At 54.1% G+C, this 141,768-nt stretch overlaps 1 protein-coding gene across 2 annotated transcripts; it reads left to right on the forward strand.

Annotated features, from left to right (window-relative positions):
* Window positions 1-116,346: 116,346 nt before the first annotated feature.
* SOX1 (SRY-box transcription factor 1) lies at window positions 116,347-117,504 on the forward strand. 2 transcript variants are annotated; one of them, XM_047756088.1, is made up of 2 exons: window positions 116,419-117,151; window positions 117,236-117,504. In XM_047756088.1, the coding sequence occupies exons 1-2, from the start codon at window positions 116,497-116,499 to the stop codon at window positions 117,502-117,504; spliced, it is 924 nt and encodes a 307-aa protein (XP_047612044.1). In that variant the 5' UTR covers window positions 116,419-116,496. The 2 variants fall into 2 exon arrangements, with proteins under 2 accessions (XP_047612043.1, XP_047612044.1); XM_047756087.1 differs by having other exon boundaries at window positions 116,347-117,504.
* The last annotated feature ends 24,264 nt before the right edge of the window (window positions 117,505-141,768 follow it).

The following is a 141,768-nucleotide window of genomic DNA, read 5'->3' on the forward strand; positions in this document are numbered from 1 at the left end:
TTTCACCCACTGTGAGAATCCGGACGCCCCGCGCGAGGCAGCGGGCCTCCTCCTGTCCTGCAGCGGTGCTGGCGAGGCTCCTGTGTGCCCGGCGGGGGGACTGGCTGCCGCTCCTGCACCGGGTAAACTGTTTCGATCACTTGCCAGTAGAAGCTTCTAAAAATTTTAAGTAGTTGTACGAGAAGTACTCGGCATCACTAGTACGTGGTACCCAGACGCCCTCAGGAGAGGACTGGCGATTGGCCAGTGTTCTGTCTTTGGGGAATATCCGAAAGCTATCTTAGCATTTGTCTGGAGAAGCCCAGCGCTGTGCCCTCTGCGGGCGCTCGCACAAACTCTGCAGAAGCGAAGGAACGGCTCCTTCACCTGGGCGCACGGACAGGGACTCGTCAGACGTGGGCTTCCGTTCTGCTTCTGTCATCACGGCTGTGTGACCCCGGGCAAGTTGCTGGCCTTCTCTGAGACTCGGTTTCTTCATAAATCAAAAGGTTTAGATTTGATCTTTTCTAACTCTTAAGCTTTACAATTCTGTGTTTCATGGATGTAAAAATTGACTCAATACTTCTGACAAGAGTTTGGGCTGGTTTTGCTGAGCCTCTCTCTAGAAGCAGCATCTGAACATCGCAGAGGGCAATGCCGGGCCCTCCGACCAAGCCCAGGAGCGGCGTGAGCAGGAAGCAGGCACCTGCCATATGGCCCAGGCTGGGGAATTTGCAAATATGCATTTGGTCTCCCGGAAAACAAGGGCCTCATCACAATCAGGCTGGTCTCATTACAGAGTAATAAATTGGAAATTGCAATGAAATTAGGTTGATTTCTGACTGACAAATTTTGGTTGCAGGGCGGAAAAGAAATAATCATTTTTAAAGCTGCAACAGCTGTTACATCTTATTATATTTTTAAACCCTTTAGAGGAATCGGTTAATTAATTTTAACATTGTTATACTCTCCTTAATAGCATCCCAAAATACCTGGCGGTGATTAATCATGATCGGAATTTTTATCACTCGCGATCTAATACACTTTTCCAAAAAGAAGATTTTATTGCACATTAAAATTACTTAATTTGAATCCTTTAATTGTCGATTTTAATCTTGTTTGAAAATATCATCTTTATCCATATTCAGTGTCACGCAAAGTCAGTGCTTCTCCTCAAAAAACATTTTCAAACTTTGTTGGATTCCTTTCTTTCTTTGCTGCTAAGCCGTATCGTTTAATTTCATGTGGCTTTAATGAGTAATGGTTTCCAACAGTTTCCGAGAGTTTCCGTCAGCAATATTTCATTCCAGAATAAGAGGTAATGATCCATAAATTCTTAATGCCATATTTTTATAGCCAGTAAATTAGTCTTTAATGGGTTCAATAAGTTCTGTGATGTACGTCGTTAATTGTTAATGGTGTTTTAACTAGATACTTGTTAGGAAGGGCTGCTTGTCGTCACCGCTGGCGAGTGACTGACCCCCACTATCTCTTCTGCTTTGAGGTGCGGCTCTGTGTGCTGAGAGCAGGCCAGGCACCCAAAATACACCAACCAGACCCAAATCCCAACACTTGTGTATCACATGGCCACGACCTAATCCCACAGCCTTCAGTTCCAATTTGCTTTTATTGTCTGTATCAGTCAGTGGTTGGTCCCACCATGCTGGATAACAAATAGCCCCAGACATCCGTAGCTTAAAGTGACCATCATTTACACCCCCTGTGATGGTTAGGTTTATTTATGTGTCACCATGGCTATTCAGTTAATCAAACACACATCTGGGTGCCACCGCAAAGGCATTTTGTAGGTACAGCTGACACCTACAAATAAAAGATTGACTTTAAATAAAAGATTACCCTGCATAACTGGTGGGCCTCGTCCGGTCAGTTGAAGGCCATCGCAGCAAAGACTGAGTTTTCCCAAAGAGGAGGAATTCTATCTCCAGATGACAGCGTCGAGTACAGTCTGAGTTTGCAGCCCCACTGGCCCCACGTGCACCTCTGCAGGCTGGGTGGGGCCTGGCTGAGCAGGTCTGGGTTCCATGGGGCCATGGCTGGTCTCATATCTTGGGCTGCTCAGGGCACACTGTCCTTGGCAACAGCAGAGAAGCAGGAGGGCTGAGTCCCTGGGCACTTTTCCAGTCCCGCTTGCCTCCCACCTGTCCCCAGCCTCTGGCCAAAACAGGTGCGTGATGGAGCCCTGTGTGCAGGCCAGGGAGGTATGCTTCGCTTCTGGAGGGATGGACAATGTCACGGGCAGAGGTGAGGGCACGTGGAGGGTCAAGAGTCAGCAGCAGCCGTGCCATCCTCCTCCTCCTCCCCAGGCGTCGGGCAGAACCGGGGCCCACGGGTCAAGGACAAGCCAAGTCTTCTCTGAGGACCTGTGCAGGCGCCACGGAAAGTGGCACAGAGTTGTCACCTAACGCCTCCATGCGCTTCACACGCACGCCTGCTTTCTCTTTGGTTCAATGCGCCTTTTCTCCTTGGGGCTATTTCACATGAGTTTGGCGTTTATTTTCCAGCCGAATCAGCAGGCTTACTTCGGGGTTTTTTGCAGCTGTAGAAAAGCTGCACCTTCTCTTCTCTGCATGTGTGACCTTTCTAGACAGGCAGTGTCTGGTGTCACCTGAGAAGGTGTCAGCTATGCAAGTGGATGTGGGGGAGGGGCCTGGCGAACACACACAAAAGCCCCTGAGGGAAAAGCCAGCAAAGATGGATGAGCTTTGAGAAAGGATTTCCAGCCAAGGGAAAAGCACCCGTAAAATCGGAGAAAATGATAATTGGTGATAAATGATAATGACTTCTGTTTAAGCAAGGCTAACTCGGTGATGCACGGGCCAGATGCTCAAGCGTGGTCATAGACCCTTTGGAAACATGTCTAATCTACCAAAAACTACCCTAGAATGTCCTCATTCCAGAAAAAATTTGTACAAGTTCGTGCGGAAACACACACACACTCACACACACACACACACACACACACACACACACACTTTCCAAACCTACAATACCAGCCTCCAGTTAGGGGACCTACAATTTCAAGGAGTCCGTGGGCCCATCTCTGGATTAGGGAGCCACTTAGGCGTCCAGATTCGTAGGATAGTTGATCAGTTGAACATGTGCAGTTAAGGGAGAAAGAGAAGCCGGCTCAGCTCTGTCCTGTGGCTGATGGGGTAAAGGACGGGGTTGGGCCTGTCCTGGGCCCTAAGGGCAGCCCCTGGGGAGAAGAAAGCAGCCGTGCGTGGAGGGCCCACTCGTGCTCCTCTAGGTCAAAGCCCAGAGTCAGTTGTTTGCAAAGGGCCCCAGGTTCTCTGGTCGCCGCATCCCCACGTGCCTGACCCGGGGCGCACACCTGGTCTTTTGCACGGTGCAACGTCCACAACCGAAACTTCTAGACAGGCTCTCAGTTCCATCAAGTGTCCTTTCCTTGAAATCCCTGAGAACCAGGCATGGGTTCCACTTCCTAAGATGTACATTCTTTACCCCTCCCCACCATGCAGACGGCCCTGTGGGCCAGGTGTGCCGTCTGGGAACCACGGTCAGCCTCGCGGAGCCTGGATGCAGACGTCCATAGGCCTCAAGCTGCATCCCAAACTGAAGGGGTGGCCAGGGCCCAGCCCGTATCCCATTACTTGGAAGATGCTTCCTTTTACACTGCAGTGCACATGAGAACCACACAGTCTGCAATCCCTGGCCCAGCCCTCAGCGATGCGCCTGGCCCCCTGGCCCCCAGGCCTGCTCAGCCGTGGACAGCATCGTGTCCCCCGCAGTCCGCGGCATCTTAGGCTGAAGTACAGTCAGGTGAAGGGGGCCCCACTCAAGGACCTGAGCAGTGACGGGGCTTGTGGTGGATTCGGTGTCAGAAAAACATGTTTCTCGGACACTTCAAAGGCCAAACCAGACTCCTCTGGTCAAGGTTTGGTCCAGGTCATTGGGCCGAGTCACTCTGTGACTGATGTGTGGGGGGGGGGACAGAGCCGGGGGGGACCGGAGTGCCTCCCTCCCAGGCATGTGGCCTCTTGAGCAGCGCGACCCCTTAGAACTCAGATGATCATTAAAAGTACACGTCAGAACAGATTCACTAAAGACAGTGCCACATCTGGAAAGACAACTTCATGGTATTTTCATAATAACGACCCCAAGATTTCTTGGGTGTGCGAGGCCCTCGTGAGAGCATGTATACTCACGGCAGCCGCCAGGAACCCGTGGGGCCAGCACTCACGGAGAAGAACCATAACATTGATTCGGCGCCCGGGGATCTGCTCCGACGCGGGCGCTCCGAGAGTAATAAGAGCCGGTTTCTGTTGTTGATGAGATAGCATCTTAATGAGCGAGATAGCCTAAAAAAAATAATTAAATGTTTGAACAATGGGTTGATCGATAGGTCACTTTTCATCACTGCATATCATCTCTTACTTAGTTTTAAAAAAGGTATTTTTAATTTCCATTTAGTAAAACTCACTCTTTTTGGCGTCAAGAGAGGTGAGTTCTGACCAATGGATGGAGCCCTATAGCTACAACTGCGACCGAGAAACAGAAAGGCTTCCTCAGCCTCAGAGCTGCCTGGCGCCACAGCTTGGCGGGCGCGGCCTCCCCTCCCCCGTCCTCCCCCACAAGCACCCCCCTTCCCCGCCAGAATAAAGGGCGCCCTGCCGCGTGCGCTCTTGAGACTGACAGCGTGCGTCACCACGCAGCTCTTGGGACGCGAGCAAGTTGTCTCCGTGCGCGTGAGACGGTGCTTGTTGTCCAGTCTCGGTGGAAGAGCATCAGGGTGGCGTCTATGATTTGAGCAGAACGTCCGTGTGCACGTAGGTCCTTCGGAAAACACATGCTTTCCTTTCACTGGGATCAATACCTAGACGCGGGCTTGCTCGCTGTCCTGGTGAGTGTGCGTTTCACGTCACTAGCTGTCATCAAGCCATTTTCCAGCGGGGCTGAACCCTCTCACGTTCCCACCCACCAGGCAGGAGAGGTCCAGTTTCTCTGCATCCCCACCGATGGTCGAGCGTGTCAGCTAGGTTCTAGTGAACAAACTCCTGTGGTTCCAGGAACACCCAGAAAGTGAAACGCTAACCTACCTCCTGGGAGAAAAGAGTTTCAAACTGACGTCTCCTAGAGCTCTTATAACTCAACAATAAAAAGACAAATTATCCAACTAAAGAATGAGCAAAAGGGAGTTGCCACTGTGGCACGGTAGGTTAAGAATCTGACTGCAGTGGCTTGGGTTGCTGAGGAGGCAAGGGTTCAATCCCTAGCCCGGCGAAGCGGGTTACATGGTCTGGTGTTGCCACATTTGTGGCTCAGATTCAGTCCCTGGCCTGGGAAGGTCCATAGGCCATGGGCGTGGCCATAAAATAAAATACTAAGACTTTGAAGTTCCTGATGTGGTGCCGCGGGTTAAGAGTCTCACTGAGACAGCGCAGATCACTGCAGGGGTGCAGGTTCGATCCCTGGCCCGGGAACGCCCACACGCCGCAGGTGCAGCCATTAAAAGAAAAGGAAGGAGCAGAGGATCTGAAGAGAATGTCCCCGAGAGAGAGGAACAGAGGACGGATCAGCACAGGAAGACACACTCACGGTGCCCCAAGTCTCCAGAGGAACCACGGCAAACCCACGGGGAGATACCACACCCACGCCTCGTGGTGATGCCCAAAGAGGGGTGATGACAGGCATGACAAAAAACCGAAACCTTCTCTGCTGGGAGTGACATGGAAATGGTGCAGCCACTGGAAAGCAGTTCTCCCGGCACCTCCCACATGTCTGAGTGTGTGGTGTCTTGTCCGCATTCTTCGCCAAGTATTTCCTCATTTCCCGTATGGCTTCTTCTTTGACTGATTGATTATTCAGGCGTGTGTCGATTAATTTCCACATATTTGTGAATCCCCAAATTTCCTTCCAATCCTGATTTCTCATTTCATTCCATTGTGATCGGAGAACATACACTTTATGGCTTGAATCCTTTTCAACTTACTGAGACTTTATTGAAACCCAACCTGCCGTGTGTCCTGGAGAACCATCCCTGTGTTTATTGTGCTACTCAGTCTCTTATTTCCTTATCAACCTTTTGTCCAGTCTTTCTATGCGTTATTGAAAGTGGGGTGTTGAAATCTCTGACTGTTATTGTTCACGTTCTCGCTTTTGTTCTATCAGCTATGCTCCCTTGGTTTTATGCTGTTTTGGTGCATATTGCTTATAGTTCTTATGCCTTCTGGATAGGTTGACTCTTTTCTCGTTAAATGCCCAGCTTTGTGTCTAGTAACAGTTTTATCTCACGGTCTATTTTGTCTGATATGAGTGTAGCCGCCCCACTGCTTTTTCTGTTTACTGTTTCTGTGGTATCTTTCTCCATCCTTTTACTTTCAGCTTATTTGTGTCCTTGGCTATAAAGTACATCTCACAGACAACACATCATTGGATTGTGTTATTTTTATCCATTCTGCCATCTCTGCCTTTGGACTAGAGTGTTTGGTCCATTCACATGTAATTACTGATAAGGTAGGATTTACATCTGCCATTCTGTTAATTGGTTTTTTTTAATACATCCTGTGTCTTTTTAGTTCCTTTGTCCTTTCATTTCTGCTTCTTTTGTATTAAAGATATATTTTCTAGGCTACTGTTTCAATTCCTTTGTTTCTTCCACTATATTTTAAGCTTATTTTCTTAGTAGCTGACCAGAGGACTACCATTACTATTGTAAAACTGTCTAGTGGGATTAATACAAACTAAATTCCAAATGCATATAATTGGAATTGTGCTTCTGTGTGGCTCTACCCCCCTTCTTGCTGTCATTGCCCTGCAACTGGCATCTTTATAGATTGTATAGGCATCACCACAGATTTATAATTATTGCTTCATGTTATTCTCTTTTAAATCAGATAGTAAAAAAAAAAAAGAGTTAAAACATGCTTATATTCTTTTATATTTATCTATACCGTTACCTTTACTGGTGTTTTGACATCTCTGTGTGGATTTAAGTCGCTCTCTGATGCCCTTGCATTTCAGTCCAAAGGACTCTAGTATTTCTTAGAGCCGCAAACTCTCTCACTTCTTGTTTATCTGAGAAAGCGTAAATCTCACCTTCCTTTTTAAAGGATAGTTTTTCTGGGTATAGAATTCTTGGTTGTCAAGTTTTTTTTCTGTCCTCCCTCTGCCCTCTGGCTCTGTGGTTTCTGGTGAGAAACCAGCTGTTGTGTTATGCGGGGCCCTCCCATGTGACAGGTCACTGCTCTGTTTCTGCTCCTACTTCTCTGTCATTTACAGGGTATGCACTGGGCTGTGCCTCTCTTTGCGGATAAGCTCCTTGGTTGTATAATGTTTTCCTCTTGCCTGGGAAGGGTTTTGCCATTATTTCTGCAAAGATTCTTTCAGGCTCTTTCCATTTCCCCTTGTTCTGAGACCTGTGTTGTGTGTGTGTCGATGGGCTCAGTGACGCCACATAGGTTTGTGAGGGTTATTTCTCTTCATTCTTTCTTTTCTGTTTCTCAGAATGGATACATTTTTGGCTTCACTGACTTTCCTTTGACTATTCAAGTCTATGGTTAAGCCCTTCTAATGAATTGTTTACTTTAGTTATTACACTTTTCAGCTCCAGAATTTCAGAGTTGTTTTTTTTTTTCTTGATAATTTTTCTCCCTCTTTGATATTTTCTATTTGATGAGACATTGTTCTCATACTTTTCTTAAGTTCACTGAACGTGTTTTAAATAGCTGGTTTAAAGCCTTTGTCTAGAAAGTCCAATGTCTGGGCTTCCTCAGGAGGTCTCCTTTGATTGCTTTTGCCCTGGTGTTAGCCGTATTTTTTAGTTTCTCAGTATGTCTCATAATTTTTTATTGAAAATTGGCCATTTTCTGTGAGGATATGGGTTTGATTCCTGGGCTTGCTCAGTGGGTTGAGGATCTGACATTGCTGCAAGTTGCAGCGTAGGTCCCAGATGCGACTCAGATCTGGCGTTGCTGTGGCTGCAATGTAGGCTGGCAGCTGCAGCTCTGATTCGACCCCTAGCCTGGGAACCTCCATATGCCATAGGTGTGGCCATTAAAATATATATATAGAGAGAGACAGAGACAGAAGGAGAGAGGGAGACATTTTATGTACTATAACATGTCAACCCTGGAAATCAGATTCTCTCCGCACAGGATTTGTTGACGTTGCTGTTTGTTTAGTGAATGCCCTGAACTAGGTCATACATGTGTTTTACCTAATGTATGAATGTGTGACCAGTGAAGTCTCTGCTCAGTTAGCTCAGCTAATCATTAAACAAAAATGCCCTGAAATGCCTGGCTCCGGTACGTCTGCCTGTCTTTGCAGAGGGTCCAGGCTGAGTGTTCTCACTGTCTAGTCGGGATTCAGCCTCTAGCCTATTTAGCTAGTTCCAGTTCTGAACTATTTCTGATTTTCAGGGTAATTTTTCCAACTGCAGGTTTGCTGTCCATTCCTTCAGTTGAGAAGCTTTAATATCTTCTAAAAGGTTTGGCCAGAGAAACTTAGGTAGCTTAGATCTAGCAGAAAAAGGGACATAGTGTCATAATCTTAAGTACGAGTTATAATTTCTTCTGTGTAATAAGGACTTAAGGATAAAGGAGGAAGGAAGGTGCCTCAAGATGAAGTGAAGCCCCCAAACCCTCCTGAGTCTGGGACAAAACTGCTTTCTTTGTCACCCCAAGTCCAGGTCGTCCTCACCTACACAGCTGACACAGACACAGACTGATATTCATGCTACAGATTCAGGCACGTGCACCATCACTGGGGCAGATGCCTCTGTCATTTCTGTCACCCACATGGCACTGAGCTTGTAGGATGCTCTCCACGGAAGCTTCAACGGCGATGGCAGGAGGTTGGGTTTCTGTGCCCAGATCTTTCTGCAGTTCGTTCACAGCCTGAAATATCCATTTAGGCTCAGCCTTCGCTGTGGATGAGTCGTTCCTTCTCGTGGTAGATGCGGTTTGCGAGGGTTTCCTCTGGCGTTTAGTCAAAGCTCTAATTCATTGTGTAGAAATCACACCGTAGATCAGCCTGCTTATTTGGCTCATTTTATTTTTGAAAATTTTGAAAACAAAACACACCCACCACCCAGGCTCAGCTTCATTCCTCGTTCACTCCCAAGCCCGAGCGTCAGCGGGATAAAGAAGAGTCAGCCCTTGCAGCCACCAGCTCAGTGCGGGGGCGGGTGGGGGGCACAGCCTTTCAGCCTACGTGGAGCACAGAGCAGTGCTCGGACACCAGCGGTTTGCAGCAAGGCAGGACTAAACACACATGCATCAATGCACAGGTCTTAAAGAACCTTCACAGAAGCAACAGCAGCAAAGCTTTAGGTTCGGTCCTCCTCCCCGTCCTCATGCCGCATCCTCATCCCACGCCCTCGTCCACGTGACCCCCCAGGGGGCCTCCTTGGTTGAGGTTCAAAGACTGAGCTCTAATTAGCAGTGTAATTAGGGTAAGAGCACACGCCTCTGGGAGAAAGCGGGGTTAAGGCCCCTGGAGGCCACAGGGAGGAAGGGACCCAGGCCATGCCCCAGCCTGGCCTTCGCCTTGTCCTGTGTAGTTCCCAGCCTCTGCCTTGAACACGCTGACCAGGGTCATGACTTTTGGCCATGTTGGCGAGGGGACAGACCCTGCACGGTGTGCTGCTTCCGGGGGCGGGGGGCGGGGGGCTTGTTCTCACAAGCTTCCTCTTCTTGGGGGCGGGTCTCTCCCTACTTGCATTCCTGTTTCTCCCCCAGACCCAGCCCTCTCTGCATGTGGCCTCTGGAGGGGGCCTTGGGTAGGGGGATGGTTGGCTTGGACGGAAGCAGGCCCCCATCTGGTGCCAGCAGCCCCACAGACCTCCACGGGCCTCAGTGGGATGCCTATGCCCGGAGCCCACGTGGACACTGTGGCCAGTGCCTAGACACCTGCCTGTGGCCTGGGTGTCCTGGATATGCCGGTGTGAAACCGGGTTCTGGGGTCTGACAGGCACTCCTGGCACCCAAGGCCGACCCCTGCCACCTATGGGCCTGTTTCCTCAGTGGGGAGGGATGGCCATGCCACCCCCACCCTGGGTGCAGGTAGGAAGCTGGCTCCTGTCTGAGCCACCTCTGTTCACACCTGCTGTGCTGACCACCTCTCACGGCTCCAGGGACCAAGCTTAGGTGGAGGGATGGACGGAGCCCCAGGAGGTGCCAGGAGAGAGTGGTTCTGTCTCCTGGTGGAGGGAGGGGTGCTGATGAGAAGCTGTCTGTCCCACGAGAGGGGTCGGGACTCGGCCACATGAGGTGTAGGAGGCTGGGGGCAGTGAGAAGGTCCGGTAGGTTCTGGCGGCTCAGAGCCACTATCGGGGGTGGCAGGAGAGCTGCATGGCACCTGAGTGTGATGTCCAGAGGGCAGGTGGACGCCCCAGGAACCTGGAGCACAGGAAGTCGCTCCAGCAGGCTGGTGGCTTTGGAAGAGGAGGCCTTCAGAGGCAGTTTATTGCGCTGAGAACACGATGGACAGCCTTGGGGTCTGTGGAGGGAGGGGAGCCGAGGTCAGCACACAGCCCTGGGGGTGGCAGCGACACTTAGGGCTGGGGGAGAAGTGACCTCTGGGGAAGCGTGGAGTCAGGAGGCGTGGGAGAAGGCCAGGTGTCGGCCGTGGACGGGGAGGCCTGGCGGGCGGGGGCGCGTGGGTGCTGAGTACAGGAGCCCAGGGAGTGGGAAGGTTCCAGAACAGCCCAGGAGAGTCAGGAAGCCAGAGGGAAGCAGTGGGGGGCAGGGTGGGCGTCCTCTGGGCTCCGCGGGAGAAGGGATGTTTCCACGTCGGGTGAAACAGCCTCAAAGGGCCTCTCCCCTGCATTCAGCAGCAGTGACCCGGAGCCCCCACTTCAGAGCCACCCCCCATGCCCCCGAGGGTGCAGCTCGAGGCTGCATCTTGCCAGCACGCGTCACCTCTCGGGACCCCTCAGAACCTCCGCGGGAGGACCCAGGTGGACACGGGAGTCCTGTAGACGCAGCGCGCTGAAGGCAGGAACTCCGTGGTCCTTGGCAGCTAATTCCGAAGTGTCGGGATTTGTCTCCCTTAGGCCTTCATGTTCAGGGACTTAAATGCACCCCAAAGCCAAGCAGGTGTAGAAACGGCATTTCCGTGGATAAGTTTGCTGGATTTAACCCTGTAAGCTGGACAGGCTCGGACAGGAGAAAGCTGGCTTTCATGTGGGACTTGGGTGGCCAGACATGGTGCAGGGCTGGCAGGGTTGCTGACGGCCCTGGGGGTGGCCCCTCACCCCACCCGCTGGATGGTTGAGAGCTCGGACCCGCCTCTGCACAGCAGGAGCGCTGAAAACTCTGGGACCTCGGGACGCAGGCCTGAGCCCCCGCCACCAGCCGGCCTCGTCCGACTGTCCCCTGGATGGGCTGATGTCCGCTTGCAAACATCTGCTTGGACGTCCTCGACAGGGCAGCCAGGAACATTCAAGAGCTCGCGTCGCATCCTACAGGAGAAGAATGGGGAAAAGAGACTCGGTTTGGGGTCGAGGACAAGTGCTAGGTGAGCAAGCAGCAGAGGTAATAAAATCCACCAGCACCCCGCAGCCCCCTCAGGTCCTGTGCGGGTCCGCGCCAGGCCGGGCTGCTCCTGTCACACTCATCCGGCTATCGGTACCCCAGGCTTCGCTTTCTTAATTGGTTAGATCCGAGCTGCCCTTAGGGCTTTGGTTTTTATTTCTACCCCTCATGGATGCTTTCTATAAAAACACACCTTTCCCGACCTCCTCGTCAGCCTGGTGCTCAGAGATGTCCCGCTTCCCTGGACAGGGGGACATTGGCCTGGGGACAGTGTCCAGCCGATGGCTGACCAGAGGCGTCTTCCTTCCAGGAGGAGGTGACAGGTCTGCCTCCACCTGCAGCATCTCGGAGACTCAGGCGTCCTCACACGGCTGTGCTCCCCACCTCTGCCTGAGTGTGCAGTCCAGCCCGCACGCTGCGTGCCCCAGGCAGCACCCCACTCGCAGGCTTAGGGGTCACCGTCCCTGGGTTTCTGATAAAGACAGCGGAGAAAAGCTGGCCTCTCCTCGTCCGCCTCTGTTGTCCGAGGGGCGCCTCTTCCCTCCACAGTGCCACCTTCCTGGCACGTTTTCTGTGGGTTCCAGGCAGCAGGGCTGGGGCCACAGCCGCCTAGGAAGGACCATGCAATGACCAGAGGCCCTGGAGGGAGGGAGGGAGGGAGGGAGGCAGTGTCCCCTTCCTGAGGTGGCCGCTCGGTGAGTGGCTGTGGGCACTGACAGCAGGTGGCAGCTTTCCAACACCCACCTCCTTGGGGGCCCCTGAGACCCTGACCTTTTCAGACCAACGCTGGGAGGCAGCTCTTCCCCAGGGACTGCGCGCCGCTCACCCTGGGGGGCGGCTGGACCGGGCCCTCTCGCCGCCGGGTGCGCTCGGGGCTAATTGCTCCTTTCCGCGAGCTGCCCGAGGCTGACGGTGCAAAGTGCAGGTTTGGCTGCTCCAGCGGCGCCAGTAATGGCTGTGATTACAGCCGTGCGTCTTCCTCCCCAGCAGCCTTTCAGCCACACCGCGCAGTACGCCTGGATGAGCCTCGGAGGGCAGCTTAATATCAGGTTCTCAGGCTGTAATGAACGGTTCAAGAGCGGGCAGATCCAGCCACGGCAATACTGCTGCTCAGTCGGTGGGTTGAAGCACGTCGCTCGCGGCCGCGGCCGCGCTTTGAGTTAAAGCTCAACCTGCGCATCTGCCTGAACCAGCGGATGAACGGACATCGGCAGCCCCTCGCTCGCGGTCCAGCGCGAAGAAACGTACAGGAGCAGCTCCGGAAGCACCCCTGTGGGAGCGGAGGCGAGGGTCACGGCCTGCACGGAGCCCCTTGCCCCCGAGGCTCCTGCACACCCAATGGGACGCATGCGCCAGCTCACGCGTCATCTTTCCTCAAACACACCCGCATCTCCTGAGACCTCCAGTTCTTGTTATTTTGGCCCAGGCGCTCCTGCATATGAAACCAAAGAGACTTTTGATGGCCAAGCAAGTGCCAGCTGGGTTACGTCCCCTGGGGCTGGCTCTCGTTTCTCCCCCTCCTTGGGGTCTGTGCTCACAGAGGTGGCCTGGGACACGCCGCCTTCCCTGAAAACTCACGTCCCTACAGTGCGGGATCCGGGCTGTGGCCCTCAGCCGTGTCACAGACTCAGAGGAACGCCCGTGCTCGCTGTCTGGCTTCTTGTCCCTTGGAGGCACTCCCTGGGAATGGCAGCACCACCCGGGCACTCACCACCCAGAGGCAGCATCACGCGGCAGAGGTGAAGTCAAGCTGCTGCTACCGAGTGGCCCGTGCCCTGAGCTCGGGGTCCAGAGGCCACTGGCGCTTCTGACCGCTGGCTGCACCCCTGGGTGTGCCCGCGACCACTTCAGGTGCAGTAATTCGCCAGGAGGACTTGCAGAATCCAGGGAAGTGCTGCTTTGGCAATGGCGGCTTTGTGGTCAAGGGCAGAAATCAGGTGAAGCCAAAGGAGGGGGCAGCCTGGTGAGGTCAGGGCACCGTCCTCCAGGCACATGGACGTGGTCTCGTGCAGAGCTGTCTGGGGCTTTTATGTGGGTGTGATTACACCCCAGCCCCTCTCCTCTCATAGAGGTCAGAGGTCAGCCTTGCTGTCCAGCCACCCCACCCCGAGTGGTCTCCCAGCCCCCGTGAGTTACAGACCCTCCTGTCTGGAGAAACTGCAAGGGCTTAGATGTTACTCCCAGGAGCCCTGGACAAAAACAGCCAAGTCCCTTATCACACAACCAGTGCTGCAAGGGGTGACCATTCAGTGAGGAAATGCAGGGAGTTCCCGGCATGCCTCAGCAGTAACGAGCCCAACTAGGATCCATGAGGACACGGGTTCAATCCCTGGCCTCGCTCAGTGGGTTAAGAATCCAGCATTGCCGTGAGCTGTGGTGTGGGTTGCAGACATGGCTCAGATCCCACGTTACTGTGGCTGTGGTGTAGGCCAGCAGCTGCAGCCTGATTCAGCCCCTAGCCTGGGAACTTCCATGTGCTGTGGGTGCAGCTCTAAAAAAGGCAGGAAAAAAAAAAATGAGGAAATGCACGTAAAGTAAGAATCAGAGTGCCTGTGATCCATGGCTCGCAGAGTAAGCGCTTAAGGCACGTTAGCTGGTGCCATCACCCCACGTTAACTTCGTCACAGCCCTGGTGAGTCGGCCAGTCCCCAGCCCACCACACCTGCACTCCAGGTGCAGCCCCCTTTGTGACGGGGTCCGCAGATGAGCACCCATCTCTCTAGAAAGAATCGTTTCTGCGTGAGCTAAGATCATCTACTAACCCGTTTTCTCAAGGTCTAAATTTCTGAAGCCTTTTCAGATAAACTTCATTTGTCAGAACCTGGAACGGTATTTTATTCACGCGCTCTCTCACCTCTGAATTGTGTGTGAAGTCCTGATGTATTTTACAGGACATTGATTAGTTAGCTCTAAAAGCCACAGGTAGCCACTAGCTGCAAGTAATTTCCATGTCTGTGTGTGATCTTACCCTCCCAACCGTAATTTGAAATTAGAACTACTTTTCACATTTGTGAGTCATCATTCTGATGAGGCTCCAAAGTGTTAGCTGACGACTCGAGATCACAAGGCTGATAAGGGGTGGAACCTTCTGGAAAGCCAACAGAACGTCATCCAGAGGAGTAAGGACGGGGCGGCCGTGCGTCCAAGGTGCCAAGTGCTGGCTTGGTGGGGGCGGGGGGGGAGCAGGATTGTCCTTCCACCTGCCACCCCCACCGCAGCAGGACAGCCTGGCCCTGAGGCACCCGGTGGGCGTGTAGTTCATGTGACCGACCGGACAGCCCGAGGTGCCTGGCAGAGTCAGACCCCGGAGGAGGCTGCGGGGCAGGACCATCTTGTGGGGATTTCCAATGAGACCCAGAACCAGTAAAACGGCTCGTGCGAATGAAGGGTGTAGGTTTCTGTTGGCGGCGTGCTCGGTAAGTGCCTCACAGCCGGCTCTGGATGGGCTGGGGGGCCCTGCTCTATAGTGTGCCCGTTTCCACGGAGCCCACACACCCAGGTCCGTGCATCCAGGTCCATGCGTCACGTCCGTGCATCCATGTGTCCGTACTTGTGCCCGGGCAGCCACGCCTCTGCGCCCCGGCACGGCCGCCTTCCAGCCACCAACGCCCCATCGCTGAGGGAGGGTGAGGGGGCCGCCCGTCAGCTCCCGCGAGGGGCTCAGCTCCCCCAGGTCCAGCTGGGGCTCGTCCTGCCGACGGGGCTTTGAGTTCTCTTGGCACCCGTCAGGCCTCTGTTCACTACCCCTCTCGTCGCGTTCAGGTCTGTTCGGGTCCCGTGTGGAGAGAGGCTGAACAGAAGCAGGTTTGAGGCAGCGTCCTGGGGGCCCTGGCTGGAGCCCTCCTGGTGTCCTCAGCTCGCCGCTGTGCCAGCCGGCCGCCCCTCACCAAACCCCGCCTTTCCCCTCAGGGCGCAGGGTTCGCAGTCCGTGGGCTCGGGGTGTTTTCAGCGGGCGACCCGCACTCTGACACCTGTCTCAGTGGGCGTCTCTCCCGGCGGGGTGTTTGCTGCAGGTGTGTTGGCTCCGGTGGACTTTACACGAGTCTCTGACCAAACGCCGGGTCCCTGAGCTTGAGAAGTGCTAGCTTGATGGCCGTTCCTGGAAAACGGACATTCATGCTGCTTGAGTTACAAATCCCTGGCTAACAGGTCTGCGGAGAAGCCAAATGGGCTGGAGACGTCGGGTGCATGAATACGACGAAGCATCTTGAGACCCTTGGCCAGTTGCTGGGAAAACAGCAGCACTGAGGCTACCTGGGGCGGGGAGGGGCAGGAGGAGGAGGAACCCCCCTGGACGCCGAGAGGGGGGGCGGAGGGTCCAGGCGGAGCCACGGTCTGGGATGAGGAAGGAGCCGCAGAGTGTGGGACAGGCAGGCTCCCAGCTGGTGGTGCTGTCCACACCGCCCTTCATGGCCCCACGTGAAGGGCCCAGAGAGACGCAGCTGCCCTGAAACACTGCGATGAAAAGCAGGACAGAGACCCCCAGTCAGTGGGCCCGCGTTAGGGCTGGTCATGAAAAATTCTACAGGTGGCTGTCGCTTAGAAAGGAGGGGCCTTCCCGTGGCCGTCAGGGCACTGCCGGCGTTAAAGCCCATCCCTGCGTGCGGCTGCCTGGTTTTTGCTGATGCTGTGTTGTCTGCAGGGATTGGAAATGATGCTCCAGCAGAGGCATCTGCGGGGCAGCGGGATCCAGGCCACGGCCTCGGTCCTTCTCCCGCCAAAGCCCGCGGAGCCCGCCCCAGATTGGCCCCTCTCGGCCACCTCCATGCCACCCCCCCCCCAATTGGCCACCGCTGCTCCTGGCACGGCAGGAGCCCTGAGTCCTGCCTAACTCCATCTACCTCCATGAGGAGTTTAAGCACTTTTCCTACCAGCCCAAGTCACAGCCCCGCCGCGCAGGCTCACCAGCAGGAGCACTTTAAATTCCCCTGCACTGCCCTAGACCTGAGAATGGATCGTGCTGTTGAGAGGGGACGGGCCCCCAGACGTACTTCAGGGCAACGTCGTGCCACATGCATATGAGGAGGTGCCCACTCTTGTGGGCGTGGGCTCTGTCCAAAACCTGACCCGATCCCTGTAACACGTAGCACGATGCTGCTGCTCCAGGAAGCCTCCTGCTCCGAAGGCTGGTCCTTGCTCAGCCCATCGTCAGGGCAGACACACAGCCTGCCCCACCTCCGTGAGTGGCACCCTTCCTGCGGCTCCGGTGGGAGCCCCCATCCGCCCGCCGTCTGCGTTCTGGTCCAGGGCGGGTTCCCAGGAGCAGGTGCCGCAGGGCAGTGGAGGCAGGGCTGCGGTGTGGTCTTCCTTCCCCATCACCTCCCTTCCTGCCTTTCTCACTCCTCCTGCACAGGCATAACGGGGCTGTTTTGTGCTCCTCTGTCAGCTAAACCCAAGGGTCACGCGGGCTCTGCAGTTAAAGAAGCTCCTTGCTGCCCTAGCTCACCCAATCCTGTCCCAAACGAGCGGTATGGGCAACCCCTTCATGTCAGCAGCTTTTACTGTAACAGCAGCTTGATTCCATCCACACTGTACAGTCCGGTAGGCGGGTGATCCTGGGTTTGAGGCTGTGCCGCCGTCCAGGGCCCACTGGCCTGCCGGGCGCTTGTCCTCCAGCCCAGCAGGGGCCACAGTCCTGGAAGACCGGGAGCTTGTCGGAGACGCAGTGCCTCAGCCCCCCAGTCCCACTGCGTCAGTACTGCGTTTCCACAGTGGCCCTGGGGCTCCTGCAGCGCTTTGGAGCCCGACACACGGGGCGAGGCCTCAGTGCCCAGGTAGTGCTGGGGGCAGCAGTGCACGGGAGCAGCATGGAACCCACCGGGCCATGTGGGCACAGCCCACTTCCTGTCCTGAGGGTGACGTCTTTATGCGCCCGAGTCACTGTCGCCTTTGGAGCATCCACGAGGTGCTGTCAGGATGCCGCCGTCGGGATTAGCCTCGGCACAAGACGCCACGTGATCTGCAGGCTCAACAGCCTTGGCATGACCACGAGAGGGGCGCCCCACTCAGCAGCCTCCTCTGGACGACCTTGGTTCTGTGTCCATCAGGGTCCAGCCCTGCCCACTGGAAGTCCTTGCTCCCCTGCGCTCTTCCTGCTGAACCTCCTGTTCTCTCGTCCGGGTCCTTGGTTCCATTTGCATCACGGCCTGCCTGGATTTGCACGGTGGTCTCTAGGTGGGCACCCACCTGGTCCATGTGCCAGTCCCTCAGCATCTCCAGCTCCCCCCACCTGTAGTTCCCTGAGGGAGGGGCTGGGAGCAGGCTTCTGGCCAAGCTCAGCCGGCCCATCATTCTTCACGTGTCTGCACAGCGATTAAGCACAAAACCCACAGCTACCTGGGAACGCCACGGTTGGACCAGAATTTATATGAGCTTCTTGTTGCCAAGAGCAGTAATTTGAGAGTTAAGTGCTCCTTTTCTCTATGAAGGTTTTAGGGCATTTTCCTCCCTCTTCTGGATCCTTCCATAGCAGCTGTGCATTCTGACAGCTGTTGCCTTGACAATAATGGTGACACCTGATGGCCGGGGCACGAGTCCCTGGAACCAAATACAGGCCTTTATGCAACACCGCCTCCTGGCTGCTCAGTGGAAGCTGTGAGGGGCCTGGGTGACTTACTGTCTCAACTTCTCAGACGAAGACGTGCCTTTCCATCCCACGGGGGCTCAAGGACTTCGCCAACTGCAGAGTGACTTCGACACGAGCTGGCAAGTTGAATCTGGATAGTTTGCCAGTCCTTTAGAGATAAGTGAAGATAAGGGGTCTCAAGTGTCAGATCACGGGCTCTGTAAGATGGGAAGTCAGAGCGGATGCATTTAGAAAAAGCTAGAAAGTGTGTCACCTGCATTTGCTCTGTGTGACCAGGGAGAAGGTGGTGAGAGGCTGGCCTGGCTTCTCCCCCCTGAACAGCCTGGGCTCTGCTCGTGGGCACCTTCTCCCCCCACCCCCACAGTTAAGTTCTGAGTCGGCGCCAATGGGCCCCCATCCTACCCCCACTGAGGTCAGAGGGGGCGCTCCCCCCCTCCCCAAAGGAAGGACCACTTAGACCACCTGTAGGCCTGGGGACTTTTGGAGACCGGCTGTCTGGCTCCCGCTCGTGGCACTGATGGAGCCCTGAGGCTGTTGGCAGGGCCAGGTGGCAGGCAGCTCTCCTGGACGGAGCTGGTGGCGACACCCAGCATATGACCACAGCATGGTCACCTCCGCCCAGCAGCCTGTCCCCGTGACAGAGACAGCGCCACTGCCGGGAAGCATGCGGGCCAGGACCAGCTCGGGGCGCTCACCTGCCCCCACCCCAGTGCCGCAGGGCAGGGTCCTGGTTCCCATCTTGCGGGCGGGACAGCCGGCGAGGTGACCCTGCCCGGCGACAGGACCGCATCGTCAGGGCCCTGCATGGGCTGCAGCTTTGCCTGTTTCTAGAGCAGAAATCTCTGCATTCAGACTCCCAAACCACAGGCATCTTGCTCACCCGTGTGCCCTTGGGTCAGAAAACCGCAGCCGAATTTGAGAATCTGTTTTCAATAAATGCTTTCCGTCCTAATTATTACCAATTGAAAAGCTCAGGCCTGACTCCTGGTCTTTTTCGCCCGAGTGCGACGTGAGCTCAGGGACCCTGGGCCTCGGACACAGGCTTGTGGCCCTTTGTCCTCACCTCCTCGCACGTCCAGCACCGAGGGCCCCCTTCCTCCTCGGGGCACCCCTTCTGCAGCCACCTGGACGACAGGTGGGTTCCGGCGGTGACCCACCGCCAGGCACTCCGCCCTCGCCATCCACGGAGCACGGGCCTGGCGGGGCAGCAGGTCCTCAGGACCACACTCCGGGGACGCAGCCACCAGAGCCCGTGAGGACACCGCGTGCGGCTGGAGTTGCCGAGGAGGAAACCGGACCTCGGCTCTCTCCGCAGAGCCCCGGGGCCCCCAGGGACCGGTTCCCACGAAGCCTCGGTGTTAGGTGTCCGTTCCCAGGGCCCCGCGAGGGCAGCGCAACCGTCCAGAGGAGCTGAAATCCATCCTGTGAGGAGCCACGTGACACCCACCTCTGCAGAGACATGAATAAATCATTGTGCCCACAGGGCTGGTGCCCAGGCTCGGAGGAGGCCCAGCCGCATCGGATGAGCGGGGCCCAGGCCGCTGCGCTTCCAGATGAAAGCACCTCTCTGTTCGCGCGCCCTGTGTCCCTGGCACCTGCTGAAACCAGACCTGGGCCGAGGGCACCGCCCGCAGCTGAGGACAGATGGTGGGAACAAAGCTGCCTGCCGTCGGAGCCCCTCAACCAGGTCCAGACGCGCAGGCCAGGGAGCCAAGGAAAGGACCCAGCAGCCCCTCCCGCTGGGGGGAGCGTCCCGATTCCCTCCCCCGCGGGGCCCCCTCCCCCGGGGCAGGTGCAGGCTGAGCCTCTGCCATCCCTGGATGGTCTCCTGCTTTTAACAGCCAGTCTCCACCACTTCCAGGGGCACAGTGTGGCCTGGTGTTAAAATGGGGCCTTGGGTGTTAACGTGAGTCCCAACCCCCCAGCAGGCTGTGATGCTAGGAGCAGGCTTTGCTGCCAGGGGGCCAGGGCCTGGGCGTAACCCTGGGCAGGTTAAACAGGAGAAAGACTGGCACCAGCTCTAAAGGCCGCCACAGCAGGCTCTCCAGTCCGGCACGGAGCCTCTGCCTCTGGCCCGCAGAGAGCCTGGACATCACACGGGGCCGGTGTGTCCACACGCCCGTGTCTCAGAGGCACTCAGGGGTCCCGCGTGGGAAGCCTGTGGTCTGTGCGGATGTTACTCCGACGGGAAGTCCGATCAGAGAGAGGACCAGCAGACCTGGTGGCAGGTGGCCCCTGCCCGGGCTGAGGGGACCCTTCCTCCACGTGGTCTCTTCTCTCCTTTTTGCAGACGTGTGGGGCTCACAGACGTAGTTCTCCCGCCCCACGTGGGCCAGCTTCCCCAGGACAGTGAAGGGGCCTGTCCTGCAGCGGGGCCTCAGCCTCAGAGCCTGACTTTGCACATCTTTTCATAAGGACAGCGGGCCTCTTGGTCACAGGCCACCTGCCCCAGCACGACCTCATCTTAACTAGTTACGTCTGCAATGACCCTCGTTCCAGGCCTGGGAGCGAGGGCGTCCACACATGAATTTGGGGGCACAGTTCCTCCCACGAGGGCCTGGAGCCCGAGTTCCTGATTCTGGATCCTTCCGACCAGGACTGGCCACGGGCTCTTTAACCTCCTCGTTCAGATGCTACCAGCCCTGGGGAAACTCCGCGCCGCCTCCGTTTTTAAATGTTGTTTACCTTTGTGAAGCTGAGTTCAAATCGCGGCGCTGGGCGCGCGTCCTGATGTATTGTGGCAGAGCTGCCAACGTCAGCCGACGTGATGCTCGCCACACACAGCAAGTAGGAAGCCGGTGCCCCTCCCCACGCCCGGCAGCCCGGCCAGACACACCTTGTGCTTCAGTCAGCCGCAAAGAGCCCCCAGCTGGCACCACGCCGTGTCCGGGGGACCCCGGGCCCGGGAGGGGTCTGCTCGTCACAGGCCCTGCCGTTCCAGTCACTGCGTCCGGGAGGCATTAAACCACCGTCCCCTTATGCACCTAGAGTGGCCAGAACAAGTCACGGGGCCGACCCTGAGCCCAGGAGTCAAAGCCCAGAGGAGAACCGCACTTCCCTGGATTATCGGAGAAACTCCCACCGCGTGTTCAGGGCCCGCCTGTTAATGCCTGGTGCTGCAGGGTCTGCTCTGAGTTCCCAGGTGGAGACACACACACACAGAGATGGGGTTGGAGCCTCATGCCTTCAGCGGTCCTGCTCCCCTCAGGGGGGGGTCCCCCTCAGGAGAAGTGCCCCCCCCAGGTTTTACACGCGGTGGTGACACCATGGTGAGATCAGGTTGGAGAGATTGAGGCTGGACGTGGAAGAGCCTTGCCGGCCCAGGCCCACGTTTCACCCGGACCTCCTGGCTGTGCCCACGAACCTGTAACCTGGGGGGGTGCTCGGCCCCCATCCTCCTGGGGACCCTGGTCCTGCCCCCATCAGCCCAGTGTCCACCCCAGTCCTGCTCAGTCTGATGGCGCCGCCTCCAAACACCAGGATTTGCAAAGGTTGCCACATCAGCACTGTTTCCTGGATGAAGCTCAGGGAAGCTCGGCGTGAGACAGACCAGGGTGCAGGTGCCACGGCTGAGGGAGGCGGGCACGCGGCAGACCCCGGCCCCCAGCCCCGGCCTCGGGGGAAGCCCAATCTCCCCACCGCACAGCCCCAAGATGCTGACACGGGCGCTGGGAGAGGCAGGTGCGGCGCCTGCTGGGTGCCTTCCCTCGGAAGTAGCCTGCTGGTCCTGCGTAGACGGCCCTCGGCGGGCAGCGTCCCCGGCGTCACTTCTGCCAGAGCCATCACGTCGGATCTTGCTGTGTGTCTGGTCACATCAGGAATCCAGGGCTGCTTCAGGCTCTCATTTGGAATGAAGGATTGTGTCAGCATTTCTCCTCAGAATTCCTATTTTCAATGATTTATAATGAAGCATCTTTTTAAGATGGTTTCAGCTGTTTGAGCTATATGCAGCCAGGAGAATGGATCCTGCAGCGTTTTTAGCACGCCACTAACTATGAAATTGTTTGATTTTTACAAAACATATTTAGCAAATTGTTAAAAGTATTGGCTAAACACAGTGTTTCATAAATGAAATGTTGAAGCGATCAAGACATTGGACTTTCAAACCATCTGCTTTCTCTGAGCACCGCTTTTTATGGGAAGTTCAATAAGAAGTTGTCACGTGCTTCTACACACAAGCGTGTCGCTCCGTGTTGTAAACATCGCGCCACCACACCGTCTGATGACCTGATTACGTTCATTCGTGCTGTGTGTGGGCGAGTGTAACTTCATGCTTCTGGAGCCACAGTCCCTAGAAGCACTGCCATCCTCCCATCCGCCGCCAAGCGGGAGGCCGACAGCAGCCCAGACCCGGGGTGTCCACGGCAGCAGGTCCCAAGCCGCATCTGTTAACTCCCGGCTTCTCGGGAGATCTGCAGCCTCCGCCCTGTGTGTCAGGAGTCAGCGCGTCCCGAGGGCGGTGCTAAGACAAAGTTCCTTGTTTCTGCGGCTTTGATCCTTAGGGTGCTGGGTTTGGAGTACAGTAAGGGACTGCTTTGTCTAAAACTTAGGGAGTTTTGATTGGCGCTACGATGACAGCTCTGTCACGGGCAAGGCAGCAAGTCACCTGCCCAAATTCAGACCCAGGGTTTTAAGTCGTGACAATCCTTTCTCCTCTCACAGCGTTTTATAGTCTTTTTCCAAATTCTGCCTCATCTCCTATCATCACCATAGCAACCCCCGCCTGTGGCAAGCCTGGGGGCATCTTCAGATCAGCTAGGCGGGGGAGCCCGAGCCGCGAATTCGGCCTTGAATGACTAATTGTACCTTCTTTTTGAGAACCCGCAGCCCCGTGTGAGGCTCAGTAGCCAGGTGTGTGCAGCAAAGCCTTCTTGGTGGAGCCCGGATGCCCAGCACCGACGCTGAGGACAGTCTGCGCCCCTCTGCCCCGTGGGGAGCGTAGAAAGATCAGGAGAACGAAAGCACCGGTGTCTTGCATGCGAACACGGGGGCAGGTGGAGGCCAGGCTCAGGCGGGATAGGTGGGCCCTCGGCTGCCCGGAGCGGGCTTCCCCTGGGCAGGGGTCTGCCGGCACTTCCCCGGGCCAGTGGAGCCCCTCGGGGGTCTGGGTGGGGCCCAAGGACCTGCGTCTCCAAAAGGCACCCGGCGCGGCTGTGCTGGCCTGTCCAGAGTGGCAGTGGCCCCCGGCAGAGCCATGGGCCTTGGGGACAGCGGCCCCCCCGCAGAGCCCATGGGCCTTGGGACAGCGCGAGGACCTGGGTCTGAAAGCTGCCCTAGCCAGGCCTGCCACCACCACCAGGGTGGGGGCAGGGGTGCCCCTTCTATGTTCTATTCAAAGCCCCCCCGCTCCGGGGGGGGGAGCAGCTTCTAACCTGAAAAGAGCAGCGTGGCTGTCGCTGATGGGGAAACCAGGAAAAGGCCTCTCCTTGGCCCCGCAGCCCTCCTGGTTTATAAGAGGGCAGCTGAGCCCCAGGCGCGGACCTAGTCCGTGGGTCCAGCCCACTGTGCATTTATTCAGGGCCCGTGACACAGGGAGGACTCCTAACCGGCTGAGACCTTTCCCGGGGACACACATGCAGGTCGAAGGTCTCCACCCCTCTCCAGGCCCGTCAACTCTCCTCACGGCGCAGATGTACCCTCGGCGACGGTACCGTGAACAGAAGCCCTCCCGCCTGCCTGCCACGGCCTCGGTAGGGACGGGAGGCTCCGCGGACACGTCCCCGCTCTGCTCTTCAGCCCAGACGGCAAGGTTCTCTTGGCATCGCGGGCATGCTGCCAGCATTCGAAAGGGGTGAGAAGGTGCAGCCACGACCACACGCAGTTCTTCTGGAAGCAGAGACGCAGGAGGCAGCGGGGACCCTGATCACGGGCTCGTGAGGCCCGTGACATGGTCTCTACGTCTTCGGGAAAGGGCGGAGAAAAGCCCTCGAAAACATGACTTTGGAAGCAGGGGACTTCTGAGGATTCTGGTAAAATCTCACGTAAATGCCAGTTTACTGACAGCCACTGCCGTGCTCCCTCCTGAGGACGTGCGGGGCGACCCCCGTGAGCGGAGGACCCGGGTCTTTGGGTCACAGCAGCCGAGGTTACGGCTCCGTCCCCCACGCAGAGCGGCGGGGGCCCGTGGTCCCTTCCCCCGACAGCTGTTGCTTAAGCCTCCCCAGGTCGCGACGCCGCACGTATCTTTATTTCCACTGTGTTTTCAGGTGCGCCTCTTCATCCACCCATTCGCTCAGCATCTAACGAATATTTACTGGGCACCTCGGGTTAAAGTCCCTAGAAACCCGAGTTTCGGGAAGCCGGGCAAGGAGGGAGGATCGGACCTACGTTGCCATCGGCTCTGACGCGTGGCTTGACCGTGGCCTGCAGCCTGCTGCTCACCTAGAGTTTAGTTCTACGTTCTCAGTCTTTTCTAGAAATTTCCCAGATAAATATTCTCCATCCCCAGCTCAACGTGCCTAAACTCATTTCGGCCCCAGTTGGGTTCTCCCTATGGACCTGACCCGTGGGCACGAGGCGGCACAGGCCGGACACCAGGCTTCTGCTTTAAGGGCACAGAGCAGCTTTCTGTAAAACAGCCAGCAACACGGGCAGGACACGATGCCAGGGCGGGGGGCCGGGGGCGGGGCGGGTCCTGTGTGGGATGGACGGCACGGGTCCCCAGAAGAGGGGGCCACCGGGGGTCGGCAGGAGGTGTGCAGGGCAGAGGGCGAGGTGGGGGGCGCTGGCCAGCATCGCTGCCGCTCCGCAGGAAAGAATGCAGCCTGGTTGTTGAGCAGACATTCCAAGGTGCCTAAGAAAACACACGCACTGTATTTCTAGAATCCATCTACACCGTGGGAAAGGAAGCAGGCCAGGTGGCCACCGGAGACATGGCTGGGGAGAGCTGGGGGGGGGGGGGGGATTGCTGGTGGGAGGCCCCCAGGAGGCCTCGTGTTCCTGGCCCCACCCCGCCCCAGACCTTCTTCACGCCATGGCCCTGACTCCTGAGCCCCCACCTTGCCCTCCCCACAAACCTACCTTAAGCCCCTGCCGTGGTACTGACGTTGCATGATTAGGAGTTCTCATGTTCACTGGTTATAGCTTTTTTCTTATCAATAATCTTAAAAGGAAGTGATCAGGTCCTTCTACATTTCTATTTATGAAAAAAGAAAAATTAAAGCCGCAAGAGGCTTCTTTGTCATGCTGGTCTGTAAGCAGCTTCTTACCCTTTGGAGAAAGTGTCCTTGTTTCTCCTTAGATAATGATATTGGTTTGGGGGCACCCTTGGCCTTGGGCGGAAGACCTAGGCTATTGTTTTTTCTCTAAAATGTATTGTCTCTTGAGGAAAGATGACTGTGATGAAAATGGGGACAGTGGCGGCAGCCGGGCTTTAACGCCACCCTGTCCTGCGCATTCGCCGCGGGCTTGCCACACGATCTTCCCCGACCCTAGGGAGGAGGTTCCGTGCATGCGGAGGGGAGGACAGAGCCTCCCTGAGCTCACACGCTCGTGATCTGGCGGGTCCTTCGGGTCCTGTCCCTTCGTGTGGGTGACCCCCTCCCCGTGACGCTGACCGAGCGTCGAGTGGCGTCCCGGGGAACATTTACGCCCTGGGAGGGATCCAGGTCCTCGCCTCCGTCAGGAACAGCTCTTCTACCTGCGGCTTCTGCCCTCAGAGCACGTCCCCAGGTGGCCAGGGGAGCGTGGGTGCCGGACCCGGGGTTGTCGGGTCCCATTACCCCTCCCGTGGGCCCCGCGCGTCCCCAGAGCCGGCAGGTGATGGCAGCGCCCGCGTCACCCAGCACCGTCTGAGATGAGATGCTGACACTTTTGCAGCTAAGCAGGTGCAGGAGGGAAAAAAGGCACTGAGCTTTTTAAGAAGTCAGATGGCATTGTACAGCAAACAGAAGGCGGGCGGCTGATTTCAAAGCCCAAAATCAGATCCTTTTATTTGTGTAGAATATATCAATTTGGAATGCACAATTTGAAATGGCTGGTTATAGAATTTGCTACATTTGATTGTAGTATAATATGTTCCCAGGCTGCACCATCCAAATCCCAGCCCAGGGATGACAGGCTCAGGCTCAGGTTTTTTCTTCGGGAAGCATCACCTGGTGTCCCAAGAAACGTGTTTTGTAGGAAATGCTGTTTCTGCTCCTGTCCTGGCCGGGGGACAACACTCCAGTGGCGCTTTGTTCTTTTGAAACGTCTACCTACTCGCCGAATGCTGCTTCGTAGGACTCAGATTGGATTTCATGTGTGTTGTCACTTTTTCTCTTGTTGATGGCCGCTTAAATTTCTGTGTGAACGAAAGAGAGAAAATCGCCCCAGATCCCAGCGTGCAGGGGAGCCGTCGTGTCTCCCCAGTTCTCAGCCGCCGCTTTGGACGCTGGCATATCCCCTGCGAGGCAGCAAGCCCCGAAGGAGGGAAACACTTTGCCATCCGTGCCTCTCCCCTGGTGCCCGCCGTGCCCCCCTCCCAGGAAAGCTCGCCCAGGGCTGCCGCCCTCCAGCCAGGGCTGTGCAGGGGTTTGGTCAGCACTCCCAGGGGGAGGGAGAAGGAAGGAAGGAGGCAGCCGGGAGGGAGGGAGGGAAAGAGGGAAGCGGGAACATTTTTCTTCTTTAGTTATTTCTGCTGCTGAAGTAAATCAAGAAGAGTGGGGAGGGAGCCCGCTGGATCCGGCCTGTCAATTAAAATGCCAGCGGGACGTTTCCAGCCGCTCCGTCACCTGTGCCTTCCTGTGACTCAGCCCCGGGCCACGGGGACGGAGTGTTTTCCTCTCCCCCATCTCCTGCCAGCACTTCTGTCGTGCACGTCATTCCGCCCTCTGAAGCAAATGCCATCACACGTGTTACAAACAGAGAAAGATCCCTCGGATGAGTCGCTGGGGGATTATTTTGGAAGCGGTGTGTGAGGCCTGGGCTCGTCCCTGGGGACAGCCTGAGGCACGTGCCTTCCGCTTTTTGTCCGCTTGTTTATTGCCCGATCTTACCATTTTTAAGCAAAGATGTCACCTTCTTTACCCAGGGTCCCAACCTGACTCCTTGCGTCACAGCGAACCGCAGCTTCCTGTCTGTGTCGGCACGAGTGTGTCCGCTCTACCCGTTTCTCTTCAGCGGACACACCGTATCCCCTGTACGGAGGCTTCGTGGCCTGTTCTCAGCTGATCTGTTCCCGAAGAACATCTGAGACATTTTCCACTTTGTTGCAGTAAGTTAGTTCCTGTTTTACAAACAGCGCGCTGGGCTTTTCCCGAAGGTCGTGCACACTTGGAGTTTCTGGAGCATCAGCTCCCAGGAGTGAACCTGAGAACGAGCGTGAACAGCGATAATAACGTGGCACTCAGGTTGTGCTGGGCGTGCACCTGCAGGCCTGTCTCTCCATCCCTCGCCGTCTGGGGACCAGTGGTTTAAAGGGGTGTTTCCATTTCTAGGTCCTGGAAATGCGGCCAGGACCTCATCACACCCACTCGAGGTCCCGGGTCTTCCACCCTGAACCCAGGGCTGCTGGCCCTCATGTGGCCATGGGGCTGCGGGTCAGCTTCTCTGCACCTGATGGACATAGGGGTGGGGCGGGGGGACAGTGTCCAGCCCTGACTCTCCTGCAGTCTGGCCCCACCCTCTAATAAATCTTTTTTTTTTTTTTTTTGGCCATGCCCACAGCAAATGGAGGTTCCCAGGCTAGGGGTGGAATCAGAGGTACAGCCCCTGGCCTACACCACAGCCACAGCAATGCTGGATCCTTAACCCCCTGAGCAAGGCCAGGGATCGAACCCATGTCCTCATGGATACTAGTCAGGTTCTTAACCCGCTGAGCCTCGACGGGAGCTCTATCTAGGGCATCTTTACTCCTTTTGGGGGGAGGAGAAGGGGGGCAAGGAGACATGAGAACAAAATTCTAAGCTTTCCTCAGTTCCACCCGTTGAGTCTCGCTTTCCCTGGGCTGTGAGTTCAGCGGATTTAGCTGGATGAGCCGCGTCAGCAAGTCGGCTGGTGACCAGGGCTTGGCCGGCTCGGTCCACTGAGCAGTCACCCCAAACACTTCATCATCTCCCAGCCCACGCGGTTGGGGGCCAGGAAGGCCCCTCTCTCTCTGGGCTGCATGGCACCTCCCAGGCCAAGGGCTCCTGGGACCCTGGGCAGGGTCCGGCGGGCGCCCTTGGGAGCAGGCCCAGGAACCCCACACACCTGTGAGGTGCCCACTCACAGGGTCGTCGGGGGCCCATAGGAATGACGCAGGTTCGGGTCTTTAGCTTCCATAGGAAGGGCCTTGCACGTGGTGCGTGTCAGAGGTGTTTGCTGAACAAGGAAACGAGCGGAAAGCCTTCGCGTGATTTTACACTCTCCAAATCCCAGACCTCTTTGTTAGTCATTTTTAAAGTGGGTTGTATTTGTTTGCTTTTTTTTTTTCACATCCCCTCATTTCGGCGAGTATCTCACAGATGTGGCAGCTTTGACAAAAGCACGCTAAAATTGGGGTTCACCGCCGTTCCACGCCTGAATTACCCGCGAGTGTCCGTGGGGAAGAGGATCGCTCTTGGCAGGCTGCGTGGATAAGAGCCGGATGAGACGGTGTGAGACGGCAGCCAGCACGGCCTGTGGGGGCGCCGGCAGAGTCGGTCACCGGCCCGGCACCCGTCCTGCCACGGCTGGGCCCCCCGGCTCTTCCATCGCCCCCTCCCTCTGCGGTTTCTTTCTAGCCAACCTCGCGTGTCCACACAGGCCACTGGGGGACGGTGTTACCATGCAGGGGCCTGGGGCAGGCCTGGGACTCTGCATTTCTCACCAGCTCCCGGGTGACACCTGCACTGCTGGGCCAGGCCGCACTTGGAGTAGCAACATTTTTTTTTTTTTTCTATTTACAGCCACACCTGTAGCATGTGGAAGTTCCCAGGCCAGTGGGCAAATCGGAGCTGCCGCTGAGGGTACACCACAGCCACGGCAACACCAGGTAGCCAGACTTTGAAGCAGGACCCGGCCACCAGGCCCACTGCGTTCCTTTTCTCTGCGTATAAAGGAAACCAAAGCACTGCCTCCAAGCCGGGATCTTCTCCCTCCTCCTACATACTCGCCTGGAGCCCTTCCTAGTGAGACGCGGGGCAGCGACTCACAGAACTGCAGTTCAGAATCGGCAAAAAGAGAGAGGGGACTCCCTTCCTCTGCCCACAAGGGCGGAAGAACATGCCTCTGCGTTTCGCAGACTTCCAACAGCACGTCTGTATTAACTGGATTCATCGGGAAAACCTGAAATCCACCCCAGAGACCCCGGTTTCCCAGGCATTTCTGTTCCTTGGGGTTTCTGCCCAGAGGGGGTCTCAGCGCTGTGGGCCGTGGAGGGCCTGGCCCGTCTGGGACCTGCTGCTGGTTGTCCCTGTTCTGGGCCGGGCACCTGCCCAGGAGCTCACCTCGTCCGGCAGAGCAGACCCTCTGCGAGCGCGTCCCCCCACGGCAGGGATTTCAGCTGGACCAGAGGAACGGATGTATCTGAACGGGCATATATTTATTCTAATCTGTACCAGGAAAAAAAAATCAAAGTAACAATCCAACCCATGATTTCAGGGGTATTGTGACTTAGTACAAAAACGTGAGCCAATTGGACGTTGGTTTCAAGAAAACCTCACGTAAGTGGCAGTCGAGCGGGCCCCGGGCTGGGTGAGAGCGGAGGGCGGCAGTCAGGTCGAGGGGTCACAGGCCACGGGCGCTGGCATCTCTTAGCTTCCCGACGCAGGCTCCTCCTCTCGCTTAACCGGCGTCAGCATCACGGACGCCTGGCGCTTCTTTGGGTGATCAGGCAGCTGAGAGCTAACCTTGTCTCGCGCTGCTTCCAAGAGGTGATGAAGGGCTTTCCAGGAAAAGTTTCAGCGTAGAAGTTTGTTGGTAGGACTTTTTTTCTGATCGTGGAACTAAAATACGCCTGTTGCTCAGGGGAGAGGCCAGACGGGCACGTGCACGTAACAGCGCCGCCCCCAGGACATGCGTGAATTCTGCCCCTTTCCCTCCACACACGCGCACACACGCACAGAGGACCCCCCATATGGTTCGCGTTTCAGTTTCCCGCATGAGTTAACTGTGAAAAACCGCGTGAAGGACACGGTTCACGGCCAGCTCTTGGGTCACAACGACAGACAGACCCAGCGCATCCTTCCAGCCCGCCCCTGCGCCCCGTCGTCCCGGCACACGGACAGCAGGTGGGCACCGGGCCGCTTCCCGGTCCCCCAGGGGTAAACCCACGTGATGTTTTTCAAAAATGGGAAATTTACAGAGGCCGTTGGCCGGCAGAGATGGGGCCCGCCAGGTCCCCGGGTGCGGAGGGCCCGGTTGCACCAAGACATGTAGAGGGAGGGGCCCCCCGACCCAGGACGGGTTTCTCTAGAGGTTCTGCCACGTCCTCTTCCTCGGGGCCGTCCCAGCGCCGCCCTCTCCATCACGGGCATATGCCGACCCCGCGGTGGTGCCCAGGCTCCCTGCAGACAGGATGGATGCCACCCTCTTCAACGGCCGGTGAGAAGGAAACATGCAGACCTTGCGGGGATTTCAAGAGGCAGAGCGGAGAGAAGGTGGTCGCCCAACGGGCCGGATCAGGGCTGGTGCTCAGATGCAACACGTACCAGACACACTGCGAACACGCCACGTGACTGTCGCTCGGTTAGGCTCAGTGTCAGAGGGCCGGGCAATCTCCAGAACAATCTCCGAGTCTCAGCTTTTCTGTGAGAGAAGACGAGACAAGAGGGGACAGAAATGACCGGATGGCAGCCGACGCGGGAGTGCCAACCCTGTGCCCGTGACTGTCCGCACGTGGCCTGGCACCCGCGGCTGCCACCCACCCCGAGCCTGTGACCATACTGGCAGGAGCTCAGAGACCACGCCCTCCCCTCCATCGCACCCTCGGGGCAGCTGGCGGCTGAATCCCGGGGCGGATCCTGCCGCAGCCCCATCCCTCCCCCACCCTCAGCCCGGAGCTTCCTCCAGGGCCCCCTCCAGGGCCGGCTCCCTGAACGTCTCTGGGGACGCTGCAACTGGGCACAGCTGCCGCCAGGCTGCTGCCTCCTGGGGCCCAGTGTGCCCCCCCATCCCCCCCGGGAGGTGCAGGGCCTCGGGCCTCTCAGTGTTTTGAGAGGAGAGAACCCAGGGAGATGCAGTGGCACCATCAGAAACCGCGGCCATTGTAGGTTCTTACTTGGAAATAACTGGGCAAACTGGTCTCCTGGAAGCAGGTCCCTGGTGGCAGGTCACTGGCGTTCTAGCCGTTGTGGGTGGCTCAATCGTGTCCCCGTGACGATGCTGAGGTCCTCACCCCCGGTTCTTGTGAAGGTGACCTTATCTGGAAGGGGGCCAGAGCAGGTGGTTAGCAGTGGCCCATTGCGATGGCGAGTCCTCGAAGCCCTCACCCCAGTCCACTGCCCGCGCTGTCCTCACAGGAAGAGGAAACATGGCCACAGACGTGCTCGGGGAGGGCACCAGGCAGGGGTGGAGGCAGAGCAGGTGCTGCCACCAGCCACCGTCTCAGAACCAGCAGAAGCTGGCATGGAGGCCTGGCCCACCCTCTCTCACAGCCTCAGAAAGAACCAGCCTGGGACATCCTGAGCCTCCAGACTGAGAGAGACGATCTTCCTCGTCTCCACCCGCCCTGTTTGTGGCGGCGCCCCCTGCCCCCCGGCCCCATCTGGAGGAGAGGTAACCCTCATCAAGCTGCGCGCGCCTTCGGTCTCGCTTTTACTGTCTGCAAAGTAAGAGGAGACGGAGTTCCCGAGTGGCACAGTGGGCTAAGGACCCGGCGTTGTCACTGCAGCAGCTCGGGTCTCTGCTGTGGCGCAAGTTCCATCCCTGGCCTGGGAACTTCTGCCTGCCACAGGCACAGCCAGAAAACTTAAAAAAAAAAAAATTAAGAGTGGGGATCAGGGATTTCAAGAGAAATTGCACTTTGAACCCCAACGTGAAACAGGTCAAACAGAAAACAGGGCGAGGGGTGGGTGGGGGAGCAGCTGCCCGCCTGCCCAGCACCGCCCCCAGAGCTTCTGGCGAGGACCAGGCTGAAAAGCACCTGGCCTCCCGGCTCAGGTCACTGGGACGCGCTGGTCCCTGGGACGCGCTGGTCCCTGCGACGCGCTGGTCCCTGCGACGCGCTGGTCCATCGGGCAGAAGGTACACACCCAGGGCATCGGCCCAAGTGTCTCGTCGGAGGGGTAACTGGCGTTGAAAAGGCTTTCGTGGTCTCAGGCTGTAGGTCGGAGTTTGAGTGTGTCGGGGGCGGGTGTCGCTCGCAGCTTTTGGGTCACCTCAGTCAGCCCACCATCCCCGTGCAGTCCCCAGCCAGTCTCCCGTCCAACCCCCCACGCTGGGAGAGGCGGCTCGGGCGGGGTCCTGACAGCCCTTGGCTGCCTGGCCGGCGGCAGCCTCGGGAAGAGGGGCTGTTGAGAACCCTCTCCTGGAAATCACTCTGTAGCCACTTTGCGGGTTCGTCTCCCACTTCAGTGCAGCCTTCTTGTCAGAAGAGGTGTGACCAGGGCCGGTCAGCGGAACCGCAGCCCGCGCTCCACCGGGAGAACCCTGCTTCTCTCCGCCACGCCACGCGGCCCCGGCCCCCGCCGATGTGCTTTGAAATGACCTCAGTCTGGGAGCTCCCCGTGGCACAGCAGGTCACTGTCGTGCTCAGTTTACTGCTGCGGCCGGGGTGCAACCCCTGGCCTTCTGCAGTTAGTCACATTGAAATTATAAGCAACTATAAGGTTGCCGTGCTCTTCCAAGCTGCATGGCCAAGTGCCTCTAAGCCCGGGGTTGAGTACAGGGAGTGTCACGCCCCTGTTTCCATCACAAACCACTGTTACTAAAGACTCTTTCCACCACTGCCAAAGGACCCACAGCCCTCAAGCCTGGATTATTCCAATCTTTGCTGTATGGCCGTGAAAATAATTGCATTTTATTGGAAAACACTGCACCACGTCCCACTGGCCAGCCCCTCTCAAGTGATGTGCAAATGTATCTGCTGCAAACAAGCCGGGAATTAGAAATCCAAATTTGCAAAGAGTTAAGCGGGGAGGGGTAGTTACATTTTTCAATATATAAATGCCTCTCGCCTCTTTTCCTTAAAGAGAATGCGCCTCTTCGTGAATTTCAATCGGGATTTTTCAAAATCTGAAAGGAACACGTGTGTATAAATTTTCACATAAACTGTCCCCTGCCCATATAGGCATGGAATAAATTCTGCAGCGGGAGCTAAATTGTCCCCAAGATGCAGGACTGTTACATTCAGACGCTGAGAGCGTGATGCCCTGAACATGCCAGTCTGTAACTGGGGCAGTTCACATGCGGGGCAGGGGTTGGACAGGCAGGACAGAGCGTGCGTGTGGGCTCCGGGGACTGGCGCATCAGCCCGAGGGGCTGCACGCGGTTTTACGTGAAGAGCACATGGGAGCCGCGTCTCATGGGCTGAGTGCCTCGCCAGCCTTTCCAAGAAGGGAGCATCCCCAGCAAAGTTCGCCGTCCTTCAAAGAGCACCAGGAAGAGCAGAGCAAGGGTGGTCCAGAGGGTGGCCGTCAGGGCACTCCGGGAGGGTCTCCCGAGCCCAGGTAGAGCCCGTTCTCCAGCTCCTCACGGGCCAGGTTTGCCTCCACGAGGCTTTGGGACCCTGCCAAGGGCTCTTCTCTGGCGGGAGCGTCCACCCCTCGGGATGGCCCGCCCACGGCGGTTGAACGAACACTACTATCCACTCAGCTTTGGGGAGCCCGGGGCTCAAGGCCAAAGCCAGGCGCTCATCCAGACAGAGCCGGCCTCCTTCCTCCCCGAGGTCAGCTCCACCACATGCCCCGTGCCTCCTGCGGCCCCCTCCCTGGTCCCTCTGCATTCAGTCTGTCCCTGATTCGACCTCACGAGGGATCCAGCCTGGGACAGCGGGGACTTGATTTTGGATCAAGAGAAGACACTGAGGGTCCAGGAGCGAGGGCGCCACGGGCCAGGATCACTGGCCCGGGAGGACGAGTCTTCCCACGCAGCAGTGGGGAAGGAGCCAGGAGGCGGGAGAGCGTGGAACGGGGGTGGGGGGCAGGAGGGAACCCCAACGATCTGGGTCGGGAGAGGGCGAGACACAGTCGGGGTGCCCTCGCTCTCCTGGGACCGGGGGGTCTGCGCTGGGGCAGGCAGACAGGCAGCGGCTTCCCAGAGACGGTCCTCCGGCTTGGCTGGAGTCCAGCCAGCTGTCCAGGGGGCAGTGGCATCGTGGCTACTGGCTCAGAGGGTGGCCTGGAGGCGCTTCAGGAGCTGCGAGGGACTCTGCCCCCCTCAGCGGAGGTGAACAGGGCGAAATCATGTGAAATAAACACAGCTGTTCCAGGCAGCTCGGTTTTCGCCCATTTGCCATGAGAGGGGGGTGAGGCTGGGCCCAGGGCCTGGGGGCTTCCTCTTTCCACGTCTCTTTCACCCAGGAGGCGGCGGGCAGGGTTCTGTGGCCCAACGCGCAGCTCCTGAGAAGGGGCCTGCGTAGCTGGGCACCTGCATTTCCAGGTCCTCCCACCGCCCCCCCCCCCAACAGGACCCGGCGCCCGCTCATGTCACCGAGGCTCCAGCTCCCGGCAGCGAGGAGCCCTCCCCCCCGGAAAGCGAGGGGAGGGGCAGGACCTGGAGCTCAGGCTGCCGCTCCCTGGGGTGGGGGCCTCGGAACTGACGCACGCCCAGCACAGAAGCCAGCCTGTTGTGTTCCGGCTCTTGGAGGCTCTCCTTGCGTGCGAGTCTGTGCACCAGGGGTGGAGGGAGCGCATTCAGCACGCCAACTCTGTCCATCAACTAAATTGACTATTTCCAGTTCCCGAGACCGTCCCCCCAACATCCCCGCTGGAAACACGGCAGACGGGGACACTGTGCTCGGCCTCACTGAGGAGGTTCCTGTCTCGCATTTGCTGCTTTTTTCAAATCCCTGAGGTCCCTGAGGGAGTTATTGGTTCTTTATTCATTTGGTGCTATTGATCGCGTGTCTGGGGGACGATGCCAGGACGTGCAGGTGGAACCGAAGCAACACGGCACCTGCCCTCCAGCGGGGGCGGGGCAGGGCGCAGCCGCCAGAGCAGAGCGAACCGTAACAGGGACGCAGACGGGAGGGGACGGGCCGGGGGTGAGGCGCCGTTGCAGCGCGGACCGGCACGTGCTGTCCAGGCGCAGGTGCGGGAGCCCGGGGGAAGGGGACAGCAAGGACAAGACCCTGAGGCCAGAGGCTCTTACTTCAGGGCTTTATTTTGTTGTCCTGAGTTTGAGTCTTACTCCAAAACCACCCGCTTTGTTATAATCATCACACGTACGAGCCTCAGTTCCTGCCGTGGGTGTCACTTGGCAGCTTGGGACGGGGTGGCTGGGGTGACGCTGGGGAGTGGGGGTCACAGGAGCAGGGGGAGGCCTCACCGCCTGGGCGAGTGTCCACGTGGCGTCCAACTAGATGGCCTCTGGTGTCGCCGTGTCCGGGTCCGTGGCCCTGAAGGGGCTCACAGTTTAGCTGTCTGTTTCCAGGTCAGTTTAAACATAATAATGATGATGCTTGTGCAGAAACACACCTCGTTAGTGGACACACATGTGCGTGTGGCTCAGGCCGTTCAAGGACACGCCATCGTGCTTCCTCCTCTTTCGGGAGGGGAGGGCTGACGAGGCCGCACACATCCTCGGGGCTCCGCAGGAGCAGAATCTTGCCCCGAAGAAGAAAGTGCTGGTGATAAACCGCCCCCCCCCCAGCCCAGGGTACTCATAGTTCCCCCTGAGCTTGAGCTGTGTGTGGCTCCAAGTCACAGGGTGGCGCGCCGTCGGGGGCAGGAGCAGAGATCCCCGAGCCCAGCCCTGAGTCCTGCGTCATGAGCTCTGGCAGGTGGTTTGACCTCGGGGCCTTTGCACCTGCTGCTCCCCCTGCCCATAGCTCTTTCCCAAACTCCGCCTTGGACCCAACACCCTTGTCTCAGCAGGGCCTTTCCTCTTGACCTCCAGCGAGACTGGAACCCCCCCCCCCCAGGCTTCGCCCCCTGGGTTTTCAGCATGGCCTTTCTCGCTGACTGCTAGCCACCTCTCCGATTCCCTGTGCACAGCCCCCTCCACCCCAGGTGGAGTGTGAACCTGAGCATGTGCTGACGAGAGCGCGCAGGACTGTGTCAAAGACGCCGGCCCCTGATGCAGCGGGAACTCCCACCCCTGGGCGCAGCCCTGCACCTGTGCCTCCGGCCCGGTCCGCTCAGAATGCCCCCTCGTGGAGACGGGGGCTCTGTGCCTGGGCACGCAGAGCCAAGGCGCTGCTCCTTCCCCAAAGCCCCGGCAGGCTCTCGATTAGATGATGTGTGTGTCTCGTCAACAGGGGCAGGTGGCCCAAACTCGCTCCCAAGCTCTCAGAACAAACCCCCGCCCCGTGGTCACCTGTAACAAGGAAGAAGCCAAGGACTGAGAGGCGGGCTTTCGGGTCCCGGCCGTTCTCCAGCCCAGGGACTAAGGTCCGGCCTCGGCCCGCAGGGCGCCTGAGGCTTTTCTAGGGGAAGGTAGCTGAGGGCCCAAGGCTGCCTGGCACGGGCTGCAGGCAACTGAGAATTCCCTTTTCACCCTGTGGTACATATGCGTAAACTGTGTGAGTTTAACCGTTTTCAAGTGTACGATTCGGCGGCATTAAGTTCATCCACGTTAGGGCTGACCCTGGACTAACACGGGTTTGGACTGCGTGCACCCACGTACACACAGATGTTTTCAGCTCCACGCGGTCGGCGCTCGTTTGAATCTGCGGACACAGGGCTGTGTATGCGGAGGGCCGACTGCGAATTATCCTGGGACTTTCTACCCCACGGGGGGTCGGCACCCCTGACCCCATGTTGCTCACGAGTCCCCTGTACTGGACAACCGTCGGCACCATTTCCAGAACGTTCCATCCTCCAGAGCTGGAGCTCTGTGTCCGCCAAGCACTCACTGGCCAGACCCTGGGACCCACCAGCCACTTTGCGCCTGTAAATGTGACGACTCTGAGTCCCTCACATCCGTGGACTCCGTGGAACCCGTTCTTCGGCGGCCGGCTTATCCGGCAGCGCATACCGTCCGCAGAGCCCATCTCTGTTGTGACCCGCGTCAGGAGCCCCCTTTTAAGGCTGAATGGTGTTCCATGGTATGGATGGACCACTTTGTGTGTGTCCATCACCTGCTGATGGACACAGGCTGCTTCCACCTTGCGGTGGCTGTGCATACACTGCTGTGCACACGTGTGTACAAACACGAGGTGACTCCCTTTTAGAGCGTGTGTTCTTCTGAGGCTGGAGGTGGGTACTACACCCTTCCTTGTCACGACTGGCAGGCGTTCAGTCCCATCCCCGAGGCGCTGACGGTTGCATGGTAGGGAGTCCCGTTACCTTTAACGAGGATGTCAGAGGCCAAGGAGCAGGTGCGGGGCTGTGAGTTTGGAACCTCAGCTCTCTGAATTCAGGACCAGGTGCTGGGGCGGCCTGCGCCTGGGCAAGGCCCGCTGGCTCTCTGTGTCACACGACAGGCGGACACCTGCGGCCATTTGGGACGAGAAGCAGAACCCAAGCTCTGGGGAGCGAGGCCCTCCCCCAGGGTGGGCTGGCTTTGCTTCTGGGACTGTGCCCCCTCCCAGCAGGGGCACTGTGCCCTCTCCTCTCCTCTCCTCTCCTGTGGGCTCCGCGGCCTCCTGCGTCCATCCTGGAGGCGTTTATCTTCCTCGCTGTGCTGGGCTTTTTTCCCAACTCAGCCGGGTCTTGGGCTCCCAGCGCCGCGATCCATTACACTGTCAGCCCCGCGGGGCGCCTGGCGCAGGGGCCAAGTGTCAACAGAAGGTGAGGAAGGAAATCAACTTCCATCTAGGGCTAATCACGCTGCCTAGGAGTTAATTAAATGCCTGTTAGGAGCAGCAGGGTAGATCCTAATTAAACCCGTCTAATCACAGTCCCCTGACAGTCCCGGACACCGGGACTCCTACCGGGCTTAAATCATTCTGCCTGGGCAATAATACCTGTCACGGCACGCGTGGCGGGCGCGCTGATGCCCGGGCCCCGCCTCTGCGGCGCTCCTCGCCCACCTGGCAAGCTTTCGCGTGTGTTTAATTTGTACACGTTTCAAAGGGGGGGACCCCGGGTGGTCCTGATGATTTTGCTTTTCCCCCTCTTTTCCGAGAGGGAAAGAAAGGAGCAGAAAGTGCCAGATGAGCCGCTGACGCGGTCCACAGCGTTATTGTGTCTGATCTGGGTAATGATTAATGCTTGCTGATTGTTCTCTCTCGTGCTATGTAAATAAAGCTGTGGCCTTCGCCTTCCAATCCGAGCCCAGACGGAGGGCAGGGTGGCCCCTCAGCCCGCAGACACCTCCCTGGCAGCGACGGGCAACACCCATCCCAGGCGCCAGCCCCCACCCCTGCACTCGGGGAGGGAAAGGGACCCACCTCCCCAAAATGAGGTGACAGCAGGAGAGGCCGCGGGCCCCAAACCAGGGCCAGGGAAGGGTGGGTCTGTGTGTGGGGTCTTTGAGCCTGGGTGGGCAGAAGAGGAGGAGGTGGGAGAAGTCGGCCAAGGGCGCCGAGGAGGTGGGGGTGGGTGGGAAAGGCCGGAGAGGAAGCCGCTGGCCACCAGTCCCTCTCGCAGGGCATCTGGGTTTCTTCTCCTCACACAGGCGTTTCAGATGAACACAAGTACTTTCTCAGGCTAGGAGGGTTTGGGGCTGCTTTTTCTCTCTTTAGAAGCATTAACGGGGAGTTCCCTTATGGCACAGCATGTTAAGGATCCTGCCTTTTCACTGCAGCGGTTCAGGTCCCTGCTGTGGTGTGGGTTCCATCCATGGCTCAGGAAATAACACCTGCTGCAGGCGATGCCCCCCCCCAAAAAAAAGAGAGAGTAATAAGAAGGAGCATCAATGCCTGCACTGCACAACGGTAGTGTCCATAAAAACAGAAATCCTGACTTCCAGCCAGGCTCCGCCATTCAGCCAGCGAGCCGTGGCACCGTGTGCGTGAGGGCCGGCCCTCTGTGTCTCGGCTGGGCCCCCGGAAAGGAGGGTGTTGGTGACCAACGCGTGAGGACCGATGGGGTGAGTCCTGCCCGGTTGGCACGTCCAGGGCGAGCAGGCGGGGGGCCAGGTGAAACAGCTGGTTGTGCTACGCACGCGCATGTGCGTCCTGCAGAAGCCCAGAGCCGGGTTGGTGCCGTGGTGCCGAGCCGGCTCTGATTCTGCGCACAGAGCTGCGGTCTGACCCGGGGCAGCTGTGCCCCAGGCCTCTGCCTCCTCTGGAGGCGGGGTAATGAAAGCGTTAAACCAAGCCGCCCCTTCTTATTTTTCACCTTCTCACCAAACAGCATGAATTAATGAAAAGATGTAAAGCACTCAGATCTCCTCTGGCAAGAAGGCTGCTGAAATAATCAATTAACCTTGGAAGCTCAAATTGACAGGGCTTAAGTGCGAAGTTATTTAAGATGCCAGATTATCTGGCCAGATGACTGCATTTGCAGCAAGAAAGCAGTAAGAATGCTTTTGAGAAATTTCAAGGCTTCAGAAAGATTTAATGCTATTTCCCCACAGAATTAATCTGCCCATTAGAACATACTTTAACCTCTTAGGAGCAATACCCTGGGATAACTTTAATTCGCCTCTTTCCTGTATTCATACGGTGAAAATGATCCGAAGACAGCAAACAGATAAATTAGTTTCAAGCTTTGGCTTTCATTTATTTTAAAATGGTTTTTTTCCCTTGGTAAATAAATAAATAAATGAAATCTCAATTTGCATCAGATCTTCTCAATCTGCCAAAGTGCCTTTCCCGTGTCCTTTATTTTGCAGATGAGATGAGAACATTTTACTCAGGCGAGCTTGGACGACTCAACTGCCGTTTGAATAACTCGCTGGCCAGTCGGATTGTTTTGGCAGAAAATAACCGTACATCACTGGGGGGGGGGTACTCCCTGGGAAAGGGTGTCGGGGGTGCGGGTGGCGTGGGGCCGCCCCTCGGCCGCGTCCCGCTGCAGCAGCTAAGGAAGCGCCAGCCATCAGACACCAGCCGGGGATGGTTTCCTGTCGGCGTCACCCTTGTAAAGTGATGCAAGGAGCCGGCGGTTTTCCATGGCATTCATCACACCCCACTTGCAGAGTCAGTCACGAGATGCGACTCTTGCTGTAATTTGGAAGCGTCTCCGAGCAGAAGGGAGTGTGATTCTCACGCAATGTTCTCCGACGCGGCTCCGTGACAGTTTCTGTTTCCTATGAAAGCAGCCCGCTTATTGGTAATTCCTTTAAATAAAGGAATTATTTTCCTAAGCAATTTGTTTTGATTGTGCTACGTTCTAGCTCGTCCTCCTCGGCTGGGATGAAAGAAAAGCTAATCTACTCCTTTACTGTCTTGCCGCACAGAAAAGACAGTGGAAAATGGCATTTTCCAAACGCTAAACTCCTAATTTTTGTGACAAAATGTGAATGAAAATGATGAACTTATTCATAAGAGATGAGAGTTTGAAGTGAATGATTTATGGGTACAGCATTAAAATATATTAATTTAGCGGGGAGGCAGCGGGTTTAAATCTCATTTGGGAGCCGGGCACGGAGGACACACGGATCGTGCTGAGTACAAGCCACACCCTGAGCCCGTCGTGCACACGTCAGCGCCGGCAGGAGGGAGGCGGTCCAGGGGCTCGCGGCTCTGTTGGCGACCCACCCAACGCACGCAGCCCCCGTTTCGCCGTCCAGGGCCCCGAGTCTGCGGGTACGGCCCCGGCACCTGCAAGCCCCACAGCGGAGTGGGTGGGCCGGGGCTTGGCACCGCTTACGAGCAAAGTGCCGGCTAAACCCAAGGACTTCTCTCTCGACACTGTGGACATCTGGGCTCAGGCGACTGTTCACGGGGGGCCGTCCTGCGTGTTCCAGGGTGTTGAGCAGCACCCCTGGCCTCTACCCACTGGAGGCCAGTAGCATCCCGCCCCCCGCCCCCAGTTGGGACATCGACGCCATCTCCTGCCTTGGCACGTGCACCCTGGGGGAGAACAGTGCCCACGAGGAGCCCTGCTGTAACCCACAGCAACCGTGACATGCCAGCGTCGGGCTCGCCCGCAGAGGTCGGCACCCGGGAAGCCACGGCGGCTTGAGGTTCGACCCCTCACTCCCCAGCCCCCCTGAGGCTCTGGACCAAATTCCAGTTTATAATCTTGTGTCCGCCATTGTTTGTGTCTTTATGAAAGAGGACACCCCACACTCCAGGAGCTTAGGCCCCATGAAGTCTGGACCTGCCCCTGGGTCTCAACTCAGCGGATCTTACCTCAATCACAAAACCAAAACCTGTTCAAACAGCCTCCTGCACTCCTCCTGTCATCAGTGTGTGGCACACTCACTGTGTGCCTGGCCGTCCCTGCCTCCTGGAGCCCCACGAACCAGGACTCGCCCTGATGTTGCCCCCTGAGCGTGGGTCTGCAGGGTCCTGTCTTCATGAGTTTGAGGATTCCACACAAATACAGATTGCCAGCTAGAAATTCTACTTACGGTTTTTTATAAAGCTACCTCAGATTAAAAACTCCTTGAGGAATAACCCCAGATCTCATCAACATATTCTTAACTCTTAAAACATATGAGGGGAGTTCCCTGGTGGCCCAGTGGTTAAGGATCCAGCATTATCACTGCTGTGGCTCAGGTCATTGCTGTGACTCGGGTTCCAGCCCTGGCCCGGGAGCGTCCGCATGCCTCAGGTGCAGCTTAAATTAACTAAATAAACAAACACACACACAACATAGTAAAGAAGGAGAATCGAGAAGATGACCCCACGTGTATTTGCTACTGAGCTTTGTCTTGTTGGAGAAGTCAGAGGTCGGGGAATCACTCGGTGGAGGACAGGGCTGTGTAAGAACAACTCCAGCGGTCTCTGCATACTCTCTTGAAACCTTAAAGACTCCCTGATTGTTCATTAAATTAAATCTGGCATAGATGCAGGATGGGGGGTGGAGGATGATGGGGGGTGGATGGACGGGTGGGTGTATTTGGGTGTATTTGGGTGGGTGGGTGGTGGAAGGATGGGTGGGTGTATATGGGTGGATGGGTGGTGGATGGAAGGGTGGGTGTATTTGGGTGGATAGATAGTGGATGGGTGGTAGATGGATGGGTGTATTTGGGTGGGTGGGTGGTGGATGGATGGGTGGGTGTATTTGGGTGTATTTGGGTGGGTGGGTGGTGGAAGGATGGGTGGGTGTATTTGGGTGTATTTGGGTGGGTGGGTGGTGGATGGATGGGTGGGTGGTCTAGTCTAAAGGGGATGGATGAAGTGAGAGACAAGAGATGGCAGAGTGAGGGATGGATGCGCAGATGGATGAATAAAGGAATAGACAGAGGGCTTTACCCCTTTATTTTCTTCTGAAAGCGAACACAAGAAACTATCGATTAGCTATTGGGAGAACTAGGAGTTTGTGGGGGATTAGGGATTGTGGCTGTGAGGGCTTTTTGATGGTTTATTCTGCTCCTTTCTGTAAAGTTTGCATTTCCTTGTCATGTATGAATTATTTTTATATAGTTGGTGTTATCTGGTTGGTGGGATAACGTGCTGTTTTCTTCTTTATGTATTTACGACTAAACTTTAAGACATGAGACCCGCTAGGAGCATCCTGCTGAGTAAATGGTTCACACATCCCATCCCATTTTTGAAAATTCAGTGGCACATTTCTGCTGCTCTTCTAGCTCATCCCTCTCCCCACTGCTGCCCTTGCTGATCTCTCTGATACGTATTCCTAACTCTTAAAACATAGTGAGCGGAGTTCCCTGGCGGCCTGGTGGTTAAGGATCAGCATTATCACTATGTCCACCACCTTCCCCTGCCCCTGCTGGTTCCCACTCTCCCCCCAAGGCCCTCTCTCGAGCCCTCATCTTCCTCCCAAGAGTCTCCTCGGGGGGTGCAGACACGGGGCCCCTGCTTGAACACGAGGAGCTTTGGGGAGAAAAGCAGAAGGGGCCCCGGACTTCGCCTCCATCTCTCGCGCCCCAGTCGCCCCACCGCCCTCCCCATACCCTGTTCAGGCATAAACACTGTCACGTACAGCATGCAGCTTGCGCCCGCCCTGCAGGGCAGACCGTTGTAGACAGAACTTCAGCAGGTAACGTGTGATCCATCCTCCAGTCTGGATCATGGGCCCTTTTCAACCCGAGAAGCCCCGCAAAGGCAGCGCTGCCCACCCTTCGTACACAGTGCGTGCGACTGACACCTGTCACAGAGCGTGGACGCGCATTCCCGGGCGTGCCCACCGCGGGCGGGCGTCTTTATGGGCGACGTTGCATCTGCCCTGCTCCTGGGGCCCCTCCCTGGAGCCCCCATCTCTGCTGGGCTCACGTGTGCTCACAGGTGGTCTGTGTCTGCCCCGCCCGCAGCTCCGTCATCAGGCCATCCCCAAATCGTGACGGCTTCCGGTACCCAAAGGCCAGCTGAGTCCCCTTGCGTCCCTTCAGGCCTCCCTGAAGAGGCCACCACACTGTGTGTTTCTGCTTTGTCCCTTTGCTTCGGAATAGCTGCCGGCCCTGTGTCTGTTCACACTTCTGCTTGCGGTTCACGCGGCCTCAGACCCCCATCCCGCGTTTGTCCCCCCAGGGGCCCCGAGACGGCCCCATCTGCTACCCCAGAGCCGGGGTGGGCCTGGGACTCTGCACACGTCCAGGCCACGGGCCAGTTCTCCTCTCCATCAGAGATCCAGCTTAGCTCGGGGTCCTGCATGTCCATCTGCATTTCCTTCTCCTGGATTATAATCTCAGCACACTCCGCGCAGTCCCTGGACCCAGCTCTGACCAGGAGTCCCTCTCCTGAGGCTTTCACATGTTTTGAGCTCACTCTGTAACCCACAGGAAAACAGATTGGGCTCTGGGGTCAGCGCTTTGCTCCAGCCAGGCTCCGGCACTGGTGTCCAGCGAGCATGGCCAGAGAGTCATCTGTCCTGCTCCTGGTCACCATTATATCCACAACACAGTGTTTTTTGTTTTTGTTTTTGTTTTTTGTCTTTTTTGACTTTTCTGGGGCCGCACCTGCGGCATATGGAGGTTCCCAGGCTAGGGGTCGAATTAGACCTGTAGCCACCAGCCTACACCACAGCCACAGCAATGGGGGCTCCAAGTCGCATCTGCGACCTACACCACAGCTCACGGCCACACCAGATCCTTAACCCACTGAGCGAGGCTGGGACTCGAACCCTCAAACTCATGGATACTGGTCAGATTCTTTTCTGCTGTGCCACGACGGAAACTCCTCAATGACTCGGTTTTTATACCCGAGGTGCGTCCCCGAAGTCACAGGCGGGGGTGGAGAGGAGAGCAGAGCAGGTCAGGACTGGGTGTCGCCCCGCAGACCTGGACACTCGTGCAGAGGCCAAGGAGGCCAGTTAGCGGTGCTGACGACCCCCGCAGGGACAGCACCTGCAAAGCACAGGGCAGCAGCCAACCCCCCCCCCGCCCCCGCGCCGCGCCCCGCACCACCCCCACCCCCCGCCAGCCCCGGCGGCTTCTGCACAACCATCAAACACCCGAGAGGCAAGACACGGGTTTAGACAAGCCCATCCAACCCGCGGCCTGTCCCGGGTCTGTCAGGGCCGTGTTTCTGAGGCTCCCTGGGGTCTGCAGACCAGCAGCCAGGGGGAAACTCAGTGGGAGCCACGCGGTGACTTTACATGTTTCCAGGACTGGGGTTCCCGTCGTGGTGCAGCAGAAACAAACCCGGCTAGTGTCCATGAGGATGGGGGTTCGATCCCTGGCCTCGCTAAGTGGGTTAAGGATCCAGTGTTGCCATGAGCTGTGGTGTAGGGCACAGACGCGGCTCAGATCCCGCGTGGCTGTGGCTGTGGTGTAGACCAGCAGCTACGGCTCCGATTCGACCCCTAGCCTGGGAACCTCTATATGCCGTGGGAGCGGCCCTAAAAAACCAAACAAACAAAAAAATGTTTCTACAACCCACATTTTTTAAAAGTAAAAAGATGTAAGTAAAAGTAGTTTTAATAATATATTTTAATCTAATATATTGAAAAGTACATTTTTTTCCGAACCAGCAATCCTGCTCCTTGGTATATTTACTCATACGGCTAAAAAACTAACATCCACGCAAAAGCACCACAACAGAGCTGTGTCTGCGGCAGCTCCGCCCAGTCACCAAGCCCTGGAAACCACCAGGATGTGCCCTTCAGGGGGTGGCGGGCAGGTGAGCCGGTGCATCCAGATGGGGCGGGTCATCCCGCACTAGAAAGAAATGAGGTTTCGAGTCACAGAAAGACCCAGAGGAATCTTAAATGCCTATGACTAAGTGAAAAAAGCCACTCTGGGAAAGGCTCCACACGGTGGGACTCCTGGAAAAGCAGGACCCTGGGGACCGTACAAAGGTGGGTGCTGGGGTGGGGGGCAGCAGAGCACAGAGAACCAGGGTGGTAGGACTTCTCCGTGTAACCCAGTGGACACGGAACCTTACCCATTTGTCCCGACTGTAGAGCGTTCGACACCAAGCGTGACCCTGGTGGAGACGCTGGCCTCTGGGTGACGATGGCAGGTTCAAGGGCCACTAGCAAAGGTTGCACCTGGCGGGAGGGTGATGCGGACGGGGCCAGTGGGGGACGTCTCTGCACCTTGCTTCACGTTTGCTGTGAGCCCAAAACGCTCCAAAAACAGAGTTTCTTCATGAATGTTTTTGCAAACACATTCTTTTTTTCATGATAAACCTTCAAAATCTGGTATGAGCTTTGCACTCACCGCACGTCTTGGCTCAGCTGGATTTCAGGTCTCAGCAGCCACCTGGCACCAGGGCTCTGCCCTGGGATCTCAGCTGCCCGCCTGCCCCACCCCGCCCGGGCTGGACACATGGGGCTGCAGACTGCGGGATGGAGCCGGGGCAGGGACACGAGGGCACAGAGCAGGGTCCGAGGCCTGGAGGCGCGTTGCCATCGTTTCGGCCACCTCCCAGCCTGGCCTTTTGGCGGCTGTGCAGCTTCTCTCTCCTCCGAGAACGGCCTGTGATGCTGAGCCTTGAACGTCTTCGGCGCCCAGCGGGGCAGAAAGAGGGGAGGGCTTCTTGTCCTGACCCGGCCTTTTCCTCCTCCAACAGGCAGTGAGCAAACCGCTCAGGCGGGTGTTTGAAGCGGACCGTCGGCGATATTTCAGGCTTTTCCCAAGTTGCTTCCTAACCAAGTCCTCCCTGGAGAAGAGGACTTTCGGGGCATGTTTGCTAAATTCTGTGCTATTACTTTAGAAAAGGCCTGTGTTTGGGGACAAGTAAATAATTAGGTATCAGAAATTTTCTTACTTGGCTGTACAGTAAGGTGGGACGTTGGTTTTCAAATAGACCTTTAGAAAAAAACATGAATCATAAAACATCAATTATTTTGTGTTGGAATAGACTGCTTTCCGTCTAAAAACCTGGACTGAGCATTTGAACCATCATTTGCTCAGTTGAAAACCCAGCTGTGAGTGAAGGTGAATCCGGGGTTTGGCAGAGGGCAGAGCCACCAGTCAGACCGCAGCGCTGGCATTGGTGCCTCCCTCCTGGGCAGCTCAGGACTCCGCTGACGGTCGTGGAGAGGACACAGTGGCCAAGTCACAGAGCAGGACAGACCTTCGGCGGGGCCTGCCAGGGCCTCAAAGCCGTGCTTCTCCCACCAGCCTCGGGCAGGGTGTGGTCAAGTTCACAGGGTCGGTCGAGACTGGGCAGCACGGGTCACAGTTACCACCTCGGGCTCTGAGCACCTCAGCCCTGTTCGGGGGCTCAACCACATCCCGTCCTGCATCCCATGGGCAAGGAGCCACCTCCTCAGAGTTCTGGAGGCTTCCGTGCAGAGATCCGTGGAGCCGAACACAGCTCCCAGCAGGGCCAGGGCCCAGGAAGCCCCAGCAGCGCAGCTCGTGTTCTGCGCAAGGACAGCGCCCGCCCACGTGGGCAGCAAAGGCCGGAGCCGCCGGGCAGCAGGATGCCCCGCAGAAGCCTCCATCTGCGGGAGGCTGAGCGGCCTGGGGCAGCGAAACAAGGACTGGCCAAAGAGGAAGAAAGACTGCGGGCCCGCGCCAAGGACGGGGCGGCGAGGCAGGGAGAGGTGCTGGCTTCTCGGAAGCAGAGCAGGGAGATGCCGGGCCGAGGGGAGGGCAGGACGCCAAGCTGGGTCATAAAGAAGTGATTAATTGAGGCCGCCCAGGAGAGGCTTAGAACAGAGAGCTTTTGCTATTGTGCAGTTGGGAAGGAAGACTGCAAGGAATTTTAAAGCATACGAAAAGAAAAGGAAGGAGGAGGAAGTGCTGAGAAAGATTAAGCAGGCTTGCTGCAAATTTAACCCAGTAGAGCAGGCACTGCGCTGCTAATAATGGCAAGTCAGTCACTTTTCCTCGGGAAACAGAAATCCCTGTTTGGAAACGTAGACAGTCGGGACCCAAGAATGGAAAACGGCGTTGGAGAAGAGCACCGTGCCGCGACCAGCTGGCTGGGCCCTGCGGGGACTTTGCCCCGTCAAAGGACAGGAGCTCAGCTCCAAGTCGGGCACGGCTGTTGCCAAAATTCAGGTTCTTCAGCGCCACGTGCGGAAAGTCCGAGTGGCACAGTTAGCCTCCCGGCTTCTGTCCCGTTGGGACCGCGATCTCAGGGGTCGGGGAAGAGACTGAAATGTCGAGATGACCCGGGTCTGCTGGGAGAAGAGGGTCGCGTGATGACAGCGTGTCTTTCCGGCTGGCGGCCCTCCGGTGTCGCCCAGAATCACCTCGAATTTACGCGGCACCTTCTCCCTGAGAGCCTAAACCAAGCACGTAGTTCTCATTCATCCTCACCCAGGGTCCCGACGGATCAGGTGTATCACGATGGGGGACACGGGAAGCTGGGGGTGCATAGCAGGTGCATGTACATTGTCCAGAGCACTTGAAAGCTGGAGACCGGAAGGGAGATCCTGACTCACTCCTGAGCTGCAGCCGACGCCCCATCCCCTGGATCCTGGACCCACTGAGCATTTGCCAGCTCAGCAGACACGTGAAACTGCATTTTGTGACCACAGCATCTCTTACAGTTCAGTGGCTCCAAAAAAAAAAAAAAAAATCTCTTTGTAAGAGTGAGGAATGATCCAGAAGCTGAGCCTGCTCTCCTGCCAGCAGCAGTCCCCTGAGAATTCAGGGGCACAAGCCATTTCCCAAGTGGTTCCGGGGACTTCATTTTCCAACAGCAAAAAGGAAAATTCACGAAGATGAGGGAGCCCACACGTGGAGCCCCTGCGTCACCGCCAACTCTGTCGTGTATTTTTGAGTCGCTGAAGGACTGAGAATCTTGTGTACAAAACAGAAAACTCCCGTGGACGGTAACGGCTGTTCCTGGCGTGTCTGTTCACCAAAGTAATGATATTAGTGTCCCTTGCTGCTGCTTTTCATGGACCACTGTATTCCAGAATTTTTAAGCATTTGGGTGGCTCAACGGATCTGAGACCCAACCCCAATTTGTCAACTAGCTCATCTTGAGAAAACCAAATTTCTTTGACTCTCAATTTTTCCCTCTGTAAAATGCGAACTTCGGGCCTATTGCTTTCTCGGATCCCTGCCATGTCCTGGTCCACGAGCTTCTGTGACCCACACACTCCGGGCTCAGTTTGCTCCTGAGAAACGGAAACATTAAGCGCTGGGGTGACCCTGGGAGGTCCCTGGGCTCCCGACAAGGACGGCGTGGGTGTCCTCAACCAGTCGTTCTGCCGTGAAGACACCGCTGCACTCATGGTTATAAAAACAGGCAGCGTTTGAGCTTCAGAGACCTACTAGGATGTACGGCCCCCGTGACATCACGGGGGGGCGCATCTGAACCCGTTGTTTCTGTCTACCACTCTCTTCCCTGCCACAGATGGTGGCGCTCGCCGTCTGCGTTCCGGAAGCGGAGGCGCCTGAGCCTCAGAGGGGCTGCACCCGGTCCCCGCTCAGCAGCCGGAGTCTGGGGCCCGCCACTGCCGTCGTGGCTCATTGTCTGCCTTCCGTCCCTGTACGTTCGTCACTTTTTCCTCCTTCACCAAGATCTCAGCCTTGTGATCTTCATACGTGTAGAACTCTCCAGAATTTGTCAAAATGTTAACTTTCTAGCCACTCAAAGAATCCCAATTTTAGAGCCTATGCCCTGAGAACTGTTGCTGTGTCTACTGTGGGAAATAAGTCTTTTTAAAAGCAGTCTTTACAAATGTCCCCCTGCAAAGCCCAGACCCCAGGACCCAGCCGCGGTCCCTGTGTGTTGGACGGAGCAGAAATTCTGTTTCCTGCTCCGCAGACGGAGGTGCTCCAAGCATGAACCGGACGCAAAGGGCCGTCCCCGCTGAGGCCACTCGGGCACTGAGGTGGGGACACGCTGGGCAGGCAGAGGGCCAGAGGACCCTGACCACGCTGAGAAGTAGGCGCTTGTCGAAGAGACGAGAAATAGCAAGTGTCGGAGACGGTGTGGACGAGAGGGCGCTCGCAGGCAGTGCTGGAGGGGATGTAAATTGGCGCGGCCAGTATGGAAACCAGGACGGAAATCCCTCAAAACGGAAGCTAGAGCTGCCGTGTGACCCAGCTGTCCCACTCCAGGGCGTCTGGCAAACGATGTGAGAACAGGATATTGGAAAAATACCTGCATCACCACCTTCATTGCAGCATTATTCCCAGTAGCCAGGATGGAGAGGCACCCTCCAGGCCCCGTCAGTGAGGAAAGGAGAAACCCCGTGTGTGTGTGCACATGTTCCGCCGCGTGGGTATTCCTCTCGACGCGATGTCACGGGTTACATATCCCGCCGTGCATTATGTATATCTCACTGTGTACGTTCTACTCCCTACACAACACTGTAGAGTAGACATGATATTATACGTGTGTACCCACTGCACACGCTCCACTGCGAATGTAACATCCCACTCCAACTAGAGATACAGGCGCAGCTGGAGGGAGAGGAATATTACTCGGGAATGAAAAGGAAGGACATCCTCCCGATGGCGACAACACAGATAGGCCTGGAGGAGGTTGTGCTGCGGGAGGTGAGTCAGAGCCCAAGCCCGGGACGGGCCTCAGGTGTGGCGTCTCAGAGGGGGGCGTCCGGGGACCAGCAGGTTGGTGCTTTCCGGGGTGGGGGCAGGGGTGCGGGGATGTGCGTGACCTTGTCAGAGGTAGAAACCTGCCGTCATGAGACAAACCTTTTTAAATGTCTGTCTGGAGAGAAGACATTGAAAACAGCTAGAGCTTGAGCTGGTTTGTGTTTTGGTTTGTTTTGCTTTGTTTTTTCAGCCTGAGATAAGACTCAGTAACTGGTTACACTGGACTGAAAAAGGAAAACACGGGGCCGGACACCCAAGTGGGCAGAAGGCCGGTCGCCCCTGCGCCCAGGGCTGGGGGTGGGCCCTCCCACCTCCCACCTCCCACCTCCCACCTCCCACTCCCCCCATCCTCCCCATGCCCCCCAGCAGTACTGCCCATGTGGCCTCGGGAAGCGGCTGGCCCCTGAACAGGGGCCTCTCGGTTTGTGCGAGGCAGCCATGGCCGTGTCCCACACCGCGAGGTAGGGGCACCTCCCAGATCCAGCGGGCTGGCCGCGCATCCCAGCTCGCCACCACGCCACCTGTTCCCGTGCGCCCCGGCCCGCGTGGGGGCAGGTCGTCCGTGCGTCTCCTCACTGTGCAAAAGCACATCTTTCTCGGGTACATTTCCTGCCACGGCCCAGTCCTGAGCAGGCCCGTGGCTCCCTCCTGGCCAGGGCTCCTGGTCGGGGCTGGGAGCAGGACACGCAGCTCAGGGACCCGCCCCCGAGCGTGGCCGCCGAGTTCCGGCGAGTTCCTGCCCCCAGACGAGAAGCACAGGTGCAGCAGTGACTTGTCTTGCCTGTTGGTTTGAGAGGTGAAACATCTTAGCAGAAGAAAACTAGAACTTGCAGGTGCTTTTCCTCCTGTCGGCGGGCGGGGGGCAGAAGTTTACCTTTACAACCCGCAGGCCCTTTCCTCACAAACACGGTGGAGTCGGTTTACTAACCCTCCGCTGCTAAGCAGGAAGGAAGACACCCCGGCCATGCCCCCCCCCCCAGCAGGCAGAAGGTAGAGTCGGGCCACCGGGCACAGGCGCACGTGCAGGCCATCCCCGGGTCTGCTGACACTTAGGGAACCTCCCGGCCGTGGGGGAGACCAGTGCCCTTTGAGTCGAAAATTCTGGAAATTGTGCGAAAGGTCAGGGTGCACCTTCCACCTGGGCGTGTCCCAAGCCAACCTCGGAGGAGTCCCTCCACGCCCAGGTCAGCGTGATGGATGACGAGGAGACAGCGGGGCCCACCCGGGGCCGAGCTCCCCCGCGTGCGGGCTCGGCTGGGGTTCAGCGGATTTCGGCAGTGCCTCCCGGAGCTGGGGGATGGGGCCTCCCGGCCGCCTGGCTGCCCAGGGCCGTCCCGCTCCTGTCTGCCTTTGTGTTTACACTGGGCACACAATGGAAGCCGGAGCCCTTCCAATAGGTCATTTATAAGTGCATTCTACCTCTGGACGTACAGACAGAGCTGGCTGGGGGTGAATAAGCCCTGTGAATATTGCCAAGACACTGTGCTTTGTTCAGCATTATTCTTCACAATAGATACCACACTTTGGAAGTAATTTTAAAAAGGGAATCAAAATAGTGGTACTTTTAGCCTTTGTCTCTTTTCTACCCCACTGCATTCTCTGTCTCTCATTCAGCCGCTCCCATTATACTGACAAATTAAATAAACCACTCCATTGCAGAAAGCCTGGGGCAGGCGGGACTTCACGCCGCTGCAGCCCGGGGAAAGTCGAAATAAACATCCAGGAGGTTTCTCCGGGCCGTTTCAGCTCCCTTGAGTCACAAAACCCGATAAATAATACGGGGGGCTGCGGAATTCGAGCGGGCCAGCAGCACCCAGCCGAGAGCCGGCCTCTGCGGCGGGCAAGGGACCGCAGAGAGGCTGCGGGACCAGAAGCGCCGGGAGCGCCTGCCTGCTGGGTGGCCCCAGGGAGCCAGCACAGGTGAGTCAGGCGCAGGGGTGCCGGGGCAGAGGGAGCCGCGTAGCCGGGCAGGCTGGGGGCGCAGCGCTGGGCAGCTGACCGCTCTGCAAGGCCCAGAGGTTTCCCCCTAGCCAGCAGCTTGGCTTCTCTCTTATTTCTGGAAGGCGTGATTTATTCATATGGGTGCTGAGACGCTCCCCAACGCGGGGGCGGCAGGGGGCGGCGGTCCGGAGACCCTTCCTGTCGCGCTGGGTCTCCGTCCCTCCTGGTCTCTCGAGGTCGCTCTTAAACTCGACCTTGACGGTCAGCAGGTTTGGGGCTGTGCGGTCCCGACCTGTTTTTAAAATTCCAGCCCAGGAAGGATAGAGAATTGGGGTTCTGAGCGTGGATTGTCTGGGGGTCTTCTGGGCCCCCCGATGCCCCGGAGACATGAACGCTAGGCTTGGAAGACGGCCCCCTTTAACTTTCGGCCTGAAGACATTTTTATTTTTGCAGGAGGGAAAAAGAAACAAATTTCCTTTATACTTGGGGAGGAGGCTGTTTTAAATTAATGACGGATCTTTTGGCCATAAATTCACGGTGAAATGGGCATCGGAGTTGGTCATCGTTGTTCGGAAGGCACAAAATATGGTGCAGCCGTGTCTCTAAAAGCAGCTCTGCCCTGACTTGGACAGTTGCCGTGGATGTTGTAAAAGTCATTTTCCAGGGGCTGCGCGGGGTCCCCACGGTCCCTTTTGCTCCCACCCACTCTGAACAAAATGAGTGGGATTGTCGGGAGAGACAGAGTCGACAGAGCTTGTTGTCAGGGGCCTCAGAGGTGGCCAGATTCCTTATGAAAACAGAGCCGGTAAATGCCAGTCACAGGCGACGCTTTGAAGACGCCAGCCACCAGCTAAGATGGCCTCATTGAAAATGCACGGTGGCTCAGGCCTGGAGGGGGACTCTGTGTTCCAACAGAGGCGTCCCCTGGCTTCGAAGTCAGAGGGCACCGCAGGCAGAGGGAAATATTGAGCCAAAAGAGTTTGAAGGGAACCATCAGGTTCATCTTTTATTACCAAAGAAAGACTTGAAAAAGCCCAGGTGAAATTTCCGTCCATTGTCTGGGAAAATGCTCTGTAATTTGCCCCCAGGGAAATCCGAGTGCCCGTGGCCGCCCCCACCCCTGTCCTCCCCGCTCGGCATAAATGTCTCGGGGGTCCCTGGAGACCCGCGTGGGCGAACAGGGGACGCTGAAGGTCAGGGTTGCCCACTGTGGCCTGACTTTTAAGCTAAAGAGGTTTTTCTTTCTCTTGTTGCCATGTCAGGTCTAATTTGGCGGCATTATGCTGGCGGGGTGGGCCTGCCCCCGACAGGAGGGGGTTAAATGAGATTACAAGCCTCGGAGGCTGTCAGCAGCTCCTGCTGCCTGCGAAGTTAAATTGCGATTTAATGGTCAGCTTTATCTGTAGAGTATCGGTGGAAATCTGCTGTTTTCAGCAACTTAATTGGCACCGTGTTTGCAGGAGTTTTTCGGGGTGGCAGGAGAGCTGACCAGATTTTCATGCTGAATTATTTAGCGATCACACCAGCAGAGCGTCAGTGGAGCGCTCTGGCGTGTTTTGTCTTTCCGAGGCGCAGGGAGCTTGTGAATGAGCAAGAGGCCGGGTTCTGCTGTGATGCCCGAAAGTTTCTAAAAATATTCGTGGGGTCCGTTGGCGTTTATTTATAGACGGAATAAACAGAGTAACAGTTGCTCTCACAGCATATGCGCGGTGCCTGATGGCGCCGGGCGGCGCGAACGAGCAGCCAGAGGACGGCTCCAGGACAGCACGCGCGTGGCTCTGGCCAAAGTTTTAGCAGGTGGAGCGTGTGAGTGAATTCCAGGTGACGGCGGGCAGTGCCGGCTGACGTGGCCGCGAGGGCGCGGGTGTGCGCGCGTGGGCACGCATGTGCGTGCGCCTCCGTGCAGGATGGAGTGGAACCCGTGGCCGGCCAGCTGGTCGGCCCACGGGTGTCAGAGGCACCCATGCGACGCTGAACTGTCGGAAATCGCGGCCACCCCGTCAGGTTCCTTCTGCAGACCCATCACGGACTCAGGGCCCCAGCCTGTGTGCTCAGGCCGGAAGGGCCTGTGTGATTGGTGTTTCCAGGCACAGACCCTGGAGGTGGGGGCGTGGTGCCCTCTTAGGGTGCCCTGCTGGAGTCAGAGGACCAGCAGCCTGGATGTTGGTGGCACCAAGGGCGATCAGGCGGAGGGGGGGGTGGCCTGGAGGGGCCAGGGTCGCTGGAGGGGCTGCCGAAGGCAAAGGGCAGAGGGAGAGAGAAAGCAGAGAAAGAGTTCCCCCCGCAGACATCAGTATTGTCTGTTCCCAGTTAGGGTCAGTCCGGAAAGTTCAGGATTAGTAAATTTAATATCCTGTCAAAATTCTCATGATAATGAGTCCTGGCCGCCGGCTGGCACGGCCGCCTCGGCACTGCAGCCAGCGAGATAGCGCGGCTGATTGACGAGCAGAGATTGTGCTGTGCTGGGACAGCGGCCCGGCTCTCCCGGGCGGTCCCGAGGGCGCTCAGCCCCCAGCCCCGCGCGCGCGCGCGGGGGACCCACGGGTGCCTCCGCGCTGGGAGCCTGGCCTTCCCTGGGAGAATCGGGACACGCCGCGGCAAAGTCTCCCCCTCAAGTGAGCTCCCGCCAGCCCGCGTGTCGCCGGGCCATCGGTCTCTGCAATCCAGAGCACGAGCAGAGGGGCGGACACGGGAGCCCCGGGCCGGGAGCGAGGGAGAGCGGCGCGCGCGGACCGGCTCCCGGCGGCTCTGCCCGGCTTCTGGCGGCGGCGGCGGCGGCGGGCGATGCACCATGTTGTTCCCCACGAGAAACGTGGAGACCAGAAAGTTCCTGTGCAATTTGTTCAAGGCTCCGCGCCTCTCCAAGCAGCTGTCAGATCCGTGCATTATGGTACATTGAATCTGAATGAGGCTCTCAACATCAAAACCTCGCCTCCATTAGGATATCATCTCCCGCTCTAAGCCGTAATGCTTATTAATTCTGCACCCATACTCTCCCGGCTTCAGCAAATGTATTCCATCAGCCTAGCATTTAATTTAATTAGTACAGCTGGGCTCTCATTCTCCTTTCTGTGTCAGAGGTATTGTCAGCACGCTCTGCTGTAACACAATTACTGATTGCTTTTAGATAGGCAGAAATATGATTAGGGTATTGGGTGACTGTATCATAAGCCTTATTAGATTCATTTGAAATCTGGAGATAAATAGGAAACTTTTATTTGCAGTGTAATGAGATTATGCTTATTAGGCCAGGACCTCACAGCCTTTTGCAGAGAGCCCTGTATCAGTTGGATGGGGCTCTGGAAACGCTCTCCACTCCCGGCATCCCAGCCATTTCTGAGCCTTCGAGACTCCGCTGTTGTCACACTGGTGGCCTTTCAGGCTTGTGGCCACCGCGGTGCCTTACCGGTGAGAGAGAACGCTGGTGTCCCTTGTTCTTCTCCGAGTCTGATGGCGCACACACATTTTGATATGGAATTTTATGTTGTGAGAAATATTTTGAAAAATCAGTGCACAGGCTAAAAGAATTTATACTTTTAAACATATTTATTTGCTTTTAAAGATGTTTCCGTTTATTACACGTCGCTTACAGAGATTGGCATATAATGGATGTCTTAAAATCCCTAGTGCTCGTCTCTAAAACATTTATCCCTGCCGTCATTGTTTTGATAACAGCTAGGACAATTCCAGAAACATGTATCTTTGTCATTGGCACGTATTTGATAATCTCAAATTTCTAATATTCGTGGAGGGTCCAGGCAGGGATTTTTTTCCTACACAGGATAAAGCCCTTCTGAATGGTGTGGAACCACCGCGAAGGGGCTGGCCTGATCTGAGGAAATCTACTGAAATAGATGGCAGTCTATTTAACTGAGCTGAAATCTGCCAGTGTACTTAGTGGTGTTTAAAATAAATGTCCGTATACCCAGGGAAAATGATGATGATTTTACCTAGGTACGGAAGTTTGGGAATGATATGTGGGAATTTTGCTTTAGGAAAATCCGAGATGTACACTCTCAATTTGCGGATTACGTGCAGTACCTTTCAGCTGTCTCCTGCATCCCTCCCGCCTCGCACCCTCTCCGTTTTTACTAGACAATTTGATCAAAATGAACAGTGGGATGGTGCTATAACGCTACCGAACTGTACACGTGCAAGTGGCTAAAACGGCAGAGTTTATTATGTTATATGTATTTTACGGCAGCATAAGAAAAGAGAGGCGGAAAGAGACGGGGTCTGGGGGCGCGCCCGCAGCCCGAGCGGAGGTTATGTAGGGAGCGTGCTGGCCCGTGACTTCACACCGCGGCCCAGGATTGACCAATGCGAATTCCAAGTTCTGATTTAGTGAGCGTCCACTCGCTCCTGCAGGCTCCATTTGAGCTTTTCCTGTCAAAGAAAGTTCAGGAACGTCCTAGAGAGAGAAGACACGGGTTGCCTCCCAAATGACCCATGAGAACAATCGTGCCTGGCCTTGACCAGAGGTCACGGTGGCATGATGTGTTTCCAGAATTACCATCAGCTGACTCTGAGCAAGGATTAATATCCACTGAAGGAATAAATGTATAAGGCATGAAGGAACATCAAAATGTGTCGGTGACTTTTTACCTTTTTGGTCGCTCTGAGAAGGGAGCTAATATTCCTCATGTCCACTGCCATCTTTTCCTGGTTTTATGGAAGCGGAATTGGCACACAAAGCTGTAATCTATATTGGGTTTGTGTGTGTGTGTGTGTGTGTGTGTGTCTTTTGAGGGCCACACCTGCAGCATATGGAGGTTCCCAGGCTAGGGGGTCGAATCAGAGCGGTAGCTATTGGCCTACACCACAGCCACAGCAATACTGGATCCTTAACCCACTGAGCGAGGCCAGGGATCAAACCTGTGTCCTCATGGATGCTAGTCGGGTTTCCCCTGGGCCACGATGGGACCTCTGTAATATATATCATAAGTGTGCTTCATGGAGCTTTGCTGTACATGTAAACTACGAGAGGATCCCCCATATGCGTTAGTGTCACGCACCACCTCACACATTTATCTCTTTTTCTTTTTTTTTTCGGTGAGAATATTTTTGTTCTACTTCCTTAGCAAACTTCCATCCAACACAGTGTTATTAGCTGTGTTCCCTGAGACCACATTTCAAAAGCCTGTGCCCTTTGACCTGCCTCGCCATCCCCCGCTGCCATTCTTGCACGGGATGAAGAGAAGGGGAAGTGAGATCTAAACGCTGAGAGGGGGGTGGAACTGGTGGCCCTCTGCACCCACCTCATCTTAACCAACACCCCCCACCCTCTTCCTCCCCGAGGTACAGCACCTGCTCCTGCCCAATGCGCGTGGGGTCTTCTATGCCACTTTCAGTTGCTGTGGGAACTTTGTCATTTAACTATGTCAGCCACTGGAATATGAGTGCAAAAAAGCCCTGAAGAATTGGGGGTTTTTCCCCTATGGAATTAAATTGAACACTTAGGAAAGAGTAGCTAAAAACAAGCTGTTTTTAAAAATATAGAATTACCTATGGGTGAGACCAGTGTCAAATATCAGGGAAAAAATCATCGAAACCTAAGAGTCAACATTCACGAGTAGTTTTAATTCACTGTTTCACTTTAAAGAAACACAAGAGGTGTATCATGGATAGATGTTTATGTGAGAAAGAGGGCTACGAAAACCCCTCAGCAGCAGCTTTGGCCCTGCATCAAAATATGTGCATGAGTCATGTTAAAAGGCTCAGGTAAAGATCTGGATTTCTTTTTATTTCCTCCTTGAACCCTCTTTGATTACTTACCAATCCCCAGTTCCAGCACATGAGCCCAGAGACTCTCCAACCTGGTGGGGAGTTGGGAAGAAATGGGAGGGGATGGCTGTGCCGTGCCCTCCTGACTCGAGTTCTGACTCCAAAGAATTTTCCAGGGGTCTGCAGAGGTTCTTGGTGACGACTCCCTGGAGGTGGAGTGAGCAGGGCACATAGATGAGAGCCAGGCAGAAGCAGAGGTGGGATGGGCTGGCCCTGTCGTGGTGGCCCTGGCCTGGGGCCCAGGAACTAGAGGGGAGGGGGCGTCTGGGACCAGCAGTTCAGCCGCGTTCTCACCAGGCTCAGCGGTTCTTCTGGAAAGCCCTCCTCTAACCAGGGTCTGGTCCTCCCTCTGTTTTCCTGACCAGCCTCAAAAGTGAGGCTTGCCAGGCAACCAAGGAGCCTGCACAGCAGGCAGAGCCGAGCAGGGCGGTCCTGGCCCTGCGGCCACTGGGCCCTCATCTGCCTGTGACCAGGGCCAACTCTGGTGCACACACAGCCCTTCCTGCTCTCCGTCTCGCAGGGATCAGGGCTGGGGAAGAAAGAGTTCGGCCTCTCCCTGGGACATTCTCCACCACCTCAGGCGCCTCACCTGTGGTGACCCCCCCAGGTGATGCCACTTGTCCGTTTTCTCTGTGTTTCACTCACTGGTAAAATGGGGACCTAATGAGAGCTTCATCCCAGGGTAGCGTCGGGGTGTAACAGTTGTGCTGGTGGCACGTGTGATTCATCCGATGTGTGTTGTATTAACGTGAGGTGCATGCCTGTGTGTGTCCGCCATGGATTTGCACACACACACACACACCCCCCACCGGTAGCAGCACCCAGCACTGCCAGCTCTCTGGCCGCGGCCGCTCACTCCACCCCTGTGCTCTGAGAATAACTCGCTGGAAAGAAACATCCTGACTCGCTCTTCACACTCAGATCCACGGAAACCATCTCATGCAACCATTTCACCTTCAGCCCAATGCAACCAAGTGAACCCGTTGTTCAGCCACAGCCCCGTCTTCCTTCTTTTTTTGTGTTGACCAAAGAGGACAGATTTGGGGGGGGGGGGGAAGGCGAATATAAATGAAGAGGCAGTGGGCGAGAGCGCGTGTTCGTGTCCCGGGCCGCTGTGATGAAGCACCGTGGATGGGCGGCTTGAGCAGCAGAAACCAGCGTCTCCCCATCCCAGAAGCTGGGGGCCGGAGGTGGGGGTGGCAGGTGGGTCCCTGAGGCCATCGGGGAGGACAGCGCGGCTCCCCGTGTCTGCTGGTGGCTGGCATGCTCCATGTCCCTTGGCAGTGTCACCCCACCCCCATCTCCATCCTCGCCTGCCGTCCTCTCCAGCACCTGTGTCTCTTCTTAAAAGGACACAGGAGTTCCCGTCCGGCTCAGCAGTAATGAACCCGACAAGGAGCCATGAGGTTGCAGGTTCGATCCCTGGCTTCACTCAGTGGGTTAAAGATCTGGCCTTGCCGTGAGCTGTGGTGTAGATCACAGACCCGACTCAGATCCCACATGGCTGTGGCTGTGGTGTCGGCCGGCAGCTGCAGCTCTGACTCGACCCCTAGCCTGGGAACCTCCACAGGGCTTGGGCGCGGCCCTAAAAAGACAAAAAAAAAAAAAACAAAAAACCTCAAATTAAAGGACACCAGTTGTCCTGGAGGAAGGACCTGACTTCGCCCTAACCCATCCCAGCTGCAAAGTCCCTTTTTCCGAAGAAGGTTCCAGGCAAGGCCTGGGGGACGAGGACAGCACATAGGAATTTCCGGCAGATTCTCTCCCCCGTGAAAGGGCTCAGAAAGGGCGAATTTCACAGAGAACAGTTCTCTGTGCCTCTCGAACAGCCGCAAAGCTGACCGAACCCGAGGCCCGACCTGTAGAGGTGATCACGGCGGCTGCTCTTCCAGCCTCATCTGCATCACAAAAATACCTGGTGACCTGTGACTTTTTCCCAGCAATCAGCTGCACCCTCACCCGACCTCTGACTCAGGAGCCCACCTCACTGGCGGCCTCAGTAGACACGGCCAGGCGGGCAGCGGGACAGACGCGCCGTCGGAAGCGCGAAGCAGCCCGGCCACTCTAAGAACAGGCTCAAAGCTGGAGATGGAGGTCAGGTCGGCCACTTTGCAGCCTGCGTTTAGTGTGGACTCCAGGGTTGAGGTTCTCCAGCCAGGCAAAGCCCAGGGCAGTTTTCAGCCACTGGTGGGCACAGGTTCATCGACCCTCTGCGGGGAGGCCCCACGTGTGGTGAAGCCCCCGCAGCGGCCTAAGGGACAGCCAGGGTGAGAGTCTGGACTCCGATCAGAGGGCAGTGTGCGGCCTCGTCCAGAGTGGGGGTGTAGAACTCGGGAGTGGGGAGCGAGCTCGTCCACGCATCTGCTGCCTCTGGCTGAAGCGCCTGTCCACCCGTAGCCCCTGCAGGTCAGGGCCCACCGACTGCTGCCTGTTCCCTGCACCCACCCCGGTCTTAGCTTTCCCGCCTGGGAGCCCTGTCATCTGAGTCTCCCCACCAGCTCTCCATCCCGGGCAGAGCCCAGCCCACCCCCTCGGCCCATCCCTGGGGCCGCTCCCGGCGCCAAGGGGAGCAGGCGCGCCCCCGCCGGGGGCCTGACACGGACCTGGATGGAGTGTGAATTCGTTTTCGTGGATGCATGAGAACTCGCTGGCCCCAAGCTCCACTCCTGTCTTGTGTCATCAGTCCTAGAATGTTCTGTGGTGCGTCTTAAAGACGCCAAATCTCACCTCCTCTGCTCTGACCAAGGCTTTTCACGCCACCATCCCTCTGGGGAGGGCTGGAAAGTATACACCTTCCAAAAGCCTCTGTGTTTCTTGGAGCGGCTCAGCGAGTTCAGAAACACCGTAACCTCTCTGTTTGTGCCCGCCGAGGCTCTCTGCGGTTAGAAAGGTTCGTCTCCGTTACCGACCAGGAAACTGGGTCTCCAGGGCAGGCTGCCCGTGGCCACCCAGCTGGGCAGCCCCGCAGGCTGCTTCCGACACTGCGGCAGGTGGACGGAGGGTCAGGGGCCTCAGACCTCTGCTTGGCACTGGAAAACACGTGTGCACACCTTCATATTTTAGTCGTGGCCGAAAGTTACCACCACAGTGAGCTGTTTCCAGAAGAAAGCTCCCCAAGCCTGCTAGACCCCGAGGGCACGTCGCCGCGCCGCTGATGATGCCCTGGGTGGGGACAGAGGCAGTGCCCAATACCCGCAGGGTCGGGAGTTGTGTCATGGCTCGGAGGCAGACGGCTTCACAGTGCCTTTCAGAAAAGTCACCGCAGGGAGCTCCCACTGTGGCGCAGCAGGTTAAGGATCTGGTGTTGCCACAGCTGTGGTGTAGGTCACAGCTGCAGCTTGGGCTCCCTCCCTGGCCTGGGAATGTCCACGGGCCGCTGGTACCATTACAAAAAAGAAAAAGAAAAGTCCGCGCACGGAAGTGTTGTGTGAACGGAGGTCGCGGCCTGTCCCTGGTGCTAAATACCCGTGCACCGCTAAGGACAATTCTTATCTCGTTTCACAGGCAAGAGTGTGTGAGAGGCAAGGGTGACAGTCGGTTTCCCCAGAACTCGTGGATCAAATGAAAATGTAATCACGGCTGTGGGTGCGTCTGATTCAAAGGGGGAATCACAACAGAAGGACTTAGACTCATTATTAAAGTCTGCACTTAGCCCAAAGCCCCAGGGAGTGTGACACTGTCACTCATCTGAGCCTGACGTGTTTCCTATTAAAAATTTGCACTGGCTCCAGAATCTTTCACCCGTCCGCGCTTTAGGGAGCACGGGGTGGGATCCCATCTGTGCCCTGGGTCGGGGCTAAGGGGAAGTCCTCTGGTGGCCACTCAAGGACACGCCCAAGGAACTAAAGACACGAGAGGAAGCGCGACTCCTGCCGGGATGACCCGTCCCAGCCGTCACCGTCGCCGTTACCGTGTCTTTGGGTCACGGCCCCAGGTGAGAAGGCTGTGGGCAGAGTCCTCGGCCAGACGGAGCAGACGCAAGGCAGGGCGCTGCGTCCTACGGGACAGAGTGATGAAGTTTAAACCATGGCCAGGGGTTTAGACTCATCTCCTAGAACCTGCTGACTTCGGAGTGCCCCTGTCCTGAAAGTAACTGACAGGAAAACACCAGCCCGAGGGGGGTTCCGTTGCCTCAGCCTGTTGAATCGCGATCGTGTGGTTTTGCATAAACCCACAGCGTTCGGGTAAGGAGGGCAGTTGTATTCCTCGTCTCGGGTCGTAGCGGATGATGGAGTTACCTGCCAACGATCTGGACACAGTCCGCGGTGCTCCCTGAAGTCAGGCTCAGTGCTGCTCTGGGGACCAGATTTATAAGCCTTAGCCACATCTCGTTTACACTGGAAAAGCCTGGTCGAGGGCAGCTCGAACGGGGTCAGGTAAGGATCCACCCAGCGCATCTCTAGTATGTGTGTGAAGACGAGTGGGGGGGTGGCCGGGGGCCGGGGCTTGGGCTGTCCCTCCCCTGTCCTTCCTGGACCTCCAGTCCTGCCACTTCCTGGCCCCGCGACCTCTCCAGTCTCAGTCCTCTGACCTGTGAAATGGGGATTTGACTAGCCCCTGTGTCACAGGGTCCCTGTGAGGGACAAGTGAGGTGACACACCCGGGCCCCCCACGGCAAGCCCGGGCTTTGGGAGAGATGGCCACCCCTCCTCCAGATGAGAGCTGGACACACCCGTTGTCAACAAGAGCCACTCTGCCCTTCTCTAAAAGGACAGTCCCCGGGATCGCACTGTCACTGTCACCCACGGGGGCAGTGCCGCCCTGCTTCCCGAGCAGTCGCCTCGCCGGCCACACCCAGACCCGGTCTCCACACAGGTCTCTGCGGATCAGCTGGCCCGCGGCAGCCGGAGAGACCCCACGGTCAGCCTGCACCCCGTGACCACCTCACAGGACTCACAGAGCCGGGAACACTCAGCTGGGACAAAACCCTTGGTCACAGGAAGAGGCTGCCCAGGGATGGTCACTGAGACCCACTGTAGAGGGTTTGAAAACAGCTGGTAACTGTCATCGAAGCACGCCTCCAGAGCCCGGCTCGGGTGTTCCGGCTGCCCCCAGTCACGTGGTCAGAAATGACGCCAGGGTACACCGCGGGGTTCTCAGGCTGAGCCTCCAAGTGAAAGAGGGGCCCGGTGGTCTAGCGAAATGAGCACCCACTCGCCTCGCAGGCTCGATGCTTGACGGTCCCGTGTTCCTCGCAGCCTTCACTTCGGCGGACGCTGACTTTGCTCACCTCCAAATCCCAAGAAGACTGCCGCCCTCTGTACTCAGTGTCTGAATACACTGGACCCACAGGAGCGCCTGAAATCACATGGTTCCCTGCGGGGACTGGAGGCGGAGCTGGCTGCCCGCCTGCGGAAACTCCAGAGCAAGCGGCTGCATTTGAGTCCCCAGAGACCCGTTCCTGGGTGGCCTGCCAGGCAGCCATGGCAGTTGCCCCTACAGCTGAGGTGCCCTTGGCAAGCATCCCAAGGCACCTTTCACTTATTAGCTATTAAGTCCCTGCATGATTAGTACATGGCAACAGGAAAGACACCACCTGCGCCTGGTACCTGGAAGGTGGCCCCTGCATCGGAGTCACATGCACGGCCATCCCCTGCAGCCCCACGGGCAGAGCAATGGCCAGCCGCGAGGAGCCACAGGAGCTGCACGGTGGCTGTGACCACACCCTGCAATGTTTCTAGTGGGACCTGACCTGAGAAGCAGGTCAGGCGGGGATGCAGTTCGGAGCACAGTGGCTGGGCGGGGGCAGGGGAGAAATGGAGGAGAAATGCGGGGTCGGCTGTGAGTCCGAGTGGCAGGACCGCCTAAGAGACAGACTGTCCCAGCGTGTGCTGAGCACCTGGGAGACGGAGGAGGCAATACAGTGAAAAACCGCGGTGTTCCCATCCTGACTCAGCGAGAATGAATCCAGCTAGTATCCATGAGGATGTGGGTCCGATCCCTGGCCTCACTCAGTGGATTAAGGTTCCGGCGCTGTCGTGAGCTGTGGTGTAGGTTGCAGACGAAGCTCGGATCCTGCGTTGCTGTGGCTGTAGGCTGGCAGGTTCAACTCCAATTTGCCCCTAGCCTGGGAACCTCCATATGACACGGGTGTGGCCCTAAAAAACAAACAAAAACAAACAAACAAAACAAAGCCTGAGAACAGGTGCTGCTCCCTAGAACATAAAAATTGAGTGGGGGACCGAGCCACGCATGGATTTCTTAAAACCAAGCGTGTAAGGAGCGACTCTGGGGACCACGTGGCTGTGATCCAGCGCCACAGGCTGGAGCGGTGCTGTCGGTGTGTCCAACACTCGGGCGTGTGAGATTCCCCGGGTCTTCAAAGCCGGGTGTTCTTGTTGGCAGGAGGAGCTCAGCTGTCACACAGGCTGGAGACCTCACTGCAGGCCTCCCGTGCCCGTGGGTCCTGGACTCTCTCGTCCCGGCTTCTCCAAGGCAGACCCCCGCATCCCATAGTCCCCTTTTAGGTCATTATAGGACTGGTCCCAGTTTAGGCTCTAACCTGCGACTTCAGAGCCATGCAGGACAGCGTGTTGGGAAGAGCATGGAGGAGCCCGAGGGAGACCCGTGGACTGTGGGCCTAAGGCCTCCGCCAGATCAGCGTCGCCACTGCCCCCATCAGAGGCCGTGATGGCTGGTCCAGCTCTCCCTCCTTCGCTAAGTGCCCTGTCCCCAGCGCGAGGTGCAGGTCTCTTGAGATTCCCTCCTGGACTTCTTCTGGTCTCTGTCCGGACTCCGAAACCCCCTTTCCCGACGGCAGCCGATTATTCCCACATTACTATTTCACCATCCCCCAAATGTGAGGTCTCGGCCAAGGAACCACCTTGGGCTTGACTCTGGGACATGGTCTGCGTCTCCCCCCGCCCCTGCCCCACTGTCCCGGGGCAGACACTCCCCAGCCCCGTGCCCCGTCCTGGGATGGAAAAAGGCTAGGGCGGGCCTTGGCCACCACGGGACGGGGGCTGTTCTCCATGTGTGCCAACAGCAGCGGGACGGCTTCTCCTCTGTGTATTCCTTATGCCTCCCGGGAGCATGAGTAAAGGCAGGAAGTCAGGTGAACCCCCCCACACACACACACACACACACGTGTGCGGCGAAGCGCTCCGGGTGCCGCTGGACAAGCTCACTGTACCAGCTGCTTTCCTTTCCCCAGAGACTCGGGTTCTCAGAGTTTTCATCTTCCATTGGCCGCAAATAATCAGATCCTGTTTCCTGCCTGCTGCTTTTCTCAAACTCAGCGGGGCAAGAGGAAGAGTCTGAGGCCGGGAGCTGTAGATCCCGGGTACGGGGTCCAGTCCTGACTCCGATACTTGCCCGCCAAGGAACGTGCCGCACGTTCGCCAACGTCTCTGATCCCGGATATTCACCAAGAGCGAACCGTCGGCCTCCCCAGCCCCGTGGGATCCGAGGAAATGCGCGTGGGCTCGTGCGTGGTAGATGGAGCCCCCCCCCACCTCCAGACACGAGCATGCGGGCAGGGATATTCGGAGCGTGGGGGGCATCTTCTTCGAGGATGGCTTTGGCATTGAGGGTGGGTTGCGGTGCAGCTGACCCTTGAGCACAGGGTCAGTTTGGCGTTTGCTGCTGCGGGATTGCCTCTGGGACACGTAGCCCAAGCCCAGCAGCGGGAGTCTCACGGGAATATACACAAAATGCGTACGGCCCCCCAGCTCCTCACACCCCCTCACTCGTGACCCCCCACCCGTCCCAGCCACAACCGCCAATCTGCCTCCAGTAGCTACTGCCCATTCCTCCACGCCCAGGTCCCCCAGCAAGAGCCAGGGCTTTTCAGAGGCAAAGTCCCACATTAATCGTAGTAATTCTTAACCATTTAACATGTGAGAAAGCTGTGTCAATGTTTCGTTAAGTTCCCATCTTTTTTCCCTGCGTCACTGACAAAGCGTTGGGTATTATGTCCCCAGGCCTCTTCTGGGCAAAGCGCTGTTCTCACCGTGCGTGCAGAGGTGCAAGGCCCCATAGCTTTTGAGGAGACCTGCCTCACGTGGGCGCCCCACGGCAGCATCTGGAGTGCGCCGGGTCAGGGCTCGGGTCGTCCCCCCGGCAGGTGGAAAGTCAGGACGGCCGTGCCTCCTCTCGTAGGAGTGGGAACGTTGGGAAGCTTGAATCAGACGACACAGCAGCGTGGCTGGATGGTTGGCATCTCCTGGGTTTTCCAGACTCTCCAGTGCAATTCCCTACAGCCTGAGCGGGAAGGAGTGGCCTGTTTCCCAGGCGCGTCTCTTGAACCAGGTTTGGGACCATCTGGGCTGGAGGCTGCCTTGAGCTGGAAGGAGCGGCCACCTGTTGTCCTTACAAGGGTGACGGTCACCAAAGGAAACAGCTCCCTTGGTCTGTATCTTCCGAGCTTGGCCACCTCCCCCTGGGGGCTCCACAAAAGTCCAGCTGCACAGCATACGTGTGGCTCTTGGATGAATTATTTCTCCTGGCCTCTTGGAAAGAGTAGAAAATACTCGAATAAAACAAGGGGATCGGTCGTAACCCTGCTGCTCAGAGAACACGTTGGTGTGACGATCCCAACGAGCTTGTCACCAATTCCTCTGTTGGCTGGTCCATCCCCTCGCTGGTCACCGATTAATTCGGCACAGACTGTGTCGCTTGTCCCTCTGAAAGGCACCAGCTCAGCACTCGAGACCCACAGAGCAGCACCTGCAGCTGTCTTCAGAGGACTTGCAGTCACGGAGGACATGAGGGTACCAGTGACAGTACTGCAAGACGGCGGCATCTAAGTGCCTCCGTCGGGGACGGCGCAGCTCCGGGGAAGGGAGCCCAGCCTGGCTGAGGCCTCAAGAAGGACCCGTGGCTGGGACGGCCCTGGAGGCAGGCTTGACCTTGTCCCCCGTGTGCCGGGGCGCCGGGGCCAGCAACCCGCCCTCTCAGATCACTGCCGAGAGGACCGTGCTTCTTCCGGGGCTGTGTTATGAATGCACTTTTACCCCCCACACGCTCGTTCCCCCGTTTTTTTCTGTTCTGTTCCAGTGATTGATATAAAATTACCAGGCGCGCCCCCCTTCCGCGGGCTCCCACGCGACGCTCAGCAGAGCAGCCTCATCGCCTCCTCATTTTCCCCCATTTACTTTCAAATCTCTCACCTTGGTCAATTAACAGCAGATCCCACCCGTACATAAGAGACGTTTTGGTGCCTTTTAATTTCAATCCCAGCGGATTTGACACCCACGTTTATACCGTTATTCTGTAGCTCTAGCGACGGGGCCGTTGAGGTTCTGAAAATTTCATCCACAGGCGCCGCATTTGCATTTCATGAGGCGTCTGTAGTGAGTGCAGTGTGTAACCCTTCTCCCCTGAATGGAAACAGCAGTGGCAGAGGCAGCATTAAAGCAGCCAGGAAGGGCGGCCAGGCCACCTCATGGCAACCGCCAGGCTTCCAAGGGCACATGGCTCCTTCCGACCCTAAGCAACCAGCTGAGAACATCAAAACGGCCTTGCCGCGCGCCTCCGCCCGCGTTAGTGTTGGCGGGCTGTTACCTCCATCGGGACTGACAGAGCCCTAATTATCAGGGCAATTGGAAGTTATAACACTGGCCGTAGGAAAGGGAGAACTTCTGGAGCCCATTAACGATGTTGCTTTAAGCACTCCGGCTGTGAACTGTCCGAATCTCTAATTACATGACGCGTCTGTCTTCAGGGTGATGTAATTAACCAATGGGGGAGAGGACTCGCGTGCAGACCGCCGCCAACACTTGTAAGAACTGTTTTCACAGGCACGGCTGCGGCAACGTCTTTGCGTTTTCTGCCACTTAACCGTACAGCGCAGGGAGCTGAAAAAATCCCAGCCTCGTAGGATGGATGTGCCTTTGACACACAGATGCTTTTGTTCTTTCTTTTCCCCATTAAATGTGTTTCTTTACATATATGATGTATTTGCCCAAATTCGAAGATGAACCCAGGGGCCTTGAGTTTCTACATAACATGTAGATTCTTTTTGTTTTTCAGTGGCTGCACCCATGGCATATGGAAGCTCCCGGGCCAGGGACTGATCCCAAGCTGCAGCTGCAACTTCACCGCAGCTTCCGCAACACAGGCTCCTCTAAGGCTCCGCACCAGGCCAGGGATCGGACCCTCGCTCTCCGCAGTAACCTGAGCCACTGCAGTTGAAATTTTTTTTTTTTTTTTAATGTTGAGAATCTCTGCTTTATTTATTTATTTATTTATTTGTCTCTCTCTCTTTTTTTTTTTTTCCATTTCTTGGGCCGCTCCTGCGGCATATGGAGATTCCCAGGCTAGGGGTCGAATCGGAGCTCTAGCCACTGGCCTACGCCAGAGCCACAGCAACGCAGGATCTGAGCCGCGTCTGCAACCTACACCACAGCTCACGGCAACACCGGATCCTTAACCCACTGAGCAAGGGCAGGGACCGAGCCCGCAACCTCATGGTTCCTAGTCGGATTCATTAATCACTGCACCACGACAGGAACTCCTGCAGCTGGATTTTTAATCCACTGCACCACAGTGGGAACTCCTAGGTTCTACTCTTGACATGTATAAACATTTAAACACTATGCCTGTCCCTCTGCTGTAGAATCAATGTGTTTCAGTGACAGTTATAAAGAAAACCTTCGATAATTAATATGCTGTAGCATTTCTTTCTTTTGTGACCCAGGTAATACATTATGTGGGATGTATCATTGTATCTTGGTTTTCTACAGTTTCTCATGAAATCCAAATCACGTTTTAAGACCGCGTGAGATCTGCGTATGTGTCCTCAGCCATTTTTGATCAAAAGAGTTGGTTTGAAAAACTTGGACTTTTGGAAAGGACAGTATCCCGAGTTGCTTTGCTCGAGGGCTTTGTTTCTGTTCTACCCGTCACCGGTCCTTTGGAAAATCATCTGCTAATCCATTGTGCACCTGTAACGAACGAAGAATGACGATGACATTGCCTTCATTTAGAGCCAGTCCTCTCCCCGTGTCATCCGTAGTGGCCTGAAGTTAACGCTACGACTCTGTTCTTCTTGGGCCGGCGGCGGCTCTCCTCCTCCGTCCCTGCCCGACCCCAGCTGCCCGTTCACCCGCCTATGGACAGAGGAGCCCCTGCTCCCAGGTCACGGCTGCCGAGGCACTGAGGGGACCTCTGCTCAGTCAGGGTGGGTGACGCAAGGGACACAGGCTCGGGGTGGCACCATCAGCTCTGCAGAGACCCGTGGAGAGGCACAGGGAGAAAAGGAGCAGCAAACCCACTTTGGGCAACTTACTGTACTTCCTGCTGAAGGAAGGATGGGAACTGCAGCCCGTGGTGCCTACGTCACCTCTGCTCCTGGTCCCCGAGGTCCGGCCCCGTGAAGCCCTGGATGGAAGGCTGCGGGGGTTGGGGGGGGCTTCAGAGAGTGTCCCAAAGGAGGCGTGGCCCCCAGGCCTTCGTATTCCCTTGAAAAAGTAGAAGCCCTCGTGGGTCGTGCCTTTTTTCGCTCCCTGTGGTGGACACACCTAGGCAGCTTTTTCCCAACAGCCGTTCTCCCTCCCTGAAGTCCGGACTTTCCACCCGCTCCCAGTGGCCGCCTGCTCCAGGGAAGGGGTCCAGTCCCAGGCCAAGGAGCGGCCCGCCCATCAGGGGGTCTGACGGAGACTCTCCGGGGACCCCGCCCAGGGGCTTCTGATTGTGACGTCTTTGCTCACAAAGTGGGACGTGACGAAAACCGTGTCCTCTTCCACCCTGGACGTTGTCACGGGGGCCTGAGACACGAGGGTGGAAGCCACCTGAGGAGAACTGGCCCCGGGGCCAGCGGACGCCGTGAAGATGGCCCGAGGGACGATGGAAAGGACCCAGGGAAGACACACTTTTCTGGGGCTTTGGGGAAAATTTGAGATTAAAACCAAAAACGGTCTCTATTGTTGAAGACAGTTAACGTGGCATTTTCGGGGACTCCCAGGCCGATGCTCCCCCGGCCTCTCTGCTGCTGGTCCCAGAGGCGCCCCCGTGGAGACCAGAGCCGGGAGGGGGGCGCGGGACGGCGGGGATGCTGGTTCTGCTGAAGAGCCAGAGGCCCGTCTGGCCGCCGCCGTCCCAGCTCCTGGCGCTTCCAGGGGCTCCCGGGCGGCCCCCGTGATAAAGAGGCAAGAGGATGAACGAGGAAGGCCTCAGACACACGGCGGAAGCACGGCCTGCTCGCCGCAGCCCCGTCTCCCGGGGCCTCCCCTGGGCTCCGAATACTCTGTCCTAATTCCCTGCCAGCCACCTGTTGTCACAGGGCCCCGACCAGGCACCGTGTCTCCTTCTTGGGCCCTGAGCGGCGCAGCCCGCCAGGTGCGGGACCGAGGACCGCCCAGCTCTCCACGGGATGCGTCTCCGGACCCGGGACTTCTCTTCCCACGTGCACGTGGAGAAGGGGGCTTAGGAAGCGGCACCAGCGGCATCGGCCAGGCTAGGGCTTCAGAAAGACAACCCTGTCGCAGCAGCTGGCTCTGGAAGAGAGTCAGTAGAGAAAGAATCAACCTCTCTGCCGCGTTCCGGGGTCGCCCCAGCCCCAGCAAGACCCCAGCACGTCAGGGTCTCCCCGCCGGGGCGGAGGCTGAGGGCATCGAAGCCGCTTCCAGGGCGGATCCCTCACTCCACGTAGCCTCACACCCACCCAGGAGAGGGTCTTGTCAACCCCAGTTTACAGCTGCCTCACCTGAGACCTTGAGTGCTTTGCCCGAGGTTACACACAGCTCACAAGTGCAGACTTTGCCTTCATGTCTTTCTGATGCTGTAGCCAATGCTTTGGCCGTGGCCTTTGGAGATACCTAACAGGAGAATTAAGGATTAATTTCATCGGTTTCTTTTCTTTTTATTGGCGTATAATATGATATTAGTTTCAGATGTATAAAATGATTCAAAATGTGTATCAATTATAGTCCATTTAAAGATATTTAAAGATATAAAATCTTGGCTCTATTCCCTATGCCATACACTGTATCTTTGCAGCTTATCTATTTTATGCCTGGTACTTTGTGCTAACCCTCCACCCCATCTTTTCCCTGACCCTTCTCGCTCCCCATTGGTGGCCCCTAGCTTGTTCTCTGTGTCCGTGAGTCTGTGTTTCTCTTTTGTTATATTCATTTATTTTATTTTTTACATTCCACATACAAGTGATAACATACCATGTTTGTCATGCTCTGTCTGACTTATGTCCCTGAGTATAATGTCCTCCAAATCCACCCATGTTGTTACAACGGCATTATCCCATTCTTTTTTAGGGGTGTGTAATAGTCCATTGTGTATATGTACCACATCCTCTTTATCCATTATCTATTGTTGGACACTGAGGTTGCTTCCATACCTTGGCCATTGTAAATAATACTTCTGTGAATACTGAGGTGCATGTATCTTTTGGAATTAATGTTTTTATTTCCTTCAGAAAAATACCCAGGAGTGGAATTGCTGGAGCATATGCTAGTTCTGCTTTTTTGTTTTTTGGGGGGAGAACCTCCGTACTGTTCTCCATAACAGCTGCACCAGCTTGCATCCCCACGAACAGTGTGGGAGGGGTTCCCTCTTCTCCGAGAGAGGAAGTTAATTTGGGATGGTATCCTCCTCCTTGCGTTTGTTGGAATTTCTTAAGGCACAGATTGCAATTTAGTAAAATATGTACCCCGGCTAAATTGGATTTTGAAATTAGCTGTCACCAAAATATACAGAACTGAAAAAATTAAAACGTCTCTGTTTCTTCCTCCAAGTAGTACACAAGCTATGCCCATTTACACTCAGATATTCTATCCAGAGTGGCAGTTGTCTAAATGAGAAAGCGCCCGGGATGTCACACCCGCACACGCACCGGCACGCTCAGCAGAGCGTCGCGGGGCTTTCGCTTGGGGGGACAGATTCACGCCACACCTTCGCACCTGCGCAGCTTTGCCTGCAGCGTGCAGCAACAGCTTCAAGCCTTTATTCGGATTTCACCCCTGAAGGAAGGGTTGTCGGGGTTCACGGTTCTTTATCACCAAGACACACCTTCACAATCTCATTCAAACAGGCCCGAGTTTGAGGGCTCAGGCCGCCGCGTCCCGGCCACCCCCTGTGAGTCTCCTGTCCCATGTGGCCTGTCTGCAGGACCCTTTTCTCAATGTTTTTCACTCAAGGCGGGAGCCCCCCGGCCTGAAGACTTGGATCTGGCCTGCCTCACAGCTAGAGGCCTGTTGACAGCGTGCTTCTGCTGAACATTAACCTCTGTTTGCTTTAGCTGTGTCAGGATAGAATTATGGAGTCATTTTTAATCACTGTAACACATCAGAGAACTACCTCGGAACACGTGGGAAGACCGTGGTGGAAAGGGAAATCCATGAAGTGTAAAGAATTTTTGAGCTAAAATTAGCGAGATTATTAACATTTGGAAATTATGAACTCGGCAGGAGTTCACTAAAACATTTTCATTTTCAAGAGCATTCCATCAGAATCGCACTCTGCAAACAGGTTGCAGAACTCGAGGCCCGCACAGCAGAGACAATTCCGATGGAATGACAGAAGTTGCGGCCTGGAAAGATTTCCTCATCTTTTGGGTTGTTTATTTTTTTCTCGCGAATCAGTACTGAGTTCAAGTTTCCCACGTCTTGCGGAGTGATACCCTCCCGTGATACTCTTCAATCGCACGTCGCTGACTGCGGGCGCTTACGCGCACCCCGGAAGAACGACCGAACTCACAGAGTCGGGCCTCGGCTGCACCTGGGAGCTTTCAGTTCTCCCGTGTGGTTTCGTCTTGTAAAGGAATGCGAGTTTCGAGGATCTCACTGTGTCAACGAGCCAGTGGTCACAGAGGTGACTTGTACCTGTTTCTGTAAATGAGGTCGGGCCAGGGTGGGATAGGGCCACCTCGTGGGTAGTCTGCTTAGCTGGAGTCCGGAGACGGTCGGTCCAGGGACCATGGGCCATTCTAGAGGCCCATCGCCTGTGCAGGCAAAGAGCTGGAAAGACATCTCTTTCCCAAAGGGTCACCTTACCTTCGCTGGGTTACAGCTCCCGCCCTCCCAACTAATTTCAATAAAACGCTGTTGGACTCTTTCATTAAAACTAGTTCCGATTGTATCCAGTGGGGACATGCTGGCCGCCGCTCTTGGTGGCCGACCCAAGACTAAAGTTGAGCTGCCGTCGCTGGGATGGTGGCACACGAACCAGTGTGTTCCAACCATTCCCTCCTGAGCCAGAAATAAGGGCAATGGAAGTGGGTTCCCGATGAACTTAATTTTTCACCGCAATATCAAGGAAGACTCCCTGGGGATGGTTATCACGCTGCAAATTCCGTGGGGGATTCTCAGAATGCATTAATTTCTTTTTTAAAAACTACAATATATAAAATACCCATGACAAAAATGACATTCAACTTATTCTCATGAAAAATACATTTTCAAGAGAAGACAGTGGAGTGGGAAGGGTGGCATCATAACCCTGGCTTGAGAAAGGCCGGCAGGGCGTTCCCGTCGTGGTGCAGTGGTGAACGAATCCAACTAGGAACCATGAGGACGCAGGTTCGATCCCTGGCCTCGCTCAGTGGGTTAAGGATCCGGCGTGGCCGTGAGCTGTGGTGTAGGCTGCAGATGTGTCTCGGATCAGACGTGGCTGTGGAAGCTCCGATTCGACCCCTAGCCTGGGAAGCTCCATATGCTGCAATGGCGGCCCTAAAAAACAAACAAACAAAAAAGAAAGAAAGGCAGTTGGGTCCTCACGTGCACCTTAGTATCCAGGCTGTTGCTATTGTTTTGGTTGAAGGATGTGAGGCAAACAGGGCCCCGCACAGAGATGCGGGTGGAAGGGGAGGGACATTCGGTACCAGTTAACTAACTGCGGGTCCTCTGGGTGGCGACCCAGACGTGACAGTGTTCATATCCCATAGGTTAATCGCACTGAATCTGAAACCACGTCAGGGAACATGTTTCTGTATTTTATATTTAGATCCACTCGGTTGATCTTGTACTGGGATTGAATCCTGGGCCCCTTCGTGACTTTGCGGCATCAGCTCTGGTCATTGGGAAAACATGGGCTCGGGGGGCCGTGCCACTGACAGACTTCTCTATACTGTATCCAGAATCACGCTCATTAGTGTCATCACCAACCTAACCCCCCTCCCCCAGAAAGCTGAAAAGAATTGGGAAGGAGTTCCCTGGTGGTTCAGTGGGTTAAGGATCTGGTGTTGTCACTTCTGTGGCTGGATTCTATCCTAGCCCAGGAACTTCCACATACTGCAGGCACAGCTAAAAAAAAAAAAAAAAAAAGTATTGGAAAGCTGTTAAGCTCATAGACACGTTTTCCAAAATGTGAATTTTACTTTCAAAAATCGAATGTTGTCACTGACAGCAAACACTGCTGATTATTTTCCTGGAACCGATAGGCCTCTTCCCTCACTGTCCCCACATCTTCAAGTCTCCATATCATAGTCCGTCTCCCGGGGGCTCTTTTCAGGGACGAGGGTGCTCCGACAAGGAGGAGGCGGCTGGCCCAGCACACGGCGGCCAAAGTCACGCTGTCCATGCTTCCCGCGCCATCACATGGAGCACAACGGCCCAGCATTGAAATTTTCATTTTTACAGCGTTGTCAAGGCATTTAAGTGCAGCTGGCATTATTAATGATCACTCTTACTGTTTCCTGTGAGCACATGGCCATGAATTTCCCGGTGACAATGGGCACAGCTGGGAGCCCCTGCTTTGATTTGGGCTCAGACGGCAGCGGTTTGGCCACCACCGATTCTGCACCATCCGTGCAGCTATCCACACGGTGAGAAGGCCGAGGGCCCCTTGGCATTTTCACAAAAACAGACGGGACCTGGGGACCCTCTAGCACGGTTTTAGCATTCCCCAAGTGACCGTGTATCGCATTTTGAAAATCGCTAAATTAGGTGATGGGTAAGGATTAAAAAAAAAAAAAGAAAAAAAGCAGTTATTTTACTAGAAATCTGTGGGGACTCCAGGAAAATCACTCCAGAAAATAACTCAAGCTCAGGCCCTAGAGGTGGGGGGGACACCTTCAGCCATCCAAGAAGCCCGAATCCGAGACGGGCTTGGGGAACTTACCGAGAAAGAGCTGGCGCGTTAAGTTACAAAGAGCTGGAGGTCATCTTTGAGCCTGGAGCCCCGAACTGCAGGTGCGGGATGACTGCGGATTCCGAGTGCGAGCCAACGGGATGCGAGTGGGCCCCCGGGTGGGGGAGCGGGGGCTTCTCTGCTTTTCCAGCCAAGGCAGACGTGCACCTCCTTCCGCCACGCCCTGCGCCCAGTGAGGTCGGGGCCGGGAAGAGAGCATGAATTGCAAGTGGAATTCGTAGGTAATTTTCATAAAAGCTAATGATCATGGTTTAAAAACAGGAATGTGACTTGCATCCTACAGAAAACAAAATAATTTCACAAAAACCTTAGAAAGTAAAAAAATGTCATATTGGTAAAGTGGGTGAATTTTGTAAACTGTTGGTATGCAGGCAATCCACATTTCAGACCAGAAATCCATTTCTTAAGCCAACAAAGACAATGAAAGCCAACAATGGCTAGAGCTGCAGTTAATCTTTAGAATTCAATTTATGCCTTGGCAGTTTATTCTGTTTTTGGTGAACGCAGATTTAAAAAAAAAAAAAAAACTTCTTGGCTTCAATTCAGGCAAAAGCAAAACAAGGCTGAAAATGTACAGTATTTTGAGACTCTCCGATCGAAGCCAAAGACAGCAACACTCAGCTTGTGTGTTTTAAAGGTTCTGCATCTGATTATAAATGTCTTTAATAAGCTTTTTTTGGAGTCGAAAGGGATAGGTCTAAAAATGGAAAGTGAGTGCATTGCTAATATACATTGGTATTTTAAGAATATGGGCATTTCACAACTAGTTCATGCAGAAAATACACGACAAAGTATCTGCAAGGTGTTTTTAGGTCTTGTTTGGACCCGTTGCTAACTGCTTTATTACTACCGAATAAGCCATTAGGGAAACTACATAACCACAATATAATTATTTATCAAACCTTTTACAATGAAATGAACACTTAGAAAGAGAGAACTGTCGCTGCTTTATCTTAACCAATAATTATAATGTATTTACCATGTGTTTTTTTATGTCATTGATGCATGGTAAATTGTATGTATGGTGACTTCACATTTTACCCATAAGGCTGGTTATTTTACCAATGTGCTAATCCGATTAGAACACGCAGAGCCAAGAAGACCAGCCACCAACACAGAGTCCCGCCCACCTGGCCATTTGCTGTCTGATTTCATTCCCTTTGCTCCAGAAGACGCGCTGAGATGTGTCCAGTTCGCAGAAGTGGGCAGATTCAGGATAAAGTCTTTTCTCCTGTGAAGTGAAGTCCCCACACCTGCTGCCAATGGCGCTAACGCCCATGCACCTGACACCCAACGTGTTTTGCACACCCCGTGCGCCAGCCTGCACGGTCCGCCGCACCTGCTGGTCTTTTCCAGGGTCACAGTCTAGAAAGGTTGACCTAGGGAGCCAAGGGCGTATTCCACGGTATGTGTGGCGCGAAACAACATTGTAACATGGGAAATGAGAGAGGAAAGTGAAAATTATAAGCAGGAAAAGCTAGGAAAACCCCAAAGCCTCTACAGAGCATATGTTTTTATATCTAAAGACTCGAGGGTCCAAATAGCCCCTGAAAGTGTAAATGCAGGAGGACACTGAGTGCAGATTTGCACTGCTGGGAAGAGACAGAGCAGCCTGCATTTGAATCCCAGCTCGACTCAGCTCCGCTTCGCTGTGTGGTCTGGGGGAAATTACTTAGCCTCTCGGAGCCTTTGTTTCCTCTTCTGTAAAAAGAGCGCAATGGGAGCTCCTACCTCACTGGGCTCTCGTGAGGATGAATGAACGAGGCGGTCTGTGAGCCAGGCCTGGGAAATACTCAGTGTTCACTAAATGGTGGCAGCTGTCCCGGCTGCTGTCTTTGGAAAACGTAATGTGTGGACCCTAAGTTGCCTGTCCTTGTCCCTGTGCCACAAAATAGCCCTCCTGCAGGTGGGCGAGCTTCTGTCTGTGTCCCCACTGGGGGAGGGGGCCAGGCACGGACCAGGCTGGTGCGACATCCATTCCTCTGCTCACTGGACACCCTGGGGACTAACAGCCTCAGAGGATGGGTCCCCAGTCCCCCATCAGGATAAGGAGCCAGAGGAAAGAAGGGCCCTCCCGCGGACACCTCCGAGTTACTCTGTCTGCTCTCCCCCTTGGGCTTTGAAAGAGCCAAAGAACAAGATGTTTTATTCAGACGACCACTGCTTCAGGCTGCTGAAGAAAGGGCGCAATCGGTCCTTCTGCTCTATGACCATGGCCTCGAGGGCTGGTACCCTCGAGGGCCCACCAACCACTTGGGGAGGCGGCCCTGACACCATGATCCTGGCTCCTTGGTGACCTACAGGCAGGAACAGGCTCTGCCCCAGAGAGAACATGCACTTCTGATCTCTTCTTTTTTAAATTTTTTGTTGAAAATTTGAAGCATACCTAAAGCAGAGAAAGTAGCATAATGAACCCACGAGCCTCTCACTCAGGACACTTACCAGCATTTATGTGGTCAATCATTTGCCCCCCTCCCGCCTTTTACTCCCTGCGGGGTTTTTTTGGTTTTTTTTGGGGGGGGTTGTTTTTATTTTTGTTTTTGTTTTTGTCTTTTTGCCATTTCTTTGGGCCGCTCCCGCGGCATATGGAGGTTCCCAGGCTAGGGGTCGAATAGGAGCTGCAGCCACCGGCCTACGCCAGAGCCACAGCAACTCAGGATCCGAGCCGCGTCTGCAACCTACACCACAGCTCACGGCAACGCCGGATCGTTCACCCACTGAGCAAGGGCAGGGACCGAACCCGCAACCTCATGGTTCCTAGTCGGATTCGTTAACCACTGCACCACGACGGGAACTCCCTCCCTGCGTTTTTATAAAGCCCATCCTGGACACCACGCCACTTCATTGGTCATTATATTTCAGCATGTGTCTCTAAAAGAAAAGACTTTATAGAACATGAGAAAAATTATAATACCCCAAATTAACGAAAATCTTTTTCCTCTTCTGTGGGTTGTCTTTTTGTTTTGTTGATTGTTTCCTTTGCTGTGCAAAAGCTTTTAAGTTTAATTAGGTCCCATTTATTCATTTTGGTTTTTATTTCCATTGCTCTAGGAGACGGAGCCACAAAGATACTGCCTTGATTTATGTCAGAGAGTGTCCTGCCTCTGTTTTCCTCTAAGAGTTTTTTAGTGGCAGGTCTTACACTTGGCTCTTTAATCCATTTTGAGTTCATTTTTGTGTATGATGTTAGGGAATTTTGAATGTCATTCTTTTGCATGTACTTGTCCAATTTCCCCAGCACCACTTATTGAAGTGACTGTTTTTCTTCCACTGTATGTTTTTTGTCATAAAGTAATTGACCATAAGTGCATGGGTTTTACATCTGGGGTTTCTATCCTGTTGCCCTGATCTATATTTCTGTTTCTGGGCCAGTGCCATACTGTTTTGGTGACTGTAACTTTGTGATATAGTCTGAAATCAGGGAGCCTGATTCCTCCAGCTCCGTGTTCCTTTCTCGGGATCACTTGGGCTATTTGGGGTCTTTCATGTTTTCATATAAACTTAAGCACTTTTTCTTCCAGTTCAGTAAAATGCCATTGGTAATTTGATAGAGACTGCGCTGAATCTGTAGATTGCCCTGAGCAGTATAGCCATTTTGACAATATTGATTCTTCCAATCCAAGAGCACAGTGTATCTTTCCATTTGTTTGCATCATCTTCGATTTCTTTCTTCAGCATCTTATTGTTTTCAGAACACAGGTCTTTTGCCTCCTTGGGTAGGTTGATTCCTAGGTATCTTATTCTTTTTGGTCTAGGATAGCACAGTCCTAGAGGCATAATCAGATTCAGGCTCTTTTTTTTTTTTTTCTTCTGAGAAGCACTTTGATGAGGTATTAGCTCAGGTGAACTCGAATCTGCCACAGACACCAGCACCAGGGCCCCAGGAAGCTGCTGGGCACTAACGGTGACCTCAACAAGGCCCCAAGGGTGCACAGCCCCTCTGGTATGCTTCAGGACTGCATGCACTTCCAGGTGGAGAGGCAGAGATACGAAAGGCTAGTAACTCCTCTAGGGCCGTGCAGCCAACAAGCACGGGAGGTCACACCACCAGGAGGCCTTTCTCACACACACACCCTTAGCTACCGCTGTGCTGCCAGGTTTGACCAGGTTACTTCCCAGAATGTTTATTGTCTGTGGCCCCTTAGCAAAGTCATTATCTTCTTGTCTCAGCTCATTTTAAGCAGGTCTCCTCTGGGACCTAAAATTCAGGAATATATGGATTTCTTAAAACAACCCTTCTATGTTTCTCCGGCGTCTAAGCACCTCTTCCTGCCCGCTGTTGGCCTGAAATTCTGAAATATGTTAATACCCATGCCATTGTCAGCCACCATCTGTTCTGCTACAAAGAAAATCAAGTCCTCAAGGTTTTTTATAGGCATCAATGAGTTGATTCATTTTCTTTTCTAGGCATTTTGCTTTGTTCTAAATGAGCGCACTTAAAATAAGGAAGGGGGTCACCGGGCTCCTGGTGAGGTCGAGGTGGGCTTCCCACCAGCACCACAGGCAGGTCCACGTGCTCGGCGGCACCTCGGCCGCACGAGGGCGGAGCTGTGCGCAGGCGCAGGGCATCGGGACACAGCCGAGGCTGTGCATTGGGTCCTGACTGTCCCAGTGACTGCCTGTTTGGTGTGAAATGCACACGGGTTTCGCGTTGCCTTCCTCTCTGGCCATGTCTGTTCCCAAAGGCCAACAGGGCCCCGCTTGTCCCCGATGGTGGGCATAGGGACGACCGGTGGGAAACTGGCCTTGCAGTGTCTGGGAGGGCGTGCAACCCTGGCACTGTCTTGTCCTAACTGTGTGGCCTCAGCACATCCTTTATGCCTCCCAGCCTCGGTGTTCTCGTCTGTAAAATGGGGGCAAAGCACGCACTTCCAGGTGGAGAGGCAGAGATACGAGAGCCGCAGAGCATATGGGGGCCGCCTGGCGGGAGGCGGGTCGGCATCTCTGCAGGTGGAGAGATGACAGGAGTGATTCAGGGAGCAGGACCCGCACAGAAGCAAATGGAAAGGGAAAGGTGGCCGGGAACTCGCTTCGCTGTCTCATAATAACGTATAAGGGAAAAGAGTCTGAATATATGCATATAGGCACAAAACTGAGTCACCTTGCCATACACCTGAAACTAACGCAGCACTGTAGGTGAACTATATTTCAATTTTAAAATAAAGTAACCTTTTAAAAAAGAGCATATAAAGGAAATGTCAGTGCCTGGCTTGTGTAAGAGGTAAAGCATTGTTAGCTGTGGCCTTTGCGGTGTGGAGGCTGAGAGCACGTGGTCGCTGGAGGAGACAAAGGTGGAGACCGAGTCAGTGTCATTGGTGAAAACAAAAACCTCGTTTTTCAGGTATTTTGCTTGTAAGTAGATAGTGCGTAGTTGAATCTGTATTTATCGGCATTTGATGTGGCCCAGGTCTTTTCATAGGCCGAAAAAGTGGGGTTAGTTCACAACGAATTCTGCTGATAACAACAGGAACTCCAAGAATGCTATAATTTTTAAAAATATGTAAATCCTAGTATGATTATTACTGTGGAAGTAAAATACAATCCCATATGCATAATGGAAGAAAATCATTTATGTGCTAGCAATTATCATCTTTAAGTACTAGCATGAGAGGTTTTTTCCTGTCCTACATTTCTGTATTACATAGATTCTTGACAGCCAACCTGCGTTCCTTAAAAGTATTTAATAAATGCTTTTTGATTTGAGAAAAAAAGGAAAATAAAGGCCCCGTCCAGAGGGCTCCCTGGAGGTGGAGGGAAGATGCCTGGTTCCGGCGTCAGGGAGGGGCCGGTGGGGGCGGGGAGCCCGAGGGCGGCGCTCGGGCAACTACAGGAGGCGGCACGCGGGGCGGAAGGAGCAGAGCGCCTCGTGCCTGGGCTCGCGCGCACACGCACGCCACGCAGGGACGCGTGTCACGTTAGAAAACCGGGAGCCCCATGGACGTGACCCCTGCCCGCCCCCGGGACCGATCCTGTGCGGCAGCTATGCAAGAGACCAAGCTGGGCACGTCTTGGCCGCTTTCTGTGAATCCGTTATTATTTCAAACGAAAATGTTAAAATTATAAACAAGGAGAGCCGAGGGCTCTGCCAGGATGAGAGCATGAGTGGGGACATGATGTTTTTTGGTTGTTCGGTGCTTTTTATTATTATTATTATTATTATTATTGAGATGAAACACGTATTCCTGGAAGGTGTCAGAGTGATGGTTGCTCTGAATTTCCTTGCAAGCCACGCCCCGCGCCCCGCCCCTTGAGGGGTCCCTCTTGCCCCGGCTTCCCCACGGTGGCCCCCCCGAGGCACCCCCGCCTGGGGCCAGAGCAGAACTGCCGAGGCCTCCCTGGCGGAGCAAAGAGCTTCCCCACCCGTGGTTTCAGCTCCGTATCTTCCTTATAACCTTCAGTCCGTGGCTTCCCGGTGCCCGCTCGCACCGTTTCCAGTCATTTGCTGGTCCACCCAGTGCGGCAGCGACCCCCCCTCTGCCTGCGTTTTACACGTATGAGGGTGTATCTTTACGATAAATTCCCAGAGGGGGGACTTCGTGTGAAATGTTCATGGATGGACTGGTTTCTCCTCGGATGGTAGAAATCTCCGGCCTTTGGAAACGTTCCCGGATGCTGCTGAATGGTCCTCAGCCCGCACTCCCGCGGACGGCGGCCCAACCGCTCTCCCAGCCCACAGTCCACGCTGCCCGAATCCTGGGTGTGGGTCAGGCTCTTTCAGGAGACATGCCTCTCGGCGGGCTGAGCGACCTCTCGGCCCCTCGGGGTCACTTGCTTTCTCTTCTCTGTGGCCCAGCTCGTCCAGCGCCTGCGCCCAGTTTTCCTCCAGGTCTGTAAGATGCTGTGCGTGCTGGAGAACCTGTGATACTACTTCGCATTTCTCTCAACGGCATTCGAATGTACGAACCTCAATTCCTTTTCTGGCCCAGACTATAAAGGGCCTTGCCCGTGATTTATTCTAATATTTACGTGGTTCCTTTTGTTTGCATGTCATCTTCTGGTCCGTTTGGAGCCTCTTCCAGCGAGTGGCGTGATGTGAGCCAAGTGCCGTTCCCCCTGACGCTGGTCACTACCAAGTGTACCTTCTCCCTCGGCGGCGTAGCTCCCGCCTTGAACCCTCCACTCTGTACCGCCTGCACGGCGGGCTCTCCAGGCCTCGCCACCACGCAGCTTAACGACCAAGACTCACATTCCTGTCCCTCTGGGCCGAGGCCCCTTCACTGCTCTTCTTTTCAGGATTTCCCAGCCCGTCCAGGGTTTTCCTTATGAACTTTGAAATTAACTTGTTTAGCTAAACAAGCTTTGAGGTGTTGAGCCTCTTAGTCAAGAGGCCAGGTCTTGCTGTTTGCTCTGCATCTGCTTTCTGTTCTTCGACTGTATTTTAAAGTTTTCTTCATGGACCCTCTTCCTGTTTCTTGAGTCAGTGTCTACTTTTTGCTGTGGGCCCGGCTGCCGCGACTGTTCTTCTGAGATGATAAATGAGGCTCTTTCTTCCATTTTACACGCGAACTTGTTGTTTGTATCTCTGATGGCTGTTGGTTGCAGGTGTGTCTACAAGGCAACTGGCCTGAACGCTTCTAAAATGACAGCATCACGAAAGCCACAGAGCAGAACAGACAGGCGGGAGGGACGGCTCAGGACAAGAGGGAACGGAGGGACCAGTCCGGGGACCACTGGGGACACGCCTGTGAAGGGCATCACCGGATGAGGACACTGAGTCGAGGGCGCCTTGCTTGGGGTTGGTGACAGTGGTGGCATCTGGGGGGCAGAACATTCTTGTTTCTGATCAACACAGAGCACCAGGTGGGGGCCACTTTGACAGCAAACACGAGCTGCACACACGCACATGCACACGTGGAGGCGGACGTGAAAATGCTCACCGTTGGTGAGTATAAAGAGCTCACTGCTGAGCTCCTGCCGTGGTTCAGCGAGTTACAAACCCAACGAGTATGCATGAGGATGCGGGTTCGATCCCTGGCCTCGCTCAGTGGGGTAAGGATCCGGCATCGCCGTGAGCTGGGTCCAGGTCATAGACGAGGCTCCAGTCTGGTGTTGCTGTGACTGTGGCGTAGGTCGGCAGCTGCAGCTCTGATTAGACCCCAAGCCTGGGAACCTCCATGTGCTACAGGTGCAACCCTAAGACAAACTTTAAAGAGCTCGTTGCCTCATTCTTTCGGCTTCTCCTGTCAGACCCCTGTGCATCTTTCCTCTGAGCATCTTGCTGCCTCTCCCTCCCCGAGTCCCCCCGATACCAGACAGTAGCATGGAACCGGAGCTGAAGACCCGTCCAGGTGTGACCCTGTAGAGGGAGCCCGGGGATGCTGGGCTGCAGGCTGCCTCGGACACACCCTTTTTCACAGGTCACGCTGCTCGCACTTGCCTTAGGGCAGACGGATTCCGAGCCCCTGTCACTTCCTGGTCCACAACTGAGAGGCCAGGCTCCTGGTGACGAGATGCCGGCCCCCCGGGGGGTGGGGGGGTGGGGGGCAACGGGTCCCAGGGAGAGCGGGACAGGGACAGGGAGGGACCAGGAGGGACTCCACCTGCCGGAAGTGTCTCCTCTGCTGCCTGCAGAACCGCTGCCCCCACTGAACTGAGCTCTGGGCTGAGAAGGAGGTGAACGTCCCACCAGCTCGCAGTGTTGCCGGCAGGCCGTGCAATTCACCAGCGTTTCTAAGGAAACTTCGCCCCTCCCCCCAGCAGAAAGTATTTATTTTCTCACGCAGGTTAGCTTTCTACACCTGACGGCAAAGCCTTCGTTCTCAGGAAGACAATGTGACTGACACATTTGCACACCCACAGCGTCCACGTGAGCAAATCAATGCGCCTCCGGGGAGGTTCCGAGAGGGGGTCGGGCGCTCAGCCCACAGCCTTTGTTCCGAGGGACCTGCGGGGCGTCCCCACCGGTCGCGCTGGGCTGTCAGCTTAGTGCTTCCCGCTGTCCCTCCTCCGCTGCCTGCTGACCTGGGGAACCAGAGATCAATATGGGAGACAGAAGGCTTCCCATGCAGCCAAGAGAAGGGCAGCCAGCACATACGGTGGGCTTCCTGGAGGAGGCGCCCAACTGCACGTGCCTTGGTCCCAGGCCATCATCCAGGGCTGGACCACTTTTCCATCTTCCGGCTTGATTCCGTCACTGCCCAGGACAAGCGCCAGGTTCTGTGGGTTCATGTTTGTAAAGGTTTCCAGGCTCGGGCAGCAGGGGACCCTCGCGTCTCCACCCAGGGATGGGGGAGATTCTGTCCTTACTTCGTGGCATCATTAAAAAACCTCTGAGACGCTGCCGGTTCTGACCTTCAGGGCTGTGGGCGAACAGTCTCATCGTGTCTGGGAAGGATGGGAGCTGGAGAGCAAGCTGGTGATGCGCCGTCTGCTAAAGCTGCCCTCTTCTCCCTGGTCAGCAGGCCTGGCTCCGGCTGCAGGAGGGCTGCTCTGGCCGGTGTGCGGCCCTCGAGGGAGGCAGGTGACAGGCAATGAGCATGTCCCTGCAGAAGTGCCTCCGCTCCTCTGCACTGAGGGGCAGACGCTGTGCCTGGACTCTGGGCTACTGTCCCCTGTGGCCGAATGCACCTGCAAAGCGCGCAGGTGTCTGGGGCTGAGGCCCGGGGCTGAGTTCTGCCTGAGTCTCAGCACCACAAGTGATGGGGCGACTGAGAGCTCCGCCTCCCCGCCCCTCGTCGCCCGCCCCCATCGTCTGAGAACTGTTCCTGAGGTTCCTTGACTGCCCCAGGCTTTCTCCCACCCTGGCTTCTGTTCACGATGCCCGCTCCATCTAGAAAGGTCTTCTCAAATGCCGTCTCACCACCTAGGATCCCTCTCCCTTAAATTTGTTTTCTTCTGCCCAAAGCACAGGCCACCAGCCAGATGTCACCCTCTCCTGTTGGTTTCCTGTCCGCTTCCCCTACCAGACAGTCCACCCCTGACCGTGGGCCCCACTGGTTCACCGCTCCGCCTGTGGAACCCCGATGACAGACTGGTAAGCGGCTCACAAGAAATGTGTGTTGAATCAGTGAAACACTGAGCTGCTTTGTCCTTTAACCATCAGCCGAGAAAACTAAATCCTTTAATTCTCCCAGATCCTGATCTCTTGTTTCTGCTGTGAAATAGGATCAGTGCTGCAAACACATGCATCTCCTTCATGAGAATAATGCTCGCTGGAAGTGTCTCCAGCAAGGCTTCGGAGGAACGAGAAAAATCAGCTTTGGAGTTCCAGTGGTCCAGTGGTTAAGGACTCGGCGTTGTCACTGCTGCGGCGGACTCCATCCCTGGCCCGGGAACTTCCACATGCCCTAAGGAACAGGGTCACAAAGATGAGAAGACGCCGGCCTCGGTGCGTCTACACCCACGGAGGGCACCACGGCAGCTCCATGTGGCTCTTTACAGTTAAACTGCAGGAAATGAAAGTTTCAGGAGCTCAGCTGCTTCCCAGGCTAAGGGCTTAGTAGCCTCCGGCCAGTGTCACAGCAGCGCAGAGTCAGGAACAGGATGTGCCATCGGCACAGAGTTCTTCCGAAAGCCCGGATCTAAACCCTTGACGACCTGGAATTATTCTCCATCTCCAGCTGCTTTGGGATTAAATTGGAGTTAATTAAATAAGACAGAACGAAATTAATCCTGTTTAAATAGTATGTTGTGGGGTTCCCCTTGTGCCTCAGTGGGTTAGGAACCCAACTAGTACCTGTGAGGACATTGGTTGGATCCCTGGCCTTGCTCCGAGGGTTAAGGATCCGGCATGGCCGTGAGCTGTGGTGTAGGTCACAGACGCAGCTCGGATCCTGCATGGCTGTGGCTGTGGTGTAGGCCGGCGGCTCTAGCTCCGATTCAACCCCTAGCCTGGAAATCTCCCTGTGCCATGGTGCGGATCTAAAAAGAAATAAATAAATGCTGTACTGTGGCAACAATAATTAGCAGGTTTATAAAGAAGCATTTTGATAAATCATTTTGCTGGATTCCGCAGGGACACGTGCATAGAAAAGAAAGACGTGAAGCTGCGGAGCGCAAGTCTGCACGTGGACGCTTGGGAAGAACATTAAATCAGGCCGAGGGCTTTGTGCCCAGTGTCCCGTGTCCCCGGGGCGTCGGTGCAAACCCCTGTGAGCAGGTGCCAGGACGCGCCTCCCAGGACTTGTCTCCGCAGCCCCTGTGACCACCGCCGGCGGGCGAGACGCAGCTGCCAGGGGTCCAGAGGAAGCGAGTTGTTTCCCTTCCAAAGTTCTTGCCTAAAACCTTGTGAGAATGAGCCTCTGGTCCTCACAGCTTGGAAAAGGGGGTTCTAGACTTGAAAACACGCCGTTTGCTGGCCCCTCTCTTTCCATGGTCGCCGCTGGACCACAAGTCGGGGACTCGAGCCTGTGGCCTGGCACAAGCCACCTTGCATTCCTGCACCTCTGAAGCCACAGAGCAGAGCCGAGCGGCCCTTGGGGACTTGGGTCCCACCCTGGACCCCGCAGCCAAGTGTGGACTTGAACACGTGCGGGAAGCAGGGTTGAACAAAGGCAGAGAGGCTCCCTGGGCGTCCCCTGGCCTCCAGCCTCCGTGAAGCGTGAGACTCGGTCTGGCCGGAGTCTGTGGGACTCCGGGTGCAAGACGATGGAGCAGGCGGTTCTCTTCCCGGCCCCGTTCGCCAGGCTGGCATTTCCCTCCCCTCCTGCCCATGCCGCCCCTCAGTCCTGGCATCTCCCTCCTGATGGCACTTCAACCTGCAGGTCCTCTGCGTCTCAGCTGTCACCACGAGCACAAGGTCCCTTAAACTGTTGCAGGAACCTGGCACAGGGCACTCCTCGGCTTAAATCCCTCAGCCCCAGTTGGTCCCAGGAGGTTGATTTGTTTCATTTATTTCAATGGCTCTCTGCTCGCTGGAAAGAAACGTCATCTCCTGCACCTAAGTAACTGTGATGTGTGGGCTGAAATTGTCCTGACGCAGCCCTGATCCCACTGGGCAGAGACATTGGCCCAGGGGCTCCTTGCCAAGCATGCGACCTGCTTTGTACGCATGCATCAGAAATGGCATTTTGCACAAGTGGTTTTATTCAGGCAGCTATTGGGAAATAGCCTCTCTATCACAGCACCCCTCCGTGGGTGATGGGTAAGCGCCCCTCCAACAGAAGAAACTGTAAATCTCAGACACTGTAGAAGTGCATGGAAACATATAGCCGACTTGCTTTGGCTAAAAAGCACAGCTGGAAAGAGGTTCGGTCTGTTGCCATGTTAATATCTTTAACCTTTGACGAAGGACCAAATGGGTGCTTTGTTAAAACCTCTGCAACCACTGACTTGCCCAGGGGCATCCCTGGAAAGATGTGGGGGGTTCAACTGAGTGCGTGTCAAGTCCCCACCGAAGTCCTGCTGGGTCCCTTGAACTGTTAATAGCGTGAGGAGTGAATTTAGACTCATGGGGGGGAAATGTACGTTCTGTTTAAAAAACAACAGGATCAGGCTAAAAATATATGCAGTCAGCACTTTATTTCCCGAGAAGTGGATCCATCAGAGTCCAGCTTAACGGTGAAAAGTTCTGCAGCCCAACGAGTTTTATTAAGTGAATAGAGAAAGACTTCCTGAGTTGTCCCACTTGAGGTTGGAGAGGAAGGCTCTGTCCCCATGGCCTGTCACACCAGGATGGTCACCTCCCTGTCTTGGTCACTACTGCCTTTCCTGGTTTAGCCTCTGTTACGGGCTGAACCGTGTCCCACAGAAAGACATGTTGAAGCCTAAGCCTCAGGACCTTCTTTGGAAATAGGGCCTTTGGAGGGAGGGGAGATGAGGTCATATGTTGGAGCAGGAAGAGCCATAATCCAACACGGCTGGGGTCCTTGTAACAGGGGACAAGAGACGGAGACACACACACAGGGAGGAACACCACGGAACCAGGGAGGCAGAGACTGGAGGGGTGCAGCCGCAGCGAGACCCGCCAGGAATCGCCAGCCACCCCACAAGCTGGGCGAGGCAGGGAAAGATCCCACCCAGGGTCTCAGAAGACTGGGCCCTGTTGGCTCCTTGGCTCCAGTCGTCTGGCCTCTGGATCTATGAGGGTGTGTCTCTGTCGTTCCGAGCCACCCAGTCTGTGGTACTCCGTCACAGCATCCCCAGGACACAGACACACTGTCCCATGCCAGCCTGTCCAGGGGAGAAAGGGACGGTCAGGTGGGCGCGACGCATGGCCCGTGGCTGCCCGACCCAGTCTTATGAGCATGTAAAGGCATGTGCTTGGAAACAAAGCCTAGAAGGAAGCGCGTGAAACCACTGTTATTCAGCGTGCTAGAATTGAGTATTTCTTTCTTTTCTTCCCCCTAATCCTCCAAAATTTCTAATGCTGTTATATCACTTAAATTTTAGTCAAGGTTGATTTTAAAAATTCTGAAGCTAAGTGGGTTTTCTGGTTCCATCAAAACACTCTGGAAATGCCTGCTTCCACTGGCATTGCTGGGGAAAGCCAAATCTAAAGGCTCTCTCGGCCCAGTCAAGAGCTATTGTTTATCCTGAAAACTAGGAGGTTGGGCACCACCTTAGATTGTGTGCCAGGGGTGAGGGCCTCAGTCCCCTACCCAAGGCCCAGCGCCAGTGAAAGAGTCCTTCCAGTGTCTTCCAGCATCCATTGTGGCTGTTAGAAAGTCCGCCAAGGCAGGTGATGCTCCTTTGAAGGGAGTCTCTCTTCTTTCCCTGGCTGCCCTTCAGGTTTGTCTGTACTTGGTTTTCTGCAGTTTCACTGCAGATGGTTGGCTATGGATCCCCTCTTCCTTACGCTGCTTGGAACACACTGGGCTTGATCTAATTTGATTCTGTGCTTGGATGTCATTAACAGGTTCTGGAAATGTATCAGCCATGATCTTTCCAACATTTTGTCTTCATTCTCTCACCCTCTGTTTGGGGCTGTAATTAAATATATGCTAAAACCTTTTACACTGTTATGTTCTGTGTCTCTTACATTTGGATCTGTGTTTTTCATTCATAGTCTGTCCACGATGATTTTTGGAAATGTTTCTAAGCTGTCTCCCAGTTCACCGATTCTCTCTTCAGCTCTAATTTGGCATTGAATCTACCCAGTGTGTTCTTCATTGAGTTGCTTTATTTTTTTCTTCTGAATTCTTAAAAACCTCTTTTTCCCTTTTTGTTCTTTCCAATTCCCTGCCCATTTTTGAGCTCAGTTTTAGGTCTTAAAACACAGTAAGTGTGATTGTGGTCTAGGCCACACCAAACAATTCTAGCGCCTGGAGTCACTGGGCTTCTGTTGCTGAGTCCTTTTTCTCTCCTCCTCCACTCTCAGTGTGCCGTCTCGTGTGTCTGGTTATCTCTGATGGTGTGCTGGACATGGTGAAGTGGCTGTTTGTTTTTTAAGCATTTCAAGAAGCCACTGGAGGCCTAGAATGGTATTATCTTCCTTAGGGAGTATCTTTACTTGCTTCTGTAACTCAGGGGGGATGAGCAGTCTGGGGCCACCTCAAGCCATGTGCAGACCTGGAGGTTTTGTGGCCACCTTGCTGCAGTTCTGAGGGCTGCAGAACTGTGCAAAGACAGCACCACCCTTACTTCTGTGCTGAAGCCCTTCAGGGATGCCAGCCTAAAGTGGGGGTTGCCTTATCAAAGGCTCCAGTTTGGTGGGCCCCAGATTCCAACCCGTTCTTTTGGCTCTGCGAGGCCACCAGAAGCATAGTTCAGATTCCAGACATGGCTTTCTGTTCAGTCATTACCTAGAAGATCCAAAGAGGCCTTTGGGGCCAGGTCTGTCTCTGGGTTCCAGCCACCTCTCAGAATTCAGTCCCGCAGTCTCTCACTGGTTTGTGAATTCTTCGATGCATTATTGCCCAGCTTTTTGAATTATCCTCTATGGGATATGGCAAGGTATATGGTTATTATAATTAAGTATATTAGTTATTATAGTTCCCTTTATTATCTTATGAAATTATATTGGTTTTTATAATTTCATAATGTAGCAAATTGTCTAGTCTGCCATTTACTAGAAGCAACAGTCCTTTCAGTAAGAACCTCAAATATAGGAGTTCCCGTCGTGGCGCAGTGGTTAACCAATCTGACTAGGAACCATGAGGTTGCGGGTTCAGTCCCTGCCCTTGCTCAGTGGGTTAACGATCCGGTGTAGGTTGCAGACGCGGCTCGGATCCCACGTTGCTGTGGCTCTGGCATAGGCCGGTGGCTACAGCTCCGATTCGACCCCTAGCCTGGGAACCTCCATATGCCGCAGAAGCGTCCCAAGAAGTAGCAAAAAGACAGAAAAAAAAAAAAAGAACCTCAAATATAGATAAAGCCAAATGTAAAGTTTCCGTCAGAAAGAACACGCTTTCCCTCCGAGCCCATCGGAGATTTCCCAGGTGACAGAGGTTCCCGTATATTCACCCACTTAAAGTCACGGCCGTGTCTCGGATGTTCTACCATCATCCACGCCTTGAAACGACGTTGTGGCCCAGAGACCGGGGATAACTTGACTGAGAATTCGCAGCCGCTCAGGGGCAGAGTGTGACTTAAACCCACCTGCCCAGCTTCAAGGCCCATTCTCTGTCTCTGCACTCGAGTCGGGATTGAAAACGGATATTTTAATCTGTGTTTTGTGCAGCAGAAAAGAGTTCTTCAGGAGATGAGTGGCAACCATGAACAGCCAAGAAATCAATGGATAAAATATGCTTTCACTGCATATTTTATACAAATTACTTCAACCATAAAATTTGACAGCTTGTAAATAATGGCTTAAGAAATCCAGAGAGAAGGGAGGTAAAATTAATTTAGAGGCTGATTGTCCCTAGTCTTTGACTGTAACCCCCAGTTCTCTGTCTCCCTACTCATAATGGCATTTCGTGGATATTCGCTTCATTCCAATGCTCCTTCCCACACTCAGTGTCTAGAAGGTGGAGGAATTATAACACAGACGTATATTTATTTTAGGAAGTGTATAAGATGGGAAACGAGTTTGCAGTTTTAAACCACTCAAATTAGTTTATATTTTAGCAAATACAAAGCAGCATGAGATGGTGAGCAACCAGATAGTAAATAATTATGGTGTTCCCGTCAGGGCTCAGTGGTTAACAAATCCGACTAGGAACCATGAGGTTGCGGGTTCGGTCCCTGCCCTTGCTCAGAGGGTTAAGCTCCAGCGTTGCCGTGAGCTGTGGGGTAGGTTGCAGACGCGGCTCGGATCCCGAGTTGCTGTGGCTCTGGCGTAGGCCGGTGGTTACAGCTCCGATTCGACCCCTAGCCTGGGAACCTCCATATGCCGCAGGAGCGGCCCTAGAAAAGGCGAAAAGACAAAAATAAATACATAAATAAATAAAATGCAGATTATAATTCAGAAGGTCTGGTGTGGACTCTGAGATTCTGCATTTCTAAAAAAATTTTTTTAATTAAAAAATAAATAAATAAATAGGTACTCAGGTGCTAACGTGAGATTTGGAATAACTCAACCCCAAGACAACTCCTGAGTGGTCTTCGAGGAACACTAAAAAGAACCCTTTTGTATCATTATTTTAAAATGTAAAATAATCTTTTTGCAAAACACTGAATATAAAGCAAATTCCAGAAAAGTATCGGAAGCAGTCGTTAAAACTTCTCATTAACTTCTGTCCTGGGATCGATTGCATGAGGTCCCCCAGAGAAGTTTACCACCTGGTTTTATTCTAGGAAGCGTCAACCTAACAGGCCGACCTGAAACCCACGATGTAGAGGCCGCTTCCTGGGGTCCTTATACAATGCGGGTTCTGCCTTAGTGGGCCTGGGGGCGGCCAAGATGTACATTTCTAACAGACTCCCCGGGGTGCCCATGCTCCTGGGGGGGAATCTCATTTTCAAGACACAAAGTTCAAAAGGTAGCTTTGTAATCACATTTAAGAGATGTGAGAAAAATCCAGTAACTGTACCAATAAAAAGTCCAATAATATTCTAATTATTTTAAAACATAACTAAATTTGTCTACAAAATTAACTAAGGTTTTTTTTTTTTTTTGTCTTTTTGCTATTTCTTTGGGCCGCTCCATGGCATATGGAGGTTCCCAGGCTAGGGGTCGAATCGGAGCTGTAGCCACCGGCCTATGCCAGAGCCACAGCAACGTGGGATCCGAGCCGCGTCTGCAACCTACACCACAGCTCACGGCAACACCGGATCCTTAACCCACTGAGCAAGGGCAGGGACCGAACCCGCAACCTCATGGTTCCTAGTCGGATTCGTTAACCACTGCGCCACGACGGGAACTCCCAGGCTTTTTTCTTAGTACCACTTTTTAATATTATTTTCTAACTCATAAATGACAATCAAGCTGGCATGTGAAACACACTTTTCAGGTTTTTTGTACTGCTATGAAGAGCTTTTGAGAGAAAATCCCCTGGAACCTTAACGAAAAGACCTTGGTAAGTGTATATTTCATCAGAAGAGGGCGAGAGAGCTGTTGGGGGGGGGCCTTCCAACTTATGAAGACACTAAAACAAAACTGTGCTTTTAATGTCAAGTAGCACAGAAAATAAATAGGAGGGAAAAATGAAAAACTACATGTCCTCACAGGCAATGCTATATTTATCCTAATGGAAAATTTTTCTTTTTTCCAAATACTAAGTTCAATGTGATACAGCATGCTTCCTTTATTCTAGAGAATAATTCACTTAAAATTGAGGACTCATAGCTAAGCATAGAAAATCATCTGATATTAACAGGAAAAAATGCTTGGCCAGTATCCAATGAGACGGAGAAGGAAAGAGAAAGGCAGAAAGAGGAGGAAGGAGAGAAAGAGGAGGAAGGAAGAGAAGGAAAAGGAGGAGAGGGAGAAAGGGAGACAGGCAAGGAGAGGAAAGAGTCTTTCAGTGGGTGTTTGATTTTTTTATTCTCAAAAGAAAAGCATCTTTATTTTACTGTTATACATGGAGACCCAGAGTCAAGTAGCGTCAGCTCTAAAATCTCCCCCATGAACCTCTTATGAGAAGACGTGGTCCCAAATACCCTTGGACAGCAGCATGAAAGTTTCACAACTTATGTTGTAAAACGGGGTCAGATTCCTCACTCAGCACTCTGCCCTTCGTCTCTAATGAAGCAGGGACGCTTGAGGAAATCAAGAAGCGGGTAGAGAGACAAGCTGACAGCACAATGCAGGTAGAATTCTTACTGTATTTTAAAAGAACACAACAATTCCTCAACCCAGCCTGGAAGGTAAGGGATTTCATCTTCAAGAAATCCGATCGATTGGATTACAAGCTCCCTGTTTGCAAAATATTCTGAAAATTCATGCACTCCCGACGCTTCAGTCCACTTTGTGATCAAACGTCATTCTTCTTAACATCGTGTTGTTTGGTTTGTCTCTTTTTCTTCCTGGCTTTATCTGACAATAAATATTCAGCTTGTTGGAATTTGTGAGGCCAAAGATACGGATTCTCTCTGGATCTGGATCTGTTAACTCTACACTACCTCTAGAGTTGCAGACCTATGTTTCAAACACTGAGTTTTCTTCTCAGTAAATCATGCGAACAAAGAAGACATTTCACACGTCTGCAGCTCTTCGTTTCCTGCTGTAGATGCTGGCTGCCACCAGAGGTCATGTCCTCTCACCCTGAAGAGTGTCCTTTGACATTTAAGGGCAGGTCTGTTGGTGGCAGATGCTATCGGCTTTCAACGGATATGTGAAAAGGCTCGTCTTGACCTTCTTTAGAAGGATATTTTTCCTTCCTGTAGACCTTCTCTAGATTGATACTGTTGTTGGGTGTTTTCTTTCACCATTTTTAATGATATCCTTCCTTTATTTTCTGGTCTCCATTGCATTTCACGAGGAGTCAGTTTATGATCCTGGGCATGTGTCTTTCTTCTCCAGCTGACTTCAAGATTGTCCCTTTTTCTTTTCAGTAGTTTAACTGCCATGTGCCTCGGTATGATTGTTTTTATATATTTATCTTACCTGAAGCTTGATGCAATCCTTGGATCTGTAGATCACGTTTTTCATCAGATTAGGCAGGCATCTGGCCATGAATCCTCAAAAAAATTGTTCACACTTCAATATCACTTGCGGCTTCTGGCCTCCAATGATATGTATATTAGACCATTAAATAATGTCTACAGGTCCCTGAGGCGCTGTTCTTTTTCCATAATTTGTATCTCTCTGTTCTTCAGATTGGATAATTTGCGTTGACATCTTCAAATCAGTTACTCTTCTTTCTGATACTTCCGACCTGCCATAAGCCTACTGATGAATTTTTCTTTGCAGTTACTATACTTTTAAGTTCATAATTTCCATTTGGTATTTCTCTATAATTTCCAATTTTTTTTTCTGAGACTCCCAACCTGTTCACTTATTAATGGCATACTTTCCTTCAAGTTTTTGAACGTATTTATGAATCTCTGCCAAGTGCGATATCCGGGCCATCTCAGGATTGGTTTCTATTGACTGCTTTTTCTTGCGACCATAGATCTGTTTCCTCTTCCCCAGCGATATCTGATGGGCTTTTGTTTGTTTTTGTTTTTTTTCTCCAACCATATTCAGCTGTCCAGTTGGAGGTATGGAGTTTGCAGAGTTCACTTTAACTCGAGTTGTGGTTTGGCCACAGTAGAGTTCATGAAAAAGAATAGAGCCAGGAGGCAGAGAGAATTTCAGGAGCGTGATTATAGCAGTTGATTGGTGTATAAACTGGATCAGAGAAGACAACCCCAAGAGTTGAAGGGTTGTTGGAGCTAAAAACTAGAGGTCTGTGCAGATCCACTTGCTGTCCCCGCCCAGCCACAGGAGAAGAACGCCAGTGGTAGTTGTTCGTGGCAAAAGAGTTGCAGATAGAGATAGTGCATCTGTAGATGGATTGCGGAGAACACGTTGCAGAGACTGGGCTCTGTTACCTTCCTCTTTTCAGTATTGACTTGTGACAGCAGGCAGATCAGTCCCTGGATGACAACCATGAACTTGGTTGCATGCGTCGCTGGTGCATATGTGGAAGTCCAGAGGGCTTCCCAAGCCTCTCGGACTTAACCTTCAATATATATCTACTTGTTCTGTGGATCTTTACAGGGCTTGGCGTTAGGTTTTGTTAGGGCTGGAGTACAGTAAATCTTGCCCAAGCAGGTGCTCCTAGCCCTAAGGCCATCCTTCTCGTGTCTCCCCTGGATGCCATGGGTATGGATTTGGTATTGAGCGCTCTCCTCTGGCAGGGCTGGAAATCTGGCAGTGTCTGTACTGCTCAGCTTCTAGTTAAGGTATCACTCTCAGTCCCCTGCCAGCTTCTATCTGATCAGCCTGGGTTAGTCTTGTCTTGTGCATGGACAGCCTGGCCCTCAGCCACACACTCCAGGGGCCCCCACAGGACTTCTGAGGTCCTCTTGTTGCATGGCTCTCTCTCTCTCTCTCTCTCTCTCTCTGATGTTCTACCCTACAGATTCCAGTTGCTTCAGGTGCCTCGAACTCTGATTTCTGTCTTCTCAACTCAGCGGGATGGCCATGCTGACCTTGGGTCCCAGCCCTCTGCACCACGGCTAGGAAATTGTTCCCAGGAAGAGAGCTGGCCATAGGGCTTAGCTCATGAGTTTCCTTCTGTTAAAAGTCATGACCTTGTGATGCCAGTTACCTGCTGCTGGAAAACAGTTGCTCATATTTTGTCAGATTTTACGCTGTTCGTGGCAGAAGAACCATCCAGAACAGTGTCTCCATCGTAGACAGCTGGCTGTTACTGTTTCTTTGAATCCTTCCAGTAAGTATCTCCTGAATGTCTACAGAGTAGGAGGCCTCATAAATACAGTGTCGAACAAATGCCTTGATCCGTGCTCTCATGAAGTTTATATTCTACGGGGAAAATGGATGCTAAACAAATTACCGTAGAAATAAATCTCTGGTTTAAGCTGTGATCGATGTGATAGATTTGAAACAAAACAGACCACCTCCCCTAATTTAGACCAGGGGAGAAAGCACCTTCAATTCAGGGGCCTGAGGGGTGGGTAGACCAGACAGGGCGTTGCGGGAAGAAGCCTGAGAGAGAAAAGAACGCATGAGAAACAAGCCGAGATTGCGAGATGAGGTCCCCGGGCAGGAGCACACGTCTCCTGGTGCTGGACCTTGGTGTCCGGAGGCAGCTGCCCAAGAGGATGCCGGGGGGCGGGGGCGGACACTGTGGGCGGTAGGAGGTCGTGTGAGGCTGTGTCTTTGGAGAAATGGAGCACGGGGGGTGGTATTTTCAGCAAGATCAGACTCTGAATATTATGCCGTTAAGTGTAGGTAACAAGAAGCTAATTGGTGGTAACACGTTTGTCATGCTGAGTCTTCCAAGGAAACAAAAACAAACACACCTTTCAGAGGATTAAAGCCCAGCTTTAATCCTTCGCCTTAAGGGATCAGAGAGCTATAGGTCAGTATTTTTCGATCCGGTAAGATTTCCACGGGCATCCTTCCCTTTCCAACGGTCAGATGATGACATCCTAACCAAAAAGCCCTTTCCAATGTTGTGAGCTGATCCTCTGTGCTCCACCAGGTCTGCTTGGCTGTGGTAAGAACCAAATGAGGGGAAACGCTAGGGTTCAATGCATCAGGCCAGCTTTTTGGAGGTTAAGCCGAAAGGCAAAGAGGAAGGAGACGTGAGGTGTTCAGGAGATACGGATGGCCAACAGGTGAGTCGCTTCCAGGAAACAGTCGCAGAATCTCCTTCAGACGCCTGGCGTTAAAAGCCAGTTAATAGGAGTTCCCGTCGTGGCGCAGTGGTTAACGAATCCGACTGGGAACCATGAGGTTGCGGGTTCGGTCCCTGCCCCTGCTCAGTGGGTTAAGGATCCGGTGTTGCCGTGAGCTGTGGTGTAGGTTGCAGACTGCGGCTCGGATCCCGCGTTGCTGTGGCTCTGGTGTAGGCCGGTGGCTACAGCTCCGATTCGACCCCTAGCCTGGGAACCTCCATATGCCGCGGGAGCGGCCCAAGAAATGGCAACAACAACAACAACAACAACAAAAAAGCCAGTTAATAAGCGTCTGTCGCTATCAAGGTTATATCCTTCTGCCTCACGCTTCAATTGGAGCTTAAACGTTTTTAAATCATTGAAGAGAAAACTTCAAACATTATCTGCAAATTATATTTTAGGGCAGCCATGCACACGGTCACCAAATCTGCTTATTACTTCCATCCACTCAAATTAGGCAATTTTTGCCCAAGGTAGACAAATGTTGGCCAGTCTGGTCAGTTTTGGCCTCCATCACCCAGGTATTAAAATAGTTTCTTTTGGCAGAAATAAATTAGTATTCATAGGCATGTCATACTTTCTCAGACTATTGCAAAGAAGCCGTGTTAATTAAAATTGTAAATGTATTCTGATATAGTAAAAGCATGCGTCTTTCCTGGGTAAGATACTAGCCAAAAAGATGCATAACTGTCTGTGTGTGTGTGTGTGTGTGTGTGTGTGTGTGTGTGCGTGTGTGTGTGTGTGTGTGCGCGTGCATGCACGCTTGGGTGCATGCACAGTGATGTATGCAGCTACACGCCACAATCATGTGCATATATAACCTAGTTTCTCGGTGTCACCTCACATATATTTTACTCGGCTAAATTACTGAAAATAAAATGTGTAGTATGATATATTGCAACCATATATTGTGTACAGTTTGTATATAGAAAAGAAAGAATGATTAAAAGTCGATGAGAGACTGTTTATAAATCTTGATTGCTTCATAATTTTGACTTTGAGCAACATTTTTATCATAATTATAGGCCTTCTTAAAGCATTTATGCAGATTTGTTGTTACTCAAAGGGGGTTTGTTCCACTTTGGTATAAACTACACTTTTTTTTTCTTTATGAAATCACTCTGAGTTCCTAAACACCCAGTCCTCTCCCAGAGCTGCAAAATTCAAATAGCAGGAAGCACGAATCCCCAGGGCTGTCACCGTGCCCCTTATCCGCGCGTGGGGCCCCGCCTCGGGGTGAGCATGGAGCAGCACGCTCCCAGCGAGCAGTCGGCGTCCTTGGACGCTTTGGAGGTCCTCTTTGGACACAGATGGACCTGGGAGTCACATACATTTTTGTACCCACTTCACAGATCAAAATCTTAATCCCTAGAGGTTTAAACTGTGACACAATATTCAATTCTAGAATCATAGAGCATTCATTCCAGAAAGGAGATTCGGACAGAATCGAGTCCTGCTGCCTTACTTTTTAAGCTCGAAAACATCAAGAGCCCAGAGAGGCATGAGTTGATGGCGCTGTGCAGATTTGGGCATTTGCCTGCCAGGAGCTCAGGGCAACCGTCAAACTGGAATTGACACGGAATTGCTCAGAGGCTTTGGCACCACGTGGATTCAAAACCAGAGGGAAATCCTATCAGCTCTTTCTCGCACAGAAGCCTCACTTTCACCACGTGACCGCAGACCTTAAAGGAGAGGAGAAAAGAAGCGCCTCGCCAGAAACAAAAAACGAAAATAGAAGCCCCCCCCCCCAAAAAAAGCTGTAGGAGGTGTTCAGCTGATGGAAGGGAGGGGCATCAGGGAAAGATGAGGAGGTTCCCCAGATCCCACCTGCAGCCTCTCCCAGCGCAAGGACGAGACCCCATGCACCTGGCCCCCCGCTTAGCGCTGGGCCTCTCCAGATAAAGTTATGAGACAGGAAATACCCCCAAGCAAAGGCGTAAGGTCTCCAGAACCTATAGGATGTGAAAGGTGTCACCCCAAGCTTTCAAGCCGAGTGTTGCATCAGTAGATAAGCCGTTACCAGTGGAGGGAAGAGCTAGGAATCCGTCACTAACTATTTGATCGTAAGACGCATGTGACAGCTCCATGTCAGTTACAGGCGGCAGGTAGAGGAGGGCTCGTCTTGGGTTTTCAGATGGAAACACTGGCAGGTCAAGGTCCAGGGAGCCCCAGGCTCTGGGAGACGGGGTCAGCCCCCGGCTGGGGCCCTGGTCAGAATGGTGGGGTTCTCCCCAGACAAGCAGGCCTCACTTGGCTAGACCCCACTCTGACCGGCCCAGGGAAGGCAGCGCCAGCCATTGTAGTTGGCACAACAGTCCTGTCACGGAGGAGTCAACAGTTCCGCTCTGAAGACAAGGAGCCGGGCGGGAGACCTTCAGAAACCTGCTCGGGGTCATACAGCCTAGAACCGCAGGACGAGGCCGGGCTCCCTGGCAGGCCATCCTGCACGGATGTCCCTGCCGCATGGCTTCATCGGAAACACATCTCCGCACCTGCTGGGTGCCCACCCCACCCTCTCCCAGGCGTGGCTTCGTCCCCAGACCCCGCCAACGAAGGCCGGAAGCCTGGTCCAGGATTCTCTGTGCTCATCACCCAGGAGGGAGGCAGAGACCACAAATGTGAGACACTGGACGAAGCTGCATTTTAACTTTTCAAAGGATATCTGTTTAAATTGTGAATGAATTACTGGCAAGGTCCGCTATTCCGTCTATAAGCGGATGTGTTCACACATGGGCAGCTCTGCACTCATGGGGGGGGGGTTACACACGTGTGTGTGTGTGTACACACCGTGTGTATACATGTGTGCGCGCGGGTGTACACACGTGTGTGTGCGTGTGTGCAGGTGTAGCGAACGCCTCCCCCCTTTTAGGGCAGTTATTCGCGTTCTTCTCCAGGACAGTCGTTAACCCTTTGGGGGAGTCTTCCGTAAACAGAGCTGTGCTTCCAGGCGAAAGGGCTGCAGCGGGATGAGATCCTGGTCCGCTCTGCCTCAGAGGACACGCCGACATCCCGGCTGGCTTCCCCTTCAAGGACCTGTGGACACAGTTCTAAGGCACCTGGCTTACTGCGAGGGCTGGCTTTCGGGGGGACACGTATGCCCCTTAAACATGAATGTGGGAGTCCCGCAAGTCAGCACAAACTCGTTATTTATGGCTCAGTGGTTGGTTCCCTTAAAATCCTTAGATGAAGTGCATAGAAAAGTGTTACCAGGAGAGTGAGATTACCTTTAATAACGAACGGGGGGAGAGCGCTTCAAGAAAGTTTCTGCGCGGGTGGGTCCTGACAGTGTCGAGACCACGGCTAAGGGTCCGCCTCCTGGACCCACCTGCAATGACGGTGCCACCTTTCTGCGTGCAGCCCTCTCTCCCTCCTCCCAGCGGAATCGTCTCCACCTTCCAGCCCCTCCCAGGGTCCTGCCCCTTGTCGCACTTTCTCCAGTCTGAGCTCCCGCCAATGGGCACAGGCTGCACCACCCAATGTACCTCAGAACTGTGGGGCTTCGGGCCACACGCTCTGCACATCCGTTCTCTCTCTCTCTCTCTCTTTTTTTTTTTTGTTTTTTTTGCCACTTCTTAGGCCGCTCCCTCGCCATATGGAGGTTCCCGGGCTAGGGTTTGAATCAGAGTTGTAGCCACTGGCCCACACCAGAGCCATAGCAACGAGGGATCCGAGCTGCATCTGTGACCTGCACCATAGCTCATGGCAACGCCAGATCTGCAACCCACTGAGCAAGGCCAGGGATCGAACCCACAACCTCATGGTTCCTAGTCGGGTTCATTAACCACTGAGCCACGACGGGAACTCCAGCACATCCGTTCTCTTTACCCAGTGTAACCACCCGTTTCCTAAGCACCTGCTTCTTGCCCAGATGGACCTTGCAGCTCAAAGACAGTTATCCCACGTGCCGAGGCAAAGCCACCTGCTGGACGTCACCCCTGTCCTGTCTCAACCTCTCACCAGCCCTGCCTTTCCAGGAGGCCAGCCAGGGCCTGTGGGCCGCCGTGAGCTGCCGGATCACGCATGTCTTATAGAAATGGGCACACGTGTGTGCATGTTTCTTGTCTGCACATTGGACTCTGCACACCCATGTCCCGTGGGCTTTACTTTCTAATTCTTCCACCAAATTGGAAATAGTTCATTTTACTTGCAAGACAGTATGGTTTCCTGTAATCGTCACGTAATCTCATAGAAATATTAGGGGGAGCCAGGGAGTCTCAAATTCTGAGTTCCAATCAGAACCCCTTTGGGGCCCTTTTGAAACTGCTGTAAAGTTTTTCAAAAGATTGGGTCAGCTGCCCTGGGATGGGGCCTGGACATTGGAAAGTTCTAAAGGCTCCAGGGGATGCTTAGTGAAATATCCTCCGTTAAAGAACTATTTTCGCGGTGGGGGGGGACTTTTATGTGCAGATGATGAACTCTCTAGTCCAAGAGGGAAAAGCTCACATTTTTATTTCTGTACATGTAGAATGAGTTAATTCCACAGACTCGTGAAAATAGCTTTTCAAAAGCGTACACATCTGGGTGTCCGTTAAACTAGAATTAAAATCAATGGACACAGGACACTTTTGTTTATCCTAAAAGTTCCGCCCCAGTAAAATATTTGTTCTGTATATTTTAAGAAGACTGGGGGCAGGGGCGTTTCACTTTGTTTTGATTCCCTCCCATCAATGAGAATATGAGGAGCAAGTGAGAGCCTTATTTCAAGCGCTTACTAGCTGCTTGGGCGTCCATGGAAAATGGGAATGTGTCTCAGGCTGCTCTCAAGCACATTAAAGGTAGCGGTTTGATCTCTGTTTATTAGAACATAGTAGCCTGCATAGTCTATAGCCATTTTTCCGGTTTATTGAGCTAGAAGTGGCGTCAAGCACCACGTAAGTTTAAGGCGTCCAGCATCATGGTTCGACGTACATACCCCATGGAAGGGGCGGGACTCACCGTATATGCAGAGACAACATCGAAGAAAGAACGCATGCCAACTTCTTCCTGGAGAAGGATTCAGGACTCACCCGCACCGGCTTTTGTCTGTAGCATACAGCGGGGTTAGTTCTATTTATCACGTATGCATGATGTGAGTATAATTCCTCACAAGTCCCGCACTCGTTTATCTTACAACTGGCGAGTCGCTACCTTTTGAAAATCTGCATCCAGTCCCCCCTGCCCCCTTCTGGTAACCACACCTCTCTTCTCTTCTTCTTGGTTTGCTTTTGACGTATGACTGACCTGCAACACTAGCTCACATGACACACCACAGTGCCTTGATATGTGTTTACATTTCAAAATAATCACTGTGATAAGCCTAGTTGCCACCTGTCACCATGCCGAGATACAGGTTCTGAAATGCCTATATCTTAAGGGAATCGGTGAGGCAGGGAAGTCACTTTCTTTCAAGGGAAGCCCTGAGAATTTTCCTAATCTTCATACTGACATCTGCCTTTCATCACATTTTGTAGCAAAATCAAAATTTTCTGTTTTGACCTTCCAGCTTCAAGAATAAGTTCTAAAAATGAAGAGTTGCCAGGATGGTCACAAAAAAGAAAGGAGAGGAGTTCCCGTTGTGGCGCAGTGATTAACAAATCCGACTAGGAACCATGAGGTGGCGGGTTCGGTCCCTGGCCTTGCTCAGTGGGTTAACGATCCGGCGTTGCCGTGAGCTGTGGTGTAGGTTGCAGATGCGGCTCGGATCCCGCGTTGCTGTGGCTCTGGCGTAGGCCGGTGGTTACAGCTCCGATTCGACCCCTAGCCTGGGAACCTCCATATGCCGTGGGAGCAGCCCAAGAAATAGCAACAACAACAACAACAACAACAAAAAGACAAAAGACAAAAAAAAAAGAAAAGAAAAGAAAGGAGAAATGCTGGTGAAGCAGTAAGTCGGTTGCAATCCCATATTATAAAAATCTAACAGCAAGTAAGCGTTCGTTGTGACACAGGTGTTACCTTGTAACACTAGAGAGTGGACGGGACCTAGTCAGCATTTGCATTTTGTGGGCAAGGCGGGCACAACCAAGACGTGAACCTTTGGGAAGATGCTTCCAGGATGACGAAGGCTCTGAGTGAGCCAACGGAAATACTCCTCCTGCAGAATCAGCCTCGTGGCTTTGCTTGGGGGGGAGAGTGTGCAGGACACACGGCCGGCAGCTCATGCTCAGGACCAGGAGGGCCAGCAGCTGCTGGGGCAGAGAAAAGGGGTCCCTTGGGATTGAAAGCGCAGTACAGGCCTTTGGGAGAAAGAGGAGGTCCCAGGCCCACCTCTGGGGCACCAAACGAGGACTTCACGCTCTTGACACCCCCCGGCCCCCAATCCCCACTGTGGGAGGATCCCGGTGTCTTTGGGGCCTATCCTGGGCACCAACTCTGAGAAACAGCCAATTCCAACCCAGACACCTGGACTGGGGGCCGTGGCAGTGACGCGGCTGTGCACACCCTCGGCTCTCTGGTGGGGGCTCTGGGCCTCGCTGCCGTCTGGCGTGGCCTGGGACAAACGAGCTGAGCCAGTTCCCCTGCCATGGCACCTCTTGGGTCTCAGTACCGAGGCCACAGGAAAGGCTTGCTGCCAGGGCCGAGCTCTCTGGGCAGAGACCTGGCGCCAGGGAGAGCCCAGAGCTAAGGGAGCCGCTGCACTCACTGTCCCCTGGCGCTGGGATCTGCAAAGCTGCCGGCATCCCCAGGTTGCGGTGAGCTTGCTCCGTCCTCCCAGGCACCGCACCACCTGCTCCTCCCCTCTCTCCTCATTGCCTGGGTGGAAGTTTCAGAGAATTCCAGCAGCGCCCAGGGACCGGCCAGGACTCGGAGCCCTCGCATCCCAGGCACTAGGCACCGGTGTCCACGTGGGCTCCCACGCACCAGGCCTAGCTGTGGGTTAAAACTCCACTTCACAACCCCCATGGATATGAGATACGGATTTGACATCTGTTTGCCAGAGTGTTTTGCACTTAGCCTAACACCCACTATTAAGTGACAAAATTGTGGCAGCCTGTCAAAGCCACATGACTGGCAGCTGCTCGCTTACAAAACCAGTCAAATATTTGCAGGTTTTGAAGCTTTATGCAGTGTTGTACCCAATCTTTCAGTGATTTAACATGTAAAATATAAGTCAGAGTTTTAAATCTGGATTCCAAAATGTTTCCATTTTCCCCACAAAAGGAAAAGGCTTTCAGGGTGTCTGCTGGAATGGGTCCAACGGCAGCCTGCTTCCTCCTTTCCTGCCACGAGATTCCTGCACAAACCCAGTTTTTTTTTTTTAAATGTCAAGGACCAAACTCTCTCTTCCTATTGTTACTGCCTCTCCAGTGGCAGAACTAAATTACCTTAAACTCCAGGGACTACAGTGTCTCAGAAGTAAATTGCAAATCCTCCTCGTCCCCAAGGAAGGCAACGCCTTCTGTTGCATTTGACAGTTACACCAACTGCCTCGGGGAAAGAAACTGCTAGAAGGAGCATCCTCCTCAACACCTGAGCTCTTGGGCCATTTCTGAAAATGCCCCTTCTCCCTGCACCTCTGAATAGCATAGTCCGATTAAGCAATGATTTGCAAATGACATAATGTTTCTCTAGATTAAGGTCCTTTGAGTAAAGTCGTGTGGGGTTTTGTCTCCACAATTAGAGCCAGACAGACAAGGACCTCCTGAAAACTGCAGCTGCGCGCAATGAAAAAAAAATTATCATACATTTGTCCAAGATATATAGATAAGTACACACACCTTACACCCTGGAACACGGAGGGGCTGGCGGGCTCTTGAGATGTTCAAATGTGCTGTGTTTGTACCGCTTTTATTTTTTTTAAATGTTGGTAAATATCGTTCCTTCGGGTGGGAGGAGGTCTGAGTCCTCCAGGCGAGAGGTAGTCATCGTTTTCAGAAAGGCAGTTCGTTTGCTTCTGATGCATTTCCAGGGAGGACCAGAGGGTGCTAGTGTTAACTCGAAGCCCAGTTCTGGAGAGAGAGAGGAGAGAGGCGGGGAGCGAGGTGGCCCGGCTCGGGTGCCTTCTCAGGTCTCCTCCTCCGGCTCTGGCCGAGAGGGCGGCTGGGGACCCCCGCTCTCCAAGAGGGAGTCCGGGCTCCGCGAGGGCCGGCGCCCCGGCGGGCTCCCCACCGGCCGTGCGCTCCGGGAACGCGAGCCTCCTGGCCGTGGCCACTTCTTACCTGGAGAGTTTTGCGTCCACAACCCTAAACCTTAGACAGGGCTTCCAGCGGTAACAAAACAAAAAAAAAACAAAAAAATCAAAGCGAGGCCAAGGTGTCCCCTGGGCGGGAGAACAAAGCTGGAGCTCGGTCCGGGAGGAGGGAGCCCAGAGCGAGGACGTGGCGGCAGAGAGTGGGGGCGGCGCTGATAAACCGTCGCGGCGACTGGGGCCTGCGGGCGGGGGCCGGACACCCACCCACCCAGAGGCTAGGAAGGGCCCGAGAGCAGTTCCCGGCGCACATCCGTAGCCTGTGTGATGACAGGGGTGACAGCGGTTTTATGGGGGCCGGGGGGGGGGGGGTGGGCCGGGAGCCGGAGAGGAGGGGACTTTCAGGCCACCCAGCGTTGTGGGCCCGAACCTCCGAGGCCGGCCCGGGGCCGGGGGTGGGGGCGCGGGCTGGGCCGCGGCGCGGGGAGCTCGGGGGACGCGGCTCCACCTCCCCGCTCAAAACGGCGGCGTCGCAGCTGCTCGCGAACCAACTGCTCGATTCTATTCACTGTCGAGTAGGAACAAAAAAGTGGCTATTTATTAGAATACTTGTTTGGTATTGTTCGGCGCCACACAAAAGGCGTTTCATTATGTGGAGGGATCCCCCTTTTCCAGAGAGAAACAATCACTTGAAATTGTCTTTAAAGTCTTTCCTATCAATAATAAATTTCATTTCTTGTCCCTCTCGCCCACAGCGTGCGTGCCTGGGAGGCAGGCGCGCGAGGCGAGGAGCGGCGTGTGCGTGTGCAGCGAGTGTGCGAGCGGGGTGCGCGTGAGTGTGCGCGTGTGAGTGTGCGCGTGTGAGTGTGCGTGCGCGTGGCGCCGGCGCCCGCGTCTGCCGAGCGGCGCCGCCGGGAGCCGGCCGGGCTGGGGTCCCCGGGCAGCGGCGCGCGGCGTACGGAGCGGGCGGAGCGCGCGGCCAGCCCCGCGGCCCCGGGCTGGGGAGGTGCCCGGGGCCGAGCGCCGGGTGCGGCCGAGCCGGACGGGCTCCCGGACCGGCTGGAGCTGGAGGAGGAACTAACTGTAAGTGTATCTGGAACTTGCGCGGGGGCTTCCGCCCGCCCTGAGCCCGGAAGCGGGCAGGAGAGGCTCGGGAGGGGGCGCGGGGTCCCTGCGGGCGACCGGCCGTAGGGGGTGTCGGGTGTCCCCGCAGCGTCCGTCCTCGCGAGGGAACAGGTGGGGCGCTGCGCCCACCGCCGCGGGCGACTCGGACTCGGACTCGCGCGCCGGCTCCATTTGTCCTGTTCTTATCTCTGCGCTCACGCCTCCCTCCTCCTCGGCTTTTTGGATTGGCCGCCGCCCAAGGGACCGAGAGACTCCGTTTCTCTTCGGGTCGCCCTTTGGGGGGAGGGGAGGGAGGTCCGGCCAGCCGATGGGGTGGGGGGCGGTGAGCGTCCACAGGCTCCCCTTGTCCGCCTACCCGCGCGCCCCCACCCCGCCGAGGCCCGGGCTCCCGCCCCGGCGCCCCTGCGCAGGCAGAGCCGCTCCTGCTCCCGGCGGTGCGCTCCCGGAGAACTGAGGCCCCGGGTCGAAATTACGTTTTAAAAATTAACATGTTGAGCGCGTGCCATTTAGTGAGAGGTGTTTGGGGCAAAGAATCAATTTAACTTTGACTGACCGACGGTCTTGACTGTGTTAATACTGCCACCAAAAAAAAAAAAAAAATCAATGAGCAGGGATCCCTCGGCTTGACTTGCGGCGAGCGGCCTTGGATCCGGCGCCGGGCCTCGAGCTCCGCGGGTGCGGTCGCTGCCTCCGTCCTGCGGGCGGGGGCCCCAGCGCCCCAAAGCCCCGCCTGCGGAGTGGGCCGCTCTAGATACCGGTGGTCCCGGCGCGGGCGCCCCGTCCCCTGGGCGCATCCTCCCTCCTCCTGCGAAATCGCACCGGCTCGGCGTCACGGTGCCGCGGGAGGCGAGCCTCGGTCCTCCAGGCGCGCAGCCGGGAGTCTCCCCGCCCGCGCACGCCGGCCGCCCGCCTCGGCCCCCCATTTCCCGGGTTTGAGCCGCCCGCTGAGCGGAAAGGTCGCGGAGTTTCAAAGGTGACATAGATTTTCGGCGGCGGCTGGTGCTGGAAACCACCGGCCGGGCGGGGCGCCTGGCTGCCATCGACCGAGAACAGGATGGGGCCGGCTGCCTCGCCTAGGGGAGAAGCGGGTGTTCGAACACGATAGCGGTCGCCAGTCAATTAACCCATTAAAAGCCCGCTTTACCGCATCGATTTCCCGGAGCGCAGGGGCTGCACCGGTGGCACCCCAGCTGGCGGAGACCCTCAGCCCCGCAGCAGGGCTGCGCAGGCGGCCAGCTGGGGGGTTTCCCCCCTCTGGAGTTGAGGAGGGAGGGGTGCTGTCCTCACCTCGGCTCTGGCGGGTCAGTGTGCCTGCGACAGAGGGGAACCCCCTGCGCGGGACAGTGTCCCCCGATGCGCCCGCCTGGGGCTGCGAACCAGAAGTTAAGGCCAGGATCCACGCGGAAAGGACTGTGTACCACCCCCACCTCCCTTGGTGCTCCCAGTTTTCCTGTCCACCCCCCGCCCCGCCCCGCCCCGCAGTGTCTCCCGTGGATGGGGCCACCCGGCCGGTGGCTCGGCCTGAACGACGGGCAGGCACGGAGAAGGCCGCACCTGCCCCTTGAGGACCACGGAAACCTCCAGGTGGCCTTGTGTCGGGGTCCTCCACGCAGGCGGAAGACGATGGAGCAAAAGGCCAGCCTGGCGCGGGAGGCAGCAGCCGGAGGGAGCCGGCGGGCGGGGAATGGAAAAGGGGGCGTCTGCCTAAGGAACCCGGCAGAACCAAGGTCCGCTAGACCTGGGGGACCCGGTCTCTCTGCCCACGAGTAGGAGGGGTCGGCAGGGTCCTGCAGCTGAACTGTGCCCCGGAGTCGCGGCCTACCTGTGGGAAGGCAGAGGGTACAACCCCTGGAAGGATGGGTGGTGATGAGTGTGTCTCCTGGGGGAGCAAAAGCCAGTGGCATGTTTTGTGGGGGCTCCACCCAGTCTGGGCTGGCTGGAACTAAGGAAAACACCGAGGTCCTCCGGACCGAGTCCTCCTCCCCTGCTGCCCGATGGGGGTCCTTTGTCTTTTTTTGGGGGGGGGCACTCCCTGGAGCCAGTCCAGGAGCAGTCAGTCCATAGAGGGCAGCCTGATGGGGGTGGGAATCACCCACTGGCCAGCTTCCACCAAGACCCCCTATGTTCACACACTCTTTCCTCACTCAGACTTAGGGTTCAAATATTAGCCCTGAAATAGGGCTCTCTCTCCCTCCCTCTCTCTCCCTCTCTTCCTCCCTCTCTCTCCCTCTCTTCCTCCCTCTCTCTGTCTCCCTCCCTCTCTCGGTCTCTCTCTCTCTGATCCGCCAGACTTTCCTCCACCTTCTCATGATGCTCAGTCCCCCAAATAGTTAGTATCCCGAGTCGGGAAGGTCCTGGAGAGCCTCGGGGAGGGGCTGCAGGTCCTTCCCCATCCCTCCTCCACCCCCTGCACTCAGATGGTCACCAGGCCTCACCCAGCCAGAGGGCATCCTACTTGTCCCTTGCAGGAGGGCCGCTCTGCATCCTGGAGGTGAGGAAAGGGCATTAAAATGTAGCCAGGGGCCCTCTAAGCTCACAGCGCAGAGCCCCGGTCCTGCCTTTGGAACCCAACCCCACGGCCTGAAGATTCTGATGGACGCTCTTCTCTGCTTGCTGTTTTCTGAAGCAAGCAACTGAAAGGGCTTGAAACTGTGTCAAAGTGATGTTTTAATCTCATTGAAAAGTGTATTAAAGGACAAGATGTAATTTACGTGAGATGCTTCGATGAAAGGAGAGATTGGAGTGGATGGTTCTTTCACTCATGTGAACCTTGTGTCATGTTTATATTGAAGCCTGTGTAGCTATAATCTAATTTGCAATAACAGGGATGGCCTGTAAGAAAAAGCATCTCTGATTTCACTTTATTTCCTTTCACATAGAAATTCCTTATGACTTGCTTCCTCTTGTGAGTGATGCCTTTTCTGTCTGGGGGCTAATGAGAGAGAATATGAGAAAGGGCCATGTTTACTCATAAACGTGGCTCTTTCCTGCATATACACCTCCTGGCCAGCAGCTGGCCTGGACTTGACTGGGGCACTGCACGGCCTGAAACACTGTTTTTGATCTCTTGAGAGTAAACCTTACGGCAGCATCCTGGGGCAAACCCCACCTTCCCCCCCCCCACACACACACACTGGGATAGAGCCTGCCAGCTCCTCTGTTTAACTGCGGAGGCTGGATCAGCTTCCCGCAAAGATTTTGGCTTTAGCAGTTGGCTTGATCACATACAGTGCATTCTCAGGGCCTTTATTTCCATAAGTTTTAATTTGAAGTTAGGAAGCTCCCCCCCCCCAATTCCGCCAAGTTTGCTCTTTGCTGAGTCTTTACAGGAGCTTCATCAGAAACCAAGCACACACCTCCTGCTCAGAGGACGAGCTTTGTATTCTTGTTATCACACTGAACATAAGCATTCTTTACCAATAAAAAACTACACGCGTTAGGAAATTACAACTTTTGTACCACGTAAAAAGGTGTATTCAAACTGTTAATTACCGGGGGTTGTGTAAATGAAACTTTAGCAGTGACCCATTTAATTTTGTGGTAATTACTGACAAAATAAGACAAGGATGAATCACAATACAGTATATTTATCTTGAAGGAGAATATTGCGCTGGTGTAGGTAAGCCAAGGAGTAAGAAAAAATTAGGGGAGGGGGTGTTGCAGAAATATAAAAAGTACATAAAAATCGCACCCTGGAACCATTTGGGTTATACACCGCAGAAGGCCCGTCTCAGGTGGCCTTCGAAAAAGCCCCTCCAAATTTTAGAGGTTCGGGCATCTTCTCCTCAAAATCCGAGGCTCCCAGCCCGGATCCTCCGGCACCGCCGTCTCAGCTCCGCGGACTCGCTGCCCCGAGCCCACCTCTTGCTGGTCCCGGAGGCAGAGCGAGGGCTCCGCGGGCCCTGCCTCCGCTCTCGGCGACTCGCCCGGCGAGGAGAGGCTGCCCAGCGGAGCCGCCGAGCAGGATCCCCGGCGACCCCGGCCGCGGGTGGCCAGGCGGCATGGGGAGGGGGTCCGCGGCGTGCCCTTGCCCAGCTGGCTTCCTGCTGGCGCGTCTAACAGCGTTTTCCTTCCCCGCCGCGCTCAGGATGTCCAGGGCTGGTCCAGGAAGGGAGGCGGCCGGCTTGCGCCCATCTTCCTCTGCCGCTCGGGGTCGGGCAGCGGCTCTTGCAAGGCCAACCAGCTTGGGCCACTGGGCACTAGCGAGGGTCCCCACTCGAGCCACTTTGCCGCCAAGCCCTGAACAATCGGTGAGGACCGAGAAGGTGGGTGTCCTGCGGCGCCCGGCTCTCTGCGCGCTCTCCGCTCCTCCAGTTCCAGGCGCCCGCAAGGGCTGCCTCGGCCCGCGGCGCTGTGCCCTTCCGCCGGGCACCGGGGCCAGAGCGCTGCCTTTTAAAGGCCGCCCTGAGCGGCGCGCTAAAGCAGCGCTCGGCCCAGCCCTCCGCGCCAACTGCTTGGGCTGGGTGGCACCCTCAGGGGATCCCAGGGCCCAGGCGGACTTCGGCAGGTGGATAGGCCTGGCTGACTTTCTTCTTGGAAAGTTTCCCGCAGAAGAAGGGCTGGGCAGCCCAGCGGCAGGAGGAGCCTGAGCTGGCGGGCGAGGCCTGGGCGCCGGGCACCCCGCGGCCGCCCTCCCTCCAGAGCGCCCGCAGCTCTGCCCAGGCGGAGGGCGCGAGGCTCCCTCGGGTCCCAGTGTTTTCCTCGCCTGCCTTTCCTCGTTCATTCATAAACCTGGTGGCTACAGACGCGGCTTGAATATTGACGGCTCTCCCCCAACTGCTCCGCCGTTAACCCAATTACAGAATTCATCAAGAACTGTGTGGAATTATCTCTTTCCATACAGTATCAGCATTAGCCTAATTAAAAGCTATAATGTCTGATATAATGATTAAATCGTTAGCTCTGCTGTAGGGAAGCAATATTTTGTTTTCCCTTCAATTAGAAGCTGATTGAGGTTTTCAGAGCAGGTCAGCTGTGAAATTTGAATTATATGTGTGAGTACTGCTCACAGGGTGAGCCCCTACTCGAAAGCTCCCAGAGATTCTCCAAACGCTTTCACCCAGAGCGCTAGAGGCACAAACAACGCGCGCGCGCACAAGATTGTCTGATCTTCGCTGTGAATTTGCGGATCTCCAAGCTGATCGCTGGCGAGAGTCTTGCTTGGCTTCGAGGGGATGGGCTCTATTTCCTTTCTCCTGCAGATGCTCCTGGAACGGCCCCCCAGGCCCGCGCTTCTAGTTGAAGGAGAGGAGGGAGGGCTTGCGCGCCCGGAGTGGCTGCAAAGACCTCCTGCTCCGTAATGACCGAAGTCGCTCGAAGCGAAGTTGGCAGCGATTCTCTTTCCTTCCTCCTGCCTCTCTTCCCTTCTTTCCACGACTTTTTTTTTTTTTTTTAATTTTAAAACAAAAACTTTTCTGCTACTTTGGCTCCTTGAGTTTGGGAGCAGTGGGGCCAAAGGAGCCCAGGTCAGAGCGCAGAGGAAGGACCGAGAGCGCCCGGAGGTCGGGAAAAACAGGCGCCCCCACGGCCCCAGCCGGTCACCGGGCGCCCCGAAGGCGCCCGCCACGCCCTGGGAGCCGGCGGGCGGCCGCAGGAGCTGGAGAGCGCCGGCCCGAGGCCCCGGAGCTCCGCCCGGGCGGCGAGGGCGGTGGCGGCCAGCAGACGGCGATCGCGGCCCACGCGGCGGCCGGGCCCAGCAGACGCGCGCGGGGCCAGGGTCGGGGCGCGCACCCAGGCCGGCTCCCCCGCGCCTGCCCGCGATGTCCCCTCCAGCCCTCGCCCCGCCCGGCGCCACGGTCCCCTCCCACGCGCGCGAGCCTCCGCCTCTTGGTCTGCGCCTCCTGTCGGCGGAGATGACCTCGGAGGCCTCTTGCCAATGAACCGCCTCCCTCTTTCTTTTTCTCTCTCCCGCGCTTTCCTCCCGCCTTCTGCTTCTCAGGCTCTTCTCCTTTCTTTCGCAGAAGTCCTGCCTAGGAATTGGCGGCTCCGTCGTGACCTGGCTGTGAGATTTGGGCTGCTCAGTCCTTTGGGCTGCGCCCTGGGCGGTCTACCGAGGCTCCTGCGCTTTGGCCTCCGTCCTGAGAGGGCCTGGAGAAGCCGCTGGCGCTGCACTGAGGGAGGGCAGCGGGCAGAGATCTGGGCACATCCCGCTGGGGACAGGCTGTCTGTGCCAAGGCCTCGGGAGACCGGAGGCTTTCAGTCGCCTTTGCTTCTCTAGAGTGACCTTTGATTGTCCTCCGGAACTACCGATCTGTCCATCGCTCTGCTTCTGGGCGCTTGGGATTGGCGCTGGTACAGAAGTCACCTCTGTGTGCCTGGACGCCGGCTCTCCTTTACAGATGGGGGGGGGGGGCTGGGATACTCTCCGCAGTCACTCTCGCTACTTCCCAGAATTCTCCTGAGCACAACCACAGGGAGGGGGGAAAGCAAACGCCAGAAGTCTTCGTTGCTACAGGCAGGCAGTGTAAACTAATGAATGGTGTTAAAGTCCAGAACTTTATTTGAAAGTCAAGGGCTCTTGTATAGCTACCAAAATAGAGCCCATCAATATATATGCATATATTCTTTGTGTGCACACCAGCCAGTGTGCATATATTCTGTGGTACTTAGAAGTCTGTGATACAGGTGTGCATGTACTCTGGGCGTGCACCAGTATGTATATGTGTGTCTCTATGTATGTGCCCTGTGTATACATATATTTACATGTATGCATGTGTGTGTATTCAGTGTGCATATCCTATACGTTTACATGGGCATACACATGTTTGTAAACAGGTGCATCCATTTTGTGGCACAGGCATATATGTATGTCTCTGCATGCATGTATCCTGTGCATACACTGTATATGCACACGAATGCATAGGGGTCCGTATACAGTTATCCCTAAAGATGGCTTGGATCTGAATTTTCTTTGACAATCGTGTCCACGAGTTCAATAAAAGCACATAAAGCATTTTTACTCATCCGCCTAAGTTGGTCTTCTCCTTGGCATTTTGAACAAAGAGGCACAGTGCAGTTTCAGAGTTGCCAAGAGACCAGATTTGGTCAGTGGGCAGTGAACTAGTCTTTTGCTGGGCTCTGGGCTCTCCTGGCGTCACTTGGGAATAGTGTAGTCTGATTTCCAAGCCTCAGGGCCTGGCCTTTGGGAAAGTCCTCAGCTCCCAAAGGTCCCTGCCAACCTGGTGGGCAGCAGAAGGGAGAAACACAGCATCCGGGAGGGGTGGTGGTTTTCCAACTGTTTGGGACTGTTTTCGCTGTTTTTAAAAGAGTTGCTGGGGAGGAGGGGGTCACAGGAGCGGGAAATTGAGGCTCCTAGAAGCCATCACCGGCAGGAGTTGATGCACCGCCCTCACCCTTCGTGCCAGGATGGAAGACTCCCGGAGGTCTGGCAAGCAGTGCCCTGCCACTGCCTAATTGGCTCAGGCAGCGCCTGCCAATCATCCATCGCTTGGCAACAAGTTACACCTGCAGCTGGGGTTTAATACTTATGCACGTGGGCACCCATAGCGTGTGCCCCCGCTTGGGCTCAGGGAACACCTCCTCACTAAAAAGGGCTTATGGAGAAGCGCCCTGAACGCTAAGCACCAGCAGGATCTTGACAAGGCTAAGCCATTTACCCCCTATTTAGATGCTCAGGAAAACAAGGCTAACTTCCTATTTGGAAACAATTTTCAGGACCATGGTAGAAAGAAACCAGGCCCTTTCAAAGTCAGCTATCCAAGTCCCCCAAAGCATAAAGCGTCCCTGCCATGCACACTGGAGTGCAGGGTGTTTATAAAATAAATTGCTCCATTGATATGGAAAATAATGTGCCAAACCTGATTCACACAAAGCATTTTCAGGGGGTCTTCGGCTATTTAGTTTAAAATCTAAATTGAAAAGCAGAGGAAAGAAATCTTTCAATTGCTAAGTGGATAATATAGTTTATAATTTGTAAACCGTTTCCTTTATTTCAGTCTTGCTGGCTTTCCCTAACACACTGGATCTCACTCACACCCATCGCCTCCTAAATTATCAAAGGAAAAACAGATCTCTGGCATATTCTTAAACAATATTCTTGTTCTTTTGTCTTGTTGTTGTTCATTCACAATGTAACCGATATTTGGAGGTGGTGCAGGAAACCAATCAAGAGATTTAACAAACTCGACTGGGGAAATAAGAAGGGAGTTGAAAACCAAGTTGATAACTTAGATATTTAGTGAAAAATAAATATGAACTGACATTTCCTTTCTAATATAATTATATATTATTTGATGAGTTCACTATTAAATGCTGAATACCCTGAAATGAAAGCACTTTAATCTGCAGAGACCAATTTGTTCTTGCACTGCATACGGGAGCAAACCCTGCAATAAAAAAAAAAAAAAATGCTAGAGTAATAATCATAGTCATTGAGAGGAAAGAAAGCATTATTCCTGTACCTTGGACAAGCAATAGGGTCAGTAAATTCACAACCTCAAGAATTTTCTTTTTAATGGAGAGGGGGAAAGGGGGAAAGGCTGCACGAATTCACTGCCCAACAGACTTAAACATCCGCACGGCTCCTCCTAGAATGGTCACCACCATCGTGAAGTGTTTATTTCTCTTGTAAGGTAGTCAGTCCTGGCACTTTGGTTAGGCACCACTTCACCCACCAGCAAAGTCCTGAGCGCCTCCCTCTCTGGCGCTCAGGCAGCATCCCTTCCCTCCAAGAGGTCTAGGGAGGGGTGTTTGGACCCAGCTGCTCGTCTCCGAGTCTTCAGGCCACTTTAAAACCCTTCCGGAGGAGAGGGCAGCACGAGCGCTGTGTTATTTGAGAATGCATGTGCAAATTCTGTACTTCCCGGTATTGAGAACCCTTCGAGGATTAAGAATTATAACCCCAGGTGGATAATCATTCCAGAAAACGGGCATCTGTCCCTTAGTCCCAAGGCCCTGCTTTTCCAATTTGGGTTCGGGTGGCCCGGCTCCCTTCTCGAAGTTTTCCTAGTTCTTAGGCAAACATCGTGTTGGAAGATTCACCGCAAAGGCTAGGTCTTTTTTTTTTTTTTTTTTTTTTGCGATTTCAAGAAACTTTTTCAACTGTTGTGGAGGAACTAGATTGCAGACGGTTGTTGTTTTCAAACCTTCCTAGAAATTCCTTTTCAGGAGGAAGAAGCCAAATTGAGAGGAGCACGTGGTTACAACCCCCAGGCTCATTGCAAGACCCCTCTCCAAAATAAAAGTTCAGGGCTAGAGCTAAAGCTGCCGTGGAGCCAAGCCCAACACAAATGCTCCCCCTTGACAGGATGATTGCGGCCTGGATGTGGAGGCCCTGCCTACGAGAGGGGGCACTGGAGGACTTCTGCGCGGCGGCGAAGCGCGCTTCCTTGGGAGGGTGGGGGACCGCGCCGTCCGAGCCTCGCGGGGGGGTGTCCCTCCAATCGTGCACCTCAGAGGGTCTCCCCTGCTCCCAGGGGCGCGCCCTTGCTTCCCAGCCCTCGGGCCGAGGATCCCGCCTCGCCGGCAACTTTCCTCTCCCCCGCAGGAGCAGAGGAGGCAGGCGGGGGAGCGGAGGAGGCGCTGGGGCTCCTTTGCGCTCCTTTAAACAAGGTTCGGGGCTGCATTCCCCCCAGGCCTCACCCGCACCCCCGCCCCGCAGAATTCTTTCTCCGTCTCCGCTTTTAAACCCGATCGCTCGTCGCTCGGAGCGCGCGGGCGGGGAGAGGCGAGGAGGGTGCGCTCGGGTTCGCCGCCGCCGCGCGCGCTCAGGAAGCAGCGTGGCTGTGACCCCCTCCCGGGCCTGCCTTCCCCCTCCTTCCTCCCCTCCTCCCCGCTCTGCCGCCCGCGCCCGGTGCACCTACTCCCTCCCCACGTCACTCGCCAGCGCGCCATGCAAATCACCGCCGCCGCCGGCTCCCATTGGCCGCGGCGCGCTCATTTAATGGCAGCCCGGGCCCGGCGTATGGCTGCTTGGCCCCGCGCGCCGCCGGCCCCGCGTGCGCCTCCGCTCCGAGCGCACGGCCCCGGGCAGGCAGCGGGCAGCCCGTACCGGGCTCGGCCGCCTGCTCTCTGGCCCTCTCCGCGCGCCTGCGCCCCCTCAGCTGCCCCTGGCCCCCCTCCCCGGCGGCGCCGCGATCGCCTCCCCCCGCCCCCCTCCGCTCCCCCCCTCGGCGCCTCACTCCCCCCGGGCACCTGGGACCCGCACATGCCCAGCGCACGCGGCGCGCCGCCCTGCTAGAAGTTGCAGCCCCGGAGTTGGAGGCCGCCGCCGAGGACCGAGCGCTGGAGAAAGGAGGCAGCGCGGCGGCGGGCGAGGAGGAGGCGGCGGCGAGCCCCCGGCCGGGCCCCGCGCACCGCTCGCGTCCCGCGAAGTGGAGCTGCAACTTGGCCACGACCGCACCTGTTTGCACCACTCCGCCGAAGGCGACCCGGCTGCGGCGGCGGTGACGACGGCGACCCCGGCCCTCGACCTCTTTAGCAAGTGGTTTGCGCCGGAGAGAAACTTTGCGCCTGCGAGCCGGACCGGCGCCGAGTGCGTGTGTTCCTGCCTCCTTTTTTTTCGCGGTCGCCTCCACCTCTCCCCAGCCTCCTCTCTGCCCGGACCTCTCCCCCCTACCTACGTCTCGCTCCGTCTGAGCCCCTCTCCATCCCCCCGCCCCCCGGCCGTCTATGCTCCGGGCCCTCTCCGCGCGGTGCCGGTGAACCCGTGAGCCGCCCCGATGTACAGCATGATGATGGAGACCGACCTGCACTCGCCCGGCGGCGCCCAGGCCCCCACGAACCTGTCGGGCCCGGCCGGGGCGGGAGGGGGCGGCGGGGGCGGAGGTGGCGGGGGCGCCAAGGCCAACCAGGACCGGGTCAAGCGGCCCATGAACGCCTTCATGGTGTGGTCCCGCGGACAGCGGCGCAAGATGGCCCAGGAGAACCCGAAGATGCACAACTCGGAGATCAGCAAGCGCCTGGGTGCCGAGTGGAAGGTCATGTCCGAGGCCGAGAAGCGGCCGTTCATCGACGAGGCCAAGCGACTGCGCGCCCTGCACATGAAGGAGCACCCGGATTACAAGTACCGGCCGCGCCGCAAGACCAAGACGCTGCTCAAGAAGGACAAGTACTCGCTGGCCGGCGGGCTGCTGGCGGCCGGCGCGGGCGGCGGCGGTGCGGCCGTGGCCATGGGCGTGGGTGTGGGCGCCGCGGCCGTGGGCCAGCGCCTCGAGAGCCCGGGCGGCGCGGCGGGCGGCGGCTACGCGCACGTCAACGGCTGGGCCAACGGCGCCTACCCCGGCTCGGTGGCGGCGGCGGCGGCCGCCGCAGCCATGATGCAGGAGGCGCAGCTGGCCTACGGGCAGCACCCCGGCGCGGGCGGCGCGCACCCGCACGCGCACCCAGCGCACCCGCACCCGCACCACCCGCACGCGCACCCGCACAACCCGCAGCCCATGCACCGCTACGACATGGGCGCGCTGCAGTACAGCCCCATCTCCAACTCCCAGGGCTACATGAGCGCCTCGCCCTCGGGCTACGGCGGCCTCCCCTACGGCGCCGCGGCCGCCGCCGCCGCCGCCGCGGGCGGCGCGCACCAGAACTCGGCCGTGGCGGCGGCGGCGGCAGCGGCGGCCGCGTCGTCCGGCGCCCTGGGCGCGCTCGGCTCGCTGGTCAAGTCGGAGCCGAGTGGCAGCCCGCCGGCCCCGGCGCACTCGCGGGCGCCGTGCCCCGGGGACCTGCGCGAGATGATCAGCATGTACTTGCCGGCTGGCGAGGGCGGCGACCCGGCGGCGGCGGCCGCCGCCGCGGCGCAGAGCCGGCTGCACTCGCTACCGCAGCACTACCAGGGCGCGGGCGCCGGCGTCAACGGCACGGTGCCCCTGACGCACATCTAGGGACGCGGGCCACCCTGCGGCCGGCGACGCGCGCCCGGAGCCTCCGGCCCGGCCCGGCGCGGCCTTGCTTTTGTACCGACGTTTCTGCGTTCTTGTGAAAAGGGAAGCGCTGGCGCGGCACACCAGCTGACACGCGCACCCCCTTACCGGGAGCTCCGGGGGACCGCTCGGCCGGACAGCTGTGCGTTTAAGACTGAACTTCGGTGTTTCTTGAGACTTTTTGTACAGTATTTATCATCCGCGGAGGAGGCAGAAAGCGTTTTCTTTGCTCGAGGGGACACAAAGACCAAGCCAAGGGAGGCGACTCCAACTTTTCTACCGCGGCCGCGCGCCAGCTCTCACCCCGCGTCGCTTCTTGGCGGTCGGGTGCCAGGGAGCCGGCGAGCTGTTCGCATTGGTTATCAGTAGAGGAAGGCAGAGCCAACCCCGAGTTTTTTGTAGTTGTTACCGCTTTTTTGGGTTGGTGTGTTAATTTATACAGCGATTCCCCCCACCCACCCCGTTCAGACGGCAGCGTTATTTTGGGTTTTGTAAAACTTTCTGTATCTGAGTATTTCCCTTTTTTGGTTTTGTTTTGTAATATTTCATGTAAATGCATTGTGGAAATTTTCTTTTAGGCGTTGCGGTGTGGGGAGGGGGATTCGGATTATGTACAGAGTTTCCTAAAAAGCTTTTCTTCTAAAAACGAAAAAAGAACCCCACCCCCAAAATGCATCAGCTTTGAGTCAATAAATTTAAGAGAGAAAAGCCCGGTTTTTTTTCCCCCATAAACCTGAAACGTGCTCGATTTATGTTCATGTTTTAGGAGCCGAGAATGCAATTAGTAAATCTGACAGAAGAGGAAGAAAAATGATCAACATGAAGTAAATAAATAGAACGGAGGGGGCCCCTGGGGAGAGGGTACCATTTGCACGGAACTGCCTTCAGAGGAAGGGAAGGAAGTTAAAATCGATTGGTTGTTTTGTAGCGGTTACAGTGTTATTAGGGAATGAGAAGTAATTGTCCCCCCCACCCCCAAAAAATAGTTCTGTAGGCTGGCCCTTGGGCGTGTAGTTTTTAAGTGCCGGCCACCGCCGGTGGGCTTTGCGATCCCTTGCTGCGGGCTTTGCCTCTGCCAGCTGGCCCGGGACCTGCGCGCGGTTTGGTCTGGAGGAGAACAGAGACCCCAAGGGCGGGACCGAGCTAAGGATGGATGACAAAGACCACGGCGGGGGCGCGGGAGCCCCCAATTCCTCTGCAATTAAGGAGATTGCAAGTGGAATTTTCCGTTTGGGGCTCAAGGAACCGCACTCTCTAAACCAAAACGTACTGCAACCGAGCCCCCTCCGTCTGTCCTCACTCAGCCCCTCCTTCTGGTCTATTTCTCCTTGGAAAAGGACAAAATCATTTCCTTGGATTTTCACACTCAAAATCGACCGCCCCCACATCCCCTGCGTGGACTGGGATGCAAATTGCTAACCGATGTGAACGCAAACTGCCGTGTTTATGAATCCTGATGACATCTGAGGTCGTTTGATGCTTTAAATTTTTTAATTATATTTTTTCTAGGTGTTTCCTGCTACATTGCAGTTTTTTCTGGATTTTAAAGTTTTCTGTAAAACTTTGTCTTCAAGTAATCTGACATTAAATACTGCATTTAAAAGTTATACCGTAGCAAATACGTTTTGGAATTAGCTACAACATAAAGATGAAGTTATATTTTTTGAAAAGAGCAAAACTTAGGACAGATCGCAATATGCTGGTGTCAACAGCCCTCATTTTCTCACCATCTTTTTTGGGCCTGGAACCAGCCTAGACCATGGTCCGAACTCCATCCTGTGCGGGCGGGTTAATGAGAACTACAGCCAGCCTGCATTGGAGAATAGCTTTAAGTCAGATGCTAACCTGACAATTGACACGTGTCATTTTTGGAATCACTTTGATTAATTTTGCTTCAACTACTCATTCCTTACAGTGACTGCAAAAATTTCAAGAATGGCAATGTCAGCTGCTTCTTTCTAACAAGATAATAAAGTCACCCTTTTTTTTTTTCCTTTTTTCTTTCTTTTCCTTTTTTCTTTTTTCTTCTTTTTTTTTTTTTTTTTTCTTTTTTGCTTTAGCAGTCTGATTGTTTGGATACATATAGATTGCGGAGCAGAATAGCTTCTTGAGATAGTGACAGAGTCTGGGAATAAGTGCCACACACAATCCCCTCAGGGAGATGCTTTGGGAAATTCTGTGATGCTCTGTTAACTCACCATGCAGCCTCATGCAGGCCTCATTTACCCTGCAATGTACAGAGTTGAGCAGACTGAGTCCGGTTCTTTTGCTAACCATCTCCCCGCACTGACTCAAGTGGTAGACAGATGTGGGGCTGTGCTCACATACGTGTGTAACCAAATTTATCTCAGTGCCTGACTGTTGGCATAACACCTATTAGCAATGTGGTTCACACTTGGAATGTTTCTGACTGCGAGAAGTTTAGCAGTTTGCCGGCAACTGCAGGCGGAGCTGTCAGTTCCCTGAAGGTGGACTTATAGGGTGCTTTTTTTTTTCCCCCTTTTCTTAGGTGCCTCATTCAGAGTCAGCAGAACTATTCAATGCCAGGTGGCCCAAGCCACTTTGTTAAAAACCCAGGAAGATCTTAAAAGAGGGATTCCTGAAAATCAGCAATTTTGTTTTGTTGACGTGGAAAAAAAGCAAATATAAATTCTCGAATGACTCAATTTTAAAACAATCGGGGGGGGGGGTAGAAATTAGCCAGGATTCATCTTTTAGGATTGAGATCTTATCACCCCAGTGATGTTTCTTCAATTTATATTCGTGGGGGGAAATACTCCACAAGGCCTGGAGAGGCTCCCTCAGCCCCGAGTGCTGCTCTTGCCAAGCTACCCTGCAAGGTCTTCATGAAAGGAGATACTGTGTGGCTGTCCTTAAACCACGGTGGCCTCCACTTCCTGATCACAGGGCCATACTCCTCTAGCTTATTCCAGGTTGGTCTGGTAGCGGGGTGGAGAGTGCGCCCAGCGCTCTTTGGAGGCCTAGTGCTAAATCTGCACAACTTCCCGCCGGAGTTCTTCAGAAACCGGCCTCGGCGCGCTCCGGCTCGCCACGCTGAGAGGGGCGCGGTGTGTTTGCTGGAGTTGTCCCGCTTGCTTCTCTCTGCCCCTTCAAGCAACACCTGCAGGCCCTTTTCCCGGTCGTCGTTGTTGTTAGGACTTTGACACCACTCCCTACCCTCCCAACCCTGCTCGAGAGACCCCCACCAGTAGCTAGATGACATGAATTCATTTCAAAACCAGTAGCGGGTACAGCGCGCCGGATCTGCAGATGTGTCGGTAGCGTGACTGATGGGTCTATTAAAATCATGCGGTGGGAAGAGAATGACACGCACATTCACGCATTTCATTTTCCCGACAACGCCTGGGCAGCGCAGACTTCTGTCTCGGAAAAATGCCGGTTCCTTCGAGAAGGCCCATTCCCGGCCGCGGGCCCCGGGAAGGCGCGCTCCAGGGCGGCCCTGACTCCAGCACCCACCGCGCCCCCACCCCCCGCTTCCGCAGCCTGGCCCGCGGGGCAGAGGCTCCAGAAACGTCGGCGGCAGAATGTAATAATAGGTTTGATTCCTTGGAAACTTCAAGTGAAAAGCAGACTTGGCCTTGGCGCAGCTCTTTTTTCCAGCAGGACTATTTGGCGGGATTGAAAGGCCGGGCCAGGAGGGGAGGGGGGAGGGGGCGAGGAGCCCAGGGAGGTGGGCCCGGGTCCCCTCCGCCTAGTCCCGCAGGGTAGGGGCGGCGCGGGGACCGCGCGAGGGCCGGCGGGTGGGCGCGCGCTCGGAGGCCGGGCCCCGGAGGAGGGGGACCCAGGGACCCCTCGCCCTCGCCCCCGCTCCCGGCCGCGGCCCGCCTCCCCCGGGCCGACGGCGAGGCCCCGCGGGGGGCGCGGAGCTGTGCCCCCTCCCCCCTCCCCGCCGCCCCCCTTCCTCCCGGCCCTTCCTCTCCAGCTGCGCGCCCGCCGGGACCCCGCTCCGCCCGCCCCCGGGAAGCAGCCGCGTCGGCGGCGGGCGGCGCCCTGCGCGCGGCGCGCGGGTCCCGGTCCCCTCCCGGCGGGGGCGGCCGGGCCTCCCGGCTTCCCGCTGTCGCTCCCCTCCTGCTCGGTTGGCGGTTCAGCGCCAGCAGCGGGCGGCTTCCCGGCCCCCGCCTCTCCTCCCGCTCGCCGCTTTCTCTGCAGCCCCCGGCCCTCCCTTCCCGGCCCATTCGCCACCCTCTCCTCTCTCCTCTCTCTGCCTCCCCTGCCGGCTCCGTCACCTCCGCCGTCCTTCTCTGCGCTCCCGGCCTTGCCTTTGTCTCTGCTCGCCGCGGCCTGCCTCCCCCCGCGGCCTGCGCCCTGCCCGCGCGGCCCGGCGGCGGCCCGGGACTCTCGCTCCGAGACCGGGGCGGGCGGGCGGGGGGGAGGGGTCGGCAGGTGCCGGGAGGCGCGTCCCCCATCCCCTCGGCCGCGTCCCCACGGGAGGGGTCCCGGGGCACCGCCTTGGAGCCTGCGGCCCGGGCGTCCGCCCCCAGCTCGCTCGGGTGCAGCCTGGGCTCGGGGGCCGCGCGGGGTGTCAGCCGCCGGGGGGATTAAGATGACTGATGCGAGGGAAGAGGGCAGAGTGTTTTTGTGTTTAAAGAGAGCAGGATTAGCAGAGAGAAAGTCCTGACCCGGGGTCAGCTGCAAGTCAAACCCTTTTACAATCAGCGAGCGGAACAGGCGCAGCTCGGGCCGGGCCGCAACAAGTGGGGGGGCGGGGAGGCCGCGCGGCCCCGGGAGGCGGCAGGGACTTGGGGCGACCCGCATCCGGACCCAGCCCGCCCCGAGTTCCTCGGAGGCGAGAGGGACGGCGGTGCGGCTCCAAGCTCGCAGGGGGGATCACTCGTCCAGCAGAATTCCTTCTCCTGAACCGGCTGCCTGCGGCTCCCAGTTCCTGGCCATCTTCGGGCCGCGGCTCGGGGTGGGAGGCCGGGAGCAGGCGGGAGGCTCGGTCTCGTCGGGGGCAGCTCCATTTCCATAAGAAACCCTAACCGAAAGACCGGGTCCTCCTGCCCTGCCTCTCCGCTTTTATCCAGGCTCTCCAGGAATCACTGCCCGATTTAGGCTCCTCCAAACGGGTGTGTGTGTGTGTGTGTGTGTGTGTGTGTGTGTGTAGCAATTGGGGGTAGGGCGGATGGAATGCATTCAGGCGGTTTGTCCATGTGGGCAGAGAAATCAGGCGCTAATCTGAGTTATAAACCAGCCACAGCTCAGCAGGGAGCGAACTCCCCGGGCGCATCTGAAAAGTCAGTAAAACTGAATGTTGCCTTGAAGGATGTGGCGGGTCATGGGGAGAAGGAAAGAGCAGACTAATTTGTCTTCCTCACTAGTCAGGTTGGGAATTTTGCTGAAATAACACCACAGAGAACTTTAACAAATATGAAAAATAGATTAAAAACCCAAACAAGCGATGTACTCAAAGATAGAAAAATCATCTATTCTGATGGTGAACACACAACTGAATTGCCGTATTTTCCTCTAAACTGGCTTTTTGTCTTTAACTATGGAAACACCAGGGGCGGGGGGCGAGAGAGGACAGTTTTAAAACCACTGCAAAGAACACAAGTGTATTTGCCCAGCCGTCCTGGGGAATCCGGACGTCAGTGGGAAATGGGTTCCAGCTCAAAAGCAAGTAGCCAGGGCTACTCTTGAGATGCTGAGTGTAACCTAGAGGGAAGATTTGTCTGTGGCAGAAACTCTGGACACGGTGAGTAATTCCCAAGGCCCCGCAGGCCTCTCGCAGGGACTTAATCACCCAGTCACTTCAGAACGACCCTGTGAGTACATTAAAGATGCTGTTTGTGAAGAACAGCAGGTCATCACATGCAAAGCCTCGAAATAGTCAGCCAGTCAAATCAGTGGAAAAAATCAGCTTTTGTTAGATTTTGCAGTTTCAGGAATTAGGCATTCACTGCAGAGCTGCAGTTTTGAGAAATTGCAATGTCAGGCATGTTCCCAATGGGGAAATATTGTGAGACTGCGGAGGACGGAAGATTGGGCTCGACAATGGGGGGACTGACAAGAGTTATCACCAAGACATTGTTTTCTCTCCGTGCACCCCGGAAGCGCCAAGCAGAGATGGCATCCGGTGGCAGCAGGAGCACTCCGCGTCTGCCCCGCATGCTCTCCAGCGGGGGGCGGGAGTCTCAGCCTCTGAGAGACGGACCCGGTCTCCCGGGATGGAAGCTGCAACGCACAGGCGCAGTGCAGAGGGAGCCGGGCCTGAACCGTGCGTGGCAAGCAGAGGTCACCTTCTCGCTTTTGATTTCTAAGCAGCAGAACAGGAGGAAATCAGGGGAGCCTGCTTGAACCCGGCAAGGGCTTGAGAAACCTCGCGCTTGTCAGTCACCCAAACTCCAGGGGGAAATTCAGCAGGGGAAGCCCCAACTTCAGCAGGACGTTTCCTCGGGGGCCCACCCGGATGAAAAAGCACGCGTGTCCCTCTTGGTGGGTACCCTGGTCAAAAAGCGGTCATTCGTGGGTTCACCTCGGGAGAAAGGACAGGCCTGTGCCAAAGAAAAGGGAAAATCAGGGTGAAGCGCGGGAGCCAAGGCGCCCTTCCGCCTTCCTCACCTGCGCTGCGCCTCGTGCGCAGCCGGGCCAAGGATGCGCCCTCTGGAGTCAGAGCTGAAGTCCACTTGTGCTTGGTCCATATCAGCTCCGTGTCCTCGGAAAGTGGCTTCACCTCTGAGTCCGTTTGCCCACATACAAAGCAGATGTCACGGCACCAAGCCCGGCAAGAGGTAGTTGGCATTCGTGACCTAAGGGTGCCCAGCACCAGCAGCCTCTCAGTCAGTGGTGATCCGACCTGTAAGGCCGTGCTGCTCACTGGCTCCCTCGCGTGGGGAGGCCGTGGACAGGGTGACGTCAGGTGTGGCCTGGGTGGGAAAGAGAAGGATGCACACCGGCCTCCCATCCATGCGTGACAATGACGGCTTCGCTTTCGAGTTACCCTGATGGCCCGCACGTCACGCGCACTCATTACAAGCTCACGAAGCGTCCCGGCCCCTGTCTGGGCACCTGGTGTGTGTGTGGCCTGTTGGATACAACTTTGAGCAGAGTGGATCTGATCAGGGCCTTGTTTTCCGGTGAATGGCCCCTCCAGCTGGGCTTTGAGTTGGCAAAGGTTTCGACTTAGAGATTCTCTGGCATCCAAGTGCACAGGACGCTCAGCGAGCCTGTTGCTCCCGCAGGTCCTCAGACCCGGCGGGAAGCGAAGGCTCGCGTTGGGGGGAGGGGAGGCGCCAGGCTCCGCCCCCTGCTCCGCTTGCTCCAGAAGCCACAGGGGCTGGTCCAGCAGGGCTCTCTGATAGGAGAGGGGCCCCAACATTTTTTATGGTAAATAGCTGCTTAAGACTGTGTCTGGATCACTTAAATTTGAGTAGCAATTTATTATCTATAAAGTACTCTCACTTGCTTGTTCAATTTAGATGGTTTGGGAAAAAATTAAATTAGCGGGAGAAGACAAAAATTAAGCAGGATTATGAGGATCTTGTAGGTAGGGAGGATTGACTGACTTACTGGTTTTATTTGCCATTTTCGGGCTGGCTCTTCTGGCTGCTGGTGGTCCCACTGTGCCTCTCCTGGAGGGCAGCCAGTGAGACCCCGGAGCAGCTGACACACAGGGACCCCTGCTTTAAAGAATGGCTGTGCTGCACTTACCAGTGTCTAAGTGTACCAAACTGATTTGCACTTATACGGACTGTCTGCACCGGCCTCGTGCATGAAATCTGGGCCCAAACATGCATGTAAATAGTTGAGAATTATTTTAATGGTCTTTAAAAGTAGAAGGGCATTTTTTTTTTTTAATGGTTGCACCCGCGACATATGGAAGTTCCCAGGCCAGGGGTTACATCTGAGTCACAGCTGTGACCTACACCACCCAGGATAACGTTGGACCCTTTAACCGCTGTACTGGGCTAAGAATCAAACCTGCACCTCCACAGCAACCCGAGGCCCTGCAGTCGGATTCTTAACCTACCAGCCACAGTGGGAACTCTGAGAAGGGCAGTCACTAGTACACCTAAGATGGAATAAATGAGGTTTGTTGAATATATCATAATGACAATCATGATAATACTATATTATTTAGCTGCCAAGTTTCCCCATACTGGCATCTGTAAGCTGGGCGTAGCTTGTTGTTTTTTAAAAAAAAAACAAAAAACCTTGATACATTAAGAACTTTAAGTGTCTTTGCAAGGAAGCAGTTGTGCGAATAGAGGGGGTACCATCATAAACAGAATAAGCTCTCATGTATCAGCAATATTTTATTCAGAAAGCACACAATCCTGTGTTATGCACGTGACTATTCCGGTTCGTTATATTTATAGAAACAGATCCAGATTAAGGTGTGGCCATAAAAGACACCAGCATCTATTTGAGTAGCCTGTAAGCACATACATTTTAAATAGGATATAATGAGAGAAAAAGGCCTATAAAAAGAACCAAAAATAACTTAATAAGGTAAGAATGCTTTTGTGTGTGTGTGTCTTTTTAGGGCCGCACCTGTGGCATATGGAGGGTCCCAGGCTAGGAGTCGAATAGGAGCTGCAGCTGCCAGCCTACACCCCAGCTCACGGCAACACCGGATCCTTAACCCGCTGAGCGAGGCCAGGGATCGAACCCGCATCCTCATGGATCCTAGTCAGGTTCTGTAACGCTGAGCCGCAATAGGAACTTCCCCAAGGTAAGAACTCCAATATGATTTCCAGCTAATTTTAGGACGTAGGGCATCATTCAGGAAGCCTGACAGCCTGTGCAGAAGACGACACGGTCTTTGCTGTCTAACTCATTCAGAGTTTTAATGGGGAGGGTGCCAATGCAGATGCTCCGTGGGCGGGGCAGAGTTTCTTAAACTCTCCTGTTTTGCACATTATTGCATATGTATTAATATCATCGCTGTGGTTATCACTCATGTTCCTTGTGCATTGCCTGCAACACCAAGACTATAGAAATTTTGTCAGCATGTGGTTTACCCAGAAAAAAAAAAAAAAAAAACCTGCACTAAGGAAGGGAGGGAGGGAGGGAGGAGCAGAATTGTCTGTGTTGGAGTTAGTGAAACAAAACAGAGACGTGAGAGCCAGGGCGACCCTGAGAGCCGGCTCGCCAGGCTCAGAGCGAGTAGACTAAGCGGCTTTTTTTAAAAAGTTGGTGGAAGGCCTGGTGCTGGGAGCCGTTGCCACAAAAATGGGCAAAAAAGGGCTACGGAACATACTGCAGCCCGTCCTTGCATGTGAGTGTACATCCTGGCAGCTTACCATCTCGAGTTTTCTCTGAGTTGCATGAGTGTAAATTCGGTCGTGCTAATCCAAGTGAGATATTAATGTAAAACCTTTCTCCTCATTAAAAAAAAGATAAATCACTTATTTCAGCCTTCCAAACTGTGATTACTACCAGAAATATATTCTCAATTTTAAAATGTTGACTATGAAATTTGGAAAAGGAACTAAGGAAATGATATAAAAGCTTTAAAGTAATTAAACCATACTTTTTATCTAAAATAAATTTATCACCTATAGCAACTATTTGCAGAAAACTAAAATTGTATTTAAAGTCAGTTCAAATGCAATCATGCATTTGCATTAAAAGTAGATAATTTAAATCAATGTATAAGCTATAAATTCAATATAAATTTAAGCAGCTTAAGTTTTCAATGAATTTGAAACAGTTATGATTACATTAAATTAGCTTTGAGGAAAACAGCACATTTACAACATTTTAAGGCGAAGTCTTCACTTAGGATTTTTCAAAAACTTGACAACCAAAACAGGGTCAGCCCTTCACGCCTCCTGGTGCGGCCAAGGCCTGCTCTTGCTAGAACACCCTCCGGGGACCATTTGTGCTCCAAGCCAGCGGAGACCACCTGTAAACGAACAGCCCAGCCCCCAGGGGAACAGGAACTGTGTCCCGCCTGCTTTGTTCGCTTCTGTTCTCGGAGTTCATTTCAAGCATCAGCACAGTTCCAGGCACCTCCTAGGGGCCAGCGGCTGTTTACTGAACTGAAGCCATGCAGCAGAGCAGATGCGGGGCCTGCAGCCTGCTGGAAGGGGCTGGCTGCTTCAACTGGGAGGTGCCCCCACGCCCCCAGCTAGGGACTCAAAGGAGAGGGCGCTGTCCGTTGCCTCCAGGGCCGCCGTCTGCGTGTTTTTTAAGGAGACACAGAAAGCAGAGACCAGTACTGAGGAACCCTGCAGCTTGTGTCCCTAGACCCCAGCCTGACCGTCAGGCCAGGGCTTGCTTGTTTTCCAGTTCTCAGTTCCCCAAGACCTGCTTCGTAATCCGGTTTATCGGGGTGCAAGGAATGCTGGCTTGTGTGCTGAGTGAAGTGTTACCATCGTGGCGTGGAGTGGTGTTGTGTGGGATCCTGCTGCAAGGTTTCATGGTTTAATAAGATAAGGTTTCCTCTGGGGGCTGTAAGGAGAAAGCTCTGGTGCGCAGAGATGGTCAGGCCCCTGGACAAGAGGGGACCCCCCTTAGATGCAGGGGGACCTGGGAGGGGGCGCAGGCCGGGAAGTTACCTCGTCTGCTTTCATCGTAGAACTGGCGAGAATCTAGGGGGAGCTTACGGATACTCGGTCATAAGGCGTGACCTTGACTTGGAAACAGGTTGCCAGCTGGTCGACCAGCCAGATCTGTCCCCAGCTGCTGCCTTCTTCCTGTCCTGTCCTCCTTCTGCCGTGAATTTGACTTTGCCACTTGCTTGCATGTCTGAAATGTGCAAAACTGGACACTGATTTCTGACAATTAGAGTGAGGGTGGCTGGCACCGTGCAGAGCGAAGCACACAGCCCCTGCAGTGCCCCGTAACTGGTCCCAACCCTGTCCCCACCGCCGTGGCAGGGGTAGGGGCCCCCTCGACCTCGGAGGGCCAGCTCAGGACCCGCGTGTACTTGGAGGAAACCGCAGGGCTGGCCATTCGGTCAGGTGCCCTTGGCCTACACCGTAAGGAAGTCCCCAGTCTCAACACCTGCTGTCACTGAATTCCCCTTGATGACATCCTGTCTCCATGAAACTCGGGTTTTGGTAGCTGCTGTGTGCCAAGCGGTTCCTGGGGGGGAAGCGGTGTGGGCCGGCAGTGAGCTGTTGGGGGCAGCGTGATTCCGGGTCAGGAAGCTGTGGAGAGGGGAACCTGCACAGCGGGGCCCTAATTCGCCACGGTGGCTGCTCAGAGCATGAAGCATAAAGAATTATTTTTTTCATTCAATTCATGTAATTTTTAAAAACCGGCTGCTAAGTTATTAGGATTTAAGCATTTCTTGTTATATAGCTACTTAACAAACAGAACTGATAGCTATTTCTTTCGGCCTGGGGCATTGTAAAAAATGACTGGAATACTGAGGGTTTGGTAAAAACACGTATGATTCAAGTTGGCATTGAATTTGCAGCTTCTGGGCTGATTTATGCTCATCTCTTTTTGCTGATATTATGTCAATACAACGGCATCATTTAATTTGAGCTGCAACTTTACATAAATCTTATTTCTCTGCAAAGGGTTACTACAGGTGATGTATTCATTTGGATAATAAAGTATTAGTTTAATTATTTTAAGAATTGCGTGTCATTTCCCTTAGCGAGTGGCTAATTTATCTTGTTATCCAAATTGTCCATTTTTTAAAAGTGAGAATACATTTCTAGCAGTATTCTCAGTTTGAAAGACTGAAATACACACTTCGTCTTTTTTTTAATGAGGAGAAAGGTTTTACATTAATATCTCACTTGGATTAGCACGACCGAATTTACACTCATGCAACTCAGAGAAAACTCGAGATGGTAAGCTGCCAGGATGTACACTCACATGCAAGGACGGGCTGCAGTATGTTCCGTAGCCCTTTTTTGCCCATTTTTGTGGCAACGGCTCCCAGCACCAGGCCTTCCACCAACTTTTTAAAAAAAGCCGCTTAGTCTACTCGCTCTGAGCCTGGCGAGCCGGCTCTCAGGGTCGCCCTGGCTCTCACGTCTCTGTTTTGTTTCACTTGCTGGAATGCAGACAACTGCCTGCCAGGACTGTCTGCCCTCCCTTCCTTTCATTCTTCCTTCCTTTTCTCCCTCCTTCCTTCTTGGTACAGGATTTTTTTTTCTTTCAAAGTGTCTGTAGTCCTGAGTGTCACGAGCCATGTACAAGGAAGACACACGCGTGTCATTGCCGCAGTAGCCATCGTGGTGGTCATACGATGTGGTGACAATGGAAGTAGCTGGCAATTCAGCCCGTGAAGGTGCCAGTTCAAAACGCAGAGGCCCTCGGGGTAAATTATTGCTGCTGAATAACGGAAATCAAGATGTTTGATTTCCCATTTTTATTTTTCCCCATGGTTATTTTTATCGTGTCGGCTTATTGGATGTCTGTGACTAGGAGAAAAACCCTCCCTTGCGAGGAGAACATTCTCGACTATGCGTAATAAAGTACTTTCTTCAAAAGCTTTTTTTTTTTTTTTGTAAATTTCTTCTCCTTCCTGTCTTGGTTTGTTTTGCTGAGGAAGGTGAGGACGTCCAAGGACGTGTCAGGACGGTGACTGAGGAGGGAGGAGGCGAGCAGGGCGACAAGACAGCCCGCCTTCCATCAGCCGGGTGTCGAGCCGCAGACAGGGGACCTCGGGCTTCGTGGCCGTGCTCACCGGCTCAGGGGGGACACGCCAGCGGCAGGGGTCGCTCGCCCGACAACCAAGGCTACACACCCCCGCACCCAGGGAGGCCGGCGACCCCATCCCTGCCTGGGCTCCTTTTAGGCAAGGCGGCTTGTTACCTGCCTGTGGACTAACCAGTCCGGACACCTCTGGTCCCCTCCTGCGGAGTCCACAGCTTCATAGGCCACCAGAAAGCTCTGGCCCCGCAGTCTACAGGCTGGGAGCCAGGGTGGCCCTGTCCCAGGCTGCCCCCAGCTTTCTGTGGTTTGCTGGCACCCTGATGCCCCCATCTTACCCGACCACCTGCAAAGACTTGTTTCCCAGTAAGGTGGCATGACGGGGTTGGGACCCCAACTCTTCATGGGGACACCATTCAAGCCATGACATTCGCTCTTTGATTTACGACATCAACAAAATGTTCTTGCCTAGTGAATACCGCACATTCTGAGGGCCCTGGTTTCCTAGAAAATTCAATAGTTGGGCTGTCTGTGGGCTTTCAGATAGTCTGTGTACACGTATCCCCTAAAGCTATTTGTAAACAGGACCTTTTCACCCAACCACGCAGGAGTCACCTGGAGATAATCGTCCCCATAAGGCCCAGGAGAAGCTGCGGGAGAGCAGAGGGGACGCTCTGAAGCCCGCAGGGAAGTGCCTAGTGCGCACAGGGGCGCACGAAATCTACCTCGACCGACCGTGCCGCTTCAATCCCCGGAGGAAGGATGGCGAACAAGCCTTGGGCGCCAGGCTTGGCCTCGGTTTCTTCTTTATTGTTAATCCCCTTTATCCTGCGGTACCGACGGCATCCATGGAGCCCACTCTCCTCTCCTCGGGAAGAAAGCAACGGAAGACGAGGGTTGGTTTTTCCTCTTGTAAGTGAGGCTGAGCATCTCTTTTCCTTTTTACTTTTTTTTATAGTTGATTTACAACGTTCTTTCGATTTCTGCTGTACAGCAAAGCAATGCAGTCATATATATATATATATACACACACACATTATACATTCTTTTTCTCTCATTATCCTCCATCAGGCTCCATCACAAGTGACTGGATATAGTTCCCTGTGCTCTACCGAAGGACCTCATTGCTTATCCACTCCAAATGCAAGAGGTGGCATGTATCAACCCCAGATTCCCCGTCCATCCCACTCCCTCCCCCTCTCGGCAACCACAAGTCTGTTCTCCAAGTCCACAAGTCTGTTTCTTTTCTGTAGCTAGCTTTATTTGTGCCATATATTAGATTCCAGATATAAGTGATATCATACGATACTTTTCTTTCTCTTTCTGACTTACTTCACTTAGTATGAGAGTCTCTAGTTCCATCCATGTTGCTGCAAAGGGCATTATTTTGTCCTTTTTATGGCTGAGTAGTATTCCATTGTGTATCTATACCACATCTTCTTAATCCGTTCATCTGTCGATGGACATTTAGGTTGTTTCCATGCCTTGGCTGTTGTGAGTAGTGCTACAATGAACATACGGCTGCATGTGTCTTTTTGAATGAAAGTTTTGTCTGGATAGATGCCCAGGTGTGGGATGGCTGTGTCATGTGGTAGTTGTATATTTAGTTTTCTGAAATATCTCCATACTATTTTCCATAGAGGTTGTATCAAATAAAGATTAATTTATAATTAATCACTATTAAATATATATAGTCACATATTATATATATATTCACATATATAATCTCACTTAATCCTTAATTTCCAACTAACAATTATTCCCCCGTTTTATAGATTAAGAAACTGAGAGGTCAAGTTATCTACCAAAAGGTATGTCATGAATGAGTGGACAATTCACGATGAAAATCTAAAGCTGACAGATTCTAATGTTTATACTTCACATAATACATAGAAATATTTTAACAAGCTCTTGTTAGAGCAATATTCACAGCAGCAGTATTGACTGGGAAGTCCCGAGATTTCAGCTGTCCCGCCATCCGCATCCCCACCAGATGGTAGTTGTCAGTAACGATGAGCCTACATGGAGGCTCGCCACACAGAGTCCATGCTTCACATAGGGTTGACCTGGCGCTGGACATCGGTGGGTTTGGGCAGGTGTGGGGTGTCCTGTGTCCGCCATTGTGGTGTCACACTACACTTCCACTGCCCTAAAGATCCCCGGGGCTCCCTCTCTTTACCCTTTTTGGAAGCCACTGATCTTTTCACTGTCTCCACATTTTTGCTGAATACTTGTTTAAGGCAAACAGTATTATAAGACTTAAGGAAAATAGCCCCCTCTCGTTTCAGGCAGCCCATCTCTCCTATGCCTGGTGAGCAGCTTGTTATAAGCCGTTGGGTGCTTTTCTACTATTGACTTCTGTATTTCTGGATCTTATTTTTATATTGCCTGTTCCAGATTTATTGATTTTAGACAGTATCTATTTGGACCTTATTCATTAGAGACTTTACAGCTTTCATGTTCTCTTATTTTCTTCCCCACTCCTCGCTTTCCTGAGGTCAGTATATCATTGTTTTTGTTCAGTCAGTATTCAGGGTACACCTTAGTCTGAGCCCAGGAGTGCTGGTCATGGCTGAGCCCAGGCGCAAACTATGAGTATACTTCTTTTCTTTCAAAAGTTTGTTTTCCCTGAAGTTATTAATGGTCTTGTCCTGTGAGAGTTCCCACTCTTCAGACATTCAGTTTTCTCTGCTGTTCTCACAAATTCTTTCCATGCTCTACAGCACTATCACAGATACTTTTGATACCTTTTTTTTTTTTTTTGTAAGAGTCAGCATATCAGGAATGTATGAGTTCAGTGTCTTCCTCGAGCCATTCCTGCCGAGGCCCTCCACCTATTCCAAGCTGATGGGCTGCTCTAAAGATTTGACCATAGATGTCACCATCAGTCTTCACTTTACCTTTCTGCCATGTGGATCTTTCATTTTCTGGATCCCATTGTCCCTCTTGTTGATTTACTCCCTTATTCTGGTAACTGTGTCTTCTAGCAGGCTGTTTGACACTGGAGAGGTAGTTCAGCTGGGTATAAGACTGAAGGTAGAAGTAATCCTCCATTAAGACTTTGTCTTCTAACTTAGATTGTTGCTTTTGAATAGTCCATACTACTTTTTTTACTGTTTACTGAGTGATACTTAATACATAAAAAACTATGCATATATAAAGTGCACGAAATAATTCCTTTTGACAAATACATAGACCCATGAAGCCATTGCTGTAGTTTTAATAATGAACATGCCCATCCCCCAAAAAATTTTCCTTATCCTCTTTGCAAGCCTTGGCTCCTATCCTCTCTACCCACAGGTAACTGTTCATCTGCTTTTTGTCATTGTAGATTTTTTCAAACTTTCTAGAATTCTATATAAATGGATATGTATAGTATGTACTCTTCCTATCTGGCTTCTTTCTCTCAGCATAATTATTCTGAGATCCATCCATTGTTATAGCATGGTCAGAAGTTCATTCCTTTTATCTCTGACGAGTGTCCCACTGTGTGGATGGACTGCAGTTTGTCCACCTCTTGATAGACAGTCGTTTGAACAATCATGAATTTGTGTACAAGTCTTTGCGTGGACATACGCTTTCATTTCTCTTGGGTAAATACCTAGCCGTACTTTGTCATTGATCAATATTGCTATCATCATAGAAAGTTCTATTGTACGATGCTCTAACATTCTGGTTTTACTTTTCACATTTAGATCTGTGACGCATTTGAGTTAACTTTGTATGTAGTATGAGGTAAAGGTTAATATTTTTTGCATATGGTTACTCAGTTGTTCTGACGTCATTTTTTGAAAAGATTATTCTTTCTCCTTTAAATTGCTTTGGTAGTTTTGTTGAAAATCAGTTAACTACATATGCTTGGGTCTACCTTTTTACTCCTTATCCTGAGACTTTGATCTATCGGCCTGTCTTCATGCCAGTGCCACATGGTCTTGATTATTACATACCTAAAATAAGTCTTTAAAATGGGTAATATAAATTACCCTACTTTCTTCATCTTTTAAAATTTGTTTTGGCCCTTCTATGTCCTTTGCATGTCTATATGCATTTAAGAATGAGCTTGTCCATTTATACCAAAAATCTTTCTGCAATTTTAAGTGGGATCCCATGGAATCTGTAGATGAATTTGGGGAGAATTGATAATTTAACAATATTGAGTTTTCCAATTCATTGGCATGTTATATTTCTCCATTTATTTAAATTTATTTAACTTCTCTTAGCAATGCCTTGTACATATCCTGTACATCTTTTTTCATTTTTCTCCCAAACTTTCTCCTATTTGTTTATACTATTGTAAGTGGTGATGCTTTTTAAATTTCAATTTCTGATTGTTCACTGCTAATATAGAAAAATACCATTCATTTTTGAATTTTGGCCTTGTGCCTTATAACCTTGATAAATTCTTACAAGTTATGGTAGCTTCTTTGCAGCTTCTATAGGGTTTTTGACAAAGACATGTCTACCAGCAGCAAGTAAAGTTGTTTTTATTTCTTCCTTTCTAATCTAGATGCCTTTTATTCTTATCTTATTGAACAAGCTAGAACCTCAAGTACAATATTGCACAGAAGTTGGGAGGGCAACATTCTTATCTTATTCTTGATTTTAGGGGGAAAACCTTGGCTTTGACTCTTTCACCATGAAGTATGATGTTAGCGGTATAGTCCATTCTGTTGGATTCCTAATCCTTATCTTTGACTTGTTTTTATTTGTTTGCTTGTTTTTAATCTTTCTGTATGAGTTACTGTTTAATTCTCTCTATCTCTATTTTTGAAGCTGTCTGATGATGTTTATTGTGTGAGTCTTTTTTGTATGCATTGTACTGGGAATTTGGTGCACTCTTTCATTCTTGAAAGCCATATCCTTCAGTTCTGCAAAATGTCATTAGTTGTTTCTCTAAAATTTCCTTCTCTCTCTTTTCTCTGCCCTCTCTTTCTGGAACTCCTATTAGTTAGAGGCCACATCTTCTGCATCAACCCCTGATTTTTAGAAATCTTTCCTCCTATTCCACCTCCCCCATCTTCTCTTTCAACTCCACTTTCTTGGAGAGTTTCTCATTTTTATCTGCCACTTTTTCTATTGGTTGCTTTTTCAGAAATCATATTTTTATGTTCCAATATTTATTTTGTTCTCTGAGTTCATATATATTATATGTAATATAAAACATACATATATAAACGCATATGCGTTTGTTCGTTTTGTTTTAAATGCCATACTGATGTTGTTCCATGGATATCTTCTTTCCGATATGTACTTTTAAAATGCTTTTTACTTATCCTCAGTAGCTTTGTTCTTTCTGAATCCCTTTGTCTTGGACCCAGTCTTTCCCATTGGAGGTTTTTCCGCAAATGCCTCGTCACCACCTTTATCTGTTACTATTTAACAGTGAGGCATCAAATAGCTTCTTGGAAGCTTTGGGAGTGGGCTGTGTGATATCTAACAGACTCCATTCTAGTCTGGAACTCGAGTGTTTCATTGCAGGAATAAACAAATGTCAGCTATCTGTAGAGTTCCCCCTCTGGAAACCTTGTGTTTCTCTGGAGAAGGTGTGACAGTTGCCTACGAGTCTCCTCGGGATAGAGCAGGAGAAGGGGACCGAGAGGCTCATGGTTCCATGGGCAGATGTTCATTTACTCATCTGTGTTGAGTCAGCTCTTTCCTCCCTACCCCCGTCCCCTGCTCTGCCTTTCCCACAGGCTGGTACCTCTCTGGTTCAGTGTTCTGCTGATAAGTCTGATTGTTGGAGGGGGGTTATTTGCTGGTGTCCTGCCCAGGGCAGTGGGTTCCCAGGTCTGGTAGCTCTCCCCGTGGACTTTGAACACTCTGCTTTTAGCTCTGTTACTTTACCAGTCTTTAGAGGAATCTGGAGTTTCAGCCTCTGACCCTTTTGAGGGTTTCGAAGTAAGAATTAGCTTGTTGCCTGTGACGTCACTCACTTCAGGCGCTGGGCTTCAGCTTTCTTAGGAATGCTCATGCCTGGAATTCCCATTGTGGCACAGTGGTTAACGAACCCGACTAGGAACCATGAGGTTGTGGGTTCGGTCCCTGCCCTTGCTCAGTGGATTAACGATCCAGCATTGCCGTGAGCTGTGCTGTAGGTTGCAGACACGGCTTGGATCCCACGTTGCTGTGGCTCTGGCGTAGGCCAGCGGCTAGAGCACCGATTTGACCCCTAGCCTGGGAATCTCCATATGCCGTGGGAGTGGCCCAAAGAAATAGCAAAAAAAAAAAAAAAAAAAGACTGCTCATGCCTGCTTATTTCCCTTCCCCAAAAATGTATTGCTCATAGGCTCCTGCTCTCTCCTCTCCCTCCTTAGTTCTTATGTGAATAGGGTTAAAAGAAGGACAAAATAAATAAATGTGTTCAAATCATCAAATTCGAAGAGAGGTCCCCCACGCTCTTGCCGCTATACCCACTGACTTCTAGTTCATGACCACACCCCTCATTAGAATTCTAGGGAATATCTCAGTGGTTTGCCTTCATTGCCTTATAATCCACTTTAAGGTTTCCCATTGCTAATGATACTGGAATTAAAAAAAAAATTTTTTCAGATGTGGACATGCTGTTCTGACTCTCAAAATTCTCTCTCTCTCTCTCTCTCTCTCTCTGTTTTTTCTTTTTTCTTTGTCTCCCTAGGTTGGTTTCTTTCAGGAAAGCAGAGCTTGCTTTATTCAGGTCCTCAGACCTCGTTTTCACTCCAGCATCAGGGGACGCTATTACCGAACACTGAGCTCCCAGCACAGTCAAATGGACACGCATGAGTTAAGAGGTAAGAGTGGAGTTCTTCGAAGTCCAAATACAGTGGATGAAATCTATTTTTCCTGAACTTTTCAGGAGACACGTAGTGAGGGTGTTCGTTAGAGGTATGGCATTGAGACCTGGAAAGGGCTTGGATCTCTGACTTCCTGCATGTCCGCATCTCCGTCCCTGGGCTCACAGTTTCAGACATCTGTGGAAGCTCACGGAGAAGTTCCTTCGCATTTCAGAAGACGAAACGCCCCAACGTCGTGATCATTTTTAGTTCGTGGCTACAGCTGACGGGTACCTAGACGCCACCATGTTCCCCTCTGAAGGATCTGAAGCCTTTATCCACTGGACATGAGGAAAGGAGACGAGGTGTGACTCCCAGTGGGACACAGGGAGCTCTTGACCCCCGAGCAGACCCAGAAGGAGGAAGCTGCCACTAAGTCAGAACCTAGCAAAGGAAGTGTCTCTGCCCAGGGTACGTCTTAGCAGAATGAAACCAGGGTCCCCAGCCACCACCAACAGCAGTAACGGGTCAGCCACCAATGAGACTCGTACCAGGGGACCGTGATGCCCCCCTCCCCGCCCCCCCTCCCCCCGGAGAGCTGCACTGATCCCAGAGCGGTTACGTGAGAGCTACTGGGGGCAGTTATTCCATTTATCCCACAGACGCGGACTTTGATCTACCCCCAGGTTGGAGATATCCAGAGAGTCGCCACAGAAAGACTCCTTCACCAAAGTATGGAGTGATTCATGGGCGCTATTCAGAAATGCAGAGAAAAAGAAAAAACCCACAAGCTGTATTGAGGTATTAATTCATTCGGCTCTTTTCCGTCACAGAGGAGGTAGGCTGCAACTACAAAGGGTTCCCCCAAATCAAGTCTAATGGAACTGTTGTGGCCAATAAAAGATTATACGCGAACCCCAAACATAAACCAGAGCATGGGCTCGGGACTCCGCGGGGCGCATCCTCAGACACGCGCTTTATGACAGGCTCATAATAAACAAGGATCAAATCCGCCTGGGAACCGTGAGGACACAGGTTCAGTCCCTGGCCTCGCTCCGTGGGTTAAGGAGCCGGCGTGGCTGTGAGCTGCGGAGCAGGCCGGTGGCTGCGCCTCTGATTCGACCCCCAGCCTGGGAACCTCCATACGCTGCAGGGGCGGCGCTAAAGAGAAACAGAGAACAAATAAGGGAAAAAATTGTCTTCTCCAAATGCACATTTATAGCTACACTTAAATGTAAATGTGTCCTCCTCCTCACACTGCATGAACTACACACACACACACACACACGCACACAGACACACACACAAAGACACACACACATGCACAGACCACACATACACAGACAGGCACACACAAAGACACACACACACAGACACACACACGCACACAGACACACGGACACACACACAAAGACACAATGGCGATCTGATCAGGTATTTATTACGGCACATAGGGCACAGACAGACCACGTCCTGGTGTTTCTTCCACCAGTAGATCAAAAATGCAAAACCATACAACACAAAAATTTGGTTTGGCTCTTATTTATTCATTTTTAGGGCTGCGCCCGAGGCATATGGAAGTTCCCAGGCTGGGGGTTGATTCAGAGCTGCAGCCACTGGCCTACACCGCAGCCACACAATGCCAGCGTCTGCAGCTACACCACAGCTCACAGCAACGTGGGATCCTTAACCCACTGAGCAAAGCCAGGGATCGAACCCACGTCCTCATGGATACTAGCCGGGTTCATTACCACTGAACCACAACAGGAACTCCTGCTTTGGCTTTTAAAACAAAATTAATTTATTTAAGCAGACAAACAAAAATTCCTATTAACTATAAGATCAGAAAATCCCTCTAAAATTATGTTTTATAGGCGTAAACTCCTGCGTAGAATTTTTTTTTAGTTTGAAGTAGAAGAAACCCAGCAGTTCGCTGAGAGATTGGCTGAAACATTGGCTCTCTCGGGATGAAGAGTTTCTTTGCTAATTCAAGGTTGAGGAAGAGGATCAGACGAGGTTTCTGAAATCCAGCCTCCTCCTGGACTCCTCCTGAGGGCTCCCAGACACCGTTTTATCAACTGTACTGCGGCAGCCGAATCTTCATTCATCCTAACTTACCACGTGAGAGGGTGTTCGGTCGCCTCAAAGGGAGAACACACGTCTTGGTGAGTCTGGGAGTCGAGTTCGCACGGTGATGTGTTTATGGGGAAAAGGGAGGAATGACACAGAACTCTGTAATAACCAGGTGACCTGCGAGCGCATTCGGCCAACACGGAAGCAACGCACTCAGCCGGCATCAAGACGTGAGGGCCTCTCATCGTCACCCTTCGTGTGGGTGGAGCAGGTGTTCTCAGGGGGGGTGTCCAGAGGGTCCCATCACCCAGGTCCTCTTGTTCCGCAGATAAACGGCACCCGTTGTTTGCAAGGTCCTAACCTGAAAACCACGGTATTTTGAGTCACCTGGAAAATGCAGTTCGCTTTAAATTGAATGAAGTAAAACATGAGAAAAGAATATTTTTCTACATTTAAGAGCACAGCTGATGTTTCTACCAACAGAAATTACAAAAGGAAAAATTAAGTGACTGTTCACATTGCACATTTAAAATTACACGATTATTATTTGGTTCGGAGGGCTGTACGTTTTTCTAGCATTTTTTTTTTAATTTTATTTTCCCACTGTACAGCAAGGGGATCAAGTTATCCTTACATGTATACATTACAATTACATTTTTTCCCCACCCTTTGTTCTGTTGCAACATGAGTATCTAGACATAGTTCTCAATGCTACTCAGCAGGATCTCCTTGTAAATCTATTCTAAGTTGTGTTCTAGCATTTCTTAAGGGGCAATTGTACACCAGAATTACTTGGGATGCTTCCTAAAAATAGGGATTCCGGAATCCCTTCAGGAGCAGACACCCAGAACAGATAAACACTTTAATCTGAGTGTAGGTGTGTCTCAGAGATCTTCATGCATATAACGAACTCGCCAACTAACTTCTTTGCCACAAAACTTAGGGGAACACTGTGTTTGGACAAGGCTCCTGCCTCTGGGTTAACATGTTGATTGAAAAAATGAGAAAAAAATAATCCCACTTGAATTGCTCCAGGGCATAAACTACCTTGGGGCATAGATGGAGTCACTGAGTTATTCTAAGCCTTGGAAGTTGAACTGCTTCCTTTAAGATACAAAAAATTAGATGTTAACGAAACTGATTATAAGGGCATAAAGACTCCCTAAGAGCTTAGAGCTGTGCTGAGTCGCTTAAAATTTGACTACTGAGGAACTGAGTTTTTGATGGAAATAAGTTTAAGCAGTTACAGGTGGCTAGTGGCGACCACACTGGACAGTAGAGCTATTCTTTCCTTCCATTACCATAGAAAGTTCTAGTAAGCAGTGCTCTCTTAGAAGGAAACAGTGTCCAGTGGTGCCCGGCTGACTTTGAGACTAGCAGGATATGTTCCCAAAGTCCCTCGACTTCCCGGCAGGAAGGCTGCCAGAGTAAGACCGTGTTACTGGCCGAATACTGTGTTTTGCATATAGAGACGATACAGTGTGTCTACTGCATGATACTTGCGGACAAGACAGATAATTTGATTGGAAAATTTGCAGATGCATGGAAATATTTTTAGATTGTATGTTCCTGTTCTCGAATTTCCAAGTGTTCTTTTTCAATCATTTTTACTTCTCTATTGATCCTGCCCATCTGTTTCCACAATATGTTCATATTTTTATTTAAATCCTTCAAACTATTTATAATGATTGTATTAAAATGCATCATTTCTGTCATTTCAGGTCTGTTTTTTAACTGATTTTTCTCCTACTCATATTTTTTCTCACATTCTCTTGCTTTTTTTTTTTTTTTTTTACATGTCTGGTGATTTTCTCTTGTATGCTGGGCATAGTAAATGCCACTTGGTTGAATATCCAATTATTACTCCCTTCATTTAAAGAGAATTAAGTTTAATTCTGAGGCAGTTAATTTACTTGCAGATCAGCTTGCTCTTTTAAGTCTTCTTTTAAGCTTTGTTAGGGCACGCCTAGAATAGTCTTTACTTTGGGGCTAAAGTAGCACTATTTTTTTTTTTTAATTATCGTTGATTTACAATGTTCTGTCAATTTCTGCTGCACAGCAAAGTGACCCAGTCATACATACACATACATACCTTCTTTTTCTCATATTGTCTTCCATCGTGGTCTAGCTCAAGAGACTGGGCACACAGTTCCCTGGGCTGTACAGTAGGGCCTCACTGCTTGTCCATTCTCAGTGGAATCGTTTGCATCTACCAACCCCAAACTCCCCATCCACCCCACCCTCCCCTCCCCCTCAGCAACCACAAGCCTGTCTATGTCTGTGAGTCTCTTTCTGTTCTGTAGATGGGTTCATTTGGCCCATATTTTAGATTCCACAAACAAATGATTTCCTACGGTATTTGCCTTTCTCTTGCTGCCTGACGTCACTTGGTATGAGCGTCTCTAGTTGCCTCCCAGAGTAACCCTGTTCTTAAGGCAGGTGTCTTGCGGGGTGTCAGGGGAGTGCCGTGTGCCTCCGTGAGGTCTCTCCGTATGCGACACCCGCGTGCATCGTGGGCTTTTCCCACTCAGCTCACTTCTCCTTGGTGGCGGATCTTTCCCTGCCATGTCAGCACCCGGCCTTTGGCATCCAGAGCCATCTGCAGTCAGGGACCCAGGGGCGTTTCTGTGGGGTTCTGGACTCCATCTCCGGGCGTTCCTTCCACCCCTGCCCTCCAGGGCTCTGCAGTCTGTCTCTGCAGCTCAGCAGGACTCCCTGCCTCCGCAGGAACCCCCCCTCCAGAGGTGCCTCTGGGAGGAACGGGGATGATGTGGGGCCCCCGCCCCAGCGCGTTTCCTTCTCGTGGATCGCAGTCCTG

The sequence above is a fragment of the Phacochoerus africanus genome, chromosome 13 (assembly GCF_016906955.1).
Source record: "Phacochoerus africanus isolate WHEZ1 chromosome 13, ROS_Pafr_v1, whole genome shotgun sequence".
NCBI lineage: Eukaryota > Metazoa > Chordata > Mammalia > Artiodactyla > Suidae > Phacochoerus > Phacochoerus africanus.

Coding starts and splice junctions, on each gene's coding strand:
- SOX1 (XM_047756087.1), top strand. CDS start 116,347: ATGTACAGCATGATGATGGAGACCGACCTGCACTCGCCCGGCGGCGCC.